Below are 144,179 nucleotides of genomic sequence, written 5' to 3' on the forward strand. Positions count from 1 at the left end.
GTCTTGGTTCTTAAGTTCCCAGTGATAGAACCAGAGTGCAGGGCTGGTGGTTAGTGGTCTCTGTGTTGCATTATTTACCATGTCAGTAGTAATACATGGGATTTTTTACAAGAAGATGCAACATTAACATCCCGTAGTCGGGTTTTATCTCTCTGAAAAGTGCTTCTCAGACAGTGAAAAGCTCTGTTGAAACATTTGGACAGGCGTGTTTTGTGATTTTCCAAAACTAACAATCCATAAGTTACACCCACCCGTGCTGGCAGAGCCTCAGATGTTTTGAGCATAGCACATTGTCTGTGTACAATATCTGTAACCATAACTCCAATCTGCTCATCTGCTGGTGGCAGCGGTCTCTACACTTGTGCAGTCAGCCTGTTGTGACATTGCCGTGCTTAACACCTAATGATTTTCATGTTATCGAGCCCTGCGCTCCGCACAGTCTCTTTGAACATGAGCTCTGATACGCTGTGCAAGGCTGAGGTAAATCCTTTGGATGCAGGGGGAGATATGGTGGCACAGAAGAATGACAGCACGTCTCTCCTTTTATTCCGCTCATTCTCTCCTTCCTTGTTCTTTTGCCGCCATCCTGCTGACCGAAGCCTATAATTTGGAATGTGTATAATGGATAAATTAGCTGTCAACCAATAAATCTGTGGGAAGGGAGCCATAGAGGTTCATGTGATCTGACCCAGGAAACTACGCTGTGAGAATAGTGGAGCAGAGAGGGATGAGCTGTGGGAGGACGGACCGCTGTGAGTTATGGCTCCGCTGGGCCATAAACAAAACACAAGCAAAGGGGCCTTTGAAGCTAACAAGACCATGCAAGGGTCAAATGCGTAGTTAGAGGCATTTATGTTTGGCATTCAATGAGTTGGCTTGTATTTTATAGGCATCTGATGGAAAAATGTAAGAAGATGAGTCAAAAATGTTTTGAAATGAAGGAGGAAAGTCTCCAGGTCAGTGTTTCATATAAAATGCATCATACTGAGTTTTGGCTGGGTGAAAAATTATGTTTCGCTTATGTTACGTGTCATTTTGGTGTTTTGAAAGTCTTCCCTGATCCTGCCAGGCCTCTGGTTAAGGAGAAGGTTATGTGTCACACCCGCTCCTCCAGCAGTCCGTTATTTGCTGCCTTATTGCTCGTCCTGACCTTTTAGTCAAAGTGCAAAGAAATGACTCAAAGACAGAAGCATCAGCCGCCCACAGCCCCGACCACAGACGATCATGGTGCCACCATACACTTGTTTCAGACCCCTGTGAAGGTTGCTCAGAGTTAATGGGGACTGTGAACTTTCAAATCATGCTTTCTTCTTTGACTTTTAAGTCTGACACCTTATTTTCCTTTTCTCTCCTTCTCACTGGGGTTCTTAAAAGTCACAGAACTAGCTGCTGTGAGTTTCTCTGAATTACATCCAGTACTTTGGTTTATGACCAAATACCTGCAAAACTGACATTCCCATCATCCTCAGCTGTGTAATAGCTTTGTTTAGCATGCTAACATGCTAACATCAGCATGTAAACATTGTGTGTTGTGGTGAGTATGTAGCTCAAGGCACCACTGTGCATAAGTATTGCATTGAAGCATCATACAAATCACAGCATTTTCACTGTCTTAGAGGTGACCAATGAAACATCTCATATGTCTTTGCTTTTTAACACTGTTTTTTTACAGTTACTTTAATACTTTGACAGGTAAACTATGATGGATGGGCTTGACAGAATGGTAAATCAAGATGTCCCAAGGGTCAGTATTTTACCTCTGATCACTGATAAGTCAGGTTCTTCCATGTTGTCCTGGCTCACATCTCCTGCAGGTAAACAACATGTTCCTGTTCTCCCTTCCTGCCATTAATCTTCGTAATGTCTCCGTGTTGTTCCATCTCGCACTTGTGATAAATCAGAAAAGCTCTTGGATTTATTATTCATTTTTTACGTATGTGATATATTTGTCTGCCTTTGGAGGCGTGCTCGTCTGTCCCGGCTGTCACATATGATTTCTCAGCAAACAGGTTGTTCTGGATTGAAATAAGACTGATAAAATGCTGTAAAATACAATGAAGTTGTCACTTCTTCCAAACAATCCCCAGCTGATCAGACGCCTATATTTCATTCTCAGTCAGTCGAGAGAATAATTCACAGTCCTTCACAGAGCTGTGTTTGAGTACCTGGGGTCTGCACTGTCAGTCCATACAGTGGCTCACTTAGAGACTGTCATGTTTATCTTTTACACCTATCTTAGTCTTTTGGGACCTCTTTGAAAACCATATTTGAGGTCATGCTGTATCCCACATTACATAACAATGCACATTTAGCTGTATTTTTATTCACGCTGTCAAATGTCTTCACCTCAAGAGAAAAGAAACACTTTCTATAAAACTATGAATCCATTGCTGTTAATACGTAGCAAGCTTATTATGGCAGCCTTAATACCATGGACTTAAACCGCTGATCAGTCATGCAAGTCAAGGTCAGAATGATTGCTCTACATGCACTAATTAAATTTAGGAAATAATACAGCAATCACTATTGAAGATTTGTACATGACTCCAATTAGTAATGAGAGCTAGAGATTTATTGCCTTGAGATATTTTGCAATTCCATTTTCCATGCTGAGCTCCAGTGTTTTGGGGTGAGGCTTTAAGACTTTAAGGCTCAGCCGAAAACACTGGAGATATTCACAGTAAAACTTAAAGTTCTACCGTGAATATCACATTTCACAGAACACGGCTCTTCAAAGGTCAGGGATTAAAAAGATCTGAGGACATGGCTCGACATCTAAGTGCAACCTTTTTGACTGATGTTCAGACATGATGGAGAGTGTGAATGTGTGGTTCAGCGTTTCTTTCTGTTTATCCAGCAGCTTGTTCTCTTTAATGTGTGAGATGGGCTAACACGGCCTCAGCACCTGCTGAACATGGCAGAGTGATGTGGTGCCTCCGAGGTTAAAAAATTGAAATTTAGGTCATGCAAAAACCAGACACTGCAGGTTGATTTTTTACCAAGACGTGCCACATACGGTTCCTTGAATTGAGTTCCATTGTCATCTGTCAAAATGAATATCTGTGACTGTGACAGTGCGCCTGTAAATATGGCAGCGTGATGGATAATGCCGAGGCTTGTTGAGCAGGTATGAGCCCTTCACTGCTTCTCATCCCCACAGTGAAACAGCATCAACATCAGCAGCGCTCGCAGGCAGCAGAGGAGCCGCCTCCTTATCAGTTAATGGATGAGTACACTGGAATGTCGGCCTGATCTCCAAACTGACATTTAAACTGAGGAGTCCGGCTCTCCAGCCCAAACACAGGACTGTCAGATGGGTGGGGAGACGAACACTTTCATCCCAAAGATAATAAAAATACATGGGGGTAGTAAAGCAAGTATGTGATCGGCTAATCCAGCATTCTGTGGTGGTGGTGGTGGTAGTAGTGGTGGTGGGGGACATCCCAGAATTGATTGCTTGAGCTTTTTGTTTGCCTTGCATGCCATACCGTTATCTCCCATTAAAAGACTGTGTACAGAGACTTGTACCCAGACATAAATCACAAGGCTTGGGTTCGGTCAGGCTTACGGAGGAGTAATCAATTATACTCTACCAGACATAGAGGAAGAGGCTGAGCTTGCACCCTGGGCTGCTCTCATTATCATAATCATCCCTGTTAAGTGATGCAGAGTCGAACAGACAAGAGATGAATGCATGAACTACCAGGGCTGACAAATAATACGCTCTGAACACAGAACCTTGGATTTCATAAAGGAATTACAGACATTTAGGATTAAAGAGATTGTCTTAAATAATTCACACATTGACAAGTGTTTGTTCTAGTATCTGTAGTGTGTGTATGTCTGTGTGCATATGAGATGCATGAGGGAGGACATTTTGTGGTGAGGGGTAGCTGGATGAGACTTATTTCTTCTGATACTATGTCAACAGTTCACCTGATGATAATAATAAATCCACATCAAGCTTTCACTAATTTTAAATGTTGAAGTCATTAGTTCAAATTCATTAGTTGGGGAAAAACCAATCAGGCTGTGAGAACACATTGTATGTGGTATGAGGAGCCAAAGAAAGTCTCCAGGTTTTTGCAACTTTATTTTGGAGATTGTAAATCTTTAAAAAATCCTAATGCAGATTAGAGGCATGCAGTTTGACAGATGAACCCGTACCATGCATGGAGGGTCTCATGAAAGACAATGTGGGGTTGCACATGAGTGATATCTCAACCGCTGCTACTTCAATTTTTACATTGGAATACTACATTGCTGCCCCTTTAAATATTATGCTCAGAAACTAGGTATCATTGTGTTCAAACTATTTAAAGCAGTAATAGTAATAATTATTATTGTATTATGATTAGATTTTTTTTATTTTTTTGCCACTTGTGGCAGCAGACCAAGCTGTAAAACACAACACTGATGAATTATCCCCTTATGAAGTTGATATTTACATGTCCAGCAGACACATTAGCATTCATTAGGAGCTGTATTTCTAATCATCCAACATATAAAAGTTCAACATTCACTCTTCTTTTAGCTCTGTTTTGGTCTCCGACAACCACTGAGAAAAATGTCTGGCTTTTTAGCTGTTAAATGCTCCACTATGTTCAGCAGCTAGTCGCTACCTGTGTCTGTCATTTGGTGCTGGACAGGTAGCATATAGTTTGAAAGCAAGGTTGATGAGAATGGTGAGAAACAGGGCAGTAAAGTTGCTGTAAAATGCTAAAATGCTCTGTAGAACTGAGGAAAATGGAGTCAGGTATTAGTTCTCTGTGAGTTCATCACTACAATGGATACGTTCACACTGTACACAGTCAACTGACCCATTCTTGATATATAAATATTGATCAGTGGTGCTTTAAGCTCAACTATATCTTAACTGAAGCATTACATTATCACTGGAGTGTGTGATCAAAAACCTCAGTGCTGAATTGCAATTGCACTTGAGCATGAAGGAGCGCACTCAACTCACATTGTCGCCCCAAATTGTTGTTGCCTTGTTAAAAAACAAAGAAGCATTTGATGGAAGTGACAAATTGACAAAAAGTATCGGCAAAGAGTCTGAGCTGCCTTTGTCCTCAGTAATGAGGCACTGACTGCTAATTGAAGGATCATATGGGACGGAGGGTACGAGGTCCCTCTAACAGATGGTCGGAGTCTTGACTCAGATAAATAAACCATTAGCCCAACAAGGAGATATGGCCATGTGAGAGAGCCTCATGCCAAAGACAAGTTGGTTACAACATGAAACAACATAAGTGTGTTTTGTCAGATTGTTGTTATGCACTGATGGAACTTTGCTTGGCTGAGGAAGAGCAGTAAGAGATGATGGAGGGCAGCCACCGCCACAAAATCCACGAGGGAAAGATTCTCATGATGACGAGAGGAAACATTCAAGTTTTGTTGGTCTGATACTGTCAGATCTGGACAGTAGGGATCTCTGCTGATTGGGGTGTTTTTGTTAATGCCAGCATGGCGTGCTGTTGCTCTACTTGGGCTCTGACATGAAACACAGACACAGCAAACAGACTTCTTTTGGCCTCAGGAGTTCTGATATCACTACTTCAAGTTGGCAAATTTACATGAACAGTCTGAGTCTGATTCTGTGATTCCATTAAGAATGCATATCCTCTGTTTAAAAATGCATTCAAGAAGACATCAGCGGGGCTTTTATTACCCACTGTTAAACTCTGCTATCGTGATGTTGAACAAGCACGAAAAGGAAAGTGGGATTAGACGTGAATTCAGTCCTGTGTTAAGATTTATTTTCAAACCTAAGAGATATCCTTGTGGATATTCCATCACACGGTCCACGCTATGATGAATTACAGCACTCACCAGTGCTCGATAAAACTGAAGAATGAATAGAATGAAATGTGGCGAACTGTGAGGTGTGTTCATTATGAACAGTCTTACTGTATGCATCACTGCGGAATGACCTGTTCACACACAGTGTGAATTAGATACAATAGCTACTGAGGGTGTAATTTATAGAGTTGAGGTAACTTTTGTAAGCACACATTTGCAGATAGAATAAATTAAGGGCTGATTTCATTTTAAAGGCCCTACACAGTCATAGTCCACCCACACAGATGTTTCTTCTTTGCCTGACTTGACCTCTTCTGAGGTCTGTGTGGGCGTGTACAGACTGCACTTGATTGACATCACTCTGACTCTTCTATTAGTTTTGTTGCATCGTGCTGTTAGAAAGAAGAGAAGTTGCACCTTAGTCATTCTTCTTAGTTCATAGAGTTTTGTGGTCTCCTGTAGTTCCAGCAAAGCTACGAAGACTTCCACCTGAGCTCAGGCGTGGAGTTCAGAGGTGGAACACACTGGCTGAAAGGCAATTTTGGAACCCATTGGCTCTCATCTAATGCCGATTTACCTTTTCATTAGCTTTTTCATTTGCATTCATATGAAGATATCTGCTTGCTTCTGTAAAATATCATCTTCATGTCTCAGGTCTGTAAAGAATGAAGGAGGAGGAAGAGGAAGTCTTGGCCTGGGTATTCGTTATCTAGATATCCACTGGCTACACCGGAAGCAGTGGATTGGCTGTTCCTCCCAGAGGCTAAATCGATATCAGACTATAGCTGATGGGCTGAGAAAAAGCAGGATCAAAGCTATGGCGCTGAATTACACTGAATGAACAGGTTTGTTAATAATGTACAGCAACACTGTAGTGTTTAAGTCATGAGTATTAACTGAGGCAATGAAGGAATAAGTATGAGAGTAACAAGAGCCTGGAAGGGATTTCTGAAGCCAATCAGACGGCTTCACTCTTTGAGAGGAAGCTCCAGGCTGCTAACAGTGTTTCTTTTGGACAAAATATTTCAGACTCCCACAGCACACAGTTTAGCACGACAGAGCCTGTCGAACCTGTCTCTATGTGAAACACGCTCTTCCTGCCCTTGTGTGATGGCATTTTGGGATCCATCAACTCTTACAAACGACAAACTCCAACAACATTTGAAAGCTCATCATATATAAAACAATAATTTATTATTTCTCTCATTTTACAAGACATCAAATTGTGTGGCTAACTAAGGATTTGTTACGCTGTTATTCTGTTCAATATATGAAATCCCTACGAATGCAAAATTGACTACGAGGTGTGCTTTACCAAACACAGACAGTTAAATTTCAATGGGATAAACTTTCTCTAAAGATATGCACATACACAGTGACATCACGCTATGATGTTCCCTACATTATGTAACAGATGGTACATCGCTGGTGGTATTACTTTGGGAAATCAGCACCATTAGAGAGAAATTCAAACTAAAAAAGTGAATTTGTTACAAAAATTTTATTTTTTAATTTACAAAAGTCCTTTTGAAAAGGATTACGAGTTCTACCTTGCAGGAAAATAGCATTGTTTCCATAAAAGCATTAAGTATGCATAACAGTAAAATACTGATAAGTGATATATAGTACAAACAAAATAATGTAAAATAGTGTAAATGCTGGCTGTTTATGTATGGCACACGGTCTTTACACACTTTCCAAACCTTCCAAAAAAAGTCAAATCTTGTGTTTTTGTTTCCAAAATTATTCAAAAGAGCAAGCACAAAAGGTAGAAAAGGTAACTGAAAGAATTTGAGAAAAGTTTCCAAAATCATCCTCATAGCCACGTCCCATTCATGTCAAGCCCAACCATCATCTGAAGGACCGCCTCCTCACTGCAGTGGTGGAAAATGTTTGTCCAGAAAAAGCTTTCCTTATTTCCTATTTACAAAATGTTGCCACTTTGAACGAGGCAGGAATCTCTACCCCAACTGGTAGTGTCCTATGTACAGTCCATCAGGCTCCAGTCCGTCCTCTTCTGGCTGGCCTGCCACCTGAGCTCAGAGAGGACTTAGACTGTGGTCACAGACAGGAGTGAGTTGTAAACCCTTGTGCCGTCTGGAGACTTGGTACCATGGGTCAGCAGTTCCTGGATGGTCATCCAGTTGTCAAATATTTTCTTATTCCTTTTTTTCATCATCTTTTTGTGGCTGAGTTCAATAATATTGGGCTCCTTTTTGTCCTCTGGGCCGGCTTGCTCCTTCAGACAATCGGCTCGGCTCTGCTTCATGAACTCGCGGCGCTGCCTCTGCTCTTTGGCGCGAACTGCGTGCTGCTTCCTCTCCTCCTTGCTCCAGTAGCGGCCCATCTTCAGCTCGCTTATGGCGTCATCGTCTGTGGTCATACCGCTGCGCTCCTCGTGAATGCGCAGGGCGCGCTCCCTCAGCAGCTTGTCTCGGACAGGCCGCTTGGTGATGTAGCGCGTGCCGTCACTGCGGATCTTCACCTTCCACTCCATCTTAGGCTCCAGGTCACTGGCGGTGATGGGGTCCCGGCACATGCTAACCAGACTCATCTGGCTCTGGGCGTACTCCACAGCAGATTTCTGCTGGATCAGCTGCATGTAGCTCTGGTAGTGCTGAGCGTGGGCGGGGATGTGGGCATGCTTGTAAGGTGAATGTGGCTGGGAAAAGCTCCGTCCAGACTTACTGGACTCACCCAGCTTCCTCTCCTTGCTTTCTGCCTGCAGGGCTCCATCTGGATCCTTGGAGGAGCCTCTGCTCCGGCTGGGCCCGCAGGCTTCCTGCACAGGGGACAGAAGAGATTTGAGCATCCTGCCATTTGAGCTGGTGGAGCCGGATGTCCCAGTCGGACCCTGTTTCTCTGCGCCTCGGCGGAGCGAGTTGTCCGGAGACAGCTCCAATGTGAGAGGGGTGCTGCGGCAGCTCTCCCCAGTGTTGTAAGCGCTGGAGCTGTCTTTGTCTGATTTCTCTGGAAGCTCAGTGATGTCTGAGAGCTCATGGCGGCGTGCGTCGATGCTGGTATTGTAGTTGCGAAAGCCACTGTTGTGGAGCATCCAGGACTCACGGCACTGCTCCCTCAGCAGCTGCATCTTGTGAGCACGGACGATATTGAGGCACTCCAGCTCGATGGTGCGCAGCTCCTCGTTGAGCAGCTCCAGCTCTTTGTCTACGCCATCTTGCTCCTGACCTCCTGCTCCACTGCCCTGGCAGTACAGACCATGGGCTCCACTGTTCCTCATCTGGCACTTCAGCTCCAAGAGTTCTCGGAAGCGCTCGCACTCGTCAGCCGTGATGCCCAGGAAGTCGGTGTCGGCGTAGTCTGCGGAGATGAACGACTCGCTGCTGAAGGGCAGGTCGGTGCTGCCGAGGGTGTCCTGGCTGTAGGTCAGCTTTCTGCAGCTGCCCAGCGTGTTGGAGGCCGTGGTCTGGTCGTCACCGAGGTTCTCTTGCTCTGAGCTCTCGTCATTTCGTGTACTCTCATCTGTGCGGCCAACTCCACTGTCCTTCTCATGGTGGTTGGACAGCAGTGTGGCTGTGTCTGTGGTGCCTCCATCCTCCTCATGCTTCTTCTGCAAAGACAGTACATGGCTCAGAAATAATGCTGCATCCAAGAAAGAGCACTGATTGTGAAATACTGCAGTCAACAATATTGTATTATTGGAAATTGTTGTATGTAATTGTTAATAACTTGGAATTACGTCTTTTTTTCCATCAGAATAAGTCTTTTAGGTTTCGATAATTCAAACAATGCAGACCTGTCAACTCTGCCCTTTTTCTCAGAATTCTCCCTTATTTTACCCTTCTCTCGAGCTGCCCTCCTCCTTAAATATTTCCTGTAAACCTCACATAATTTTAACCTTTCTAAAAAAACAAAACAAAAAACTTTGGCTGTAACATTGACACCTATTTGGTCTTTGCTATGTCAGCTTCCAATACAGCAGAAGGCAGTATATTGAACTTTAGCTGTAACATCTAGTGACGAGAAGTTATTCACTCAAGCAGCACTGCCAGTAAATGAAGAAGAAGAAGAAGAAGAAGAAGAAGAAGAAGAAGAAGAAGAAGGAGAATATAATACATATAGATGTAATGCAGGGATGTTGACAGCATTTCACTTTCAGCCAGGTATCTGATTCTGACCACCTAACTGTAGTCACTTAATATAGGAATAATTTAACCCAATGCTTGTTGCTCTGATATTTTAAAGCTAGTGGTGATTTTAGGATTCACTGTGTGTCCCCTTGTCTAAATGTGAGGGGTATGTGGACAGTGGTGTGATGGCCCAGGGCGTAATTAATATTAAGAAGAAAATAAACCATTTTACATATAAAACAGATCTACTTTTACTACTAACACTACTATTAAAAATGATGCTTAGTTTAAAACTACTCATGCAAACTTATAATTTGAAATGGACCTGTAACAAAGGCTTCACATAGTTTTGGTTGATGAGCTTGTACTTTTCCATATGAGTCTCTATTTCCCGTGAAGGGAAAAGCAGTCGCTAAAAACAACTGAACAGCTGTTACTCTCAGCAGAATTGGCTTGGCCAAAACAAACTACAGATGAGCATATGTGTGTGCAGATTGATTGTGCTACTTTGCCTCTTCATGCTGTTCATGTGTGTGCCTGCATGTGTGTTTGTGTGTGTATGTGTGTGTGTGTGTGTACCTGCTGCAGCATGCTGGCAGTGAACTGCATGGCCTGATGGTGCTGCTGCTCCAGCATGTCCATGTGGAGGTCATCCAGGAAGTCGTTCCTGTCATCATCCATCCAACCCTCGTCCAGCTGCGACTCAGCGGGAAGAGGAGATGCCTCATTAGACGCAAATATTCAGCAGCAAAGTTTTAATCTAAACAATGGAACATCTAATACTGGAAGTCCAGGTTTGGCTTGTTGGCAAGAAAACAGAGGCCCCTTCAAAGGACACGTCATATCTGCTTCCAAAAGCGACCATATGGGGCTTTAACATGAAATACCTTGTTGTCATTAACCTGTTCTGAGATCACACCCAGAACGACTTCCTAAGTACCTGGATTTCTGGTCTGGCCACCAGCAGAGAGATATTCTGGTTCCCCTCAGTGGTCAGCAGCGCTACAGCGTCCTCCCGGTTCTGGATCTCCACACCGTTGATCTTGAGGGACAGAAGGAAATATTAAAATACCTGATCTTTACTGCATCCAGACTTTCTGGAAGGGGGTTCACTCTGTAATCCAGGAGGTCACTGGTAAACAGTTTTCACTGACTCCCTCTTTCTGTCTTTTAAACCATACTTAGATAATTTCTTTGACACAGATACTAAATCTCTGTTAATAATTCTTTTGTTTCTGGCTAAAAAATGTATTTTGCTGCGGTGGTCAACTCCCCAGGTTCCTACACTCGACATGTGGTTATCACAGATTTCTGCTCTTATTCCTCTCATCTCCACTCATGACCTTAATCACATATCGTAACACATAACTAACCATTTGTCCCTGGAAGATGAGTGATGACTGCCCTTTCATTTATTTCATATGTGCCACTCATTAACCTGTCTCCTGTCATCCCGTTATTTATTCATTTATTTTACTTTTTTTTTAATATATATACATGTATATATTGCAGCGCTCACTGTTAGTTTGGGGAGGGACGTTTTTGTTGTTCTGTATGTTTTGTTTGTTGTCTCTTCTCTTGTTTGTGCTTATAAAATGGAAAAACCAATAAAAGAGTATAAAAAAAATACCTGATCTTTTTAAATGAAATGATGATGTTTGGACCCTTTTCAATGCTGGTGAAAACTGCTGAGACTGCAGTGATCTTACCTGAATGATTTTGTCGCCTTCTCTAATTCTGCCATCCTTTGCAGCAATGCTGTTTGGATCAACCTGAAAAAAGAATAACAGAGTAAGAGGTTAAGGTTTCTTTTCTGAGATCACCATTTCTTCCATTTCTGGCTTAAAGTGACCATCATCACTGCAGACAGTCCTAGCAGTTGCTGTTTACTAACAGCTGGAGTAGATTTGGGAGCTACCCTGTACCACATACCTCACTAATGTAGATCCCGGCCTCATCCTCATCATCGGTCCTGTAGCAGATTGTTAGGCCGAGCTTGTCCTGGATATTGGCTCGGTACAAATCCACTTCCTGGTGAGACACATGCACAGATTAATATCCCATACATCTAGAAATGATCAGTTTATTTCAGGAATGAGTAGAAAATGGTGGCACATTTGCTCCTGTTTCTGTGGACGGACTCAATATACTGACAATGAAATGGGATCATGGAGCAACAGCGATCCATCAATCACTGTAATGAATCTTTCAGCTGGATGCAGGGAAGCCATTGGCTTTCTGAGAGGACTGCTGACAGAATGAGAGATGGTGCAGTGGACTGCAGATGGGTGGAGTCCCGTTTTTCACTTGTCAACACCTGTAATCTCACAGATACAGATAAAGATACAAGCAGTGTTGTTCTGTGAGGGCAGACGATGGGCTCTGTGAGGGTTAACCCCCCCACAGAGTCACAGATGAATACTTAAGGCCATCTTCTATATATTCATCAATATTTAAATTATGGATATGCAAATGAGCTTTTTAGGAGCAGGCTTTTGCCACTTTACAATGATTAAGGCTACATTAAGCATAACTTGTAAATGTATTCTGTTTTTATGTCCGTTTTTTTTTTTTTTTTTTTTTTACCTCCTGTTATTTTTATCTGCACACATGGAAAAATATGTGTGTTCAGGGATATTTTATTCACACACTGTGTCGAAAATATCTAATTATGCAAACAGGCTGACATTATTTGACCGTTGAGTTATTTTGTGTTGTTTTTGTGAAATTTAATTAAAAACTTCATTAAAACACTCTGATCAAGTGTTTGGTCAACTCCTTTATTATTCACACTAAATGGGTAACATGTCAGCAGGCTTTGTTATTGAGCTCTGTTGGCTACACAGCAGCTACACCTGACAGTTTCTGGCTGTAAAAATGGAGTAACAACTAATCTTTATGTAGGGACTACTTTGTGCAGTGCAACTAATTTCAATTTAATCAGACATGACTTACATTATAACCTGGCTAAGTTTGAACTCAGGAGCATTTGTGCAGCTGCCAGACAGGACAGCAGATAAACCTAATTCTCAAAATGTCAGATTAGTCTTTTCAATATTTCATATAATGAGGCAGAAAAGCTAAGAGGATGTAAGAGGATCTAATTACTTCTTATTTAATCTTGTGTGTATCTGAAACATCACGGAGTGAAAAGGCTCGAAGGCAGGACCTGATGCACACAGAGCATCACTTGATGGTTTCTGTTCAAAGACGAACAGTCATTCTACAAGGACACTGGGGTCAGTCAGGGTTTGTCTGCTGCACATCTGTCATTAGACGCCCTCAGCTTTACCTTTCCAGTCTTAGCCTCACAATCCCTCCATGGATATTATTAATATCAAACAGTAGGTGGCTGGGCTTAAATGGGAGGGGGTGTCAGGGTCGGCGGAGGTCACTGAAGGAGCACGACAAAGGCTTGATCACAGCCTCATCGTGGCCTCTTCCAGACATTGTTAGCGTGCATCATCAGATTCATCACTGCAGACCTATTATCTGTGCCATGTAATTATCCACCGGGCCTCATCTCCACTGCGTAGGAGTCCAGGAAGACTTATTAGCCCCTGTCACTAATAAGTAATGATGTCACCATTGTGCATCTGCTGGAACAAACCAGCAACTCGATTCCTGTCTGGCCTACATCTCAATGTCTGTATGCAGGGAAAGTGCCCTATCAATAACTGTGATACATCAGGATTTGTGGTCGCTAGCAGGGCCGTTGGACTGGAGACACAGAGGCGACCTTGGGCCTGCTTATGTCGCAATAATGCACTGCTGTCTGAATGTAGATCTTCATTGAGAGCAGAGTGGAGAAGAAGGGAGGGAGTTGATGTTTACCTCATATTCCAGCTCCTCGCGCTCTATGTCCTGCTGTATGCCCTCCAGGAAGTCATTGGGGTCAAAGTATGCGTGTCCTGGAGGATGCCTGAGAAAAGATTAGAGTATTAGATAAACTAGAAAAGAACAGAATACAAATTTAAAAAACACACACAGACGCACATATGCATTGAAAAATCATTTACTAATACATTTGTCAATCTGGATTAAATAGCCCAAGACTTTGAAAATTAAATGAGAAGTAGAGAGGAAGTAATAAGAACTCAACGTAGAAATCACTCTTGAATCAGATATATTGAAGCTACACCCAGAGGCTAATCACAAATTAACATGGCATATTATTAATTTGACTCAGAAATCAATTACAGAAATCACGATTATTCATTAAAGGGCAACTGCTGCTGCCACAGAGTATAAAATGTAGGCAGACTCTCTGAGCCCCAGGGCTTAACACACACACACACACACACACACACACACACACACACACACACACACACACACACACACACGTACGTACAGTTGAGTTTCCATCACTTTTAGGGACATTACATAGACTCAGAGTCAACACTTACCCTAAACCTGACCTTAACCTAACTGTAGGCCAAGTTTTCAGCCTAAAACTGAATGATTTGTAAGCAGAGAGAGAGAGAGAGAGAGAGGGAGAGAGAGGGAGAGAGAGGGAGAGAGAGAGAGAGAGAGAGAGAGAGAGAGAGAGAGGGAGAGAGAGAGAGAGAGACAGAGAGAGAGAGAGAGAGAGAGAGAGAGAGAGAGAGGTAGAGAGAGAAAGAGAGAGAGAGGGAGAGAGAGAGAGAGAGAGAGAGAGAGACAGAGAGACAGAGAGAGAGAGAGAGAGAGAGAGAGAGAATAGATGCAAATCCAAATGAAGTGAAGCATCATTTGAATGATGTGAGGCCTGGAGGAGCAGTCATCTCCAGTTAGTGATGGGGACATTTTCCCTTCAAACTTCAGACACGTCGTGTGTGATCACAGCAGTGTGGTGTGGAAAAGAAGATGATTAATTAACTATGAAGGTGAAAGGTCTGATTGTGTCTGAGCGTGAGGTGACCTTTTTAACACTGCCGACTTCTGACACCAAAGATTTCATGTATTGTCTCATATAAAGTGGACTTCCTGGAAACGTGCTGAACAGTCCTTTTGTTACCACAGTGATGTGATAATGCAACTTAACAGGGGTTTTTCAAGCCAGTTTTAGCCCAGTCAGTCTCAACTCGTCTCCCCATTACCTGGATGGCATATAAAACTTTGTTGTAAAAAGAAATGTGTGCACACGCAGCTGTCTGCTGGCATCAGAGGGCCACATTGCTTAAGGTACTGATAAGAGGATGAAATACGATCCAGAAATGCTGGCTTGAAGACTTATGAGACCCCGGTGCCTGCACAGGGGGTCATAACACTCAGACAGAGGATTTTACAGCTGATCACTGCAACAATCTCACACAAAGATCACGAGCTAAACAGTAGAAATACAGCCTTTATGTTACAAAGTAATGCACCTTGTAGACTTGTGGGACGACGCTACATTGAGTTGTGATAAAAGTCGAGCCAGGCAAAATGTTTAGCTGGGGGCTCTCTGTATCAGCCCCTCCTCACAGTCACATTCAAATGAATGTGGGAGCTGCTTTTCTTCATGCAGTGCTGTGACCTGAACACAGCCCGGTGCTTCATCCTGAGCCTGACAACGCAGGTGTGCCAGAGCTAAGCCACTGTTGAGCCGAAACATTTTGGCTAACTGTGCAATCATGAATTAGTGATGGAAGAGAGAATTTCTGTGTTCTTTATCTTCTTTCATGTTGTTATGTGTACGTAGGCAACAAGAGTTCTCAGCTGCAGAGACAGATGTAGGACGCAGCTGCAAGATACAGGACTTTAAAATGGAGGAGGGTCTGCTTTGGTGGGAGTTTTGTCCAGTCTGCCATGTTCAATTCCCTGTTGACTTGTGTATTAGTGCATGTGTACATGGGCATGTAGGCATTTCTAAGACATGTATTCTAATATCTCTGGACTGTCCATGAAGAGATGAAGGCAGCTTTTCATCTACTGAGCCACACACTGGCTGGAGGTAATGTACATTGTTTGTCAAGGACTGTTCCAGAATCAGTGTCCGTCTTAGCAGGGCTTTCTCTAGTTCTTCATGAGCTGAGTCGGTACTTACTCCTCTGGAAGCAGATACTCCTCCAGCTCCGTCATGGCGGGTGAAGAGGGAGGCAGCTGCGCAAGGGCCATGATGTGCTGGAGGGTGATGTCAGTCTGGGTGCTGGTGTCTGAGACCTGTGAGTCAGCAGCCGGGCTGACCAGCTTAGGATGCGGGGCTCGGCGCAGAACCTGGACCATGATGGGCTCCTTGGCGGTGCGGAAGGCCTCCACCGCCTGGTCGTGGGTGGCCTTGGAGAGGTCCTTGCCATTGACCTGGAAGAAGAAGCAGAGAGAAACAATTCAGCATTTTCTGTAAGGACTCTGTATGGTGTGCTGATGGAGGACAGAAATCATGAGGATGCAACAGTTGCAAGTCTTTTATCCATTGGGTGTTGTGATCTCTTAGACTGAAGAGGATATTCATTATTCCTAATGGATGTAATCATTATCTCTGATGATTAAGGCCTCACATGAAGCAGTGTGCTCACACAAACTCAGCAGCGATATTCTGTTTGAGAAATGACTCATTACTGTCTCAGCTTGTTTTACAGGGTCACAGTTGGACCAAGTACAATAAGACCTTAATTAGGAAGAGTCTCTCTTTAATTAATCAAGGTCATTAGCTGAGGCTGCATAGAGGAGCCCTCATTTAGCTAAGTAATTTCTCAGCAGAGGATAAATTTGACCTGCTGTCAGAGACAGTGGAATGGGTGCCGCACGCTAACCTGAGAAGATTAATTTGAGCAAAAGGCCACGGCGTGTCACAGAGAAGAGGCTAATTAAGTTTGGTTGAGCCACTTAAGGCCCAGTGTGTTGATGAATGATGAGCGCAGACCCTGCTCTGAACACAAAATGTCACCGCATCCAATCAGACTTAAAATGACATAAAGTAGATTTTAAGGATGCACACAGATTCGTGTCGTCTAAAAGTGTAATAATTAAATTTGAGATTTTTGGCCTCGGTCCAAATGCTTCCCAGACACAAGGTAATGTAAATTCATCACTGCATGCACTGTGCGAACAAAAAGAAGAGATCTTAAAGCCCAAAACAAGTGGTAGCCTTGTGAACTTTAGAGTTGGCGTCCCCCTGCAGCCGCCTGCATGCATATTACATCCAGGGTCACCACTCTGGCCCTCTGCTTTATCAGGGTTTGCACAGAGCTGCGGTTCCGCTTTCAATCACCACATTAGACGGAATTTGTTGGTTTGTGATTCCTGAATGTGTTGAAAGCTTTGATAGGATCTCAGCCTGGGGCGCTTCTCATTTCACAGACTCAACGCTCGCTCCTCCTGTCTCTCCACCGCAGACACACACACACGTGCAAAGCTTTCTTAGAACGAAGCTACTTTCCAGCAGGAGCATGTAGGGTTGCAGGTCATTAGGCATGTCATAAATCTTTAGCAGCCCCCCTCACTCTTCCTGACATCTAACATAAATGCAAGTCCGTGTTTGAAGATTAATTCTCTGATAAACATGTGGCTGGCTGGTTCACCAGCCTCCGGCCGTGGCTGCCTCATCTGAATTCATGGCATAGTTTGCAGACTTAACCGTGCCGCTGCACATAAGGAGCAGAAGCGATATTAAACTGCCTGCAGGGAATTAACGCTGCATTTTTACAAAAATTGACTTTGACCCAGACTATGTTAAAGCTGACTACGTATTTCCATAAAGAAGTATATATAGAAACCAAAGGCAATGGGCTTGTATGTCTGTGCTTAGAGGGTGGGGGTTGGGGGGGGGGGGGACTTCATGTAGAAGTCAGAGGAGGCCACTAATAACCACAGCAGATAAATGCTAATCCCGGGCCTGCAGGATAATTGGATCATCTCAGCTGATTTAAACTTCTGCTTCTTCTACATCAAAAATTAATAGTTCATCTATTTGCACTCTGAATAATTAGAGACTGAGAAAAGCGCGTTATCATATCACAGAATACTAATGAAAGAAATCCGACTGAAAAACCAACCTTGAGATATGAAACGACTGCCCTCACATGCGAAGAGAAATGTGAAACTGGCCTTGACTGAGCTCCAACACAACCAAACCAAGTGATCTCACGACATAAAAGAAAACATCCACAACAACAATTCCTACTCGTTGTCGGTGCTGGTGCTCGTAATAAGCCCTCCTATAATCACACAGGCCCTTGCATCCTCAGCCATCTTTGTTTCCCACAGCGAGCCATGATGTTGTACATCAGCTGAGGAATACAAGCGCCTTTGTGCTTTCTTCTCTCTGCATGCAGGCTCCAACAGTCAAACCTGGTTGCCAGGAATCCCGGGACTACTTGAAGGCAGTGGACCAGAGACAAAGCCTTTAGCCCCCGTCTTGTTGAGCCCGGAGCATTCTGCCTCAGTGCTCTCAATGGGGGGAGTCTCCTCCCAGCTGTGGAGGGGGTCCCACGACCTCCATTCAGCACACTCACCTCTGACACAGAGCGGCCCTTTGCAGCACACTGGGAAAAAACACACAACACTCCCCTGACACAATACACAATGCTTCACCACCGCTGGGCTCTCCAACTATGCCACGTTAACTCTGTGCCTTAAAACAGCCGCCGTTCAGCTGCTTGTGAAGAACACAAAACTTACATCAAGCTAATGCAGAAATGAGCCAAAGCAAGCGGGCTGGATCAGCTCCGGTGCCATGAATAGCTCCTTAACTGTAATCTGAGGCTAGATTTGCTTTTGCAAACTTGCGCTGATGTTCATGTTGACACAACGCAACGATGACAGACATGCAGAAATTACTCTGTCAGCCTCTGGTGCATCCTCTGAGAGGGGTCTCTGTTAAATCCATTTTAATGACAAGAGGGCAGCAAGGCCCTCCGTAAAGGAATACTAATTAGGTCTAACTCACGAGTCTGCTGGTGAGGAATTTACACAGCTGTGGCTTTGTTACTCACAGCCTATTTTCCGTAATTAAAATACCCCATTGGATCTGTAAGCAACAATCAGGGACCTGCATCCCTGCGCAGGATTTGGTCAGGCTGTTTCAGAACAATTCCAGATTTCCAGTTTTCCTCAACGCCTCATGTGATAGCTGCATCAGTCTTCAGCCTTCTCGGTAATAATTAGGGGCAGCAGGGGTGAGCAGTGCTGCGAGCCCTGGCGTGGTATCTTCCATGGAACGCAAATCAAGCTGGATTGAGATGCTGATGTGGGAATCTGTGTGTATGTGTGTGTGTGTGTCTATTCAGTGATAGCTAACCTGCTGCCAAAGATGGTTATCTGCCAGGCAGCCAGCTCAGTCTCTTTTATTATTATGTTCACATTATGGTAGTTGTGGTGAGGCTGCCACAGGTTTCATTTATTCTTGTTTTGATCAGGCAGTCTCACTGAAATCGAGCTTTCTTATTCATGAGAACCCCATTAACAAAAAGGTAACAAATATTAACGAGGCTACACTGATATGAAATGAACTGACCGTTCGCCAAGCCCTGCCCCCCCAATGTCGGTCAGACTTTCTGTTCTTTAACACCACATATACAGTTTATGATGACAGCGGCAGACTCACCACTCAAATTTCTAGTACACTTTTTGGAACAGCAGGTCTTTGATTTAGCTCCATGAGCTGGTTGAAAAGTCCACCAATAGCTACATATATGTTATCACACTAAAAGACTGAGACTAATATCTAAAGTCAGCATCCAGATGATAATCAGTGTGGAAGCTATGGAGAATACATAAACAGCTTTGTTCTTGTCAAATATGAGGAGAAAAAAAAATTTAAGATCGGCTATTATTTCATTCTACAACCCCGATCAGAAAACAGCTGGGACATTACGTAAAACATAAATAAACACAGAATGCAATTATTTGCAAACAAACTGTTTACTGACAACAGTTTGACAAAGTGTTTCTGAGCCCATGTATTAATCTCCTTTATACAATCATGTGTTCACAAAGTGGTGAACTTCGCTCCATCCTTGCTTGTGAAGACTGAGCCTTTCCAGGATGCATCTTTCATACCAAATCATGATACTATCACCTGTTACCAATCAAGATGTTTACCTGTGGAATGATCCAAACAGGTGTTTTTGGAGCATTCCACAACTTTCCCAGTTTTTAGTTGCTCCTGTCTCAACTTGTTTGAAACATGTTGCTGCATCAAATTATAAGCAAATATCAATCAATGAAGCTGATGAAGTGAAACCTTAAATAGACTGACTTTATACTGTTTTCAATTGAGTATATATCAATCAGAAGTCACCATGTTCTGTTTTATGTAAGATTTATACAGTGTCCCAACTTTAGAGGAATCAGGGTTGCATCATCAAAAAAGCCGTCCCGCCAGTTACACAAGCCCCAGTTCTAATTATCATACAGAAAAGCCTGTGCAGGATATTAAGTCAATTCACTGACTGTGTTGAGTAACATCAGTCTTTGATACAACCATTCAATCACCACGTAATCCTTTAATAAAGAAGAGAAGAACATCATTAAAGAGCCAGTGTTTCTGTTCCTTGGGGAGACACAGTGAGGTGAACAGAGGAGAAACTCTGCCAGGCAAACGGTGCCTTTCAGAGCCGGGTTAGAGGAAACCCTGGGAACTTCACTCTATAGAAGAGCATTTTAAAGAGCCTGGAGAGCTGGGGCGCTCGCCTCCTCTTTCTGGTCGGATACACTTCTTAGACAAATTCTTCAAAGTCTGTATTTCGGAACAGCGAGGAGGGCTGACGTGACGGAGGGCGTGAAGACTTGAAGGCTTATTTTCTGAGGGGCATATACAATGTTTGAATGGCAGTGTGAATGTGGGTCATTTTTCTTGAAAAACACAGATAATCCCTCTTTTATTTCACTTTTAACCATTTTCACAAGAAAGACATCAAATTCAAGGACCAGCCAATGGTTTCTCAGTTTGTGCGGATGCACACACTCCTAAATGTGTCTTGAAGGCTGCACGTTATTCTTTTAACCAAGAAGCCAGGAAACTCCCCACAGTTTGGGCTTGAAAACACAGCAGTCTTTATTTACCACAATGTGTGAGCTTACTGAGGATTACAGAAGAAACAGCCAAAAACTTAATGCTGACTGAAAGAGACACCACTGTTTACCTTCACCTAATCTCATTTAAGCATGGGACATTGCATTGTCCACAGCTGATCAAGTAAGAGCCCGGATCACTTCCAGCATGCTTTCTGCTTCCTCTGTCTGGTCTAATGAGCCTAATCGAAGGTGTGAACTTTTCTCTGACTTTAAGAATCACCTGTTTCATCCACTGTGTTTTTGAATAAGCTCTGTAAAAATGATCTAAAATCTTAAATGGTTGAGATAATTCTCCCTTTCTACTCACCAGCACTAACCTGTTATCATTCATACAAATAACAGTGACTCAGACTCATCTGACTAAATTTGAATACACTCAAGTGACAAATCTGCAAATCCTTGAATTGAAAACAAACAATACTCTCAAGCTTTATTTGGGTAATTGAAGTGAAAAAATGTTGCGTCTTTAGGCTAATGGAAGGAGACCGTTGAAGACTGCCCGACCAGAGTGACGAGAGGACGTCATTGTCTGGCCCTCGGTACAGATATGAGAACAGCAGTATGAAGGAACATTAAGGTGGAGCTGGGGAAGGTATTATCTGCCAACGGGCTGCGACCCAGGGTGGTGTCATGCTTCATTAGTACAGTTATCTAACTTCACTATCCCAGGCTTCCACTCTCTGTCCAGCCACAGCAGCTCAACACACACACACACACACACACACCCACATCATAAACACATCGACTCCCTCTGAGGACCGACAGCACATTGAGCTCTATGCTGGGGCAAAGTCTGTTTGCTCAAGACACCAAAGTCACATTTGGTCCAACAGCAATCAAACAGAGATACACTCAACTGGAAGAGGGCAAAGAATCAATCACCCCCAAAAATATGATAAAGTCACTATAAGTGTCCTAGATGTCCACAGAAGGACTCCAAAGTCGAGTCTAAACCGCGGTGACACTTAAATCAATCCTCCTCAATCACTCAAATGTGCCCAACACGTTGGAGGTATGAAACAACTGCGCACAGGCTGCCCAGGTTTTATTCATTATGGAGTGTATACACACACACAGTACACAAATACAACACAATGAGCATGTACACTCATTTTATAATCAGCAAGCTCTTAATCATGCGCCCACTGTGGCAATCAGCGTCATGCACTGCTGCTCTTGTAAAACCATTGCTAATTGATGCACATTAGGAGCAGGAAACAAACCTCTTATTTTAGAACGACAAAGTTGAAATCATCCCATCCTACACCTCCCGGAAGAAGGATCAGACTAACTGCACACAGCACACCACAAATTAACATCCATCATTATGGATTGTGCCCACTTTCTTAGCAAATGAGTTTGCCATTTACTGAGCAAATGTAATCTCTGTCGCTAACCTTGAAGTGATGTCTTTCACTTGTTGGTGGATGACCGCAGAGTCTTGTTATTCAGGTATTAATAAAGAGCTATAGCTGCAATTAGAAGAATTATGGCGCTTAATAATTATGACGGACATTCCTGAGTCCTGACAGTAAGTCATTTGTTGGCCTTGACATCTACAGGTATATTGAGTGACATCTCTATGTGATATTGGTAGACTACATACTGTATCTAAATATAACAATCTGGCAAAGCCTGATTCCAGACCTCTACATCATGTCCGTGTCTCTGATTAGTTTATTGATTCAAATAGTCCGTCTGTCGTGTCCATTGACAGTTTGTTGGAGAAACAGCCGACCAATCAGAACTTTGCGGGCATGGATTGAGAATGGGGACGTCTACGTCTGTGAGAGGCAGTTTAAGGAAAGAGGTGAAAGTCTGGATGGCGCTGATGCAGTGTGTTCAACAGGCTCCCATACAGGCTGGGAAATGTTACTCCTGACTAATACAAAGATCATTTCCACTTTGGCTTACGCAGTGACTGCTGCTTTCCCCGCTTCTGTCCTGCTGTATTGTCAGGGTGTTGTTATAGCTCTGCTGGGGCTGTGATCCCTCTCTGCCATTTGCTTTGGACTGACAGTAAGTACACGGGCTCCTGTGAGTGGTCCCCTGTGGCAGCCAGCCACCTGCTCCAGTGTTTAACAGATGTGACGGCACACCAGGGCTGATCTTAGCCGTTATTAAAAACACACAGTGTCAGGCTCCACTGACTGCGCTCGCTAGCTGGTGATCCCTGCTTTGTCTGTGTACGCCGTCTGTGTCAAGCCTCATTACAGGGCCGAAAAGGGCCATCTTTGCTGGTTCCCCTTTTCTGGTGGCTGCTTTGATGGCAGGGGTCTCTGATGGTGGGACATGGGAGGAGCAGAGGATTGGGGGGATGAGGGGCTGTCTTGTACAAATATTTCCATCTCATTTTTGTGTCTGTCGGGTCCAGAGGATGTCATACTGAGACCATCTGGCGCAATGACAGCTTGGCTTCTTGAGCTGAGCATGACATCTTTGCAGCCTTCAATCACAAATATGGCTAATTAGGCAGTGGCGCTTGGAAAGCTTCAGACAGGAAATGTTCTGGCGGGCTCATTTGTAAACTTCTATTGCTCTGCAGATCAGTCGTTTTTTGGTTTAAGATGCTGTTCCTCTGCAGGGAACAGAGAGAGAAAGAACGACAGAGACAGACAGAGAGCTAAGAAAGCAAAGGACTTTGCAAACAAACAATAGTCCAGCTCAGTTCAGAACGGATCACAGCCTCAATAGCCAGCTTGTACTGAAGCTCTAATTAAGCTCTGGGTCTTGCAAGAGCCACAGCACGGCGCCACAACCATTACATGGTGCTTCTGGAGAGATTTAGAGCCCTAGGACTGTCAAACAGAGTTTCCAAGGCCTCTACCTTGAAGTCCCTGACAAAAGCAGCTGAGCTTACATCTCCACATGGTGCTTACCTTTAGCTTTGAAGAGAGAACCGAGGGGCTCACTGTTGTCAGAAGGGTCAAGTTTAAAAGGGAGCGCCGAGCTTGCCGCAGCTCAGGTCTTTAATGATCATAACGCAAAGGGAAAACACTCATCTAAAATGCTATGTTGGCTCCATTTAATAGCCCCTAACAATGTTTGATATCCAGTACTGCTCTATTGACACCCAGTGCTGTAAACAAACATTTCCAGAAGTGCAATTCCTTTGAGAAAATAATGTGTGCAGATGCCAAAGATGTTCATTAAGTTTATCCAAGCAGACTGATGAAGTTACCAAGCGAGCATTTCTAATCCTGCTAGGATTGATAGAATGCCTTCAGGTAAAAAAAAAAAAATTACGTGTAGTCTGTTGAGTTTTATAAAACAGTGTAACACCATATTTTTCATGCTTCCATCATGGGAGTTGGAGCTAAGGTGTTTAATGAACTGGAAAGATTTCAAGTGTTCATGGATTATTAAGCCCTCAGAGAGATGACGGGGAGAGCAGAGTGGGCGCTGCGCCAGGCTCACTGATCAAGAGGATCTGCCTGTATTATCAGCAAGGAGAAATAAGACCTCCCAGAATCCCCCAGAGGTCCAAGCTAGGGATGTCCACACAGACTTCATTCAGCACCGTTTACTGTACCAGGGAAAGGCACAGCACCAGAGACATGGTGAACAGTTAATGCAAAGAAAAGCTTTATGTGTGAGTCCTGTGGGCATAGCCAGAAAAATGCCTCATGAGGCTCTCTCTATGAACCATTGCTAATGTTTGACAGTAAATGAGCATCCTCACTGCCTGGTGACAGAGCTGTTTCTGTCAGAGTCCAAGTCCTTGGCGATACATCCCAGTCAGGCTACGACGCCTTTTACTGTACCTGACCATGATCATTGGTCCATTAATCGTTGCAATATCACAGCCCTGGCCTGATTTCACTTTGAACATAAGTTGATTTGATGAGTAATTTGCATACATATCTTAGCCCGACCCCTTCAACGCAGTGTGTAAAACTTACAGAAAATACAGAGGTTGTTTTAAAATTACACCACAACTGCAAAAGTATAGTATAAATGTGAATGCAGGCAAACTATGGCTGAACTCGGCCATCATTAACCAGGGTTAGCAGCTGTTGTTTATGGATGCACCTTCTAGTAGGACATATGTAATGATTACACAGAGGACTGGACCGGTTGTGTCTCCTCTGTAATGTTTGCTGTTTTAGATTGATGATTGTGGTATAATTGGCCAAAGGCCATGACAAACTCACTATTTCTTATAATTCTTAGTAAATAGAAAAACTATTAAGCTCCTCGTATTATTACTGTAATTCACTCACTCTTTTAAAGAGAAATAATCAAAGATGTGGCCTTGGAGCTTTACCAGGTCAAACTGATCAGGATTCTGCTTTAAAGTCTCACAAGTCCTCTTTTGGCAACTTCAGCCAGACTCAAATCCAAGTTTACAGCTCTGCCTGATGATGAGTACCAAAAATAGAGACATCCAAACCAGAGCTGTGCTTCTCTCCACCTGACTGACGAGGGGGAAGAGCTTCATATACCTTTCAAGCTCTGCTTACAAAAAGAAAAACAGAAAAGTAGAGCAGCAATGAGATAGAAAAATAATCACAACTATTCTCATTTTTAAAGAAAAGCTTTCTCAAAGTTTCCACCTTTGAAAAACAATCCAAATATGAAACAGAACAGGGTCCCAGCCAGGACCTGCTGGACTTGCTTTGGTGGAATGAAAAATTCCTTCCATCCATATTATTAACCTATTAAAGCAGACGATACGCTCGGAGTGCACCAGAAACCATCTGTGTCATCTCTGCTGTCATGAGGCGAAGTTGATTGGCTTGTCTGAGGGGAGCAAACTGACAAACGACTTGTCATGTTAAACCCAACGCACTGATGTTCTCTGCGGAGCCTCGGTGGCAGACGGAGCAACTGACAAAAGTAAAGACTGCTGTGAGGCAACAGAAGTAGCTGAACGGCCTGCCAGTCAAGGATAACTGACAGGCAAGATGACACTGTGACCGAAGAGAAAGCAGAACAAAAGAAGTGACAGCCCTCGTCCATACACCATGTTTTTGCTGTTATAAGTGGTCAGCTGGGGGTGCAGGACTGGAGGGCTTTCTGACCCCAATATTAGCCCCCATAATCCATTTATTATTCCACTGCATAACACCCATCTTTTCTTTCAGAGAAGCCAAAACCATGTAGTTTTTTTGTCATGAGCAGACCTGATCAAAGCCGAACTATTTGCAGGCACAATGTCTGTCTTCCTCTGACGGGAGGGAGCTGTTTTTACGGGAGAATAATGAGCGAGATCCACAGAGAGCTTGATCATTACGCTCATTTAAACCAGCCACTGGCCACCGGCACCCCGTGCAGTAAATGGAGATGTAATTTGGTGTGATAGGAGGATAACACTTGGCTGGGGTCCATTATGGATGAAAAGAAGGAGGGGAAAAAAAGCAGATTTGAGCAGAGGAACCACAGCCTCAAAGACGCACGACAGTCTGTCAGAGCTGTACACTGTCTGCTGTCGGCCGGGCTGGTGTTTTCACTCATTAGACCGGACTGACACTTGAATCCAAACACAGATCTCAGATGAATAAACCAGCACTCTGAGTGTGTTGTCTCAATTAAAGCTGACATGCGGCTAAGCCAGCAAAGAACAGGGAACGCTGATGGTTTTCTTCTGGGGCGCCACACGCCATTCACAGAGCAATAATACACCCACATGTTCGCCACTGAAGGGATATATAACACTGCAGTCAGTGTCTTCCCCACTTCAACATGAAGCATCTTCCTTTTCCACGATACAATCAACAATCGAATGATTTGGAGAGCAGAGCTGGATTAGAGGGGTTCACACTGAGTTCACGTGAGGGCAGAGAAGGTTCAGACAGTGAGGCGGAAGACGTGTCAATGACTTCTGGGGAAAGTGGTTTACTTATCTTTTCCAAATAAATCCAACATGTATCTTCAAATATCCTGAAAAAAGACTGTACTTTGAATTTCAGGAGGAGAGAATGATGATTTTCATTATCAATTTACCCCCCCCCCCCATTCAAAAATAGTGAAAATGCCAATCACAAGTCCTCGTTGACGGCTTGAGACTGTTCATTTTGTCAGTCCAAAATCCAAAGATATTCACTTTACAGTGATACAAATAAAGAAAAGTACTAATTCTACATATTTGAGAAGAATGATCAATGTGAATACATTTTTAATTGATCAACTAATCAATGAATTGTTCCAGCATTGATCCAGACTGTATCCAAGCTTTGTTTTAAAAAAGACAGAATGGTAAAGCCTGACCTGTGATTACTCTCATGAAAACATTCTTCCTGTGTGTTAATGGTGCATCTACAACACGCCTGCTCTATTTTCTTTGGTGGAAAAAAATGTGCAAAACAAGCACCCGAGTGTTAAATATAAACTTTAGTGAAAGTCAAACAGGGGTTAAAGGCAGAAAGCTGCGACTCAGCATTCAGTTGACAATGAGGAGGTGGGCAGTGATCGACACACACACTAGCAAACACATTGAGGGAGCTGTCACCTCTTCATCACCCCCTCCTTTAAGCGCAGCGCGCCACCTCTCGCTGACCCCTGCGGCCAGAGTTCAGGCTGCTCAGCTGCAGGAGCTCCAGCCGGCAATGACTCCACTCCACTCTACTCCACTCTACTCCACTCCACTCCAACCCAGCCAGTGACCCCAGAGACATGAGTGGAGCAAAGTCAGAAAACACAATAAAACACTAAAAGTGACTGTGGCACCAGAAGAGCAAAAAAAAGTACGAGAAAACAACCCGAAAGAGTCTCAGAAAGTGTTCCTGAGGCTTGGTCACAGTACCTGGCAGACTTCGTAGAGTAGTTTATATTGCTCCTCAGGCTTCTGCAGAGTACAGAGGCTGCATCCCATGGTGGAGGGGATCACACCATCCAGACTCTCCCTTCAGAGAGAGAGAGGCAGCAGATATCTTCTTCTTCTTCTCTCTGAACTGACTCCCTCTGTCCGCTCTCTGTCTTTTTTCCTCAGCCACTCAACGACTTTGGCTGACAGGACTGACTTCCCCCCAGCTTGTGGCTGTATCTCTCCACTCAGCCTCGTCTCTCTCTCACACACCCCCCCCCCCTCCTCGCCTCACATGCTCCCTCCCTCTCCGACGCTCTCTCAGCCTGCAGCTGAGCTTACAGAGGCCCGCGCCAGAACTCGGCTATATACACCTCCTCATGTTTATTAAGCAGCCGCTCATTGATTATTCATAAGGAGGTCCAACCCGTTGGGGTTGACCAAAGAGGCTGACATCATGCGAGATGAGGTGTTCTTAATTAATGAGCATTATTGGACCTATTGTGCAGAAACAAATTGAGTGACAGAGAGGCTTTTCATTTCATGACAAGACTAATATGCTTCTTTCAAGGGGTCCCAGAAGCTTGTTTGTTAACAGTTCCAGACTTTTAATTTGAAATGCAAAGTGTGACAAGAAGACATTCATCTGTGACAACGGATTAAGCGCTAAATATTTGTGACTTCTGCCTCCAAAGCAATGCTCTGCAGCTTTCTTACAGCATACCCTTTCTGTGCCCCAGTTAAATTAGCAGTTGGTGACCTCTGGTTTACTAATCCAGCAGAGAGAGAGACACTGAGCATTCTTTGCTCGTGTATTTCTCTCCAAATACACAAGTGAAAAGCCAGGGAAAACAACTAAACCAGATAAATGTTTATGTTGGCCTTCTCCAGCACAGCCGGACAGACTTTTCCCTGCGGACCATCTTATGTGTACTGTCACACAGTACACATCTCTGGGTCCTTCTTGGGATCCGCTGCCCTGTGTGCAGACAATGGGTATGGCTCCATTGGCAGACCTGGCATCTGTCCTGCTGTTTGCTCTGGTGCCACACAGCCAACCAAAGATAAATATCCTTCAGAGGGAAGGAGGACAACAAATGCTGTTGCTGGTTGCACTCTGTAGGATTGTAGACTTTACATTTCCACAGGCGGATGAGATACAGCTGGAGTGCAATATTTGACCCTGTGATTTCTTTGTTTGCACCCTTCACATTTCAATCCCACTCTTGTTGTGAAATGCGAAGGATTGCTTCAGTTAAGTCCATGGTGCTAAGCCACATACCTGGATAGATTTCATGGCAGGAGGGGGGTGGTCCTGTGGGGGAACCCCTGACTGCTGGCGATAGTGGTATTTCCTCCTGCCAGATGTGTCCAGTGATCCCTATCTATCAGCACGTCCACGGCTCCAGTGCTTTTCCAAGACAGCCGTATTATTAGTGGGGCTCAACGGTTTCCAGTCAAATGTCAGGCAAATTTTATGTAAATTTTTTCAAATGTCACACAAAACATAATGTGAAACCTGAGGGGGATAAAACTACATTAGAAAAATGAAGAAAAATGGAAGCTGTTCTATGACGTCAACTAATGTTAGCCATATTTCAAACAAAGCAACAGAGAAAGAGCTGTAATGCACTGCGCACAAACTGATGGCCCTATATCCAGTTGCAATTCATATTGTACACTGATGTGAGAGTGCAGCTTTTCTGGAGGATTCTGGCAGACTCATAATTCACAACTTTTGGCCATAAACATTGTGACATTTTTTGTGAATTGCACTGCCACGGTTTTGCATGGCATAATTTATGTATTGGCAAAAAACACTCCTGCCTCAAGCAAAGTTTCCCTTTTTTTTTTTTTGAGAATTTTATCAGAAATTTCCATTTCTAGTCAGCTCCCCTTATTTCCAATTTACATAAAAACACTTGGATGGGAATTCGGCTAATGAGATTTCACTTTTCCATTTAATCTCTGTATTTGTATTCTGCCTAAGCGCTACTAACCAAAGGCTGTCTTCAAATAAATTCTCATCTTTTTCCCACAGCCTTAACCACACAGAACACTGGACAGTCTACAAAACTGATCTTCACATGAGATCCTCAAGGCAGAAGAAGTGATGGTGACAAAAAGTTGCCTCGGGCAAACTTTGAAAACATCTGTATGAATTTAACAATCATTCATAATTACTGCGGGCTTTGCTTGTCTGGGTGCGAGGCTCAAACTTTCATCCAGCGTAGCATGAAAACCAATTCTACGCTCACATTAGCTGCACTGTTGTGCCTGGGGCTGGGATCAGTGGAGAGTCTTAGCCGGTGCTGTTGCCCGGCTAATCTTTCTTTCACACTGAGATTATCCCATTCATAAAGTCAAAACGGAGACAGAGCTCTGATATGAACAACTGCACTGAAGGTTATGGCAGCTGTTGCAGACAAAATATGCGTATTAATGAACAATCGGCTGCAGTGAAACATGGAGGAAAGAAGTCAACCGAGGACCTGTTCAACCACAAGCAGAGGATGAAGTGTCTGCACACTGTCGGTCATTGTGTTCACAGATTTAATTTTGCCGTTGCTGATTAAATTTCTTGCCCTCACTGCTGACAAACCTGTCTCCTCTGGCTCTGTGGCGTGGTTTGATCTGTGGGCTCAGTGGAGAGACACGCACACTTCAGCTTTTATTCATTACTGGTCTAGACGGTGACACAGAGTTGGAGGCTCCTATCTCAGCGGGTAGAGACCAAACAATAATAATGTCACGCGGTTTCTTATAATAAACATCAACATTTGGTTTCCTTTTTTATAGTGAGGAGAGGACTAGAGGTTTCCACATCCCCTCTCCCAATTAGCACTGTGGTTCTTGGGTGCTGTGTATTTGATCTATGCTTGGTTGGATCATTCATATTCATAGAGGCTGCCTGGTGTCATTTCTGCGTCCCACTGGGCCCAGTTTAAGAGTCATGGCTTTAACTAGAGCCACAGTGGGATCAGGTGGCGATCGCTGCAGCATGCACCATCCCTGTGCGGTTTACAACTCTCTAACATCTTGTCTTCCCTCCCTTTGAGCTCTTCATGCTCCTCACATAAATTAAAATACGAACAATTTCAGCCGAAGAATATGGCCTCTGCAAAGAAAGCTTACGGTTACTTCTTGAGTGACAAGACATTGCTATTTTCATTATTTGTTTGATAAACTGAACAAAGGTAAAAACTTCAAAATGCTTGTTGTGGCCAACTAACAGTCCAAAATCCAAAATATATTAAATGCACAATGATATAAAATACAGACAAGCTGCAAATGTGAGAAGCTGCAACCAGCAACTGTTTTGCATCTATAACTGATAAATGATTTAAATGGCTAAAGGAATAGTTTGAATATGAAGCTGAGACAAACAAAAATGAGGGAAACAGCTAGCCTGGTTCTGTATTGGTTCTGTCCTGGTTTTTGCATTTTGCTAAATGTTGAAACATTCCTTTAATTGACTGTCTGAAGATCCCTCATTGTCTCCAGTCCACACGATAGGAAAAACCATTCAAATTAGCACAACATAACCTCAACATTTAAGACGGCCACGTAGGTACATACCAAGCCATTTTTCTCTAAATCATCGGACACCAAATCTCAGAGAGCAGAGCAGAGGAAGGATTTTAAAAAAGGTGGTCTCAACAGGGTGTCGAGCCAAAGTCTGCAGAAGGTGACAACGTGGCAACATGTGAAGAAATGGGACACCGATGGCTGATAGTGATAACACAAGGAAAAAGCTTGATGTCCAGGTCCTCTCACACGACTCTAATGCACTGTCCAGACGGCAGGATGAGGGAAAGAGTGAGGGAGGAGGGGTGGAAGATGAAGAACGATAGAGTGACAGGGAAACTAAATTGGCTACATATTGTAGACCTGGGAAGAGAATGTCCTCGTGTAACTTGTCTATTGTATAAAATGTCTTTGTTGGCTGGATTTACGTCACTTTGCGTCATGTTTCTTTCCACTGTCCTGAACTGTTCATACTTTTGTGAGGTGAAACCACAAATGCTGCACAACATAAACAGGAGGATGCTTAAATTTTCCTTTTTCTAGTATGACTGGATGGACAGACTTCAAAAAGTCTGAAATGGAACGCTACTCAACACAAAACCCACCACGTCCTAATAAGGCCCTCTATATAAAGGTTTGTAAGTTGGAACAAACAGAGTTTATGTTGTTTTTTTTTACTTTTTAATAACTCTGCAGTATAAATCTAAGTGAGTAAATAATTAAGAGACATGGGTTTCTCACTTTCTAATAAACCAACAGCAATGGTTCATATGGTCATAAGTAATTCTAAAATTAAAGGTACTGTGTGGAGTCTTCTTCTGAACAAAGTTTCTGTTTACATTAAGTGTTACTTCCCAAAATGCATTTTGTGTATCACTACGGTCTAACAAATGTGTTGAATACAATTTGTTCTTTGTAAAATATTATGCAAAGCTGCCATGTTATTGTAACTTCATTGTTCATACTCATGTTTATGTGCTAAAACTCTTCTTCTCTGCCTTTGCTGATGCATTGCTGCCTTTAGCTGACTGACAGCACTCATTGCTCAGGAGAATAACATTTATGCACACAAGCACAAGCTTGTGTGCATAAATGTGTGTCCTTGTGCACACTGCTCCATAGTGCTACTTATCAAAAACTGCACTGGGTACCTTTAATAGACCATCAAAGAAGCATTCTTACAATAATCCATCATGTTTGTGGTTGTTAATAAGCTGTCAAGAAATGAATTTTTGCCTGAATGCCCCCTCCAGTAAGTACGAACCCTTATATTCCTGTACACATGCAGACAGGTGTGTCTGTGTCTTGGGTGGCCATAAATTCTGGACCGCTCGCAAACATGACTGGCTGATAAAAGTGACATCACTGGGACCCACTGTAGACGTGGAAAGTATGAAATTAGCATAGGTGGACAAACTTCCATTGGGGGAGTCCCCCTGATAAAAGGACCTCTCTACACATGAATATTAGTTGTTTAGCTATATATAACCAGTCAAGCCCAGAAGTTATTATCACTTATTACAAAGTAGTAACAAGCAAACCAATAGATGATATACTAAACAAGAGATATTCTCTTCTGACAACTTCTTTCCGATGCATGAATTTTCTCCAGCAATGGTCAACAGGTTTAGTCCACCAGAGAGAGGATAAGAAGGCCTCCATTGAGTTGATTTCGGGCACAGCTTAGTCCCCTCTGAGCCCTCATATCAGCCCCAATCTGCAGAGGATATGAGAGGAGAAGGCAGCTACAGTGCTGCCGTGTTAATGGAGATACCAGATGAGCAAACAGGAGTGGCAAGACGGAGTGAGAGCTAACACAAGGGATGTTAAAAGAAGGTGTGAAGAAGACAGACACATGAGACGCAGAGACACATGGAACCCACAGAGGAGGGAACAGGGCAGAAACAGAAACTAAACGTGTGGAGGAGTTTAATGAGTCTCCAGTTCCTCTCAACTGTACCGCTGGGGCCAGAGCAGGCAAGGATCAGTGTGTATGTGGCTGTGTGTGTGTGTGTGTGTGTGTGTGTGTGTGTGTGTATCCACCTCTGAAACACTGGGCTGTGCATAATTTATCAGACAGCTGTCAGCTTTGTACTCCTATTTACTCTGCGAGCCAGATCCTGTGCCAACAGGGAGCCCAGCCAGCAGGAATGACAGCCACCGAAACAGTTTAATTGGAGACTCAAACAACTAATAATGCCACTAATATCGCTTCAGTGTAATTACTTAAGTATGAGGCGATGTTAACAAGGCTGATATGCTGAAATGCTATGATAATGCTCGCACACAAATCCTGATGTCTGACACTGGATATTTTTGCCAATTAGATTTTTGTTTTTGCTCTTATAGACGACGTGTGATAAATCTGTGATTGCGTTTCCTTTCTTCAAGCTCCCTGAGGCAGTTTCACATTATCAACAACCTGACAGTAAAATGCAAATAATTTTACTCTGGGCTGAATAAAACCACCTTCATTTTTTTGGACGTTTGGAAAAAAACAGCTTCAGGCATTTGTTGTGGTGCGGTCACTGAAGTGGTTTAGATAAACATTAGGACACAATGATCAGTTTCTGTGTGTGTTCATCAGAGAGGAAACTCTGTCACTCGGCCAACTTGTGGGAACGTCACCCACTTTTCAAAAAGGAAACTCTGTCAGGTTCTTCAAGTGAAAACAAACATCACTCACAACGGAGTATAGAGGACAGCTGCCTGGCTTTCTAGATGAGCCAGTATTGGTGCCAAGTGGACGTAGGCATGGACAGGATGAGTTTAGGTGTAAATTAATTGGTCTTGGTGAAGACAGAAAGTCCTTGCAGTGATTCTCTTGGCCTGGTCCCTGGCCAACCAGGCCACAACCCACCACCACCTATGAGAGACCTGTATTTAGCTCCATAATAAGGCTATCAAAAGTACCACCTAACCTTTGCTACTATAAAAATGTCTCCACTGCCGTGTGAAGGCGAGGTATAATAAAACACTATTTACAGCTAATCATCCAAATGCCACGACATTCCTGTAGAAGGTAACTCATGGCACTTGTCAACACAGTTATTAGGCGGGATATTAAAAGGAGTTCATATTTCATCCCCGCTCCTGTACTGAGAGAAGGGCTCAATGATGTGACTCCACTCTGGGGCTCCCTGTAGTGTTCTGCCAACTCTGGAGTCCGCATGGAGATCCTGTCACCAGCTCATTCCACAAGCCTTCATCACTCCTGACTCTCCAGCATATTGGCAGCCAAAGCCTCCAGCTACACTGGGTGCACAGTGAGGAAGCGTGGGTGCACACATTGCTGATACCGTAGGCAGAGGTGGGAGCTTACAAAGTGAAATGGCTCTGGACTCAGAGTATACAGAGGCAATCAGATAATTTGGACCAAGGGTGGCACAAGTTTTGAGTATGGAGTTGACCGCATTTTCAGTCTTTAAAAATAATTTTTATAGCATGTATATGTCAACTGAGAGCTGAACCCACTAAAGAGTGGGTCACCCATCAATCGCAGAGTTGGTGATTCTATCCCTGGCTCCTCTTGTCCACATGTCAAAGTTTCTTTGAGCAAGACACTGTACCGCCAATGTTTGGGTAAGAGTGTGTGTGAAAGGGTGAATAAGAGGTAAGGTAAAGTGCTATGGAAATGCAGTCCATTTACCTCAAAAGGAGCTGAGACTTTCTGTTAAAGGTAAGACAAACCTGTTCCCCAAAGACAAGAGGAAACAAAACGCACTCATGAGGGATAAACAGGAACACCCTTATGGCTAACTTCTAACATGAAGGCCCAGATTATGACATCATTGAGTAGAAGGTGGGCGATGTGTTCACATTTCCCACAGTTGGCTACAAGGTTCAGTATGAAATAAACTAGTCATGATCATGGTATTTATTCCTCTTCCGAATGGCCACACTTGAAGGCTGCCAAAAAAGCTGGCTGTAATAGCTGCCTCCTGGCTGTGTCACACTCCCTCAATGACCTCTCTTCAAGAACTGTGTCTTTTGTGCCTCTTTGTAGTCACGACTCAAATCATCAAATGGGGACTGTGCTTTCAAACAGTCTGTCCTCGAAGATAGTCATGATTTCACATTCGCTTACGCACACAAAAAGTGATGAAAGTACCGTAGATGCCTTGAAAGAAGTTCAAACCCTGCATACTTTTTAACCCCCACACACTCATCCAATCCGTGCATGAGGTGGGTGTGCCTGTCTATTGGTTTTCAAAGGTTACAAAAACTATCAGACGCAGGCCCCTAATTCCAAAGTCAGATAAGGTAGGCGTAAGGAGGTTCAGAAACTGTCTGACAATCAGACCAGCACTTTGAAACATACTGGACACCTAACACTTTCCATGACTGGGCTCTACTTTGGATTTCAGTTGCATGTTACAAACCAGGACCTGGACTAATTTATCATGTGTTATATCTGTAATTCTCTAATACCCTCTGGTACAATACACATTTACTTCTTACAGCTGATTCAAGTTCCTCCTGAATTACATCTCCCCGCTGGACAACGTTTCTTCACCAGTCGCCACCGACACCACTGCTTGAACTGCATTAGGAACCTGCAACTTATTATCACCTCCTGAGCAGGGCTGACATTCAGAAGTCCCCTCTAATGCAAACAAACACAGTAAGAGGAGATAGGAAATTGAAATAATAGTGGACCCTTGCGATGTCTACACGTTAGGGTGCATTTGGTTTATTTCCTGTAGTGGAACGAGAAAATATGCCAACTTGCTTGAGTGAAAGGTTCTGAAGAGTGAGTTACAGCCAAAGGTCCATGTTCAGCCCTCAATCTCATTACATTACAGTGCTCTTCCAAATGAAAAGCTCTGAGTGAGCGCTAAGGTCATTGAGAGGTAAGTGACTGACATGTTGGTTTACATCACTCAAATGTCCCAATACATAGACGCATAGCTGGGTTTAACTGCCCAGAGTACGCTTTTATAAATGAGCCCACCACCCTGGAGACGGAAATAATATTTCTACACACATTCACCTCTTTAGCAAACTGGATGTCTTGACCAGTCAGTAAATCTCTTTGCTAAGTGACCCCCGGCCCATTAGTCAGACCGAGGCAGTGACCTCAGAGGCCTTATGGGTAGTGAGGACCGATTCACAGCCTCCCTGTTGTTTTTGCTGTGCCAGTCCACAATTTCAAAGCGAGATGTTTGCCCCTCTTCACATGTGTCAGGCTCAGGTGACAAACCCCCACACACAGAGGTAATGCACAGGCACAATAAGAGCTTTTAGTCACACCACAGTTCTTCATGTTCCCTTGGCAGAGAAAATTGGTGCAGACCATTTAATTTCTGGCCTTTTTAATATATATACTTATTTATTTATTATTAGTATAATCATTTAGATTGTATCCTTCAATCAAAGAAAAAGGCACTGAGGTAAATCCAACATTAATGTGATAGCTGGCTCCACTGTGGTTAAGATGAACACTGTCTCTTTAACTCTTCCAGGGTTTTTAAGAAGCGTGAAATGACAACTTGTACATCGGATATCATCATTAACCAAGAAATCCCACAGGATACCTGAGACAATCTGGTTTGATGATGAAGGCTGACCTTTCGGATTACAGAGAGTACAAAATCCATTTTCTTTTTTTCTGGCAGTTTGAAAGTTAAAATGTCTTTGAGCAACACATTGAGCACAGATATGGTGAATTCTGTCCTTGCTCTTTATCCTTTATCCATCCAAACAGCCCCAGGGTTGGGGTTTAAAAGATTACATTTTGCAAGTTTGCATTGTTCTGATTGAAATCACTAAAGCTCAAACTGCAACTGGTTTAAAAATAAGGAAATCTGTTGAATTTTCTAAAATGCATTTAGGGCTGAAAGGATTTTGTCAGTGTGAAATGTGAGACAAACAACATTTCAACTGTTAAGAAATTCCATAATCATTACTGGGTGCAAACAAGATTGTCAAAATGTGTTTTTTTTCTACAAATTTGTAACCAGTAAATATGTATATTTGAGGCTAGTAGCAGTTGAAATCTTGCAGGAATTGACATTACTGATTATGCAAACAGCCATGAGTAGTCTGTAATGAATTAGATTTTGCCAATAAACTACACTCCAATGCTTCCCATGACACATCTGCTCATGACAATACAAACCAGGTTTGCCCAAAGTAAATTTAATTATCAACTCCCAGGAAATCCAAGTGTGAACAATGGCCCCATTCTGCACTACTGATCCAATGATTACCCAAAAAAAGGCTTTTAACGAGTGGAATGCTAATACCATTAGCTCAAATGGAAAATTAATTTGTAACATATGTCAATATGTAGTACAGAAATGATTGTGCAAAGTGGCTCTTAGAGTGCAAATAAAAGCACAGTTATTCACTAATGTGTTATTCAGCATAGAGTCATGGTGCTATGCAAAACATGCACAGTTTTCCTGTTTATTCTTCAAATCAACAATGGTTAGTGTACACGTCTTGATGAAAGACATCATATCCTACAATTTTGGTGACACGCTTGGCTGTCAGGACAACCTGAAAATGTCAATACGAGGCGCTGGTTGAAAACATTTCATTTCTGATTCAGACGGTGGGCTCGGTGTACTTCACATCAAACTGGGAATTGGAAAATGGCCCCAAAGTGCAGGTTTCTCCTTTGATGCTCTGAGCATCATTAACCCAAATATCATTTTTTTCGAGCAGTGTTTCCACCAACACATCTTCAGAAGGAGTGTGTTTGATTGAAAATAACAAGAGCTGCGAATTCAGCCTTCCATTCCCTTCCAAATGGAACAGGAGAAAAATAGAAGCATGCTTTTAAGGAACTCAAGCCTGTAATTTCCATCTCATACCAACTTCATTTGCACTGAAGTACCCTGCAAATGCTGCCTTTACAGAGCACAGTGCTGTGGTGATGCTAAGAGGACCCAGTCCCTCTCTCTCTCTCAAGGACAGCACAGGACCAAGGGAGAGATTTACAAAAGAGAAACAGAGGGGAATGGTGGATGGATGGAGCAGGGGTGTAAATGCAGAGGTAAGGAGGGAGAGAAGGCTGTAGTTTAATGAGGAGACTGTGATTTTAGCAGGGAGCAGGGGGATGGTTTGATCTTTGACCTCTCAGATCCCTCGGTGCGTGTGACACGCATGAGTTCAGACGGAGGATTAAGGTAATCAAGGGTAGTAATGAGAACAGAGCACACATTCATGAGCCTGTGCACCCCCCGAAAGCAACAATTATGCACCTTGCTGCCACCCCCCTTCTCCTGAGTGTGTGTAACGGTACCTAGACATCATCTTTGCCAGTGGTGATTTATTTCATGACAGAAGGGGGCCACTGCAGACAGATATAGATGTGTGAAATAATGCCCAAGGATAACCCCATCCCCCCATTAATGGGATACCTAGCCTTTGTCCCACTTTACGAGGACACGTGTCTTTTAGCTGGTACACTTGACACTTCAATCCAACTTGACAGGAACAAGTTATTGGAAAGTGGATATCTGAGCAACAAGAATCACCTGGTTGCCTTGGGAAGCTATGCTATAGTGCTGAAATTCAGTCAGCAAACAGTTTTGGCAACAGATGAATCCTTTTTGTAATCTAATTAGTCATTGTTTCCCACCTGAAGTTTAGGAACATTGTTCAACACTTTCTGAAACCTCACAGACTGAGCAAAATAATGAACAGAATAATTGGCAAAACAATTATGGATTATTTCCATTATTAACAACTCTGATGATTATTTTCATGATCAACCGATTAATTATTTGGCCAACAAAACATTGGAAAACAGTGAACAGCAGAATATATTTAAGTTACTATGATGTACTACAGGGAAAGTTTGCCATTTTTTGACTGATTATCAAAATAGTCACTATTTATTTTTTTGTTGTTGAATGAATAATTATTGCCATGATATGGCACACCCCTAACATGCATAGGCTCAAAGAGAATCCCTTCCACTCAGAGGTCAGTAGACTGATGTTAAAATCCACTCCAGTCTCATTACATAAGGATAAAATTTAGTTTTTTTGACACTTAGAATTGGACCAGTATTGGTCATTTTGTTAACTTTTGGTTGGGATTTGCAAGTGAGGATACAACATGAAGAAGTAAGATATCTCATGTATCCAACATAAATAACAATATTACAAAAAGAGAGTAACTGGGCTTAGTGATCTTTTTCAACTTCTTAGGTAGCAACAAGGGGTGTAACAACCTCTTTGTATCCCAGCAGACATCCTGACAAGGCCAAGAGTGAGGAGGAACCTTAAAAGGTTACGCTCTGTCTGCAGCAGACTGCTGGAACATGACTTCATTTTGAGGTCGGCACATTCCCTTCAACCGTTTTTAAAATCCTGGCTCTGTTTTAACACTTACAAAGGGGACATCTAAGTCTTCATAATGAGGATGCCTCATGCCGATATCACCTTTCAGAGGCTCCATTTGACCAGTGCTCCCGTTGGATGGAGTCACATTCAATGGTGCACATCCCTGCCTTTTTTTAATCACATGTTTTCAATTACTCCAGGAGTGCACAGAACCAACTTGTGCTGTAATTCAATAAGGACACAAAGAGGCAGGTCAAGCGGGTGAGACAGTTGGACATTGTCCTGGGACAGCTGAGTGACAGAGGTGAGTTTAGGACCTCAGAGCACACACTGGTTACTTTGTACCTGTCAGTCAAGCTGTGACATCAACAGCCTGCTGGGGGACTTGGGGGATACTCTGGGAGGCGATCGAGGTGAGAGGTCTGTGACCACAGGGCTGTCCCCCACCAGCAGGTGACTCCCACCCTCTGCCTTGAAAAAACTCACATAGCAGCTGGCTGCTGCGAAACAACAGTCCAGAGTGTAGGGACTGACCAACGGATCCTTAAAGCAAATCCTTAAATATATTTTAGTGCTCTACCTCATCAACTATTGTTGATTTTTGTAAATGTATGCTCGTTCTGAACTTGATGTCAGCAACATGTTTCAAACAAATTGGGACAGGGGAAACAAAAGACTGGAAAAGTTGCGGAAAACTCAAAACTTTGTGTCAATATAGATACTTCACTGAACAAGTGAAATCTGACATGCTGGTAGTGCTCGATATAAAGTCAGGGGACAGCAAGTGTCATTAGGATACATTGCCTGGGAACCATGGATATCTGTAACAAATTTCACTGCAATCCATCCCATGCTCTCAAAAAAAAAACCAAAACAACTTCACGAGGGGACTAATGTTCTCATGGCCCGTCCCCTCTTAATTGTTGCCAATTAAGTGAAATCTTCATGTACAGTTTGGCAGTAGACCGTTTTTCTTTCCACATGACACTGCCCTGTCCATGAAAAGGCAAAGTCCCATGAAGAAATGATTTTTTTGAAGTTTGGTATAGCAGAACTTGACTGACCTGCATTGTGCCCCAACCTCGACCCCATCCAACACCATTAGGATGAACTGGAACATCAACTGTCAGACCAGCCTTATCGCCCAGCATCAGCACCCCGACCTCATTAATGCTCTTGAGGCTGCAGCTAGATTCCAGTATTTTATGGATCGCCTCAGAAGAGTGGAGGCTGTTATAACAGCAGAGAGGGAGCCAACTTCATATTAATGCCCCTGGCTTTGAAATGAGATGTTCACCAATTATAGATGGATGTAATAGTCAAATGTACACATAGTTCAGTGGTAATTACAGCACAGCACAGTCCGACTAAAATATGCCAAACACAGAACTCTTAAACAAAGAACGGTCTAATTAATATTTTACTGCTACTAAAACTCCTCTATTTGCAGTATCCAAATGCACTACTGTCTGCCAGAAGAAACTCGGATTTCCTTTCCACTGAGGCTCACACTCCAAGGTTTTGAGCCCCATCTATCTCTGTCAGAGCTTTTCACTACAAAGAACTCCTTCCTCAGTCCAGCACTGACTTCTTCCTTATCTACCGCTTTCAGCTAACACACCATCATTCAGACTGCTTCCGAGCCAGTGGACGTTCCTCAGCCAAGGAAAAAAAAGATTGATTTTTGCAGTTCAGTCGTAGAGGTAAGGAGGTATTATGTGCCAGTCACGGCTGGCTGTGCTGCCAGCTGGACTGAGCATAGACTGAGGCCACTGAATAACACTAACAAACCTGAAGATCAAAGCTGAAAACAAGAGCAAAATGTAAAGCAGGAAACTATAGACAGAAAGCACTCGATGATTTACTGTTGGAGATCCAAAGACTGGGATTATTCGGCCACAGAATACAGACATGACAACTGACCGTGATAACACCAGTCAGTGCATTTTCTGTTCGTGGTGAGGATCTGAAGTAAACCACCCCTCTATATTTAGCTTTGGGTTTTAAAGACTAAAATATGCATGTGTATTTTGGGTTTAATAGATGGAATTCTGTGTCAATATTCTCCATCCTGCTCCTTTGTTAATGCCATTATAAAATTGAGTTTTTCAGTTCCATTCATTGTCATTCATTCTCTTCTCTACATTCATTGTAGGCTGGGGTGGCACAGCAGTCCCCGGCCTCATGTCGCCTTACATAAAAATTATTCCATTGAGTTCAGTGCAGTGTGGTAAACAGTACTTGTTACTGGCAGATATCCTGATTAACAGAATTGGATAGCAAAAATTGGATTGGTGCATCCTTGAGTGTTTCCAGTTTAGCTGCATTATTGTCTGGGGGAACAATCCTCTGGTGCAGCTTTCAAGACCATGAAAGCTTTGCACTGAAATGAACTTTCATTCTTAAGCCTAAACAGCTCTTTAAGGCAGTGAGTGGCCGTTTATTCAGCAGCAGAGGAAACTATGGGTACATCATTTAAACTTTACTTTAAATAGAGCAAAAAAGAAACAAAGCAAAGCTCAAATGAATATATGTGCAATTTAACTAAAAATCCATCACAGATTTGGCAGACTGAGGCAGACTGGATGAAAAAGAAGTATATAAGATTTGAAAAAAAAGAGAGAGAGAGAAAAAAAAGAAGAAGCCCAAATTAAACCCAAACAAGCCCAAAAGAAAAGACGACTGGTTTTATGATGCAAACTCCCCACATTTCTCTTCCCTCCTCCCCCTCCCAGGTCCCAGCGGGCTGTCATTAGCCATCCCAATATCTCCCCCTGCTCCTAATTGAGAGGCCCAGGTTGACATGGTGTCTCACTAACCCCTCTGCTTTGATGCTGTGGTTTCCCCGTCGCCTCACCACAGAGGTTCCCAATGGAAGAAACAGGTGAGCGGGGAAAACCTCAAAAAACGTATCTCAAAAAACTGATGACGGTAAAGACAGACAGACAAAGTGTTTAGAAACTGAGTAGAATAGGACAAGATAGAACCAGCCTAAAACAGGCTGCTAATGGACAAAGCATTTTCTTTTTCTCTCAATTTTGTTGATTAGATTTTCAACAACATTCAAATGTCAGAAGTTTAACAGAACGATCAATTACAGCAGTCACTCTGGACAAGCAGCAAACACTCAGCATGTACCAAAAACAGCCCCCATGTTTCATTAAATTTGGTGATTGAACCATTTCAGTAAAATCTGGCATCTGGCCATTAAAGTAATGCTACAGAGTCTGCCTTATATTTTGGAAGCAGCAGAATGGGAGGTGGTTTCAAAAGTTTTCTGGGATGCAAGAACACCTTTGTGTGTGTGTGTGTGTGTGTGTGTGTGTGTGTGTGTGTGTAGATGGGATGAAGTCACTGTCAGACAGGCAGCATCTGAGAGGACAGTAACAACAAAGCTAATGCACAGAGCAGACAGGACCCCGGTCGTCAAGGAAACACAACATGTTTCTGACCGTCGCCATGGCAACCTGGATCCCAAAAGTGTCAATGGCTCTCTTCAAGGGGCGTTGTCCCATTGTTAAAGATTTCTTCCTTGAGGTTATCCATCTTCATCAGTAGGCGGAGTGCACGTTTCACCATAAAAATATAAGATGTTGGAATGAACGAGATTTTCCATCACAATGCTCCACGATTAAAGACTGCACCAACTCAACAAACTCTCTGAGGTTACAACATCCTTGCCACTGTATAATAATCTGAGATAATCCTTTCCAATTAGCAAGAAAGAATTCAGAGGCGGACATATGATGAAATGCGTCCAGAAATGCTAATTCGGATGTTTTTCATGTCTTTCCTCTTTAACTGAGAATGGAAACTGATGCTCATTGGGCAGTCAATCCGACTCTGTCTACATCAGCGTCCTTGGCCTTGAGCTCCGGCTTTGGTGGCTGTTCAACCAGCTCAGCTACACATGTACTCATGTTATGCAACCTGAGCTGGGCCGACAATGTGATTTTCTCTGTCCAGCAGGCTCTAATGCCTCTCTTGATGTGTAATGAGTACGAGGGTTCAGGTGAACTGGAGCTTTTGTTCTCTCTCGTGTGCTCGCTTTGGTAATGAGATTATTGGTTCAGATGGGAGTTGGAAGGGCTGAAGGATGGCAGAGCTGCAAATATATGGTGTGTGTGTGTGTATGGTTGTAGAGGTTTACATGCATGCCTGGGTTGACCGCCCTGAGGGCCTGATCAGCAAGCAACAGGGCAGAGATTAACTCCCGATTACATCACAAATCTGCTACAAGCCGCTGTCCTCTGCCAATACATGCAGCACTGAGATTTGGATTGTAGAATCCAACCCTCATGACATCTGCACACAAACATACCCACTCTCTGGCATGCACTCTCACTCACATTCCACCACCAATGGGGAAATAACAAACAGCTTTGCCCATGCAAAGCATACAGAGTAAGAGAAACCCTCAAAGAGAGAGAGAGGCGAGGCCAGTAAGAGTCCAGCTGCCATGCTGCACTCCAGACTAAACAACCCTATGAGAGCTGTGAGCACTTGATCTGCTCTCATTCAACAGAGAGGTCATGTAATTTGAGATGAAGGAAATGTCCACCTCGGGGTTAGGTCCACAAGGTCGGACCATTCACAGACAGTAGGAAAGAACAGAGATCAAAAAGGATTAATAACAGGCGTCTCGCTCAGTAACATAGTCTCCTGACCTTGGTCACATCATCTCCCTTCACTCTCTCTTCATGATCCCTCACACTTCATACTTATATATCTTAAAAAATCTTAAAAGGTTTCATATCACCTGCTATGTAGTTAATCACCTGGATTCTCCAAGGAGGCAAAGAGCATCTTCAGAGTGAAATTTGTCAATAACAGTTGTCCTGAAGACTTGTATAATCCTCAAACCACAGAAAATGTAGTGAGGTATACTACCCTGCAATTGCTGTTGTAGCAAAAATCTATAGCAGTCCACCCTTGTGAAGCTCTCACTAGATATACTGTAAAAACATATACTATACTGTGCGGGAACACGCTGTAACCCTAATCCAGAGTAAAAGATCCATTTGGTAATTTGTCCACAAACACAGCTGGCTTCCTCTTTTTTGGCCCCCTGATGAACAGCAAACCATCTTTTCTCGTCTCATACCTCCAACATTTGTAAAGCTTCGGGGACTGTATGAGCTCAAATACATATTCATCTATCTCATTATAAGCAGACAAGCATCCCGAAGAGGGCAAAAATTCGAGCAGCTGAGAAAGTGTCTGAGACACCAAGGTTTCTTTTTCCCTTCAAAATCACACAAAGCGGTAATGAGACATTGTTTTGTTGAAGGGATGTGGGATCAAATAAGGGCAGCAGATTATTTATTAAAGAGACTTCTTAGTGAGCTTCTGAAGAGTCATATCGCCACCTACTGGTGATATTTTAAAAAGTCTGGGAGTGAACACACTGATGCTGAGCAGCAAAGGAGCCTCAAAATCTTGTGTTTTGCTTTCATGTTGCCCAAATGTTAGACAGCGACAGTGTGATGACTTTGGCAGATGTTCGGCCAGGAAAAAAAACATGAAATGAGGAGAAGGGATGGTGAGGTAAGGACAGGAAGTGGAAAAGAAACACATGAACAACTAGACAGACGTGAAGTGGGGGCAACAGGGGGTGTGTGGCTTTTAGCAAACTGAGAATTTGTGGAAACAGCTTCAGCAAGTGGCCTAATCTGTCCTGTGGGGGAGGAGGGGCCACACTGGTGTTTACCTGCTAGATTCTACAGCAGACCATCAATATCAATGTGGCCCGGCCCACTCCTTCTGGCATGTCATCACTCCTCCATCCCTGCTTCCGTCCTCCCATCAAGTACCTCTCCAACGTGTGTGTGTCTGTCTGTTTGGATGTTTGAGGAGCCCAGCTGGTTATGTCGACAGTGGGAGGAGAGAGGAAGGAGGAAAGAGGGAAAGGAGCTTAGGGAGCTGGAGCCATGGCTCCAGTCTAGCATGACTCAGTGTGGGTGCATCCATGCCCCTGGGGAAAACACACAAAGCATGTACCACAACACGCTGCTCTCACCCCTCCTCACCCCTGTAATCATAGTGCTCAGATGCTCACTTTCCCCCTTTTAACAAGCATTTCTATGCCTCTTAGCCCAGCTGCTCAGAGCAGAAATAACAGCAATGACAGGAGGGCGACTGGAAAAGCATTAGTGCAGAGTCTGTTTGGGCTTTCCTGCAAAGACAGAGCTGGGAGAAAAGATCTGTGCTAGCGCTGCTTCCCTGCTCCAGAGGCTCAGCTGTACTGTGGACTGAAGAATGCGACGCCCAGAAGACAGCACAGGCTGGACGACATGAGAGGGGCCGGAGCGTTTACAGCCCCAGGGGGGGAAGGCCCACCTGTTCAAACAGCCAGAGCTATCCTGAGGAAATGAAAACTTCCATCTCTGCAGAGCTGTGCAGATCCTGCACACCAAATCCCTTTCACTTCCTCGCTGGCTCACTCGCTATCTTCTGTTTCCACAGCTGGCTCCAGGACCGTCTTTCCCCGCCTATCTGCACATCTAGACCCGGCACAGAACCAAATACAAATCCCTTAACTCATTCAGGTGGAAAATTAAAGTCTTAAATGTCAATGTTTCCTGCAGCACGTCACATATGTCTATAAAAGTTATGGTATGCAAGCCACCTGAAAAGTGGGTCACAGTTGCCTGCCCCAGTGCAACTGTAATTATTCACCAGCCCTCTCACACAGAAAGACCCTGTTGGTGCTCTGGTGAGCCGGCTGAACCTCTGCGGCGCTGCAGAGGTCGAAGTCCTAAACACAGCGCTGAGGATGGCCAGCAGCGAGGAGGACAGGGACAAATGTGAACTGTGACTGACCTTGGCCCGTTGCTGCTCTGGTCACTGCTCACACCAAAGTGTGGGCTGACTCTCAGGGTCAGACTGGATATGACCCCCCTGACCTTAAAGTACAGTGCTGTCTGTGCTGTTGTTTGGCAGCAAACCACCTGGCACTGAGGTAAAAGTATACACCTGACATTTTGATTTTCTAAAGAAATAACAAAAATCATTTAAGAGAGAAAAAATGTTAATTTTGAGAAAGATTTCTAACTGGACTGATTCATGAAGTGCTGCAGTCCCTGTAATAAACATGTTCACACGGCAGTGGGGAAATATAATTTGCTGTTAAACTTGTGGGAATAAAGTTTCTCATGCACAACTTTACCCTAAAGCAAAAGCAGACGTCTCCCAGGCTGTGGGTATTAACCTTGAGTCCCTGTCTCTTCCCAGCCAGTCTCGGCCTTATCAGCAGACGCAGACTGCTGGCGTCGGACGGGGCAGACAGAGGTACCTGGAAATAAACACCACCTTAACTGCGCCCATCGCTATGGAGATACCCTCGGGGGAAGGCCAATGAAATACCTGACAATGGGTGAACAGCCTGCCAGCGAGTGCCATCAGCTCTTTTTACGAGCAACTAATGTACTCCCATGCCTCTGTCAGGGTTGTCCGTTATTACCGCCGTTCACTTAGTCCTCTCGCACAGACTCATCTGATGACTCATGCTATGGAGCAGGAGGAGGAGACGAACAAGAGGTGCTGTTAATGTATTCTGTCACCTCTTCCCTTCACCACAGGTTGAAAAGCCTGAACCTCTCGGTGTCAGAGGGGGAGAGGATGCAAATGATCACAGCTGGCTGGTCTCTACATGATGACACCCTTTTTTTCTGGACTTCCACCAGAAACCTCAAATTACACCTTTCAGAGGAGTCATGAATCAGAGCTTGTTGAGATGCTTCTGTGTCAGACATAAAACATAAGCATGACAGGTGGGCGAAAGTGAGTCAGATAGTAAAATGAAGGGAATGAATGTAACTACTGTCAAGAGCCAACAAACTGAGAATTCACAACAACCACCAGTGGCATGCTACTTTCACTTGGACTTATCATTTCTGACATGCAGCTTTGAAGAGTGAAATGGTTCTGAAGGTGTAAGTGAACTGAGTAGCCAGCAGGGGTCGCTCCATCCCTCTACTGTTGTGTTTTACAGATTAGGGCAAGGCAATTTGGACAGGAGTCAAGAATGATCTTCAGAGAACTGAGCCTCTATCCAGATACAAAACCCAGCCTGCAAGGAGCATGCAGCTCCAGCAAGTCAACCTGCACTCTTTTAACAGACAACAGCTCCAGTTACATATAAAATGCATATTTTAGAGAGCATATAAATACTTTATAGAACTGCCACAGCTGGCACTAAAACTTGTAAATCCCTTCTCATTTGTGAAAACATCTGCCAAAATATTCTTTTGTCTTGGGATTATTACGGGAGTACAACTCTAGGGCTCCTTTGGAGAACAATGCGAGAAATAAAGAAAATACAGAACAATTCGCTGTCAGGCTAAATTAGAATTTTAAGTATGAAATCTGCTTGCACTGCCAGTGGAACAGGCCACACCTGAGACGAGGGAGAAACACACAATGGGAAATGAGAAATGCAAAGCTCCCTGTTTAACATTTAACTCCCTCTGCAGATGTTGGTGACAAATTTATCTCTTTTATTGCAAGAGTCCAAGTGAACAGCAGAGAGCGTGGGAGGTGGAAGAGTAGAAAACTGGAGAGGGGAAAAAAAAGTCGGATGTTTAAAGCCCTTTTGCTGGTCCCACGAGGCACTGCAGGAGCAGCAACGGCGCAAGGCTCATGGTTGACTTGGCCCATCATTGGGTGCATTTGTACTTTTCCAGGAGGCAGACAGGAAGCACCTGGGTCCAAGGGTCGGAGAATGGTGGGTACCCCCGGCCCCACCCAACGCAACACATCATCAGCTCGGCTAGAAGGATCCTGTGCAGGCTCCACAGCTCCAAACAGCACTCCCTGGCTGCCTGCGCGTAAACAAACATACCTCCTCTGTGCACGGCAGTGGCACAGGGGAGTACGTTCTTTCATTCTGCTTCAACCCTCAGGCGCAGAAAACACAGAGGAAAACAGCATATGGTAAAACTGTTGGCTCTGAGACTTGTCTCTTTACACTAAAATCTTCGACGAATGAAATGGTTTTCCCTCGGCTGGGCTGGAAATCCAAACTGTAGTGCGCTGCCATTAAAAAGAGGAGGAAAGAGAGAGTTGTGTGAAGAACATGACTGATGGAGCTCTGTAGGGGTTTGGGGCGGAGCACAACAGGCTGGGTGGGAGACTGGGTGAGCTGGCCCTGGCGGGCTCTGGGTCGCGCTGGGTTGCGTTTTGGTGACTGTGTGGCTGCTCCTGCTGGGCTCAATGGGGGATGAGAGGCTGGCCACAGCAGCCAGAGGCAAGTGGCCCAATGTAAACAGCTCATTCTGGCGGTGAGGCTGAGGAGCTGCTGCAATTACTGTTCGTCATGAGGAGATGAAGAGCGAAAGGGAGGAGAAGTAGAAGTAGATGAGGAGGAGGAGGAGGAAAACAGGGGCCTGAGTGCTGGAGCAAGAGGCTGGGGTGGAGGGCATGGTTCCAACCCTCACATCGATCTTTATCTATCACAGATTCCCAGGGAAAGAATTATACAGAGAACAGGCCCGAGGCAGGGAGTGCAGTTCACACCAGCACTGCACTGTGAAGCCAAACACTTCTTGTTACATTCTCCGTTCCAGAGGCCCTTGGCAAATCAACTCTAATGCTACTGAGAGCCGGAGTGCTGAAAATGAAGTTAGTGGAAATTCATTTTCCTGTTGCAATGGACTTATGTTAAAAAAAAAAAAAATCTTTTCCAAGGTTTGTCTTCTGCTCTTTTTGTATGGCTGTGACCTGATGTGCCTTTCAGAAAGGCCCCATGTGGGCTTATAGTTGATACATCCTCATCATACAATATGAAGGAACTGGGAATATAACAGTGTGTTGTGTACTGTCAGCCAGACCTAAAAAGAACACTGACTTTTGCACTTACGTTGTTGCTGCAGATGTTTTTCTGCTCGTCCTTCTCCTCACATAACAACGGCCCCTTAACAAACCCCACAATGTTAGCCAATTAGCGCCTGCTTTTTTGCAGCATGCAAACCTTGATCTGAAGTGAAAAACAAGTGAAAACCACTCAGGGGGCTATTATTCTTTAAAGGAGCTCCCACAGCCGTCGATTAAGGGTTACTCTTTAACTTTGAGTAACAAGTTACAACTTCTGTGTGAATGATAAAAGGGCCCTTTTGTCAAACATCTTTCCGAAACCCTGAGTGCTGTAAAAGACTGTCCATTGTGGGCCATGGGTTGAAAAAAAGAACAACAACCAAGAATCAAAAATTCAATCAGGTAGCCAACTAACCTGATCTTGCAGCTGAGCACAGTGGCAGGATTTATTTTTACCATGTCTTTGTTTCATGAATCCATGACTAAATGTAACATACACGTCATACATGCCCTCACGCATAGATCAGAGGTCGTAACTCCCCCTCCTACTCACGACTACTCTGACTCATCCTCCAGTCCCTGCTCGGCCTTTCCTCTAACCCAGCTCTGATTAACAAATTAACGAGCTCGGGAATTCATCCAGGCTTCAGGTAGCGGTGCAGGAGGACACGACCCGACTGCTGAGGATTAAGGCTCTTTTATACCCAGATTACACAGCATTTAGCCCCCCTGGTGGAAGGAAAAGGAGGGGAGGGTGTGCGTTTGTGGGATTCAAAGAGGGGAGGGGCATCAGGTGTGCCCTCGCAGATTAGCGCAAAGCTCCTGGTAATGAAAGAAAGGATGACCGCCACTCCCTGCATTGCCTTTGAAGTCCGATCAGACAGGGGGAATAAAAGGCATTCCCCCACAAAAGGAGCCCCCAGAGGGTCAAGATCCACACACACAGCCTCCCAGAGGCCGGCACTGATAAGGAGGATCGGGATTAGACCCATTTGGCCTTGAGTTCTCTCTGGCTCTCACTTTCTCCTATGTCACTCAGCCCTACACAGTCTTCCCGGCCTTACACCCATTAATTGAATTAGATTTCTCAAACTGGAGCCAAAGCCTCACCAGCAGTCAAAGGTGACGAGGGAAGCCTTGTTCTTACGTTCTCTTGCTCTTGATTGAGGTTGCCAGTTCCAGAAGGTCAGCCATGACGGCTGAGGTTTAGTACTGGAAAAAAAAAAAGTGCTTGGATGCGTGAGACGATGTGATACATACTTCGGGGTGATCTGCATTGTTTGTTTGTTTTTTCAGAAAGGCAGACCAAAGCTGGCAGGAAGACAAGGTCAGGAAACATTCTCCCACCTCATGCTCATACACATTAAAGAAGGATTCTTAAAAAAGACTCTGTGAAACCCTGGGATGCTTTATAATCAAGTTCAACTCGCTATTAAGGCAAGGACGTGAGGCAGGCGCAGAGAGTCAGGCGATGGAAAAAGCAAATTGAAAAGAAGAAGTCCAGAGCACAGAGACAGAGACACGGGGGGTGAGGAGGTAAACAGAGCGAGAGGTGAAATATGCGTCACAGCTGCAGCTTGGGGCTCACCTATGAAGCAGCAAGGGATGTTACTGATGGACATGTCTGACATTGTACTAACAAGCGGTATGTGGATTGTGCAGCACACACATCCACACTGAACCACACACGCATGTGAAAACATACTATACAGCACACAGACACATTCTTCTATTTCCGTCCTTGTGAGAACCCGCCATCGACCACAATTTTCTCCCAACCTAAACCTGCCTATTCACGTAATTCAATTTTTATTATATCAAATTGCATTTTTATAAAATTTAGGGCTGCCATTTTTGAGAGAAAGCTACTCAGTGTATTTGCACTTAGCAACTGCTCCTGTATCAAGTAATTTTCTTTGTTACTGGCAGAGTCCGCCACTGGTAACCACATGTAATGTCGTATCAACCAGGACGGAAATCTTCAAGTAAAATATTTTTTCTGAAAGAAGTGTTTGGATACATGAAAAAAAAAATGACCCTCGTGTCGTCAAACTGGGTCTATGGAACATGAAAGGTGAGGGAGTTTACCAGGCGAGAGGAATGTAAAGAAATATGCTATCTGACTGCATTATGGGAAATGTAGGATGCAGTGTTTTTTGGAGCTTTAGCCATCAGGAATAAAGGTCATGACATCTTTCTCCACCATTCTTTAACATGTCTCTTGTGACCCCTGAACCTCACTGAAGTTCAATACTGGAATGTCCCTTTAACACACAAACCAAGACTTACTGGTAAAGTTACTTGAATTTCAAAAATTACCAACAGCAATGAGGACAGGAAAGGACTTTAGTCTAGTTGAATTTGTTAATCTCGAACTCTTTGTAACTGCTTATGGTTGTCATAGACAGACAACAGACAACAACAGACAAACACACAAACACATTAATCTCTCTGAGTAAATCCCATCTGATCCAAAGCTCGCTTCAGTTGCAACATAGAGGTTTTTAAAGAGGGTGAAGGATTCTCTGACCAATCCCTGCCCTAGGTGAGAGGAATGCGCCCTCTGCGGTGGGGTTTACACAATGTACTAACAGAGGATTTGTATCCATTGAACAGAGCTCCCTCCGGCTGTGCTGCAGTCCAGCGGGGTTAAATTAAAGGCTAGCTACACAGCTCGCTGTGTTGGTGTCTTGTTAAACCCAGGATCTCTTAGTTACAACAGCCTGGCTCATTTTCAAATGATCTTCTCCCAGATAAATGTCAGTGACCCCACGTTCACTTCTAAAAGGCTGTAACTGGAGACACTTCACAAATTCTTGAAGCTGGATTTGGCCATTTTGTGAAGGGCAAATTGGCATTTGAGCCAGATCTGTCAGTATGCGTCCAGTCAGTTTAGACTTGCTGTCATTTCACATTGATGCCCCTAAAGATCTACAGATGCCAAGGCCCTGCCATCATTCGCCCTGATGAGCTGGAGCTGCTAGCTCATCATGAGCCAGAGCTGTAATCCCTGTTCCTTTGACCCTTTGTGAAAGTCATCAGCTCATCAGCGAATGCCCCCCTCGGAATCTCCACTTGACTCTGGGCTGATTGAGGGGATTTGGAGAGAGAGAGAGAGAGAATAAAGGAAGGAAAACTGATAAAGAATACAACGGGCAGAAAGAGAGAGGTTGATGAAGAACACATGCTTATTCACAGAGACAACCCTGTGGAGAGAGGAAGGGCTGCCAGCCAGTTAGTCATTGGTACTGTTGATGAAGCACATTCAGGGCGGCAGATGGCACTGATAGTGTGGAAGTGTTGGGGAGGGTGGAATGTGGAAGGCTAAGACAAGGCTCATTATCACCTCTCTCTCTGCATCACATGCCACATCATCCCCCCTTCCATCACCACCCGTACCTCTCACTTCTGGTCTGATAACGGTGCATTGCTCTCCCAGAATCACCTCTCTGCTTCCACAGTGAGCGGCACACAGCCTGGATCCAGCAGCTATTACTCATACCTTTACCTTCACTATGTTTTAAAAATACAATAACAAGAAAGTTCTGATTTGCCATCTTGAGAATTCATTCTAGATATTGAAGGGTATGATATTCAAAATTGCCTCTCAGAGATTTTTTGGTCCCCTTCTCTTATCTCAAAATAAACTCAACCATCCCTTCCTGTCTTCACGTAGCCTTAGCAATTGCACTCCATGCCTCATCCCAAGGTAAAACTTGATTTTAAAGCTCAAAACTTGGATGCCAGGATCTCCAATACCACCGTGACCTTCAGAGCCAAGCCTATTCTGGGCACCAAACACCCTTAACAGGTCTGGATTTATCAGTCCTAGAAGCCAGGCTGTGCACTTTACCAGCTGCCCACATGACGTTTTATCACGGCTGCTGCAGCCCCTTGTAACCTCCTGCTCTACCAACCCACTGTGCATTTTTACTGGCAGCCCAGCCAACACCAAACCACATAAACAGCAGGAGTATAGAACATGTAATGCAAAATCTGTCCACTTGACAGCCATGGTTCTGTTGACCTTCCAGAAAAATACTAATTTCAGATCATTTTATTGAGCAAATGCGATCATAACTGTTTATAAATACTGAGGTACCCCTCAAGCTCTACTCGGTTGTAAGCCCTAAACGCAACTGAGGGTAGTTAGCAGCCAAGTGAGGCTGAATGTGATCCCTATCTGAGGTCGTGACTGTGCGGTTGTGTGTAAAGGAGAATATGAGCAAGCCAGCAGAACTATCAACGTTTAAGGATGTGTGGTCTGGCCAAAGTGGATGAAGGTTTGGAAGGGAAATGAGGTTGAATGTGAGACTGTACAACATGCGCTGTTCGTCAATCCCAACGGTTGGGTTGGCTGGCCCTATAGAGAACGGAGTTCAAATGTTCTATTTAACCAAGGAACCGAAATACATCCTCAACATGGTCTCTAGATGACGCAGCTGTTTCTTCTCAAGAGAGGCAAACCTAATGGGCAAAGCAGTGATGATGTCAGCCATCACAGGCAATACAAGGATAGAATTTGGTCTTGAAGGAATGTTCCTGGGTTTGAAATGCGGTGAGATCAGGGGTCAAAATGTCGAATATTCAAAAAGGTTCTTTGGAGTGCAACTGCCTCGCTCTTACTCCTGTACTTGGCACCTTCATCTGAATGGAAAGACGTGTTATGGTAAAGCAGTAATTTCCGCTTCTGCTCTTGAGGTTGTGCAAAGACAGCACCATGGGGATTTACTGTCCAGACTGCAATACACCACTATGTCATTCTTGTGTCTTGACTGGCCACGCTACTGTGCTGAGCATTCTGTCAATTTGGGAAAGGCTTCAGTTTGACTTCTGCCCTGTGGTCATACAATCCTACAATAAACAGAGCTGAGGGAAAGCTTCATGTACCAATTCTTTACAATGTAACTCTTAAAATTTCCTTGATTTCTCCCTCGTATTTCTTGTCAGATTCCCGAAACTGTGAAATTAACCTTATTCCATTGTTGACTTTGTTCATTGTTAATGATAAGGATGTCTACAACTTCCTCGCAATGTTAGACTAAACATGCTTATCTTTAACAACCCCCTGTCATCCACCCCTCCTCCACTCCCTGTTGCTTCCAGGATGTGGTTGAGGTCGGGAAAGGCAGGTGGGTTATGTAAGCAAGAGTTATGGCTTTATGGGGAAGTGTGTGAATGTGTGTGCTGATGGAGCTGAGTTTCTTAGAGGGATTTCTACAACTACAAAACCCCCCACACCCACCCTTCTTTAATCCCGTTGAGCTTCCTCTCCCGTCTGGACAGATACAGTTTGCTTTTTGCATTTTAGACATTCAGCTGACACTTTCATCCAGAGTGACATAAAAGGGGAGTCAAAGGAGGAATTACATTTCTAGGGAACAAAAAGGTGCTTGTTGTAAAGAGTACAACAAAAGCTACAGAAAAAGACAATAGAAGGAATGTCTTCTCTTCTAAACACACACATTTCAGATTGACAATATAAAGATCAAGGTGTTCTTTTATGAATTTCTAAACGTTGTTCTCCTCTATCTTTGGCTCACAGCCCTTTGGTAAGAATTACAGCCAGTGTCACTCATCTGTTTACCTCTGCACTATTGACTTGTAATAATTACATGCTGCTGACTGGAAGTTACTCTTTAGCATTAGTTGAAGGATTATGCAAAGGAGTAAGTCAATACAGGTTAAGTCTCTATTACCGCACAGCCAATACTCTCCTCCTGGCACTAAATTGCCACTAGTAAATGGCTTCTTTTGTGGTGTCTGCACAATAGAAAAAGGAGGAGAGATAGCATCGGCTCGTGCCTATAATCAGTGGCCAGGTTTGACTGACGCGCAGCATTATTAGCATGACACAGGCTAAGGAGTGGGAGCTCCCAGATTACAATTTGCACGTTATCTTCCAACGGCACTCAAGTCAAGAGGCTGTCACAACAACAGATACCCTGGGGATCTCTCTCTCTCTCTCTCTCTCTCTCTCTCTCTCTCTGTCTCTCTCTCTCTCTCTCTCTCTCACACACACACACACACACACACACACACACACACACACACACACACACACACACCACAGGGAATGGATTTCAGGAAGGAGGAGGAAAGGATAGAGAACCTAAAATTGGGACAATTTACTTACATGGCAGACCACAGACTTTTTTTTTTAGCACAGGAAATCTGTCTTACCTGGAGAGAAAAAAAGAGACAGAGAACAGACATGGGGAGTGTTAAGTGCATTTCTTAAGCAGAGTGTTCATGTCACTTGTGGGCCAGTTGGTTTGGGTTCAATCTTGTCTCCCTTAGAGAGACACAGAGGCCGACTGGATGTCCATATATGGCCATGTGGGCGCTCCTCTAGACGGTCTCTGTTTAATGACACAGTGCCTGGTCTCAGCTGGTTGGGCTGATGGGCATAATTCCTCTCTCTCCACAGTTAAATCTCATCTTCAACAAGCCTGTACACACAGACACCACAGGTCAATGTGTGGGATTCACACGAGTAAAGTTATTACACACGACCGATGCTACTACAGATGCTATTGCAACAATATTTACTACTACTACTGTCATCACTATTATTATTCATTTCTTTTAATTGTTCCCACACTCCAGCAGCTAGTTCTTCTATAATGCTAGCGTCACAACTAAAAATGATATTAGGTGTATTACAACTACTAATGCTTTGGCTTTTGTATTGTTGCTATTACTGCTACTGCACTTAGGAGGGACTGAAAGAAAAGCATGGAGTCTTATCCAAATTCCACTTTATCTATAAAGGAAAATAAATACTTTTAGGTTTTCTTCACAAAATGCACCTCTGTAAAAAACTGGCTGGCATATTATGGCTGTGCATTTTGTAAGAAACAAAATTAGAGTAGTTTCATAATAATCCTCAGATTAAAAAAGAAACATGGAGACTGCATTTCCAAATGTTACATAAAATTCATTTTTGATCATATCGTGCAGTTGTAGGTGTTTAGGCGGAGGAGTATTTTAATTTATTTGATTCTGGTATTTAATTCTGGTACTTTTTGTTGCATCGATGCGTCTGATTGTTGTACATTTGTTTTGCTAATTAAGATGTAAAAAAAAAAAAAAGTACTGTCACAGCTACTACCGCCTGTAATAAAGATAAAATACCACAGCTAGAAACTATTTTATAAAAAACTCAAACTAAAGCTCTGTGGTAGCAGCATGGTTCCAATACAGCCAGCACACAATTCACGAGAAAGACAGCGAGAGGGGCTGTGCTTCCTCTTAATTCTCTGTTTAATTACTCGTCCCCGGCTCACACCAGGTCAAAGACCCTGCAGGTCCCACTCTAATCCGTCTCCTCGGCCCACTTCAAAGGGCCCTGATTACAGGGAGGAGAAGAATGAAGCAAGAGACGGAGAGAAAGAGAGAGAGAGAGGGAGGACAGGACGGAAAGACAGAGGGATGAAAGGAAGGAAGGACAGACAGAAGGAGGGAAGGAAGGGGGACAGAGCCAGAATGGAAACATACAGTATCTTGTCTGTCCCTGCGCTGTCTGGCGTGTGAGGTCCGTTTAGCTCCCAGCTGATGCGTCTTTGCTGGCTTAGCTCAGCCCTGGAAGGCACAAGCCACGTGGGACTCTGCTCAAATCTGCTGCTGCATTTCAGAGTATGAGGCTCACGCTCAAAGCTCTTTTTCCATTGTCACATAAACTCTCAGCGCGGCAATAAAACCCAAGAAGACAAATGTAACATAATGACAGCACTGTTCTGTGAACATCTGCGTATGTTTTTGAACTTTTTCCAATCTTCCACTGAGACCGTCTAAACTCTCCCATCTATTACATGATTTGAGGAGCCAAAGCATTCAGAGGAGAGATAAGGAAAGGCTGTGCAAGTACATCAGGGAGAGTGAGCCAACATTTTCCAGAACAACAGGCTACTGTTATCATAACCCCAAACAAGTATGTCCAGTACAACATGGTCTGTGTCTGCTGGGGTTGAGGTCAGATGACTATCAACTTACTCAAAATTCAAAAGGTAGAAACAAGCTGCCAGTAATTTGCCAGCGACAGAGGATTTATTGTAAAATCCTCACTGCATCTTATCATGTCTGTTCTCTGGATGTTTTCTTTCTTTTCTACAGGTGGGGTGACAGTAACTGCTGTTTCATATTTATATTTACTGGTACTCCAAACAAAGCAATTGTGCTGCAGCTGAAACTCTAAAATGCATCACTTGCCTGAGGATTTTTTTTTTTTTTTTCTGGGAAACATCCTCCCAGGTGTTCATAAAAGCAAATGAAAACGGTTTCTGTGCAAACTGAATCACTGTTGTGTTAGATCCATCAGCAGCTGAAAGAAGCCAGATGTATTTGTTGGAAGATGATGAGGATAATTGGTTAAAAATGACAACTTCCCAAAGCCAAAAGACAGTCCTGAAAGGATTAAATAGGAAGTGAATCCCACTGGCGCATTATATTTCACCTCAACAATGCTCTAAGTACTCTAATATATACAGTTTTTCGCCCGCTTCTGGAGAGTCTGAAGGCTGGAGAACGTAGCCTAAGTTATGAAGTATAATTTAAAAGCAGCAGTTTAAAGAAGGAGAAAACAGATGAGGGAAGTGAAGGAGAGAAGAGGAGGGAGTGAGAGGAGTAGGAGGACAGACTTAAAAGGCCCGAGGCTGACTCCCTCTCTCTCCCTCCATGCCGTGGATGATCAGCGGCTGGAATGAGGCTGGCCGCTGGCTAGACTCGTCTGTCCACAGGTTTAAATTTAGGCTGCATCAGACACGACGCCTCGGCCCTCGCCCTCGCAGCCAGCCGGCGAGTAACTTGTGGAAGCAGTCGCTGACCGCATGATCATTTCTCCTCACCTCTCGGGGAGGAAGAGAAGGCCACCCAACATTGACTCGATGCGTGCAAATGTCTTGGGATTTAGAGATCGCTTTCATAACGTGAACAGCAAAGGATTCCAGTGTCTCTGGAAAAAGGCTTAGAAAAGTGTGTCTTAGGATATTTGGGATGTTTAATTCTCTTTTCTCATTTTGAATAACCGTGGTTCCAAATTGCATATGTCCCACCTATAAATCAAAATCTTCACACGCACGCTATACTCTTAAGTTCTAGACCACCGACTAAATTTCCACTGCATGTATCAACAGAGAGGCTGCTCTCATTGCCAACTTGTCTTTGTGTTCTGACAATACGGAAAAATTCTGAACGCACGGACAGACCACAATGAAAAACGCTCCATCTGATGGTGCAGTGTGCAAACAACAGTTCAAGCAGGGGTAATGATAATAGCGAGATGCCTTATCAGAGCTTCTGATGTGGAAAGTCTGACCAGCATTCAAATCAGCAAATAAGGCATAATTGTGGACAGGCTCATTCAGGTCTTTGAGGTACACATCTTTTTCCATCAAAGAATACAGGCTGGAGAGTATCTGTTTACAAGCTATTACTCACTTCCCTTTCTTGCTGGCTCGGTGTCCACGTTGCGATATCTTTTCTGTAATTGCGCCATATTATGGCGGAGCGATAAGGGGACGATGAAACAGGGACACCGCCTCTCATGTAAACATTTGGATGTGATTTTGGCTCGCGCGATCTTAGCTGTTCTCTCAGTGTCTAATGTGTCTCTGTGTGTGTGTCGGGGCGGGGGGGGGGGGGGGGGGGGGTGTAAACCTCTAACTGGAGACGAGCCGCGACCTTCTCGACAGCGACTGAGGAAAACAGACAGCCTGGAGTCTCTGCAGCTGTTTCTCCGTGGCCGCAGAGGGGAGCTTTTAATTGAATGTGAATGTAAGTTGCAAAGGCTTTTAATTTGGCCTTGGCTGGAGAGACACACACCACGGGCTGATGGAGGGGTCGGTGGGGGTGGGGGGGAAGACAGCCCCTGCCCCATCCCCACAATCACATCCCGAATCACCTCGCCTCCCTCCCACCCTTTTGAAGCCCACACATCACACGCCTCTAATTACTAGCCATGGGAAAGCTGGGAAAACAACAACATTTTACAACACGCAACAACAACAAGACATTGTGACGTGCTAAGATCAAGCTGTAACATCCGCTGAGCCCGAAATCAAATTAGGGAGCACAGAAGAAGAAAAAAATGCAGAGGAGGGAAAAAAAAAAAAAAAAAAGGAGGCTCAGCTGTATCCTCGCGCAGAGAGCGGAGGGAGGGACACGTGATGGCTCCAGTGAGGCGGGCAGGGGGAAAGGGGGCATGTGGTCAGAGCATGTCGGCTACATTACAAGGCATGTCTATGTATTTAAACAGCTGTAACTGTGTGATAACGCCATCGGCTGGGTGGGAAAAATGGTGACGTGGACGAGGGCCTCCACTCCTCTTTCCGTCTCCCCCACCCATCTCTGTGGAGCACACCAGCACCTCAGTGGAAAACGTTGCGGGAGGAATAGATGGAAATCCAAGCATTGGGTCATTTTTCGATTCAGTAACTCACAATGCCTGCGTGACTGGCATATGGCTTTCATTTGTGCTCTGCTGTAGGTAAGAGGGGAGGAAGGACAGAGGGAGGTGGAGAGCTAATAGCCTGAGATAACTGAACTTCCATCGATGACTTTGATTCTGGATTTAATGTCCTTGTGGGAAGGGTGCTTCCTTGAAGTGCTCGGCTGACTTGCATGCACTTGTAATAAGTGCAAATGCGGAGCAGCAGCCAGTTCTGTTTGCTTTCTTCCTGAAATATGGGACTGTTTAATGTCACTGATGAGCCCAGTTTGTTGTTGTAGCACCATCACCCCCCCCGGCACATAACCGCACAAGCACAAGCAGACAGGCGGGGGGAATGCAAGCCTTGTGTACCCATCCATGAAAAGCACACAGGCTCAGCGCTCCTCCACACCGCTGGGCCCTGAAACAGAGCACCTTTTCAACAGACGGCACTAACTCATGGGTTTGCAGCTACACTGCCCCGGGCCATGGCAGTGGTGTGAGGGCCAAAGGCATGTAAACAGCAGACGACAATGAGCAGACTGACCAGAGTGCACGCTTCTGTCATTCAAACCCTCTTTACAACCCTGTTCCCACAAGCCGCAGAGCTGCACTGGAAAACAATACCCTTACTTTGCATCACTCACATTTTGTCAAGCCGAAGGGATGGTAAAGCTCCAAACTGGAGGAGTGAAAGAAAAAAATCCTCTGCATGAACTCAGTGGAATGCTGCCCTGCTCAACAAAGACAAGCCTTTGAGGAGTTTCGGGCTTTTTCAGTATCAGAAAAGGAGAGCAACTTTACTGTAAAACTTATCTCTAAAATATAATGCATTGGTCGGCTGCAGAGAGAGGAATATCATCTTAAAAAGCCTCATGAGGCATTTGTTTGGCCCTTTTTCAAATTACATCTGGAGATGTTTAAATGTCATTAAAATATGTGCTGGCTGAACGGGTTGGGCTCAAATTACAGCCCCAAAAAAGGCTAGAGAAACATGCACGTCTAGCATCCATCCTCATCACAACTTTTCCAACACTCACAACGCTCCCCCGTCGTGAGCCATCGCACACAGCTTTATCTGTCAAACATTTACACCCCGGTAGTGTGAAAACCGGTTTGGGGGAAATGAAGATAAAGGCCTTGTTTCCTTGTAAATTTATGAAGAAGAGAGCAGAGGTGGAAAGAAGGAGCGAGGGGATGGTGGGTGGAAATGGTCGGGAGCCTCAGTTCTGTGTGAGTGTCTGTGTGCGGCCCTTGCCAAGAAAAACAAGGCCTGAGCGACGCTGGGATCTGATTTCAGCATGGAGGCATGGCAGGAAACTGGTTCCTCTGGGGGGGGGGGGGGGGGGGGGGGGGGGCTACACTTTATGTCCTCCCAGAGAAAGAGAAAGAGATTTACAGACAGAACAATCGTCCTCTTCACTCACTACCCAACCAGCTATGACGGCTGATGCACTGTCACATTTGCGTGGGTGGCGTATTTGAACCCGTGTAGCACGTCATCGGCGCTGCTCCTGCCAGTAACACTTTCACAGTGATCACAGTTGGGCACGAGTCCCCGATGCAGATCCTTGTGCCACAGAGAGGTCAGCTCAGTTCAGAGCCTTGTATCTGCATCTGGATCGCAACTCCACCGCTGGAGAGCCGGAGGGATACTACTCAGCACATGTGCAGAGAATTAGCGCTCGCTACACAGCGTTCGGAGGCTTAAAAACCCTTTGTTACTTAGCCTCCATGTAACACGCTACTCCGCGTGTGTACTACAGCCTTGATCTTATTTGTCACTGGCAGTGTTTTTACTGCTTCTAGGCAGCTTCGCAATGACAGCGACTTCCAGTGCGCTCTGTGGTAGCAGCACGCTGCTGGCACTTCACCGCGGGGGCCGAGTTCAACTACAAGTGGTACAGGAGGGAAAAAAGGGAATGGAGATGGTGGAAAATAAAGATTCTGTGTCTCAAAGGGTGTGAGGTATGGTTAGGCTGCTGCAGAAATGAAGAAACTCTTGTCTGAGGGAGGATGAGAGAAGCCTACAGTATGTCAGAGGCTTATGTCAAACCAAAGTTATTTTCCACATAAACAAAGCCTACTCTCCTGCTTTTGTTATTCTTGCACCATATTTCATCTTTAATTTTGCTAGTCTCACTCTCACTGTCTCTCTCAGAGCTTGTACAGTTGCTCCAAATTCTACTTCTCTCATTTTAAAGATAGTAGTGTGGTGATACGATACTTTCATTACCAATACAAAATTGCACTTTTTCCATTCCTAACGTTGAGAAAAATAAGCATTTATCTCTAAAAAACCTTTAATAAAAAAGCTAGAATGATAACTCATATGGGTAATATATCAAAAATGTTTGTCATATATTTATGTAAAAAAACAAACAAACTCAAATACTAATGTTTAGACAGTCTAAAATTCGGATTTAAATCAGGAAGAATTTCATCATAGAATAAGTAAACAAGACTATGAATGACTATGACTCCTCCTTGAACCGCCACCTTATCGTGGTGGAGGAGTTTGAGTACCCGAATGATCCTAGAGGCTATGTTGTCCGGGGCTTAATGCCCCTGGTAGGGTCTCCCAAGGCAAACAGGTTCTAGGTGACGGGTCAGACTAAGAGCGGTTCAAAAAGCCCCTATGGATAGAAATAAAACAAGGACGTTCACGTCGCCCGGATTGGCGTTACCGGGGCCCCACCCTGGAGCCAGGCCTGGGGTTGGGGCTCGCAGGCGAGCGCCTGGTGGCCGGGTCTTTGCCCACGGGACCCGGCCGGGCTCAGCCCGAAGGAGCGACGTGGGCCCGCCTTCCCGTAGGCCCACCACCCGCAGGAAGGACCAGAAGGGGCCGGTGCTTTGTGTTTTGGGTGGCAGTCGTGGGCGGGGGCCCCGACGACCCAAACCCTGGACAACGACTCTGGCTATGGGGACATGGAATGTCACCTCGCTGGGGGGGAAGGAGCCGGAGCTAGTGCGGGAGGTTGAGCGGTACCGACTAGAGATAGTCGGACTCACCTCCACGCACAGTTCGGGCTCTGGAACCCAACTCCTTGAGAGAGGCTGGACTCTCTTCTACTCTGGAGTTGCCCGCGGTGAGAGGCGGCGAGCTGGTGTGGGCTTGCTTATAGCCCCCCAGCTCAGCCGTCATGTGTTGGAGTTCTCCCCGCTGAGCGAGAGGGTCGCTTCCCTGCGCCTTCGGGTCGGGGATAGGTCTCTCACTGTTGTTTCGGCCTATGGGCCAAACAGCAGTGCAGAGTACCCGGCCTTCTTGGAGTCCTTGGGAGGGGTACTGGAAAGTGCTCCAACCGGGGACTCCATCGTTCTGCTGGGGGACTTCAATGCCCACGTGGGTAGCGACAGTGATACCTGGAGGGGCGTGATTGGGAGGAACGGCCTCCCCGATCTGAACCCGAGTGGTGTTCTGTTGTTAGACTTCTGTGCTAGTCATAGTTTGTCAATAACGAACACCATGTTCAAGCATAAGGGTGTCCATCAGTGCACGTGGCACCAGGACACCCTAGGTCGGAGGTCAATGATCGACTTTGTAGTCGTATCATCTGACCTTCGGCGGTATGTCTTGGACACTCGGGTGAAGAGAGGGGCTGAGCTGTCAACTGATCACCACCTGGTGGTGAGTTGGATCCGCTGGCAGGGGAGGAAGCGGGACAGACTTGGCAGACCCAAACGTATTGTGAGGGTCTGTTGGGAACGTCTGGCGGAACCCGCTGTCAGGGAGGTCTTCAACTCCCACCTCCGGGAGAGCTTCGACCAGATTCCGAGGGAGGTTGGAGACATTGAGTCTGAATGGACCATGTTCTCCACTTCCATTGCTGATGCAGCCGTCCATAGCTGTGGCCGTAAAGTCGCCGGTGCCTGTCGTGGCGGCAATCCCCGAACCCGGTGGTGGACACCGGAAGTAAGGGATGCCGTCAAGCTGAAGAAGGAGTCCTATCGGGCTTGGTTGGCTCATAGGACTCCTGAGGCAGCTGACGGGTACCGGCAGGCTAAGCGGGCAGCAGCTCGGGCGGTTGTAGAAGCAAAAACTCGGGTCTGGGAGGAGTTCGGGGAGGCCATGGAGGAGGACTACCGGTCGGCCTCGAGGAAATTCTGGCAAACCGTTCGGCGCCTCAGGAGGGGGAAGCAGCTCTCCACTAATACTGTTTACAGTGGAGGTGGGGAGCTGCTGACCTCGACTGGGGATATTGCCGGGCGGTGGAAGGAATACTTCGAGGATCTCCTCAATCCCACTGTCATGTCTTCTGCAGAGGAAGCAGAGACTGGGGACTTGGAGGTCGATTCGTCCATCACCCGGGCTGAAGTCACTGAGGTAGTCTGCAAGCTCCTCGGTGGCAAAGCTCCGGGGGTGGACGAGATCCGCCCTGAGTACCTCAAGTCACTGGATGTTGCAGGGCTGTCCTGGTTGACACGCCTCTGCAACATCGCATGGCAGTCGGGGACGGTGCCTTTGGACTGGCAGACCGGGGTGGTGGTCCCTCTGTTTAAAAAGGGGGACCGGAGGGTGTGTTCCAACTATCGGGGGATCACACTCCTCAGCCTCCCTGGGAAAGTCTATTCCAGGGTACTGGAGAGGAGAATCCGGCCGATAGTCGAACCTCGGATTCAGGAGGAACAATGCGGTTTTCGTCCCGGCCGTGGAACACTGGACCAGCTCTATACCCTCCACAGGGTGCTTGAGGGTTCATGGGAGTTTGCCCAACCAGTCCACATGTGTTTTGTGGACTTGGAGAAGGCATTCGACCGTGTCCCTCGCGTCATTCTGTGGGAGGTGCTCCGAGAGTATGGGGTTGCAGGCCCTCTGTTGAGGGCTGTGCAGTCCCTGTACAACCGGAGCAGGAGCTTGGTCCGCATTGCCGGCAGTAAGTCGGACCTGTTCCCGGTGCATGTTGGACTCCGCCAGGGCTGCCCTTTGTCACCGGTTCTGTTCATTATTTTTATGGACAGAATTTCTAGGCGCAGCCAGGGACCGGAGGGGGTTCGGTTCGGGAGCCGGCAGATTTCGTCTCTGCTTTTTGCGGATGATGTTGTCTTGTTGGCTCCATCGAGCCAGGACCTTCAGCGTGCACTGGGACGGTTCGCAGCCGAGTGTGAAGCAGCTGGGATGAGAGTCAGCACCTCCAAGTCCGAGGCCATGGTTCTCGACCGGAAAAAGGTGGCTTGCTCCCTCCGGGTTGGGGGAGAGATCCTGCCTCAAGTGGAGGAGTTTAAGTATCTTGGGATCTTGTTCACGAGTGAGGGTAGAATGGAGCGTGAGATTGACAGGCGGATCGGTGCAGCGGCAGCAGTAATGCGGTCGCTGTATCGGTCCGTCGTGGTGAAGAAGGAGCTGAGCCGAAAGGCGAAGCTCTCGATTTACCGGTCAATCTACGTTCCTACCCTCACCTATGGTCATGAACTTTGGGTCATGACCGAAAGAACGAGGTCCCGGATACAAGCGGCTGAAATGAGTTTCCTCCGCAGGGTGGCGGGGCACTCCCTTAGAGATAGGGTGAGGAGCTCTGTCACCCGGGAGGAGCTCAGAGTAGAGTCGCTGCTCCTCCACATCGAGAGGAGTCAGCTGAGGTGGCTCGGGCATCTGTTCCGGATGCCCCCTGGACGCCTCCCTAGGGAGGTGTTCCAGGCATGCCCCACCGGGAGGAGGCCCCGGGGAAGACCCAGGACACGCTGGAGTGACTATGTCGCTCGGCTGGCCTGGGAACGCCTCGGGGTCCCCCCGGAGGAGCTGGAGGAAGTGTCCGGGGAGAGGGAAGTTTGGGCGTCCCTGCTCAGACTGCTGCCCCCGCGACCCGGCCCCGGATAAGCGGGTGTGAATGGATGGATGGATGGATGGACTATGAATCTGAGCAGCCACTTCAAAGTTTTCCAAACTCTTTGCTACAGCCCAATATATTCGAAGAGATGTGACAGATCTTCATTTTTAATAGTGTCAGCATGGAGCACTGAAGACCAAACCACAGACAGTTTTAGTTAATGTCGTCTAATGGCTTAACTCAGGCTTAAAACCTCTCTCTGCAAATTCTTTTTTCTCATTTAATAAACGAAGCCAAACGGTTCAAATGTTAGTCAGTCATGTAACAACACTGCCTATAAAGATACATTCTGTCTGCAAATCTGATGTCATTCAGGAACAACCTGATCAGAGAATAAATGAACGCTTTTTCATTCTCTTTGCTACGGCACAAGTGTCTGCATGGATGACTGCAGCCGGCTGCCCACATTTTACTCTGGTGTTCAAGTGTTTTAGCTGGAGCTGGGTATTGTTTGAATTTTGATTTTTCTTATTTTTTGGATGCCAGAGTTTCAGTACAAATACTTGAACAAGTCATTTTCCAAACTTTAAGTTATGTAAACAAAGTTTTTTTTTTAAAAAAAGTCTGCTGTCCAAACATTGCCTATTCAGAATACTGTAACTCTGCTTTAGGCTGTACTGAAGTGCAGACACAGCATCAGTTTGAGAAATAGAAATATTTTTTCTACAAATCCCCTTTTTTCACTTAACAAATTTCCCAACTGTTGTCTAAACACAACATCCTAACAACAGCCACATTTTTTTTTTTTGCCTAAATAAAACCATAGAAGAAGAAGTGCACTAATCTATGCAAGCACTCCATGTATTTCTGGCACGAGGCAGTATTTGATACTTGGTGTCACAGGCGCGTTTCATTTAGTTAAGTATGGCTGGTTAGCTACCAAAGACAGATCATTTTAGCTTCTGTGTTCTCATCATTTAACATGTGAGCACCTGGGAAATCCCCCCCAACCCTCTGTGCATCAGACCCCAACAGAAGACACCTCTGAGGAAAGAAATACTGTTGCACTGAACAATTTTCAAGCCCAGTGTGCTGGAAGACCTCGAGGGTACAGAGGGCAAACACACACACTGGGGGCCCAGCCAGCAAACACAAACAGAACCATGTTGCTTTTAGCTAAAGCCTTACATCCAGTATTAGGCCCCCCAGGAGCCCACTCCAACCCTGACCCGCCCCTGTCCGCCACTGCCCCGCGCTCCTCCCCCATCCCTTCTCCACGCTGGACAACCCTAAGGTGGAAGTAACGATGCCAGATGTGACCAATCAGGCTGATAAAGAACAGGGCCTGCTGTGGAGCGACGCACAGCTGTGGGTGCAGCTGTGCATGGTTGTAAGGCCAGCTCGCTCGCTCAGAGAGAGAGAGAGAAAGAAAAGAGAGGTAGGGAGGGATAGGAAACAGCCGTACTGTCCTAAAATAATCTACTTAGATCAAAGCATCGACATCTCCGCCTGCCACTTCAAACCCAATAAGGACTTTGTCACTGTATTTCTAAATTCTCATTTTCTCCTCAGTTCTCCTCTTCCTTTTTGTCTCCCTCTCTTTCTCTTCCACCTACTCAGTTTCTCTCGCTCTCTTGTGCCAGGACAGGGCCTGCTCAACACATTAGCAAGATATCCTGTTCTGACAGCAGCTTTAGCCCAGATCCAGCCATCATGAAGAGTTATGCCATCGTAGCGAGCTGCGGATTTGGGAGATACCGTATAATACAAATCAGACCTAGAGGGACCTGGGGGAAGAAGAATGGGAAAAACTGCTCTTGTAAAAACAGCAACAGCGATGGAAAAGTGGAGGAGCCGCAGATTCGGAGGCACCGTGTACGACGTGCTGACTAGCTTTGCACGCGTTCCAATCATCTGATCTTAATCTGATTAACGACTGAGGTAACATTTTTCTGAATAATGCATAAGTTTGTGGAAAATACGCATGCAAGATGCAATGCAACAATGTCTTACAGGGTATATTCAGTCCCTTCTTAGAGAACCTTGAAAAAAATCTGTGATAAGGGACAAATAATTCCCTTCTGCTCATTGCAGTGTCACACAAAGCAGAGGAAGCCAGTGCAAAGAAAATGTCACTTGAGTCAAAGAAGCACTTAAAGTAAGTTTGCATTGGGGGAATTTTTCAAGTATGTGAAGTCGATTTCCACACTTAATTTGTGAAAAAAAAAGGATTTCACAAGTCAATACAGCTGAAAAGCTCTTTTTCTTTCAGCGTGCTCACATCTTCCCTTGGTCTTAAAAATAGAAAGCAGCACAGCCTTGCTTACTTTTCCTCCTTTGTTTATTTTCCTCTTGCCTTTGTCCATCAGTCTCCCTGCCTGCTCTCTCTTCCCTGCCTTGGACTTCAGCCATTTTACGAACGATCTGACCAAATTAAGATATGGCTGCAGCAGGCTGACGCAGCAGCATGTAGCCAGACGTTTTACATAAAGTTATGTGACGTTTCCTGAGGCAGAGTGAAACAGCAAAAAATGTCTCAGTAAATAATGTCGTGCATTGTGGGCTGGCCAAAACCTTGAGCCTGGCTGGGACTTTGCAAACTGAGTGCAGCTAGATGGATGATTCCTTTGACAGACACCATCACCTTTACATGCATTTACTTTCCAGCCATAGAAAGTTTTGCATTTTATGAAGGTGCTTGCCTCAGCATGAGGTTTTCAGTGTCCCACTTTCCAAAAAATTAGAGAGTAATTATATACTGCCTCTTCAAGGCAATTACAGTGATTGTCATGTCGGTGCTTTAATCTAAGCAAGGTCATTATCAGCGTAAACACAACCTGATTAAAAACATCTTGCTTTCTGCTGCATCTTTGATTTTCTTTGGTCGTGCAAATAATTAGATTTATTCAGATTACCTTCAGTTTTGTTGACAACATGGCAAGTGGTGACAAGCAACAACTCGGCTGCAGTAACAAACCAGAGGCCTGTTACAGTAAATGGAAAGATCATTTCTGGCAAAGCCTTTTAAATAATGAACAGGAAAATGAACAGATTCTTCAAAACGCGGACACATTTTAAATGAGCTGTCAGCGTAATCTTATCATTCATGGTGAGGATAACATAGTGGGAACGCTGGTTTAAGATGCTGTGCCCCTCTTCTTCCCCTGAGGCTGGCGGCAGGGATGAGTGGTGACACAGGATTTTATAACGATAAAAGCTTCTCTAAGGCTGAACAAGGTCCTTCAAAACAAGCATTTTGTTTAAGGCTGTTGGCTAGTCTCTGCAAACATCATTCAAATTGCTCATGATTGACTCAGTATCATCAGAATCCAAGCTGAGGGAGGACTAAATGTTGCATACAGAAACTGGATTCTTGACCGGGGCATTTTTTAACGTCTCCCCTAAAGGAGCTGACGCAGCTTCAGACCAATCACACAACAGGCGCTCTGTTGTACACTTGGCGAGCTGCTGGCCACCACTGGGCCTCACTGAATGAATGTGGACCTTTAAGAGTAAACCACACGTATACACACACACACACTGTGATACACATAAGCAGGCACGAAGGTAGGCAGAGAGGCACATACACACGGTTAGAAAACAGAGCGCGCATACAAAAGGCAGCTCCGATTTTTCTTAATTAAAACCCTGTGTCACACGCAGGATGTTAGGATGTGAGCGGCACACCACTCACGACTCTCACATAAACAAACAATACAACCTGAGATGCGATGGGAGAGAGCAAGCACACACCGTGCGTTTCACCGTGCGACGAATCTGCACGAGGAAATTCTTCAAACGTTCAGACAGAGCCCCCTCTCACTTTCAGCCTCGCTGCTAAAAGCTGGCCTCCAAGGTGTGAGGATACAAATGACCTAATCCAGGATAAACATATAGCCCGGCGGTAGAGGAGGAGGTTTATATGTCTGCGCTATGGAGTGAACAGCATGCCAGTGTTTTAGGAGGCAAACTACCCAGAATACCTACTGGTTGCTTCCCTTGCAAATGGAATACCAACATCTGAAAGCGCCGTCTATTAATAAAGACTGTTTATGAGCCGTCACACTGGCTCTTGGATATGTATGTGTTTTTTAATGCACTCAGCACTAGTTTATGCAGGTGGTTATCAGCGTAAATCCACATGTAGGCATGTGCAGGCTGGAGATGAAGTTACACGGCTGTGTGCTCATCAATGCTATTAGTTTCCACCAACGCTGATTGCTTTGACACCTCATGCCGTCCAAGCGTGGCGATAAAGCAGATCGGTTTCGTTCATGCCAAATTAAAGGCTGATATACAGCTCCTCTTTCGAGGTGAGGTATCAATGCCAGCGAGAGAGCGTACGAATCAGACGCAGACTGGTAGTTCCAGGATCCAAGGAAGATAACTGACGTCTGCAAAAGCACAAAACACACACAGGGGCTGATCGAGTGCTCTGCTGGAACATGCTGGACCAGTGTGCACTGAGAATAGTCGTGGCACCTGTTAGTGGGTGGGCACAAATTGTGAGTTGTCCCTCCAGGGCCTGGACCAAAAACAGAACAACAGCCAGACACCAAACATACATGTCGTGTTAATGTCAGCTTTTAGAGCTTTATGTAACTTTTAAAAGAACAGAAACATTTGAAATGACTTCGAAGTTTCTTCCAACTGTCAATCATAAAAACAACCTTGCGTTATTTAACACACTCAGGGGCAGCCGGTCTTGGTCTGGTATGACCAGGGGCTTATGTTGGCTACTGTTAGCAAACTTTGTGTAGATATTCTTGTATGACTGTCATTTCAGGGTCACTTCACTGACTCTTGTGCTGGTGTCACATGATGCTAGGCAGGGATGTGTGGGTGTAGTTTGATCAGAGTTGACTGACAGTGGCATCTCCCTGGCAACACACTACCCATCAAGCGTCACTAGATATCACGTCCTGTGCTGTTAGGTTTTGATTGTTACCAGCCCACCCACGTGACCCAACGTCAAGCCAGTGAGAGAAACACAAACAAAAGCAGAAGTAAAGAGACCTCTCATATGAAATGACCAGCGTTGCCTCAGCTTTGGCAGGAAATGCTGTTTCAATGTCAGAGCCAATCACTTAGAGTAAGATGCTGATTAAGAAAATAGGTTTTCAGGGCCTTTAAACAGTCTTCATTTACAGCAGGCAATGAAAAGAGTCAAGATTGGAGCAAGCAGCAACAGTGCTATATTTGGTTTGCAGTTATGAGCATAATTTGAGGGGACAGTTTTAAAAACACTTAAAGAGATTTAGGTCATTACTAGAGCCACTAAACACTGCTCTCCTTGATCTGACTGATGATGTCTAACTCCAACAATGTGACCACACAGCACAGGGAGATATTAATGATGTCTGTAAATACACCTCTCCCTTGTCCAATCCCACACACACACACACACACACACACACACACACACACAAACACACACAAACACACACACACACGCGCACACAAACACATCATCTGCTTCTTCGCTCAGGCCTGAGTCAGACCAGGGAGATGAGCTCAGCTCCAGCTGGATGCTGAGGCAAGCTTTAACTCAGTCAACCACTCCCCCGGCCCAGCACAGCTCAGCACAGACCTGCACTGCCAAGTTTTACATGGCTGCCTGCTACAGTACCTAAATCAGAACTGCTCTAAATCAGCAACACTCCTGAGAAGATGCGATATTTCATTTGCATGCTGTTTCCAGCCAGATTGGCAGAGGGCGGAACAGAGGCTGTATACGTACTCTGCTAATGAAATTAGAATGGCTCATCTTTGTGGACATGAACACCACAACAGTACACAGACCTCGGCAAGCTGCCCGCGCTCTGGCTGGCCCGGCTTTAAGTAGATTTATGGTCTCCGGTGGGGGAACAGGGGGATTTTCTGTCCAGACCGAAATCATTCCTGAAACTATGAGGAGCTAATTATTAAAGGAGTTGAGCAGCAGTCTGGGGACTGTATGGTTTTCAGTAGGTCCACCACCACTGAGGACTGTGCTTCAACAGAAACCCTCTCTCTGCCTTACATAGTAGCTAGCAGCAGTCTGTAAAGGGTGCTAAAATCCACACTGAGTTTTGCTTGGAACTTGAGTACAGAGTCACCTCCAAGTCAGATTTTCTGGAGGTAGTGAAGTAGCCATCTGGGCAGCTTTCAGTAGGCAGAGCACTACCCAGAGAGCTCAGAGCTACTAACTGTTCATGGTTTTGACAAATGTGTAATGTGCTCTGGGACACATCGCTGCATTATGTTAAATGGCAATGGGCCTCGTCTTAGCTCTGCTACTCGACTGAGAGGAGTAGAAAACATTTTTCATCTGCACTGCGGCAAAGCTCGCAGACTCAAAACAAAGTCTTTCAAATCCACTGATTTTCTGAGGGAAGAAATCAGTCAATCCAAAACATTTCAGTTATTTTAACAGTAACAGTACAAAAAATGGGAGCGGCTGAAATCATCAAGTCATGAGTGCTCACAATCAAAAATAAAAGATACTGATTGCATCTCAGCCAAAGACTCCTGAAGAACACTCATCAGTCAGTCCCCACCTCTTGCACCAAACTCAGGCCTCCACCCTATAGTAAGTAGGCAGCATGTGTTGGTAATTTGCAAGCAGTTGATGTTGATTAGCTGGGTTATGACACCCCGTGACCTCGGCTGTAGCCTCTTACATAGACACACATTCTCCAATTAGCCCTGTGGCGTTTGGCTATCAGGCTTTACGGGGCCGTAAGAGGGAGTTATGTGAAGAGGCTATTGGGCTTTAGTTAGACCCTCACACACAGTGGCTATCTGTCTATCTACATAAGAAGGCATAGTTGCACACACAAAATTAATGTGTGGAAGCAGTGATACTGTTATCTATTCAGTTATGTACAACGATGGAGCATGCATCTGAACAGCTACTCTATCTTAACTTCACACAGAACGCAAAATCCATGCAGACAGCTAATGATGTGTACAGCACAATGTGCTCTTTTTCTCATTACAAGTTTCATAACTCCCCACTAAACTACATTATCTAAATATGAACTCGTAACAGCAAAAATGTTCTTAGGTAACTTTGTTTATGCAAGCGTACTGTTGCTGGGAGAGTGAAGTAATTTAATCTGTCAATTGGAGTAGTGGCGTAACACAATAATAACCCAAGCGAAGCATCACCTTAAGATTGTGGCACAACTGTATTCAAACTGAGCCACAAACGCAAAGTGCTGAACTATTCTGATAATTGATTAATTTGTCATTTATCAAACAAAAATGCCAAACATTCTGGTTCCAACTTCTCAACTGTGAGGATTCGCTGCTTTTATTTTTTTTTTGGTTTTGTACAATAGCAAACATGGTATTTTGTCAGGTTTGGGCTGTTAGTCAGACAAAAGAAACCAATTACCAGCTGGAGAGTGATGAGGGATGTTTTTCACATTTTAGAAATTAAACAAATAATCAATCAACTGAAAAAAGTCACAAAAAAGAAAAATAACAGGACAGAATAACTGTTTGTTGCAGCCCTACATATTCATGTCCTCAGTGTCTCAGATTGTTGTGCAAGTTTATCATCCTATTCATACCATCCAACAAAGGTATGTCAATATTTCGATAAAATTTCAGTCTAGAAGTGGTGGACCAGCTGACACATTGGCCTTGCCATTACTACAACTATGCCACTGGTGTGCTTCTGGGAATGGTTTTCTGATACATATTTAGTGTTTTCACTCTTTTGTTCTGGTTGGGAAAAGATAATCCAACAGCAGTAAACCTTTGTGAAATCATTTTGATATCTGGTCAACACATACTAAAAGCAACGCATATTTGACAGCAGATTATATCTAGCAGAACGACAGATACCAGATCAGATTGGCAAGTCAAACATCACTGAGCTGAGGCCAACAGCAGTCTCACCACCTTGATTCACTCCCTCGAAATGACTCCATTACCGTGACAAGAGGCAATATTCTTGCAACAGAGCTCAATGCTTTCTTGGCCTGCATTGCGGACGTGTGACAGATTTAGTGCTGTTCTTGGATCCTATGGGGCTGAAATGACTTAATAAAGTGAAGCTGACATTTTGAGTACGAAAGTGGAAGCCTAAAGTTGAGAGGTTGGAGCGAGGACGCCAGGACTGTTTCCTATCCAGTCAAACCTGTGCGTGAGTGCACAGAGCTGCCGAAACCCCCAGAACCTGATCTACGGCAGTACATGCAGTAACTGTCAGGACCCTCTTCTACAGGCGGGGAACTGAGCAGTGATATTACTGTGGAGACCATCTTGGCAACCGCTACCAACTTCTCAAATCGACTTCCTTTGTGGGAAGCTTGGAGCAACCAGAAACCAAAATGAAAGTTGAGATAGTTGTCCACAGGAGCCACCATCACCATTTTGATGTGGGAGCTTGCTTGTCTGGGTTGATGTTAACCATAACAACTGCAAAATGTTAGCTGCAATAATAATCAAACAAATTCCCTATTCTAAAGGAAACCTAACTGTAAATTAAGCCCTAAACCCAAGGCTTAGGCCTTAAATAGAACTTCGCAGACTAGGGGCCTACGGAACCAGCCAAAATGACTTCACAAAACTTCCTGACTCCAAAGGTCTAAAGCTCAAACTGGCTCTCACAAAGATGACAACCCAAGAACACACATGGACATAAACCACACACAAAGAAGACTTAATTCCTTACAGTTACAGAATCAAACACAAAACCAGTCCAACAAAATAATACAGACCCAGTCCTGTGGGGTGTCTTAGCCTGCCAACAAGCTGGACCAGTTCTATGAGTGTGTGCGTGTGTGAGAATGTATCCCTCACCCCTAGCCCCCCCCCCACTCCTCTCCCTCCCCAGACGTGCTCTGATGGAGAGATAAGTTGAAGGTCATCCTGAGAGAACAGAGGCTCCGCTCAGGAATGTGTGGAATAACATTCTCTTGTTCTGTGCACAAAAAGCATATCAGAGGCTGGTATGGTGTCATATGGGCCTGTGTCATCACTGCAGTCAATACGAGCCGGGAACTGATGATTTAGAGAGCATGCAGCGTGATACACGTGGTCAGCAGTTAACAACCCCAATTTTCTTTGATTATCCTCTTTTATTATGTGAACAATTCTTAGAAATGAGGTGAGATGAGACTAAATTTGAGATGAAATTGCTACACTGGCAAACCATCAATGCAAAACTGAAATAATTCAAAAACTGTGTCTTGTGTGCAGCTGTTCATGCAGCCAAAGCAGTTGTTATGGTGCTAAAACGCTCCAAAAAACAGCAAGAAGCAAACAAATGAATAAAACTGGAGTGAAAATTGGGACGCAGTTCTGAAAACAGATCTCTTTAAAGAATCTTGTAAAAATCAAAATTCCTTTTTACTTTCTGCCAAGGTGTTTCTTTTCCAAAAAAAAAAAAAAAAAAATGAAATAACAATCCAATATCACAAGAACTCAACAAAAACAATGACATCAAACGGATAAAATATGAACACTTAGCTTATCTAGCTTGAAAACCAATGTTTGGATAAGCAACAGAACATGCCTTTTTCCCCACAACACCCATTAATCTCAGGGTCATTATTCAAAACTTTAAAGAGATCCAACTGACACACCAAGGATATGGACATAGTGCTAACTGACATCTCCATTGGCAGTGTTAGTCGTGCTCTACACATACATATTAATAATGTGTTTGTGACATGCAAGCCTCCCAGCTGCTCCTCTCCAGAGCCGTGGAGGCTGGGTGAGTCAGCATGTGAGCTGGAAGAAAATGAACATGGCTGCAGATCTGTCATACAGCATGGGAGTGACCTCGCCAAGTTCACTGCTGACGTGTTAAGATGCAATAATCACCAATCATGGAAATCAAGTATAGAAGACTCCAGGCTTGGGAAGAACATATGATCCACCAGCAGTAATGAGACATATTTTTTCAGCAGGCCCAAATTTGATTAGGACAATAAGATGGTTTTATTTTAATTATTTTTTTTATGCCTGTGGTGTGGCTTAAAGGAACCTTGTTGTTAAGTTGCAATATTGCAATGTGCTGATAAGAGGGACTTATCCATTTTCTCAACACAAGGACAAGCAGAAACCAGAAACAAACCAGCAGATGCGGGATACACATCCTTGTGCAGTGCATGGATGTCTTAAAACATGAAGAAAAAGATGAACAGTGAACAATAAACAATACACTTCAGCATTCAGTAAGTTAGGTCATGCTTTAAAAATATCTTATATCAGAATTAGACTGATGACAGCAGCCTAATAACAGCCTGACCTGACAGATATGGAACACTAAAAACAAGAATGCAGAAGCTACAGTTGCTTGTTTCATAGAGGAGCTGGATGCCTCATAACATAACATGGTGAAACTAAAGAAAAATAATGCTGCTGGTGCTTTAATGGAACAGTAAAGTCAGTCTCAGCACCTTGTCTTCTATCAACCATATACTGTGTTACTTAGGTCATGAAAGATGATTAGCTGTATCCCATGTGCAGTCTGGTCAAGACTCAACAAGAATTTTTGACACAATGACCATCTTGACACAAAAAATATTATGTAGTCTGATCCCAACGTTACCTCAGCTGGAAACATCTCGTGAGCTGCTAGCTAGGCATGTCAACTCATCCATGTAATGGGAAATGAAGAAGGTGTTTATCTTAAAGATTGGCCGTGTATATCAACTGAAAAGGGGAGTGCATGACAGGGAAGGAAATGAATTCAACATGTTTCTAGCTTCAGTGAGGAAAATTTACACTTGTGCATTTACAATACTTACATGTTCAAATGTTTAATCTCGGGGTAAAAAACCAGATGGGATTTAATACACATACTTTGACTCAAATAAACAGTGGGCGGCCATGGCTCGGGAGGCAGAGTGGTTGTCCACTAATCAGAAGGTTGGTTGTTCGATCCCTGGCCTCTGAGGTGCCCTTGGCTTAGATACTTAACCCCAAATTGCTCCCGATAGCTGTGCCGTCGGTGTGTGAGTGAATGGTTATGGCTCCCGATGAGCAGGTGGCACCTTGCATGGTAGCCTCTGCCACCAGTGTATGAATATGTGAATATTGGCTGGTGTTGTACAGCACTTTGAGTGATACGGAAGACTAGAAAAGCACTCTGGTGAGAAACACTGACTGAAACAAGAGGAAAACTCCACCAGGCATCTTTAAATATTCATGACATACCTGTTACTAATGGACATCTGACTGGCCTCTCCTGGTGACAGAGGCCACTGGGCATTCCCTTAACTTTGGTGGTCCCTGTGCTGCCAGCCTTTTACCACACTCACAATGGACCACACATCCAGCTGAAATGAGGAAACATTGGGGCTGAAAGCGAGCAGTGGGTCAAAAACTGGACCAGACTGGATGTGCTTAGATAAGCAGAACTGGGGGGATCTGCCCCTTAGAGCAATACAGCAGACAGGGATACAGCAGGCAGCCTCGGGCCACCCCAGCTTTTGAATTAACCAGCAGGAATGGAGAGATCCTGTTTTAATTCCACTCCCTCTTTGTCTCCTTCATATTTTCTTTTGCCAATACGGTTCTGTAGCCTTTTTTCTGTGCTCCAGATGGGAAACTCTACAGGGTTGTTCTCTCAAGCCTTCTCTACAGAGACCAGACATACACCACCCCCTCTTTTGTCCCTTCTTGTTTTACAGTATACAAAGCTTCTTTCAGTGCCTCAACACAAACTTTGTACAGACTTGACAAACTAGTGATGTCACACTTGCTAATCAGTGTGCAACTTGCCAATTTAGCACGATCTTCCACAATGGAAATGTTGCACCTCACAATAACCTGTACCTGTTCTTCCTGATAAACAGCCAACATCTTGAGCCAACCCATGTGAGGTGTCGGATCTCACTTTACTCCCTCACTTCCTCTTCAAAAACTTCAGAAGTCTTTAAACATGTTAACAAAGAAGTGCATGTTGACAAGTCCCCTCTCTGCAATTGACAAAAAGCAGTCTTTCCAGTTTCTGAGATGATAAAAAATAGATGCCAAAAGTATTGACATTCCAAGTGCACTGAGTTTTGTCCATAGCAGAAGCTAGAAGATGGTCAGTAACAGTGCAATTTGAAACAAGACTAATTTCCAAACCCCCATACCCCGAGGTGTGCTTGTTCAAAACTAACAAATCCTACAAACCTGAGCCACCACACAGGCTTCTTTATAGTTTCATAAAAACAAATATTACTACATTATGCCTTCCTCAAGCATGCTTTACCATATCAGTTCCATACTGCCCTACCTTGGGGTAAAGATGTGGACAAATGAGCAATCAAGCTTAGCATGCTAAGATTTGGGCAGCAAGACTTTGCACCAAACCAAAAACTTGATTTTATATACACAGGTCATGGTTTGTGGCTAAATTGTGCAGATTAGAAATTGTATGTGTCCATGAGAAAGAGAAAGATTTGTGCTCTTTCATTCATTTGACTGTGGATAATTTATAATTCATCTCAGGTGCTGGTGGATCTTAGCTCCAAGTTTAGTCCTCTTGAGTGTCGGGTCCTCTTGATCACTTTCTCCTGACATCCACTAACTCATTCGTTTGTCCTTGTCCTCTATGACATGCTTGTTTACGATTTACAGATTAAGCTCTGAATGAACAGCACAAAGGCAAGATATTTTCAAGGAGGTATAAAAAGCTTTGTTCAACCAACAGGCTAATTGACTAAAGTGAATCATGTGTTTGTGGGCAAGTGTTCCTCATCTGGTTCCAGCTGGATGATTCTTGTTCTTGTGATGGGGGGGCGTGCAGTTTTACTCTCTGAGTTGACTTTTACTCTCTGTAGAGGGGCTGGACAAACAGCTCAGTCAGCTGTGAAAGCCCGTGTAATGGTTTCCTCAGGAGACACGACAACAAGGGAAGGAAGGTGACACTACAACAAGGTGATGCAAGATTACCATAATCCCTGTTTAAGTGGTGTAAATGATATGCAGTTGAGCAGTGTTTCTCCCCAAATGAACCTTCTCTTTGGCACTTAAACCTCTTGCACATAAGTTGACTTTTCTTTCCTACAGTATGTAAAACAGTGAGCTTTATGGAGTGTCCTGAGGTGCTAGCCCACAGACACACGCTGGGAAAATCACACTTCGCTGCACTTCATTACCAAGGTGTACTTTTTAACTTGGATGTCATGTGTCTGTCAAGTTATTACTCAGTGGTCTTGGTTTGGTTTTACTGTGTAATTTTGAACGATTCACGAGAAAAGCTTGCATGTAAGATTACAACGACACTATTCATGATGGATGCTAAAGGGATGACATTCCCCTCCTCCCCCTCCTGAGTCCAGACTTAATATTTAGCTCCAAACATTCCACATTTGGACACACCGACAAGAAGCGAAGCATCAAAACCACTGAGTTGCATTTTTTCCACGGAGAGTCATACTTGATTAATCAGATGTTGGGGGAAGAGAGAACAAATGTGTGCTCAAGATGAGGAGAGAACCATCTGAGAAAACACTGAAAGAGACACTGAAGGCTGAGAGACAGAGTGAGTGCGAGGTTTTGAAAGTCAGGAGCAGCTACTTGTCATTTCAGCACGATGGCACAGAATCCTCTTGGAAAGGCAAACCGGGAGAGGTATTTCACCGCCCCTCACCACTGAGTGAGTGGAGTCTCCAGTCTGGCCCCCTAGAGTTTCTGCATCATGTAATTTTATTCATGGAGCGCAAAAAACACAGCCAAGCAAGGCTCAAACAGGACGAAGACACATAACCACAGCAGCCATTTATGAATGACCGTGATTTTGTGTTTTTTTCATCTGCCTGACAAATGAGCACAAAAACATGTGAGAAAACATTTCCAGTGATTCTAATAGCAACCTTAATCCCTGGTTTCTAGTCTGTAAACATGGAGTGCTCGGATAGAAGCTTTCTGTGAGATCTTAGCGTTAGCTCTTGCCATACCGGTACCAGTAGTGGGCATTTTATAGCCCTTGACCTCACAGTGTTGGCTTGCTCTTCTCAGTACAAAAAGGTGAAGATTCATTTTTCCATTCCTGCAGAGCCATGTCTTAGCTATTCTTAGATATATCATGGTTACATAAATGGATTGTTACGCTTACAGGAGTACAGAAAAAGAACTGAAGTCAGCTTCAAATGCCAAAACGTGGCACTGACAGGCATCGTACATGAAACAGCACATGATCTCGTTGAAAAATTGATTTAAAAGCATTTCACGGCCACACTGAAATGCATTGCAAAGAATCTATGTAAAGCTGTGTGTTTTCAATGGATTTGAATACTTTGATCCTGCCTCCATCCTCCCATTCCTATCCCACCCTTCATTCCTTGTTATGTGCTGGGCACTGAGAGGAATGAGAGAGAAGAATTTAACTTCTGTCACTGCAATGTGTCAGAGTGAAGTGAAAAGTTGAGGGCAGTCAGCTACGTAGGCCACGGGGGGGATGTACAAAAGCCTTGGCCCCCCTGTATGAAGCTGTGCTCAATTCCCTGCTGAACACCCAGCCTGACATCTGATTACCCCCAGCCTGGTTAGAGGCTTCTGTGAGTTGAGTCAGAGGAAGGTCATGGATGAAAGAATCATTTGATCGGTCTCGTTGGCCTGCCCTAATGTATTATGCTTCCATAAATATTGACTGGATTTTGAGGGCCCTGTTAATTCTTCAGTGTAAGAAAAGCAGGGAGATAGCTGAAGCACGCTTGACGGAGTCCTTTAGGCTCTGAACATGTTTGAAAGTGTTGACTTTCACTGCTTGATGAATCACTCACCCTTCAAAGAAAGGGCGATAATGAACCGTGTTTGCCCATTGGAATGGATGCGTAACATACATGCTGATGTCCACAGTTTGTATACTGCTGTGGGCGAGATGAAAAAAAGTCCACTTATTTAACACTTGCAAATGGATAGTGATCGTTGAGAGAGGTATTTGACTGCACACATTTTGAAGGAGCCTTCAAAAGGTTGGCTCAACTAAGGATTTGTATATTTGTGTAAAAACCTGCCTGAGGACTCCCTGACAAATGATGGTGTGTAAATAAACTAGTGTGCAGATAAAGCCGGGCCTGTGAGGAACCATGCTGTTGCTGTTGGAATGTTCTGCCGAGAAAAGCTTAGGAGGACACGGATGGTGGAAAAAACATCTATTGTCGCTCACATTTAGCCACTCTGCACAGTAAGTCTTTCAACAAAGGCCGCAAAGCGCTGCACATTTGGTTCAGATCAGTAAGGTCGTGACCCACGTGGGGTTTATTTGGACCTTTGCACCAAAATAATCACAGGGCTCTGACTCTGCTGTGACAGACATTAACAGTCTGGAACCACTTCTCCTTCTATCCCCTACCTGAAATGTGAACTTAGGGGCTAGTTGGTGCCATGAACATTTCCTAATTATTGTTTGAATTTTGAGAGTTGTGGAAGTGGAAATGTTTCTTGCAGGAGGCGAAAATGCTTTTCTCGGGGCAGGAGAGTATGTCAGTATTATGCACTGCTGTTGTGGTTTGTGTGCAGGAGCGAGCCGGCTACTTGGAGGTAAGGGATTGGGAGGAGGTCCACATGAGACAGAGAAGCTTTCATTTTCCTGAACCCATACCTTTCTGTGCAGAAAATGGACAGACATGTGGTTCTTATTTCCACAGCAAGTTTAACATGTGGTGATAATGTCCGAAAATATTATTGCAACCATCAAATCTCGTAGCTAGTAAAAAGTGACAGCAAGTTGCGGCATTCAGAAAAAAATCAATATCAACATGTTGACAGAGAAAGTCTGGTCATAGAGCTGATCCTACAAATGTAAGGGAGTTTGTCCTGGGTGGTGGTCCCAGCGGCATATGGCCCATGCTGTTTAGGCTGTTGTCTGTGAACAGACTGAGCTGCAGCAGTAGTGTTCAAACAGCACCAACCCTAACTCTCCAAAAATCAGATAACCTTGTCTTGATGCGCCATGGGATAGCTAGGAGAGGGCTTACATTTCTTTGGCTCAGATTCAAGGAATTTGAGTCGCGGAGCACAACGCACACCCTCTACCTGAGATACCTCGTTTAAATCTTCAACTCGGGGGTAAGACAGCAACTATTCAGCACAGCAAACAACAGCTTATCCACTAAAGGTTTCACATCAGACATGAATAAATGTTTTTACTCCTTCTACTAATAAAATCCAAGATACAGCTTGGAGTGGGTTTCTTTTTTTTCAAAGTCATAAGCCCAAAAATAAAGGGCCTTGTGTAAGATCCAGTGTGTGTGTGGAAGCCAAACCCCGGCAGTCAGCATGCCTTTGCTGAGAGACAGCAGCTGTTGGCCTGATATAGCATGGCTAGAGAGGAGAGAGGCCACAGTGTTAAAACCAGCCATGTTTGTGCACAGTCTCTCTCTCTTTCTCTCTAAGAAAGACTGCAAGTAGTTCTTTTTGATGATGGCTACTGATGTGAAAATAATGATTCTTCATAAAAATTAAAGAATGAAGTCAAAAGCACTTCCAAGCCAAACAGTGTGGTGCAGTTTTCCCCTCACTGTGGCCCAGTTCTGCTTTATCTCCATCAGTCCTGCTTCAGGTGGCTGGATTCCTGAGCTCTCATATTTTCCATGTTGTGTTTTTGTTCTGTTATCACCAAGAGTGCGTGTCCTGGCAGAATGCGGCTAGATGATGCCATACGATATGAAAACAAAAGAGGAATAGATATCTGGTGTAAATCAAGGTCAAATCTGAGAGATGGTGGCGACCTTGTGCTTAGCATAGCTACACAGGGCAGGAGTGTTCATCCTACCAATCATCCCAACCCCAACACTGACCCTAAAAGACATTCAAAGACAAAAAGGTTGCCTGCAGAATAATTCATAGTAAATATTCTGAGCAAAGGGACAAAGCCGCATTCAGCTTCAACATGCAACTGGAGTTTAAATCCTTGTCCTTGTGCAAAGTACATGATTGCATCCCAGTTGCAATATATTCCCAAAGACGAAATTCTTTTCAGCCTTTGTGGACTTTCACGGATGCACAAATACACCCAAACACCTCAGCACTCTGCAGGAGAAAAGGCTCCCTGCCTTACCATGCATTCATTTTCCATCTTCCCTCTTGGCACTCACAGCCTCCTTCCATTTATTTTCAGGATAAACTGTCGTTGAAGAAGGGAGTGTGGAAACTGCAGTGACAAAAGGCTTAATTTCTTTGTATTTAAAAGTAAGCCCAAGGCAACTGGGCTTATGGTGTTATGAGCGTTAAAAAGAGCCTACAATGGACTTACAAAGGCCTATTGTCCAGCCAGGATAGGCATGACGTTAGAGACATTACACGTTAAATTACACTTCTTTTTCTTTTCCTGGCCTGCTCCGACTTTCTGCTTTGAGACTACTGTTTTCATAAGATGGCAAGGAGGGAAAATATTCTCTTTCAAGTTAGCTGGGAACTCTCACTCAGGGGGATATCCTTTACCACCTGCACATATCAATCACGGCAAGCGCTCCGCTGGAATACGGAGGGAAGAAGGGGGAAATCTCCTTGGATCTCGCTCCAAGATGCAGACAAAATGGCTGCCACTATACATCTGCTGGCGTACCTCTCTGATTAAATGCTACATATTCTTGCTGAGGTTCTAATCAAAGCACCCCTCTGTTAGCAGGCAGTAAAAGTATCTTTATTGACACCTTGGCGTTGACCTTGGCACAGGGCTCTGTGCTCTCAGCCGGTGGTCCTGGACTTCTCCTGAGCCTGACAGTTATTTTCTCTGCTTAAGCACTATCGTATGTCTTAATCTACAGGAATTTGTGGACACAACTTATTCAACCCCAGGTACAAGGTGTACCATTTTAAAGGAGAGGAGAAAATGTGCAGTGCATCAGTGTGAATGGGAGAGTCGAGTTATTAAACATACGCTTTTGATGAAACTGTTTAATGAACCTGCAAGCTAGTGCTGAAATCCAGAAAATCATTCAGTTTTTTCATTCCATAGCTCAACAGCTACTCATGGGTGGGCTCCAAATAGTGTGATTCCAAATCCAAAAATAAAGCGGCTTCTTTCAAGCTATCTCCACAAATATTCAGTCATGGGAAAAGCTATGATTTTTCTTCTATGATTCCTCAGTGAGCATGTGGCATATATCACTGCATATATGCAGGCGGAATTAAAAGACAGAGAAGTGTGCACTTGCAGGGAGAGCACCTGTATATTGTCGGAGAAAAGGGAGTATTGGTGGAAAGCACACTTTACTTTCCACTATAGAATAATTCATCCTCCGAGGGGAGAGAAAAAAAATAAGACATGAGCGGGGATGTCTGAGGGAGGTGCCTGCAGAACATCTCTGTCTCTCTTTTTCTCCCTATGCCTGATAGCTGAAAAGCTTGCTCAATGAGCCGGCTCTGGCCATTCCTCCAGGCTGTTTGTCAAAAGGGAAGAGGAAGTCTTGAATGAGACAGAGAGGTAGCACTTGAAAGGGAACATCTCTCTCAGGGGAACAAGAGAAAGGCCAGAGCAAAGCGGCGTAACAGAGACGGAGAACCACGCTGATGAACAATGTTTTCTATTTGCACACATTTGCATGAGAAAAGGCAGTGCAGCGGCCGCCAGTTCCACCATTTGGCTGGTGAATGGAGGGGAGCTCTAAACCTCCTCAAGAGAGGCTGAGGAGAATGGGAGCGGTGGCGACTCTAAAGCAGGATATGTCGTCAGGATTAGTCAGTAGAGTGAAGAAAACATTTTGATAAGGGACGCCTGGCTTCCACTTCTTAGCTGTAGCCCATCGCCGCCAGTCGAACCATGGCCTGCGGTACCAAACCAAAGAACTGGTCGACACTGCTAGCAGCTAACACCAGAGTGGAACTTTCGAAGTTGAAAAACCGCAGGTGTGCTTAGTAATTATACACCGCATGACTACTGTACATAATATGTCCTGTTAAGGCAAAAGTGCAATACTTCTTTCAAAGAAATGTGTGTTGATGTATTCCAATTAGCTTCGACATTACCGAACAGCTGTCATGTACAGGAGGGACAATTATGTATGGTGATGTCAACCCTGTGTGTTTTGCATCTGTTAAGTCCTAATGGAACCTAACAAAATGAAACCTAACATCTGTTGGCAGCAGTATTGGCCACAGCCGCAGTACTGCGGTGTATACAGCCTAATTAGGCTTGTGTAAGAACAGCTTCAGACTCTGCTCTGAAGGTCAGATTGGCACTTCAGATGTGAGAGAGTGATGCATTTCAGAAAAGTCATGCTGGTTTTCCTTCACACATCACGCAATGTGTCTGATGTTCAAGTAAATAAACACTTTTCATGGACTTTGGAAGAGAAGGATACTATGACCGGGTGATGGACTGTACTTTAAGGACAGATGAGAATATAACAGAGTACACAAAAAGCTGCCAATAGGGGATTTCCACATTAGAAGTTAGGTCTTCTTATAGAAAAAACAGAGCCTACACACAGTCCATTCAAATATGCCTCTGAAAACATTACATAGGTGATGCAATGGGCAAATCTTTATTTAAATCTGATCTTAAAAGCCTACAATTTGAGGTTTGTGACCCAAACTCATTCAGTTGGTTGGATTTATTTGCATGAGTGTATAAGGCTGTTGAATGGACCACATATCTCACCACACCATATTCATCATGCGCTGTGTAGCCGTCATCACCAGTTCTACAGTGAAGGCAGCAAACTGAGGCACGTCCCCTCACCTCGCTGATACTTTGAAGTACCTGAATGCTAGGAAGCAGCTTGCACTAATGCTAAAATCATTAGCTCTGACCCTGCACTCCTTTTTACTACCCTCCTACCCTTGATGATTGTCAGTCTTTCACTTTCTTAAGCTCTGAGGAACCATTAAGTTCCATCATGTTAGAAGTTCAGATGAGTCAAAGTGTTTCAGAATAGAATATGTTGAGATCTTGAGTGCAGGCAGAGTTGGGGAGGCATTAAAAAAGGCTGAAAAACTCAGATTTCAGGAACTCCTCTGTTGCACTGGTGACTGGTGAGCACTCTGTAAAAACAGTCAAACCTACTCTACATGATTAACAGTGAGCTGAGATTAAAGTCACACAGAGCAGGGGGGAAAAGAAATGAAGTCCACTTCATCATCTCACTGGAGCAACAACTGTAACGGTTCCATATGAGATGAAGACAAGCATACTCTGGCATTCTGATTGATGAGGGAAATCCATAGCCTATAATCTGCTGAGGGACCAATGTTGGATCACACAATGCCACACAAACCATGTTTAAATCACTGTCAGCCTATAGCCATTTCCACAGAAACAAATACACGTGTCACAGTGTCTGCTGCCAACGAGTGAGAGATGGAATCTGTGTAATAAAACAGGAAAGTCCCTCCGTGTATCACCATAATGGTTAGAACTGACCATAAAACAGACTCACGAGAATCCAGTTGTTGTGTCAAAAGAGATACGACTGTGGGCATTGTTCAGCTGAATTTCGGCAAAAAAACAAGTTTCCTATAAAATGTGACAATAAAAATTCGACCAACAAAGCTGCATTCATGTCAGCGTCTTGTGATTTATGTTGAAGTCTACTGCTGAGGCTTGGCAGGCTGTTTCTCCACTTAATTGATTTCCCTGCATGGCGCATTCCCTCAATCACCAGTCCCCATTTAGTTTTTATGTTTGTCATAATGCCTTTATCTATCAGCTCTAAGTGGAATAAACTGCCGTTATATAGGCCCGATGTTAAGCACTCTTGGTTTATTTGACAAAACAACCACGGCGAGGCATTTCACTGTGTGGAGTCATTTCTGCTGACCGACCCTGGAGCTCAGACAGAGATGAGAATAGAAAGCCTTCAAGATTTCTGGCTCCTCTGCAGCAGAAACCCAGCAGGAAGATTTACAACTTCTTAAATGTAGTGTGGTCTACACAATGGAGCACGCATTTGGTGAAAACTGTCAACACTTTCATTAAGCTGACGGTTTTAGGACTGTGCCACTGTTTCCTATTTCTGTGTTGCTCCCTTGAGAGATTCCTACTGTGATCATCTCAAATATTGAGAAAGCTACATTGACATGCTGTGCTATTTTTGGTGCAGTTGAACGGAAGACTGGTGTAAGACTAGACTGCAGCGCCGACGCACATTATTAAACTGTGGGAGAGTTTCTCAGCCGCACATCAGGTTTATTGGTATGCGGACAGATTGTTGTCACTGGCAGACAGATATTGGTATGTGATATATTTTTATCTAAAATATACATAGAAATAGTACAGGAAACTGATTACTTGATTATCACATTCCCACATTCACTGAAGAACTTGACAACTCTCTGCATGACAAAAAAAAAATCTCACCTCAAGGTCCATTTAGTAGCTGTTCTGGAGCTTTCAGCAGCCGTCCACATTGAAGACAATATGGACCAAAAAGACCCGAAATAGCTAAATTTTGAAATGGACATTTTAAAACTGTTCTTTATGACAATTTCGCAAACTCAAGCTGCTGATGAAGATCATGTAATATAATTGACAGCCCCAGCTACAGCTACTAAAAGGACCTTGAGGTGAGACTGTTTTGTAAAATGCAGTTTCCAAAGTCCAGAATGAACTTCAAGCTCAATGGTCAATTGCTATCATGGGAATTTTGACACTGAAAAATGGTGACCATGTACCAGAAAAGCAACAATAACCTGTGGCTGTACTGTGTTACTGTGTGTGTATATATATATTTTTTTTTACCATGACTATCTGTCCTTCAATCAATTTTCCTAAAAATGTCTTCAAACTTTTGAGAGAGTGAGAGAGAGAGTGATTGGTAGGAGCAGAGATAGAGGGAGGCAGGGAGAGAGTGGGCAGTGATTAACATGCTGCAGTTGGGATGCATTGCAGAGAGGCACTTGGAGGAAACGACGGGCCATTACAGCACAAATAAGGGTCTGTTAATCAGCCTATTAGGGTTTAATTGAGGGTAGTTAATTAGGAGTCGGTGGGCAGTCTGTGCTTGGGGGTCAGGGGCTAACATAAGAAGCAGCTGGCAGAGCAACTTGAGCCGATTGTTTCTGATCCATTTACACAAGGCCTGTGATTGATTGGCAGGAAAATTAGCCTTAATTACACCTGTCTATTTCTGGCCCCCTTTAAACCTTTTAGGAGCCATAAATTAACCCACTAGCTCCAATGAACAAGGAGCTGGGCGAGACTGTGTTGGAGCAGAGCAAACACATTTACAGTAGGCCCAGACTGTACGTCTCCACGAAAATCATCAAGCGTCGGCCTGCCTTTGAGGACCCACGCTGTTTAAACTGAGTGGAAAATACAATATTCTGCATGTGGTGGGGGACAGAGACAAAAGCAGCCTTCTGGCTCACACCATCTCTAGACTGAGACGACTCTGCGTCTTAAAAAAATCTTTTTTTTTTCCACCCATAGAGAGCAGTGGAAAACAAAGGTGTGCTTGTCCTCACTTCTTAAAACCAGCTCTGCAGAGGGCAGCGGCTACCACCAGAAGCTGATTATGGACTCTTTAAAGTTAGATTTGATTTAATGTCCTGCTCCTGCCTCAGCTGGACCACGGGGCACAGGAATGTGGCTCGCTGCTCGGATTGTCCCCCTTAGCCTGGGGTGGATTCATCCTGTCTAGGGCCGGACAGGAGAAACAGAGCGGGGCCACATTCAGCTTGCCCATCTGGGGAATAAACACACTGCCTGCGCAGGGGCCGAAATCCAATAAAGAGCCTGACAAAGGCCTGTTTCTTGCCTCAGAATGCCAAACAACATGTGATCCTCCTTAGGGAAATAGCTTCTTATGTCTGTTCCTCATAGCCCTCTGGGTCAGAAATAACGCCTGAGGAACTTTTGGCACATGTCCTGCTGAGGATGCCATGTGCTGCGACAGCTTATTAGTGACAGTGGGGTCTAACCAATCACACAATTCAGTTGTAAGCTGACATTTTTGCTCCTGGAGGACATGAAAACAGCTGACAGATTCAGTGACATTACATGTACTCCAGAAAGCATCAGTGTTGTCATCAAGTATTCAGTTTCATTCAGCGCTCACAAACTGAAAGTGTTGGAGTAAAATTACACTTGAGATGAGCATTGTACAACGTGCCATGAAATACAGAGAGAGCATTACAGAACACTTACTGGATCAGCCATAATGAAACTAAGCTTTAATGTCACCACAGCCTTCCAGGGATCCGAATAATATCTGGAATGTCTAAAAGGAAAAAGTGAGGCAGCTCATTTTCAGCAAAAGGCAGCGTTTTTCCTACAATTTCCCCCCAAATTTTTCAAATATCTCACTCCTCCTTGCCTTGGACGCTGGCCTGCACACCAAAAACGGATAAAGGCCCATTGACGTGCATGCCTCAGATCCGCCCCCAACACAGCTCACTTCACATTTCTGTCAGTCACTGCTAAGTGCTATCTGGCTGTGCTTTAAGCTGTCTCTGGCCTTGTGACTTGATACTTAAGTAACTGTGGGGAGGTTTGAGGTGTTTAGTGGCTCACTGTGGGTAACCTCGCAACTCATACAGCGAGTGACAAGTAAGAAACCGCAGATGTGCTGCTGAAAGAGTGTCACAGTTGCATATTTTAAATATAAACATGAAATTACTCTTGGCAATTTAGGATATAGAGCATTGTTTTGCAGCACCAATGAGATAAACATTTTTTTTTCCTCAAGTTTTAAACATCTACAGGGGAGTTAACTTTAGCCACAAGGCCAAACTCCCATCAATTCTCTCATAATTAGTATAGGCTGCAGCAATGTGGTCATGAGAGCAGGTTGTGTCAAACACAATAAAGCTGATCTGGGTGTAGCGAGTTACAAAGTCTCAGGATGAGCCTTCACTTTCATATCCTTTGCTAATAAAGCAGCTGTATTTAGAGCAGCCTATTTTGCATTTCAGACATGCTTGATTGTGGCCCCTGGCATTTCTCCACCACGCTCCTCCTGCTCTTCCTCGAGATAATCATGCAAAAATACATTATGCATCTCAAACAGGTTAAATGAACAGAGGTAACAGCTAATCCAACTTTCATCATCTGTTACAAAACGGTGCCGCCACGAACACGCCTGCTATTTTTGGCCCGCGTTTTAAGAGGCCTTGTTGCATTGAAAAGTTGAAACAGAATGATGAGGTTGTCCTGTTGAATTTTAGCCTTCCCATCTCCACTTTTCCATTCAAATGACATCCAGTGTATATATTTGGATAAACATTGTCTTAACTGGGCCACATTCCTGCTCGCTAACCCCCCCCTCCCAGTGCAAAAACACACATGCAACCTTGTCTTCCATATTCGAAGTGGCTTCTCCCAATGTCAGTTTATTTTAAAGTAGTTGTTGCTGTTCACCCTCGGCGACCTAAGAATGTTTGCTGAGGATTTACAAGGCGACATTTACAACGGCAGCCCAGGCGTCTCCATTCTCTTCCTATTTTCACACTCACAAGCCCACACCGAAAACATCCCCTCCACTCTAAGAGCTCAGGCACGGCCATTCTGGGATTGTGACATTATGGCTTAGTTGTATTGCACAAGCAAAGAGGCTTGAAGGAAGTGGAAGGTCACTTTTGTAGGAAACTACACAGCAACTAACTCTTGCCAGAGTTCCAGTATTGAGCAATGCTGGAACTCTGAAGAAAGAAAGAGGCTGGGATCACATTCACACGGTAAACATGCAAACATTTTCTAAATATCATTTAAGTGCTCAATCAATCAGCTATCTGAAAACAGGAGTACAGAGTAAGCCAGAGCTGCAGAGCAGAGCCCCTCATATAAGACCAGTCCCACTGTAACACTGAATCAGAACTTATTCATCAAATCCCCGCGGCAAACACAGGCAGATCCTGACCAGAGTGCTACGATTTTTCAGCTTGCGGAGTGGCGAGCGAAAGCAAACACAGCTCAAGGTTTTTATGAGAAAAATGTCTGGCTGAACAAGGAGGCATTCATGTGCTGATTCATACCAGCCTGTAGCTCCGTTAGAGGACAGCCATCTGCTATCACACTCCCCCACTAAGAGCCTGTTTTAGAAGGACGAGCCGTGGATCATCATGTACATGTTACATCCATATAGACTTACTGGAACTAACACCTCTGCTACGGTAAGAGAAAACAGCTCCGTGGCGGTGGTTTTCTGCCTCCTCAGGTGAATGTGGTTTTCACTGCTCACTATAATATGATTGTCCTTGTACAGAGCGGTTGATCTCCATGGCAGCATCACGCTATGCGTTGTGAATGGCTGTCAAAATGATCACCTCTGTAGGCTTGTAAGGCACATTTCATGTGTTAAAGAAAAAGGCTAACATTTTCCTTCCACTGTAATGGAAAATTATGGTGGCGACGCTACAAATAAAACACTAGCAGTTTCTGAATTTTATCCTTAAAGCTGTACTCATCAGTATTTTGATATTAAAAGTGGATCAAATGACTAAGTGGAATGTGAATGAAGTTGCTTGTAGTGACAAACTCCCTGAGAATTACCACCCAACTCTGCAGTTCCCATCAGTTCTATGTCACGTTTTGGCCTCTTTCAGCCAGCTGTTTGCAGTTACAAAGTTCAGACAAACCCATTACAGACTACCTGCACAGCACCAACCACCAGACAAAGTCAAAAACTAATGAACATAGTGACATATCAAGCAAGCTGAGCAACTTGGAGGAGGATGTTGCTCGGTGTTGCATGTGTAAACAAGCCTACAACTTCAGAAGATGATAACATGTCAGTGTTTTGTTTTCAGCTTGTTCCACTGGCTCCAAGTGTACAAAAAATAGTCAATGCAGCTTTAAAATAAGGAAAAGTATAAGAATGGCTAACAAGCAGGTGGTTCACAGAAAGTTAAGAAATTTGCAAACATGTTCAAGGTAAATCTGCAAAGTTGAAACTGACACTTTTTAGCTTCAACTGACAAGAGCTAAATTAAGTTAAACCTTTTAGATTGCATTGTAAAATCAAGCTTTATCACTTTTAATATCAGAACTAGTGCAGACAAGATTACTTGAGGAACTGCTTCGCCAATTAATCATTTTCAACAGACATTTCATGAGAGTTCTGGTAACCAATTCATCATTCAGCAACATTTGCTGCTGCAGCCTCTCAGGGTTTGCTGCTTCTCTCTTTTTTTAAGGTCACATATTAAATGTCTATGGGCTTTGAGCTGTTAGTCTGACAAAAGCTAATTTGAAGGAAAAATATATCTTCAAAAGGAATTTGAAGACATCACCTTGGGGTCAATGAACTTTTTGTCAAACTGTAAGATTAAAGGATGAATCTGATCGAGTGTACTTTCAAAATACCTTCCTTACAAAGACCATCAACCATGTACTAAAACGAGTTTAATAGATATGTGTGGAAGCTACCGATGGAAAAAAAAAAAAAAGAGGCTTCCTGCGAGGTGTGAAGAGAAAGCACATTTGAAGGCTTCTGCTTTTCTAATGCACTGCATCCCACTCAGGATGCTAAATGGGACAGAGTTACGAGCTGTTGTTCTTCAACCCACAAGTTCAAAACATGACCATGAAACTGCTTTTGGCCGCTTGGGATTAAATTCCTTTGATTCACCAGTGTAAACCACAGGGTTCACAGACCCAATCACCCGAGGTCAAAGATGCAACCCACACAACTGCAAACATGTTGTTCTGACATTGCATTTCTTACTGTGGCCTGAAAAATCATGACATGGAACATTTCAGTTTAACCAGCGAACAATGAGGGAGTCGAAACACGAACCACCTCCACTATCGGGTTTCCCATCCAATGAAAAGCGCCAATGTGGAAAAGCACCTCTGAGCTGATACATTTCTTCATTCAATGGCTGAATGATTTATTTTGTAGGTTTTTGTCTGGTAATCCCTCACCTCTTGAAAAGAAAAGGTCACTTAATAGGGTGCTTTGCTACCTCCTTAGGCTCTTCACGTCCTCTCTGCTCATGTGTTCTCCTCATTGGACAGATTTCATGACTTCACCCACAATAGCTCAGAAACAAGACAAACACAAGTGCAGCATTATCCTAAAGCAAAATCTGTACTCTCTCTTTTTTAACGTCGATGAGGGGTGAAGGCCTATCTCAACACAAAATCCTACACAAGATATCTTCTCAAGTAACCAAATACAGCAACATCTGGCCCATTAACATGATTCCCCAGCCTTCACACACGTACAGGCAAACACATGGACACAAACTCATAAAAACGGACAGTGCAAATGCGTGCAAAGACGCGTTTTGGCTCTACCCGTGCACGCTCATGTGACACATGAGCTAATCTCTCTTCGCTCATCGTCCCAGCAAATTGCTGGTTCAACCTGCCCTTTGTTAGGGAATCTCAACACAAATCCCAAGTTGCAGAAAGCTTTCTGACACTTGATTGTGTTACTTGAGGAGATTATAACTGAGGACTAACATGTCACATCTTAGTTATGGTGTAGCCGCACTTACAACCACAATATTTAGAACCACAGTGTGAGGCTTTTGCCAGAGGACATGTGGCATTTTTGTATTGGCTGCATGAATGACAGAATAGAGTGATCAACACAGTCCAGATGCCGGAGTCTTCTTTTCTTGTAAACACTTTCCGCAAACATCTCTTCGAGTAACGTGCTGGTCAAAATGCTTTGGGGCAATTTCACTGAGGTTTGACAATAAAGCCTGCGACAAACCATATTTGTCATCTTGTGGCAGGCGGGAATACAAACTTGTAATCCGCATAAACCTCCCTGTTCAATGCAGCCATTGTGTAAGATTCTGGTTGACAACTGTTCTATAAAAGCAACCTTTGTGATGTTGAGTTTTTCAACGCATCCCTCAAGTTGACCCCAGGGTGAGCTGGCCTTTCCACACGAGATTCTGTTTAAAGGCGAGAGGAGGATGCCACACGGCAGCTCTGTCATAAGGGATTTGTCAGCTCGGGAGCGAACACAGGGCTCTTTCTCACTCAGCAAAACCAAAGACAGACAGCCTCGCCTCAGGTTTATCTCGGTCTATGTGCAGTGATGCCCCACTTAACAAAGCCTTGGCCTGAGTGTTGATTAGTACAAGTATATGCTGAAACTTTAGCTGTCTGCAGGATTTACTTCCTTGAGCTGAAATAAAAGCCCCAAATATAAAAGCTAATTTGATGCGTCACATTTGCTGCTTTCAGCCAGAGTTTAATTTTCAGAAGTCGCAGGAACATAAATATTGAGTGATGGTTTTGTGCTCCCTCACTGTCGTCATCTTTATGAGGCAGACAGCAGCTGTCACATAATCCAGCCTCACCATCGACAGCACATCAACTTCTGTTTTTTTCCTCCTCCATACGAAACACTACAGTGTCGGCCACATACCTCTATTATTCTGTCGTGGATTTCAAGGCCTCCTTCCTTGTCTGCCGGACCTTTCTCAACGATCTTGGAAACAAAGATCCCTTCATTTGAAGTGCTGTCATTGTCGTCCTGTGGAATAAATTGCAGTTATTGTCTAGAGAATAACAGAAACACTGAGTTCAGATTGTTAAAGAGAATAGTGGTGTGTAAATTTGTGACAAAATCTCTGCAATCTTGTTAAATTTAGTGCTGACATCCAAACAAAAGAAGTGCTGGAAACATTCAATAAATCTCTCAATAAAACTTGGGAAACTTCTTAAAACCATGGAAACACTGTGCAGACATTCACATGGTTTGCCCACACCAACAAAATAAGTTTTGTTTAGTCTGTAAAAGGAAAGTGTCAGTTCACCCAAATAACAAAAAACATATTTCATCACTGGAGTGGTAAAAAGCCATGCAGACGGTCTCATTTTTTTGTACTGAGGTTTTGAGATATCCTCACTGAAACACTGAAAAATGATGACTTTGAATAGCAGCATGTCTTCCCAGAAGTAATTTACCAGTTACTCATTACTGTGGATTTATCCACAGAGTTCACTGTCAGCAGTTAAAAATGTCTGGAAGGCTAAGAGGTAAATGAAATGTGTGAAATGTGTCTACTTGTCATAATTTTGGTAAACTGACCGTTTAACCCTGCTCTTAAGTGTGAACTCAAGGGTTAGGCTTTAACTTCAAGTGCTCTTGGCCTGCCAAACGGCCTAAATGATGACATGTTGGGTGGACACGAGGTAGTCTACAACTGACGCTGTGGTCGTGACCCCAGAGTCAGCAATGGTTGGCTTTAACGAAATAAAAACTGCTGCTAAAATTTCCCATTGCACCCTCGTTAAAAGCACATGAAGCATGTTCTACAGGCCTGCTGAGCTCTGCAACACAACTACAATTTAATGGGATACTTAAAGAAACCTCAGAAGTCACAGTCTAATTAATAATTTCTGGTCTGCTTCCTCTTTCAGGGGCATCATATACAGTGCTAACATGGCAATGCTTTGCTACAAAGTTTTCAACAAGCTTACCACTTCGCCTTAAAGCTACCCCGCCTTCCAACTACCCCTATCTTGAGAGCTGTAGAAAAACTATCACTTCTAGAGACCACAGAACCTGGCAGCTGATTGCTCTTACCAAGCCATGCCAAAATAACAGCCACATGAAACACATGTGTCAAAGGCTATGGGGATATTAGCTATTTCCATTTTAATGAGTAGCTTTTACACAGACTGCTGATTTGAGGCTAGAAGGGAAAGCAACAGCCAAGTATTATCTCTGCTCTCTTATGGTTGAGTTTGATACACGGTTCTGTCAAATGAGCAAGAAAGGTTGCAAATCTGCGAGACCGTGGGCTTTGGTAAGAAACACAGCTTTTTATGTGAAGATCTTTTTATAGTTTCCCGCTGTGAAGAGTTTTACTGTGATAATGTATGTCGCTACAGAAAAGTGCGTCACTGTGGCTGTGGAAAAACAGCACTGCAACAGTTGAGTACGGTCCCCGTGAAACAGATACGGGGAACACCATTTCAACGGGACCTCTGCTGTAGAAAGAGGCTCCGTGTACAGACGATGGAGCTGTGAGCAGTGTCGAGGTCTATTCAACCCTTCACTCAGCAAGAGCGTGCGGCATCATTAATGACTTTCACATCAGTGCCTCAAGGCAGAACACATAGTGGCTGTGAAAGGTTCAGCCCGGGATAAAAGACCCTTTCCTCTCCTCTGTGTTTACCTCACCACCAAAATCCCCTCAATTAGAGACAAAACAACTGCGGTCGAAGCCATAATCCCAGATTTAACTCTCATAAAAGTAATTATAGTTTTTTTAATCTGTAATGCCAAATCCGCTAAACCAGACCAATATATAAACACAATAAAACTTGATAGATGCGGTCCATCTATCCGCAGACGGGAAAACACATGCATGACTGTCTAAGCTGTGTCAGTCAGTACAGAGAAAGCCTGTGGTGCTTCAAGTATGTGCTATTCATTCCTGGGTTGCCATATGACACTTGGCTGATCACCGGGGGAGATGAAACCTCCGAGACGCTCGGCTTTCAACCTACCGCGCATGGCCTTCCTCCTATGATGTTAAAACCCAGAGATCCACCCTCACGAAGAAGGACAACCGTCACACTTTTAGTCTCGCCTTCCTACAGACAAACAGAGGAGAGACACGTGAGCAAAGAGATGGCAGGAGGTTATTCATGATAATCCATTACTAACTCCAGGTGAGCGAGAGGACGATTAAACTAGGCACTTAAAGAGGAGAGCAGAACATAAAAAATTACCAACAAATTATCTACCTTATTAGTAGATAACACAGGGGCTCAAACACATCAAATTAGAAATAGCAGAAGTTGTAGGGGTAAGAGAAAGTTAATAATCCCTCCTCCACATGCCGAGGAGTGATGTGAAAATGTAACAGTGAACAATCTGGCTTAATGGCACCTCTACATTCATATCTTCCCTGGGGATGAACATTTAATTGACTTTATATCAAAAACTCCACTTGAAATGGTGCAACTTTCAAATTGCAGAAGCTGAATTATATCTTACACAGTTAACTGTGTCTTAAAAGGTGCAGGAAATTAAAAGTTTTACACAAAGCTGCTCTACCGATTCTGTTTGGTTAGCCAAACAAAAAAGAGATTAATTCGATGGTTCTCTACTAAATAAGCCTGTCTGCGTTTACTATTAATGTTCAGAAGGAGATTGTTTCATTGAAAGATTACATCGCCTACCACACAAAAACACCAAAACAGAGCCAAGTCTTTCTTTTTTTTCTAAATAAACATTCTCGGTAATGGCCTTACTCAGACAGACAGTTAGCTACCGGACAACGTTAGCTCAGAATTTGTTGAGTGTAAATGACAAAGAGCAGGGGGACGGAGTTGTTAAGATCCTCATATTTTACCTTTTAAGTGCACTGTATGCTGTACATATTTTAAGCTTATCGGCCAAGAAGCCGAGTCTTGACCTCCAGGACTCGCGGCTCATTCTGGAGCTCTGTGAAGCTAATGTTAGCTTAAGCAGCTACGCCGCTGAGCTGTCAGCGGGATCATTAGGAGCCGTTAGTCGGATATCAAAACACGGTGGGGCTCGACTTACCATGAGTTTGTCATTATTACCATAGGAGTTGTTATTAATAAACACAACACCACTGCTGAAGGTCAGAATAATATCTGAATGTTAGTGAGTAATGTCATCTCTACCACTGAACTGCTCACTTATTCTATATAAGAAAAATAGATTTACTTACTCAACATCAAGACATTTAATTTCATGTAGAAACACATGAAGTTTGTGATTATGCTTGGCACAAATGATCTTGTTTAAAACTGTGGATAAATATAAACCTAGAGCTGAATTTGTTCCAAAAAAGAAAAACATGTAACTGAATATTTTCCTCAAATTGTTCAGCCCAAAGAGCAGAGGTGACGGTTCAGAGAGCCAGCCTCTCACAAACTGTTGTCCTCTGTAAATGAATCCACCAGAGGACCTCTTACTCAGTGGCAATATGACATGAAAACCTCTGGGAAACTCGCACACTCAGCTCTTAATCTGTTTTTTTAAGCAGGATTTAGAGGAGAGTTATGAGGTAACATAATTTCAGCTGTCACTCCAGTATGCTGTGACATAGACAGACTAAATATAAAGCAGATATTATTGGCATGTACAGTGCCCTGACTGCCATATAGGCTAAAAAGACCATCACGTACATGTCAGCCCATTCAGGAATGTGCACTCCTGCACCGAGTCACGGCAGCATTTGTGACGCATGTTTCCGGATTATAGCAACTACAGTCCTTACTGTCAACAAGAAGACAGTTGGTCATTAAGTGAAAACTGAGTTGAGTCTGACTGAGAACGTGAAACATAAAAACAAAAAAGTAACAGGCTGTTCCATCCGCTTAAGTTATACTGAATCTGCTACAAGCCTCAAAACAAATTGGATGTATTTTAAAGGTGCTTTTACATTTTGTCTGTGAGAGCCATTAAAATGAACTCACACTAATTAAGGAGCGTTTTCCACATCTGCAAACACTCCAGCGAGGCTCTAATGCCAAAGAAATTAAGTGAATCTCTTCAGGAGGTTGTGTATTTACAAAAAAAGCATTAGGTATGCCTGGGTGATAAACAATACCTGACCGCTAAAAATGCAAAACAGGATCACACTGACATCATTTGGGGGGAACACATGGAAGCTATGTCAAGTAAACAAACGTTTAAAATTAACTTTAATGGAAAAAGAAGAACAGGCCAGTGCTTTGCTGAAGAAAGAGAGCGAGCTGGCAGTGAAACTTAAGTCTGCTGCTCACTGGGGACTTGGCACGCTCACGGTGAGCCTTCACCTCAGGACCAGTCACACTTTCCGAGTCTGTCCTCAGTCAAACTGCGTCCCCTCCGTCTGCCTCGTAACGTAGTGTATCTAATTATACTGTAGGTACTGCAGTGCAGAATGAAAAAGTAAAATATTGACTCTCTATTGGCCTGTGATCAACGGACGGAAACTCAGTGACCTGGTCGGAGGCATTTCAGATGTTGGACGGCAGATTTCAAATGAGTTTGAGGATGATTATTCAGAGAAGCCACTGCATCCACAGGAAGCAGCAGCCTAATCGATCTCTTTTGAGTGTTCCTTTTGAATAAAATACACATTTTCAGTGTCTTCTGGATGGCTGCTATTAATGTGATCTCTGTTATATTCAATTGGCACCCATGTGCTCAGGATAACTAATGGGTTTCATTATGCCATCAAATCATCTCATAGATTCATGCTTTAAAATTAGACCACAATTAGCCTGATCAGATTGAGCCCATGATTACTCAGATCAAATTCAATGGAGGCTCGATCTGTTTGACGTCTCGTGCTTTTGATTAACGCTCTTTATCGCATCAAGTAGCGCAAACACTGTCATCCATAACAGCTAAAGTGGAGCCCGGTTCAGAACAGAGACCTCAGCCTGAATGGAAAGTGTGACAACAAATCGAGCAGCCCCGAAGTGAAGCAGAGCGAGATGTGAGCTTTTTGTTTTCGCTTTGTTTTATTACGCTTGCTGGCTGACTGAAGAAGTTTAAATAGTGTTAGGACTATTATTGGAAACTCCAGTCAGTTATTCCACATAGCCAGGTCACCCTGATCTCCCTCTCAGTCGCTGCCTGGATATTAAAAGAAGACATTAAAATCCTCCATCTGGCACAGGAAGCCTAAGCCGTGGAGTGACGGATTCTCAAAAAGAAACTAAAGTAGGTTACTTGTCATGACGGGCCTGTTTTCCCTCTTTGACAGTGATTCGAGGAACAAATATGTCATAACAAATCAGCATTAGACCCTTCTCACCATGGAAATTTTGAATTGTGAAACACGGCTAGTAACGGATACACTCCATTTAGTTGTTCCAGGTCCGTGGTGTTGTGAATGCTGGCTCACTTGCATGGCCTCAAAGCAACAGAGGCATCATAAATGTCATTACCTGGGGTTTTCCAAAATACCCCCTTTGAGAAAGCTTTAATAGGCAATAAATTTAATCAAATCAGATAACAACGGATCACTGGCATCATAAAAAGGAATTTAGGAAGTTACTCTGAGAGTTTCAGAGCTAATCCCACTTGTGGTGCACAGTTTCATACAACGCTGATTCCAAAAAGGTCAAGACACTGCTAAGACATAAAAAGAGAGTGCAATGCTGTGCAAATCATTTATATGCTGTATTCAACTGAAAACAGCAAAAACAGAAGATATTTAATGCTCAAACTGATACATTTTATTGTTTGTGTTTTTGTAAAACACTATTCTGAATTCAATGCAGCAACACGTTTCAAACAAGTTGGGTCAGGAGCAACAAACAACTGGGAAAGTTGTGGAATGCTTCAAAAACACCTGTTTGGAACATTCCACAGGTAAACAGGTGATAGTATCATGATTGGGTATGAAAGAGGCATCCTGGAAAGGATGCAGGATGGAGCGAGGTTGAAAAACTGTGTGGGCAAATAGTCCAACAGTTTAACAACAACATTTCTCAATGCACAATTGCAAGGAAGTTAGGGATTTCACCATCGACAATCCATTATATAATCATCAAAAGATTCAGATACTCCAGAGAAATCTCTGCATGTACGGTGCACAGCCAAAAACAAATGCTGAATGCTTGTGACCTTCGATCCCTGAGGTGGTGCTGCATGAAAAACTGCCATGATTTTATAAAGGACATTACTACATGGGTGCAAGAACACTTCAAAAAACCACTGTCCCTGAACACAGTGCGTCACTGCATCTACATCTGCAAGTTAAGACTCTAACATGCAAAGCAAGCACCATTTATCAACAAAATCAACAACCGACACATATCCACACTCCAGGAGTCCACATTTCAAGTTGCTTTTGGAAAGCATGGACACTGTGTCCTCCAGGCTGAAGAGAAAGAGGACATCCAGATTGTTACCAGCATAAAGTTGAACATCCAGCCTGTGATGGTGTGGGGGTGTGTTAGTGCACACGGCATGGGTAACCTGCACATCTGTGTCGGCTCCATTAATGCTGAGAGGTTTTGGATCAACATATGCTTCCATCCACATGACATCTTTTCATGGACGTCCCTGCTTATTCCAATAAGACAATGCCAAGCCACATGCTGCACGTGTTCCAGCAGCGTGGCTTCGCAGTAAAAGAGTGCGGGTACGAGACAGGCCTGCCTGCATCCAGACTTGTGTCCAACTGAAACTGTGTGGGGCATTACGAAGCACAAAATCCAACAGAGACCCCGCACTGCTCAACAAATGTCGTGTAGCAAGCAAGACTGAGAAAAAAAATCCCTTTCAAAACTTCAAAAAATGGGGATCCACAGTTCCCAAACACTCACTGTGTGTTGTTAAAAGGAAACGCAGTGGAAAACATGTGCCTGTCCCAGTGTTTCCGAAACATGTTGCAGGCATCAAATTCAGAACGCGTGTATATTTACAACAAACAAGAAAGTTCATCAGTCTGAACATTAAGCATCTTGTCGTTACACTGAATATAGGCCTGGAAGGATTTGCAACTGATTGCATTCTGTTTTTATTTATACTACAAAGAGCGTCCCAACTTCTTTGGAACTGGGATGTGTGTCCTGAGGTTCTCCCACCAAAACAATCCTGTTCACGGCTTGACTGAACCCATGAAAGAGCCTTTCTAGAAAAGAGGCTTTCCAACTAACCATATCGTCCACAAAATGCAGCTTCTTCCCCTCCCAGCCTGCTCTTTTCACTCTTATGTGGATGATTTCCGCAACAGTTCCTGTATCGTTCAGTAGAGCTATGCTGGGAATAATAAAGTGGACGTATATCTCAGTGGTAGGGCTGAAATGCCGTTGTCAAATGAACTATGACAACCAGCTGTGTGACAGACTCAGCAAAGCTTCTGTGTACCAGCATGAGCGATTTCACCATTTCCCTGCATCGGTGGTTTTGATGCGCAATTTACCAGTGTACCGGAACACATTTTGCTGGGAACTGAGCCCATAATGAACAAATGAAAGGCACCAAGCGAAAAGGGCCAAAAGAGTGAGAGAAGAGTGAAGGTTTTGAAAGATGTCACTTAAACAAGACGTACGATTGTGTGAGAAAGTGAGTGATGAAACAGAGGGAGTTAAGAGGTGTAAAGTTACAGACGGGAAATCCAAGAAAAGTTCCCATTCATTCACATCACTTTATGTAACACTGTCAGCAGCTGGTGCTCAATCTGTGCACATTTCAGTCAGTCCAAAGCTCCTCCTCCTGTTCTCTGACAAATCTCCTAACTGAGCCCGATTACAGGCCGACCACTCCTCTCTGCTGCGGTGCAACCACCATATACTAATTCAATTCATTAACTAACTTATGAACTCCTGCATCCTTTATGATGTCGATAATTGGTCGTTACAGGAGGCATTAGCTTTTAAATTCGAACCATAAAACATCCGTACACCGGGGGCTCCTGGAGCTTTCTTCCTCAATTGGAGCCTGCATTAGCCCACAGACACGTTATTAACTAGTGACCAGTGCACACGTATCACTGTAGGTGGACGGGAATAAATATCAGCTCTGTCTCATCATCACAGTGTGCCGTATCCACCAAACACAGGGAATCTACAGGCCTGTCGGGCCCTCAGCTGTCTCCCACTGATATTCACTAGCTCACACAACTTTGATGCCAGCAACCCTGCAACATCCATGATTCTAATTTGTTATGATTGTCTCAAGGAAAGGGCGAACATCCGATGACAGAAAGCCTCAAACAAGCATGCTGCCAGGAGGCAATATAACTGGAACCTGGCTCTTGTTGTGTACAGAACTGCAGTAAATATTTGGCCCTCCCCCATTGACTGCCAGCTGGCCAGAGGCACAGCTGACATCCATGTCTCAAAGCAGACAGCAAAGAAACAAACTTCTGAGCACCGCAGGACCCCTGAAAGCTTGGTTCACAGAAGGAGAATGCTCAGAAAAAAGCTTAAAAAAAAAAAATCTTCCATTTTCAGCTGAGATGGAGTTTCAAAAGTGTGCAAACAACATGGAGGTCCAGTACACTGAGGCAGTGTCAGGATGCAAGGAAACATGTTGAGAAGGAGATTTCAAAGTGTAAAAAGTTGGCCCTGAGACATCTGTACTGCAGGAAGTCAGAAAAGATGGATCACAATATGCTGATCCAGACACACTATCACCATGAACTTTATGGGGATCACACAGAAACATATACTTTGAGGTACTGAGGTTTTCTTTTTTACTTCAGGTATTTTAAGCTCATAGAATACAAGTTTTTCCTCAGTAGCAGAGAGGGGGGGAAAAAAACTGTGGACAAGAGAGGAAAAAAAGTTGCTTCTGCTCCCTGAAAGCACGAACTGTGTCGTTTACCTTGCAGGAGAAAGCCACAGTCTTGGTGAGGGAGTCGATCCTGTCGCTGTACTCGGTGAATTTCTTCTGATATTTCAGAGCTGTCATCTGGAGCTCGCTGTGCACGGCGGAAAGTTGGGCCAGAAGTGACTTCTCCCTCTTGTTGGCTTTAATAGTCTGCTTCTTGAACTCTCTATCCAGGCTGATAATCTTGCAGTGCAGCGCGCTGTTGTGCGCCTTCAGGGCTCTCAGGCAGCAGTGGCTGTCTAATTTCTGCTCCTTGTGGGTGAGCATCAACCCGCAGCCGTTCTCGCATATCCCCACCGGTCTGTAGTCGCACGTCTCCCGCATGTGAGCATCCATGTCTCTCAGGTTGAGCACCTCGCTGCATCCTTTATTCCTGCACTTCGCCGGGGAGTAGTCGCACATCTCGGCGTGCTCGGCCAGATGCTGCAGCTTCACCACCGCATCGCAGCCCCTCGCGTGGTTGTCACATTTGATCTCCAGCTTCAGGATGAGGTTTTTCAGAGGCAGGACGTGGTTCAGCTCTTTGGCGGAGATCCGCTGACATTTGACGGGGCAGCTGCTCTGCTGGACGACCCAGGGCAGCACGCAGCCGGAGCAGAAGACGTGACCGCACGGAGTCGTCAGCGGGTCCTCCAGGACTTTATTACACAAGTTGCATTTGAAATCCGGGTCCACGGTCCCCTTGAAGCGGTCCAGCTCGAATCCCATGGTTTTCAAAGTCCAAATCGAAAACTTGTTGACTCCCCACCCCCGCAGATCTGAGTCGGAGCAGTGGGGCGTTAATAGCTGGTCATTGGTGGGGCTCTCACAGACCGACTACAGGCTCTCCTCACTGTCTAAACTCAACTAATTGACCGAGACTTTTGGTGCCTTCAAGTGCGCCTCGTAAGCCTAAACTTTGAAAGTTGGAAAAGTTTGTTTGCGCCGAGCATACTTCAGGGAAGTTTTCAAGTAGAAACAACTTTGTTGTGGAACTGCAAAATCTGACAAAGACAAAATCTGGACGAAGTTGATCGTTGTTAAAGGCTATGACACCTAAAAGTTAGGTCTTAAAAAAGAAAAATATGAAGCTACAGTAGAAGTATGTTCTGCAATATGCCAATATTTCTTCTCTAGTGATCACATACATACGTGGTCTTTGTCATAAAAATATCAAATTCAACACGGTACACGGTGTCCACGTGACCAAAACACTTGACGGCACCGATTCTGATAGTCGTGAAGGCAGCATCTGTAGGGACGAAAGTGTGGAGGGACTCTCTACCGTAATACCTCTATTAACTGCGCGTATGAGAGCGCGCATGAAAATATTTCTGCTGTCACAACAACAAAGTTTACATGGATAGGAAAGAAGAAGAGTACCTCACCCACCTAGCTGTAACAACTGCCTACACAATGGTTGTCATTTATTGGTTCAAAATATGAGCAGATTAAGCCTCTCTGAGTCTGATGTGAGACGTTCTTAAACTTGACCTGCTGCAGGCGGCATCTGTTTGTTTTTATACATAGTCTGGAATTTTGCAGCCTACAAACTATAACAATATCATCTGACAGTGGAGCCCTTTGGCTATATTCCCTTCATGAATACTTCCAAGTGATAAACTCCCAAATTCCACTACATAAATGTACACGGTGACATGACAGATATTTACAACTTGCTGGGTGAGCGTTCAGGCATGCAAAACACTTATGAAAACAAGCAACTCTGGAAGGACACTACCAGTACAACCACAAGCATTTCAAGTTACAACACACTTTAAATGAGGAGGAGATCAGGTGAAAGTTTGGAAATTATCAACCTGGATCACAATGTGTGGTATGAATATTTGAGGCACCACTGTGCGATTCGTGTTTGAACACACCTCTCACCACACTCCCTACGTAACGAAAGCATGCTAATACACTGTTCCACCACTTTGACACTTCAATTTGTGCATGTTCATTCCCAGTAGGAGGCCTTATAGTACTGGTGTATTTGAATTGTAAATGAAACTCCAGTGGGCACACTGGATGTGCTCAGTGAAGGAGAAGAATAGCCTCTGCTGCTCAGGCAGAAATATGCAGCCTCCACTGGTTCTGACCCTGCCTTGATTAGATACCCATTCCTACTGGTTTCCTCCTCTTTCGGAAATCCAGTTTTATGCAATGCCATGCTCAATAAAACCTTTCCATATGTGCATTATCCAGAACTAAAAACAAGAGCTTATCAAAGACTTAATGGACAAAGTGTGACAGAGAGAGTCTGAGCTTGCGAGTAATCCTACACTGATGTTATGGGTTGTCTTGGATGGGGTGGAAGAACAACTCCCTGTGCAGTCACGTCAAAGGTCTTTACACTGTGTATATACAGCCTGTTTCATACTCACTGTGCCATTACACATTTTTCTTAGCAGGTACCCTTTAGGTCATGGCTTGATTTAAAAAAAAAAAAACAAAACTTTAGAGAGATAAGAAATGTTCAAACAGATGTGGAAAAATCAAGGGATGAAAAATGAAAGAGAGGGCTGCTGTTGTGCTTTAACACCTGTTTTTCCGGTCACTTTTGACAAAGTAATTGGAATTTCCTCCCTCCTGATGCAAATCAGCTGTGTATGGCCATATATCATTTCACAGTTCAGAGCTCGAGGTTGCTATCAAATCTCGCACCTACGATTATACTGGAATATTGTGTTCAGCGCTGCAGGATCAAACCAGCAACCAACCAGCCTGTTGACCTCTGGGCCAGCCTGCCGCCTCTGATTTATTATTTCAGTGGAGGAACAACCTGCCAAAGCGTGTAACAGACCCGCCGGTCCACCCTGTCAGTGTCAGGTTTAACCTAGCTTAAGCTTGAAAAAAAAACAAAAAAAAAACACACATTCTCGTTCTGCCGTCAAGTTAGCACTGACAAATATGCAATGTCCGCTTCCACCTTCAAAGCAGAGCTCGCTGAGAAACATCTGAGGTGATGGTTACAGTCTGGTTAGGTTTAAGTACCAAATCCACTTGCTTAGGTTTGTTAAAAGTAACTTAAAAAAAACTTCTTTGTTACAACAATCAACACCGACTGTTGTTTCACATTGAAAACCAAGCACAGTCTCCTCGGTGAAAGTCCTGTGTACGGTCCATCCGTCCTCCCTACGTGGACTTTGTCACCCTTTGGACAATGTTTGTCCTTTGCTCCCATCATTATCGCCCCCTACTGGTACTGCATCTTCATGTGTGCATGTTCTCGTCCCACCTAGAGGAGGCAAAGCGTGACACTGACACGCTGTCCTCTGGTGAATCAGCAGGCTGGCCTCTCTGTCTACGATGTTTACTGTGAGAATCAGTTTTTAGTTCTGCCTCAGTCAGAGAAATGTTTGACCTCAAAATGTGTCAGAATAAATAAGCCGTTCTTTTTATAGACTGTGTCGGAGTTAGCGCAACCTTAAAGCGATGAGAGACTGGATTTTCATAGTACAGTATGTTAAAGAAGCTGATATACTATCTAGCAGACTGGTCTGTTCAGGAATGTTTTCCAAGTAGCTGAGTGAAGTGGCAACAGAGGGGGCTCAGACGAGTCCATGTTGGGTCCAGCCCAAAAGACAGACAACGTCCCAGAGGAGATAAGAGTTAATCCCAGTCCTCCAACCTAAACTGTGAGTGAAGGATCAGGACAGACTGGCCTTAAATGTGCCCACCAGACCAGTGGGTCAAAATAGCTGATGATAAATTGGAAGAATCCAAGCTTCCAGTTTCTTGGCTGTGTGGCACCAGCTGATTTTGATTCAAAGGAATAATTCAGTGTTTTGAGAATTAGCTTTTTGGCCAAGACTTAGAGGAGAAAATTGACAGCATGCTTATATCTGTTGACTTAATATGAACTGTGAAGATACAAACAGCAGCATATTAGCCTAGCGTAGCATAAAGACCGCAAGCAGGGGAAACAGCAAGCCTGAGTCTGTCCAAAGGAAACTAAATCTGCCCACTAGATCCTCTAAAACTCACAAACTGACATGCTATATCTCATTTGTTTAATTCATAGCAAAAGCTAAGTATAAAAGTGACATGTTTTGTTTTCACGTGGGGTGCAATGACTCCTTGCAGTCTTGTCATTGGTTTCGGATTAAAGATTAAACAAACAAGACACAAGGTATTAATTACTGAGCTGTAGGGATGCTGGTAGGCATTTTGTTACCAGGCTAGCTCTTTTCCCATGCTTACAGTCTTTCATACTAACCTAAACAAACAGCCTACTGGCTCCATTTTTAGCCTACAAACATGTAAGTGATATCAATCTTCATATCCAACTCTTGACAAGAAAACAAATACGCATATTGTACAAAATGCCTAATTATTCCTTTAAGACAAAAGCAAATATATCAGCAAATATCTAATTTTAAGTAACTATCAAGCACATAAAAGACACACAAATGCACCGAGCAAAACAGCTTGCAAAGCCGTGCCTGCTTTGAGTGACGTGAACAGAGTGGCTCTGCGTTTCATTGTTGAACCTTCTAACTTGAAGCCTTTGTTGTAAGGCAACAGAGAGATCTAGGTTTCAGTCCGTGTGATGAGGGTGCTTTGTATATGGTTTTGGAGTTGTGCCATTTAGTAATCATCACCACTCTTCTTTAGATATGTCAAAGACATGAGGGCCATGTGGGAAACCGTGAAGATGAGTTATTGCTCTTCAGGATGCCTTTTCATGTTGCACTGAAACATGATGTACTTACAAAAGGAATACACTATCCATCTCGCTGTGGTTTCCCATGCGTCTGAAAGTCCCTTGGGAGTCAGTCATATTGTCAAAACTGACTCTAGCCCTCAAATGATTTATATGCTAATAGTATGGTTTGTTTTTCTTACAAACATCAGTGACTTATTGTGCCTTTCACAAGGGGAATTGGAGTTTTGCGGCTCCAGCGCCTTGAGTGAATGAGTAACTTTAAAGGATGTTTGAAAAGGTCCGGGGGTGACCTTACGGACAGGTTGGGCTAGTGGCTGGGAACCAACAAGGCTATACTGGCCTTTGCAAGCATGCCGGTGACAGATGGTATGAACCAAATAACCGCTCCAGCTCTGTCGGTCTGTTATGACAGAGAACAGCAGCTCAACCATCACAACAGCCTCACAGGCATAAACATGTGAGTGTGCAATTGGTAATGATTGCACAACACAGGTGTCAGCAGCGGTGTTGTTGAACTGTGCCCTTAATAGCATACAGCTATGATGCTCTCAACTGACTGTTACCACGTTGTACCAGTCTCGATAAATGCAATTGATCGAATGCAGAAAAGCAAAAACAACAGTGACGTGCTAAATACTGCTTTGTGTGCATGAAAGAAAAAAAAGCCAATAAATATTTTGCCTCACTTCACACAGCAGCCTGCTCTGAATTCTCTCAGAGGTTACAAACAGGATGTGGGTCAGTGGAGTCTAACTTTACCCCAAAGCGAAACTGCACAAGGAGGGAAAATCCCCATTTGATATGAACTAAGTCAAAGTCTCAGAACAAAATCTGACCTAAATCTGCACTCACGTACAGTAGCTAATTAAATCTTCACGGCAGAAACTGTTCCTTTGCCCTCTTTGGCTGAACTGCCCTTCTGGACCAAAGAAAAATAATAATTATCGTTATTACAAGTTTTATTGGTGTTGCAACTGCTGCTGCTGCCTGTGCTATTATGATAATTATTGTGAGAGCCTGCCCTCTACACCTTTCTCTCCTGGTTTGTACATGAATGAACATGCAAGTTCTTTATTATTATGTAGGTGCTATTTAGTTAGTTGTTATGGTTGGTTTTCATGCTTGCCTGAGACTAATTTATGGCTGTTCAACACTTGTAATTTGTATTAGCAAAGTCATGTAAGTAAGTGTTCCGAAAGCCTTTTCCCAGGAAGGGAAGAAAACAACCAATCAACCAAAAAGAAAGAGAAAAAGTGAAAATAGAATGTGAGAAGCGCTAAATCCCCAGAGGCCACTGCAACAGCACGCTGTATGTGCCATAAAGATTGACGTCATTATTATTTTTGCAATGCACACAAATATTCTTTTAAAGTATTGATGTACATTAGTAACCGTCTTCCCGCTTTAGGATAGTTGCTCAACACAAAAGCCAGTTGTTGACCGTGGTTATCTAAGGTTAATAGCTTCAGAAATGAAACTACATCAGCATACAGTTTCAAAGACAGTAAGAGCTGTTAAAGAAGGCTGCTTTTACAAAGCACCCAGTGACTCACTGTGACTGAAAAATGCAGCTTTTTACCACAAGTTCCACAAGTATGCTTGTGTATGCGTCGTTAAAATTGGATGTAAAACCAATAAATCAGTTTAATATGATCAACATTATTGCCTGTTTTGTAAATTAGGTGCAGTTTTAACAAGACTATATTAGTATATGTGTTGATAATATTGTATGGTATACATTTTGAGAGGAGTATGTGTGCATTGAGACATATCAAGAGTGTGTGTGGGGGGATGAATATTCTGGCCAGCTGTGACCCAAATGGATGTAATATTTATTAGCATTTACAGCAGTGGGTTACAAATCATGTCCCATTGGCCAAATCTGGCCCTGCAGAAAAGTTTTTTTTAGTTCATATTCATGATCTCACATTCTTTTTCATAAATCTGCTGTAGATAACGATGTATTACAAGGATTATGTAAATCCCAATAAATATGACCTTGTAACATCATCTAACACTGCTCCACGTCAAGAGAGGCGTGCACACCGAGGCTAATGTGCTTTGTTCTGCATCAGGCTCTTGGAGCTGAAATGAAGTCGAATACACTTACCAGATGAGCAACACAAGTAAATAAATCTTCATTTAATTGAAACAACTAGCTCTTAAAATTCAAACAAAGTTTTGATTCCACAGCTTTAGCCTATTGTATCACCAGCTATTTGTGTCAGTGACTGTAATGTAATTCAGTGATAAATGAAGTGGGTCACAGCTGCATTTCTAGTCTCAGAACATCCAGTTCTGTGTGTGGTATGACTTATTTTTTACAAACTGAGCACTGACATGTCATCTGCTGTAACTACCTCAAACTTTCAAAAAGGAAAATCTGCCCTTGAACCCACATCCAAAACAGTGTTCTATAAATCAGTTTTATTCTTATAATGATTAAATGAAATAGACAAACAAAACATGAATTTCCAATGTGCTTGTAAAACATCTACCCACTAAATGCTGACAGAAACTGGTTAAACCTAATTGCTACCAGTGATATGCTGCATCACACTTAATATTATCAAGTGATGATAATGTGTAATCAAGTGTTTTCTGGGTAAATATCTACCTACAAATACCAGCAGAGCCTGATCTGCTGTAGCTCTTGTATAAAGGCTTCAGCATTTTTTCATATGGACTAGCATAATGCATTAGTTACAGAGGTTTCCGAGGCACAAGTGTGTAATATTAGGAACAGATGAGTCCCTCTGCAGGGGGGAGGAAGGCACTCTCAAATTAAAAAAAAGAAAAGTTCCTTTCTGAAGCCTGTGAAGCACGGCTGATTTTCTGGAAGCTCTGTTCCCACTGGATCCATAAATAACATTCAAAGTATACAGCACTTGGCACATCTTATCTCGGCTTATTAAAAGGAAAAAAAGAGAGAAGTTCACAGATAAACCATGCAGAGTTTAAAGGTTGTGATTTCCCGTCAATATAAAGCACCTTTACATGTTTTATGCTGGGCCAACTTTGGCATGAATGGATTTTTCATGGATCCACAAGGATACGGAAGAATTTTGATGTCAGCGTCGACTATTTCTGCTTTCCCATCCGAGAAATGAAAGGACAAAATCCACATGGTTGCACTCATGGCCCCTGGAGTGTAAACTTTTTGTGGCGAGGCTTTACTTTAGTGCCATCATCAGCCACATTGTTTTAGTTAGTGTTGCTGCATGTGTAAATTAACAGCTGATAACAAGTTCACCATATCCACTTAAAAGGTGATGACATGTCAATGTTGTGTTCAAACTGTGTTTCCACTGCAAACAAGGGCAGGTGTGAATAAATGAATACATGCCTTTTTTCTCTGCCGCCGTGCTGTATTCACTGTTCATCTAACGGGACTTGTTGATAATGAGAACAGCAACCATGAAGTGCTGTGACTGTAGTGTTGATAGGCCAACCAACCGCCATGGCTCACTCACACACTTCTCCTAATTGCTCATGCATGGTTGATGAGCATGAGTACGATTCCTTTGACTTTTGAGAACACAGCTGAGCCACTGTTGATTGTTTTTTACGTCAACAATAACCACAAAATCTGACAGTTAAACTGTGGATAGAAAAGTTTAGATATTCTGGTAACAGGACCCTCATGAGAAATGGCAACAAAATGCTCTGCTGAGCTATCCCAAAAGCAGACTTAAGGGTTAAAACTGAGAACAGAACTCTTATCAGTTGCTTCAGCCGAGCCAGCAAGAGTTTCACGAGTTCCCGCAGAAAGTGAAGCCAGATTTCAACTCCGCTGAAACAGAGGATCTGACGGTGCGGGGGGGGGGAGTCACATTTCTGTGCCACTCGCTCACCACAAAGTCTTAAGGCTAGCTGCTCAGTGGCCGCTCTGCCGCCATTTGTGTCACATCATATGTAGGCGATCGCTGATGATTGTGACAGTATGTCCCTTCTGTATAGCAGCCAGAGTCAACGGGAGAGGATGAACGCAGATGCGTCTCTATTTTAGCTCTGGCATGCAATTTTAATGCATCTTCAGCAAACATAGACAATTCTGAATAGAGTTACTGAGCACTGTCAACATTTCTCTGCTATTATTATCCAAGTCTGCAAGCAGCTCATTAGATTACTTATTTTTGAATATGGTAATTGTAATACATACAAATGTATTAAGAGGAGTGCTGAATATAAACACTGATTGTGAGCTCCTGTTATTAAATGTTAAATCTCTCTCAGCCAGAAAACTCCCATTTATTCCTGACTGTACTTTAAAGGGCTGTTTTGGCTTGGATTCACTTCACATTTGTCCTATCTCCCAGGTGTACAATCCAATAATGTTCAAAATAGGTCAACTCAAGATTAATATTTGGATACTCATAAATCTCGTGTGTGGAGCAGTTTTCCACAGAGCTAAAAAGGAAAATAGGGATATACTGTGTGCTCAGCCTGCTGGTGTCTTTCACTCCATAAATCTCGTAAGGACACGGAGCACTTTTGCACAAAAGTAACAAGGTGTGAACTTTTGTTCGAAATGAAAGATTTACATAGTGGGTCTGATGGAGACTGTGCTCACCACTGCTAACTTGCTAACTGAGTTGCCAAGCTAGTGTGGGACACCGGGGACAAGATCACACGGTGTGATCAGTGCATGGATTTGTCTCAGAACTGCCTGGAAAAACACACCACAAGAGGAGGGTTGAAAAGCAGTGCATAGTGCAGCACAGCTATGCTAAGCTTTTTGTCTCTCCACTCCCCCCCCAGCACTGTCTAATTGGTTGGAGCTGGTCAACAGCACAAATTCAAATGTCAAAGTTCACCAAAGTTGAAACAGACACGAAGAAGCTGCACTGATTTACTTCACTACTATGATATCATGTGTTGATTTGACCATGAAATTTCACCGTTTGGTGCCAGTGGCCGTTCATGCCAAGGCTGTGTTGCTCCACACATGCAGAGACAAAAGGAAAAAAGAGACGAACGAGGAAAAACAAAACAAAACACCAAACTATAGTTCAAATACTGCAGATCAGTGAGTTTGGCTCACTGTCAAATTTCTCAAATAATGTGATGAAAATAGTTTTTTCACACATTTAGAACCGTGAGTGTTGTTCACTGAGTAGTTTTTGTCCCCTAAACTCAGCCAAACCTTAACTGTAAAGTTGGCAGATGAGAAAACACTCATTTATTTATGTAGGAACAGTCATTTGCCATGATTTTGGGCTGGAAAACATCACTATGGCCTCAATGCACAGATATTTTGGAAGACTGGAAGAAGTGATATATATATATTTAAATGTATTATTTATTTTGGAGGTTTAGGGATTGATAAATTCAAACTCAGTCATTGGAGGACAAGCCCTTACATATAAATTTCAATTAATGAAACTAAGTGTAGAGAAGAACGCAGAGAGGTTACATTGTCTACAGATAAGTGAGGCCAGCAATCACGACCACAGTCACTTCCTCACAGAATAATTCAAACCATTCATCCAAATATCAGTTGTTTCTCTTGGGAGTTTCTCAGGACCTTTTCCGCAATTCGTTAAATCAAAAACATACATTAGGTGACAAATACTGAGATTAACAAGCGAGAATAATGGACAGACGGTGCCATTATTGTGTATGTGATCAAGGACAAAAACAAACAGCCTGATTGGAGCGGTCAAACCAGTTACTCCAGCAGCACAACATGGAGAGAGGGGTTCACTGAGGGATAACTTGATATACACGGAAACAAGGCAATGGTCTGTGTAAGCAACATTAGGAGCTAATCGGAAACAAGCCCCTTCTAATTAGCCATTGCCAAAATAACAGACTGAGGTCATAGTTATTGCTTTCCCTTATGGGGAACACTGGTCTGGGTTTGACTCCATTTGAACGTTTGCAGAAATGAAGTATTTTTAGAGTCTGAGTTTTAAATGCAGCCTTCATCTGAACAGACGGCCACATAATCAAGTCATTTTCTGTGATGTTATTTATTGTTTATATGCGAGTAAATACAGATGATTGCATTATTATTATTAGCATTTTTGTCTCCATCCTGTTTTCTGAGTGTTTCTTATGATGAGTAACGCAGCCCGACAAGAAAGTACATATTATGTGGTAAGGTTAAGTTTGGGTTGTTTTATGTAAGAAATTCAAGTATTTCTTTTTGTCTGCATTCTTTCTACTGGTTGGAAGTGGGCGGGGCTCAGTGGTGAACCAATCAGGGTGTAGTGGTGTTTTGCTCAAAAATGCGATGACAGCTGTGGGGCTGTTGGCCTGTCAATCAACTCTGATCAAACCACACCTGGGCAGTCCCGAAGAGAAGAGTTTTTAAGTTTATGTTTCACCTTTTTTTCTAAACTTCAACTTTTATTGTTGCTTATTTATTCATGAATATTTAATGATATTTGAAACCAAGTTTGAAGTTTCATATTTGTCTTCTTAGTCTTGTGGGCTTTCACTGCTGATGTGAACAGTTTTTCTTTCGTTTGTTCTTGAGAAAGAAAGCACTGCAGCTGCTGTCACAGACAAAAAGGTACACACCGACCTACGCAAAAGAAGAGGGATATCTACCAGGCAGCTGGAGCATATGTAAAAACATATGGACATGTCATAAAATACAACAAATTATTACCTCTAACAAGTCTTTTCTGTTGAGTAATCTTAGACTTAATCAGAATCACATGATTGCAGGGCTGATTATACACCTCTCACCATCCTGCTTCAGATGCCTGAGAGGCAAATACCTCGACTCCATTTGGTCCAAGACAGTCTTTGCCTGCCAATGCCGCTGCTGCTCTACCTGGCCTGATCAGATGGGAATGGAGATAGCGTCTCTGCTTATATTCTTTGGAGCGGTGTGAAAACAAACACACCTTCACTCCACAGCTGAAGACAACCTTCCTGTAAACACTGTCCCAAAAAAAAAAAAAAAAAAAAAAGCCCACTTTCTTTTATTTGGCTATTTTAGATGCTGGTTGTTGTTCTGTGGATCATGGTAAAAAATAAATCTCACAAAGGGAACAGTGTGTGGGCTGGACTCAAAATAACATGCAGTGGCTTTGGTTTAAAAATATTATGTGCAAAAATATGTTAATTCTTTGTACAAAACACGAGTATCCTATTTAGCATTCCAGTTTCTGACCTACTTGTTACACACAAATGTGTGAGGCCTGAATAACTTCTCTATTTTGTAGGAGAATATGAAAAAATTAACCTTGAGGCTGTCCTGATTTGTGCCTTGAAGAAATTGTGCTGCTCTTTTGGCTGTTGTAATGACATAATACAGAGTAAATCATGTGGAGTAAACATTGATAAGCAAAGTGCCTCACAAACAGTGAAAAGACAAACAGAAGCTGGATAGAAAAAGAAAAATTTATACACATGACTGGAAAACCACAATTGAGGAAGAATGAAGTGGGACAAATAAAAAGGAGGATAAAACGGGTCAAGCAAACAGCAGAGTAAAACGAAATATGACTGTGCCTGTTTCAAAAGATATGTCCCCTTTTCTTCTTCTCCTTTTTTTGTCAGCACAATCTGAAAATCAATAAGGAAGAAGATTGTCAAGGAGAAACAAATTTTAGGAGAGAAAATTAAAAAAAAGACCCATCTTTTGGTATGTTTAGGCCAAACTGCAGGTCCCATACTTTACACCACAGCTGTCCCCTGCTGGTTTACATTCATTTCTGTCCAGTATGAAAATCTATGCTACAACACAATCATTCAATACAAGTTCAATGTAAGAGCAAACAAATCTGAGAAGTCTGCATTGCATTACCTCAGAACAATAACGCAACTTTGACACAAATGCGCACAGACTGTGATGAATTCTGCAAGTCCAGCAGGTTTTAGGAGTCTGCATGCTTATTGTCATCCCGTAGGAAAACAAATGGAAACTAATGGCTGCCTGGAATGGTTGGAAAAATACGTCCCAAAATCTAAAATTGTACAAAAATGATTTGGCAAGGTTTAGAGAAGGATCGTGGTTTGGGTTAAAATAATATGATTAGGGGAGCTTCGTCGTCATGGTTACAATAATAAACATATGGTGAAGGTTCGGGAAGGATCGTGGTCATGCTTAAAAAACACCGGACAATGTGAACTGTCGGTTTGAAAAGGGAAACAAACAATCTTCCTGTTAAAGTCTGACGTCCACCCTCCTCATCCTGGACGGGAAGCTACTGTATGACAAGTCAGCTTATTTCCTCCTTTGCTCCCATCATAATCACTGTGCGCCGGCTGCTTGAACATAAAATATATCGTTTTGGGGAGAGGTGACAGAGAAATGCTATTTTTTTTATCACTTGGGTGAACTGATTCTTTAAGAGCATCAACAGCCTCACTCGTTATAACACTTTGTGTCTGCCAGGTAAGGATAAGTTGAGCGTGGTCCTCCCGATCTATCAGAATCATCTGATGAGGCAGGTTGAATGCGAAGCTCAGCTCCAGCACAACTAACACTGCTCAGTCCATCGGGACATCATTAGCAATGTTGAGACTGGCAGCCGGGGTGCTGTGATGCTTATTAAAACCAGACTTTTTTTTTTTTTAAACAATGTGTGCAGCACTGAATCAATAATGCACTATTTATCACACTTTAATATATATGACACCTTGTGGACACCCCTCAGTGCTTTTGTTTTCCAAATAAAAATTATGAGCATGTAATGAGCTTGATAATGATCATTCGGGAAACAATCTACTCTTCAGGAGTCTCTGTACTTTGTTTTGCATTTTGTGCGCTGGAAATCAAAGTTCCAACCGACTACTTTTTGTTTTGATCTAAGTTGCGTTATCTGCACATTCATATTCATGATCTTGTGATGTTAGTTTAAACCTGAGCGCTGTTTTTATCTATAAAATGAGACGATAAGTCTTTGATGCTCAGTATCTCAGACATACTGATTGCTCAGAATGTGCTGTTTCATACAAAGCCAACCAGTATGCAGTGGTCTGCGTGAGCTGTCCGTCTGGTGCCCTCCAGGTCAAATGTTGGCTCTGCAGCAGGTCCAAATCAGCGATCTTCAAGGAAGACCAAATAAACCGTTGTGCTGTAATCCTTTCATGCCACATATAATAAAGCTCTGAGGCTGCTTACACAGTGCTCACACCAGATGGGGCTTAAATGGCTTGCATATCCTGCCACTTTTATCTGGACGTTCTCCAGCAAAGCTTTAAGTTAGCTCATGATGTCATGCTTCTCAGTGCCGCGGCCAGACAAGCGCTTTTGTTACTGAGAACTATGTCAATATCTTTGCTCATGAGAACACAGTGAAACCACATGAAAGGTAAGACTTTGACAGAAAACAAGTCTTTACAAAGTAGAACTGCCTCCCGTTCCTACTGCAAATCTGCTTAAATTCATTGACTCTGGCCTTGGAATATGGTAGCAGAGAACCACTTGCTGTGCTCGAAAATCAAAACATCTGTAGTAAATTTATCGTTTGCGGCTTGTATAATATGGAGCAAATTCCCACAATTAAATCATCGTGATTGAGAAATGGAATAGCTGATGAGTTGTATTTTTGTATTTCTTGACCTTACTTGTATAAAGGGAGGAACAGCGCGGGGCTGCTGTAACAGAGTCTGAAGTGCTATTACTGCAATACTGAACAGCGCCACAAGGTGCTGGCGCCTCCTTCTGTTTGCGCATATAGAGCCGTTTTGTTGTTCACTAATGTCTCATGCTCCGCAGACATCCACCAGGAGGAACTCCCAAAGAAGACTCAGTAAGGAGTTGGTGCTGGTCGTGCGGTCTATGTCTTACAACTCATGTATGGTTAGTGAATGTAGCGCCGTGGAGACCTGGCTTTGTATGGTTGATGTCCAATATTATAGAATAAAACTGTTGAGTTAAAAACCCCACTTATCTGTCTGTCGACTCTCTGAGCTAACTTGCTAACCGGAGCCTCCGCTAACTGCTAATCCTGCTAGCGTCTCTGCCTGCACCCTCTCACGTTACACTGATCATCGTAGCTTGGAGACAACTAATGCATAACATAGTGTTACAAACTGGCTGTGGGGACGTTGAAAGACATGAGCATGCACCAAGAAGGAAGAGCTGAACGAAAGATGCTACCAAGTTAATTTAATGGGAATTGTAGGATCCAGCTTTTTGGAGTTTGACCAAGACAATATATGTTGGGACAAGCTGGACCTCTGCTGCTTCCAATATGACCATTTGTTGAGCTTGTGGTGTCCACATAACAAATAAATAACTTGCACAAATAAAAGATATCTAGGTCTAATATGTTGCAGAAGTTAAAAAGTCTACAACTTCTCCCCTCCAAAACAAATCTAATATTGCCCACCGTATACCACCAGTATGATTATTCCACCACATTTCCTCCGGTGATGATGTTATTCAGATAAACATTCTTCTCTCTTTGATACAAAAAGAATCATCATCAGATGGTTAAATAAACCATTTTGCTCGAGTCTGTCAATAATAATGGATGAGCTGACCAAAATATATAAAAGTCACATCTGCATATGATAAAGTCATATTTTGTAAGCAAACAAAGTTAGAATAGCATATGATATTTGAGTTATCAATGCCAGAACCAAAAGACAATCATTTTTCCAGTGATTTCAGACTTGTGGCCTTCACTGATGGGAGAGCTCAGCTGGGCTCAGGACGCTTAAATGAGGATAGCGTACACAAGCTCTGTTGAAGGGTCTCATTATATGGTATTAGTTCATGTAAGCCTGACTTGAACACATTCGTCTCCCTGCAGGATACGCAGCACACCTAATATACCTGCTGGATGCAAATCAGTGTTTTCTCACAACAGAGAGGATTTACTTTGTGGAATCCTAATTAGGTCATTAAGAATATTTACCCATATCCAGGGACACATGAGATTGTATTAATAGTAAATGAGCGTGTGTTGAACATGCCTGGAGAAAATAGATGCACATTAGAAAAAAAAAAAAAAAAAAAAAAGGTCATGCGCTGTTCGACCATAACACAGTGTGTTGTGAGGACGCGGCTTGCCTCTCACACAAATGCATTCCTTTCAGTAATGCCAATCGATCCAAAAATCACCACAAAATCTGACAATTAGCTGCTTGCACAGCTTTTCGGTCACGCATCAATTCTTGAAGCAGACGGTGAAGAGAAGTGGAAAAGTCGGATTCCCGCAGAGAGCACTGCTCTTCAACATACATAGATGCTAGTTTGAGATTTGCCCCACCCCACCTCCCCCCTTCTTTAATCCGCTCATGCATGCTGAAACCACTTCAGCAGTAAACCGCAGAGGACGTGCAGGAAAGATGTGGAGTTCCCGTGGTCAGAGCCTCATCATTAACCTTCTGGAGCGGCACCAGCAACAACTGAACGCCGCCTCAACTGTCCGCTGTTGCTTAGCGATGGACAATCAACCACACTAAACAGACACACAAATCAATAATAGTTGGTCCCACATTGGGGATGGACCGGCTCCGCTTTCCCCGAGATGTTTTGTAACCAAGATGGTTTCTGCATAGAGCTGGTTAAAGAGCCGATGGACAAACACAAGTGAAACAGTGCAAGAGTTGAAAAGGGGAAACATTTGTAACCATTTTGGAGCTGCTGATGACGGAGCGCCGCAGCGTACGTGCACACAGTGCACGAGATAAGAGGCTATTAGGCCTTTCAAAAAGTGATTTGGAAATGGCGTATTTTCAGAAATGACTTGTTTGTGTATGTGTAGCTTCTCCAGCAGTGTGCGGTGTGTCTCGCAGATGTACCCAGGGTTAACCAGACTGGTGAAAGCACCAAACCTCTGGCCCAAGAGTTTGTAAACTTTCCCAACCACACGTGTGGAGCTGGGCATCTGCTGCTGAAATGTAGGCCCTGTCATGTGCTAAGCCCCGGGGTGATAGCATAATTAAAAGGGCCCTGATGAACGCATGACGTTGGTTCAAAATATTGTCCACAAATCCGGTAGAAAAATATACAGAAGGGATGAAGAACAGCGTTTTTGTGTGTCACATAAGTTAGCGTGTTGCTGAAGGAGCAGGCAGTGAGCGGTGTGGGATATGGGGCTCCCAAGGCCCTCTGCTGCATGACATATGTCTTCCATTACGGTTCATTTTCAAACATTTCTTCAGGACTTGTGGCTTCACAGTCTGCATGAGAAGGAGGATTAGGCCCTCCTGAAATTGATTTATTTCTGCGCCCTAACTGTTTATTAAATATAATTGACCATCAAAGTTGTCACAGAGAGGAGAGGGAAAAAAAAGGAGCTGCTACATGTACCGCAAAAAGCGAGCCTTCTTTGAAAAGGTATTTATCTAAAGAATGTCTTAGTTAGAGGCTGGACTGGGAGGCAGAAAATAGGTCATATTTCAACCACTAATACTACCACACTTGGTGGCTGCAGGATTAATTAGAGCCAAAGTCATAATAAATGTGATAAGTTGTCTCGAGTGAAATAGCAGGCTTATGCAGCGCTCAAAAAATGGGCTACCTAAAATAACTCTCTAAATATTCAATATTGAAAATCCCAGTATATCTCACAATATAGTTACACCAATTCCTCTTCAAGTTAATGAGAATTTTACCCGAGTTATATTCTCATGAACATTTCATTAGATATAAGGTCAGAGAACATCATTCTAGCTGCGAGCGTGACTGGGAGGGTCTGTTTCACTGAACAATGGCAGGCCGACTTGAGGCAGCAACAGATCCTGAGTGACTGACATCAACCATATCAGCACTCAGAGCGTGTCACAGCCACGGTGGTCTGAGCGTCATTATCTGTGTCTCAAACAGACATATGTCTGGTGCCTTTTAAATGCCACGCAGATGCCAGACACAATACCAAAGGCCACATTTCTTTTTTTTTCCTATCTGTGTCGTAAGATGACTGTTTAAAGACGATCCCTCTTTTAACTCTCAAAGGCAAAATGATAAAAGCCATTAAACAATTACTGCTTATTATGCTCCTATCACATCACAGATTGCTGTTTCTTTCTCTTCCCATTGTGCTAATGACAAAACACTTAATTACTATTATTAAGTAGAGTGCGAGAAAGGACAAACATGTAATTTAATTTTACAGTAACTGTCTTTAGCTGAAGATGTCATTGATGTCATTCAGCAGAAAAACAAAAACAGCACTGTCTTGTGTTGGCACATATATTGTTAACTAATGAATGCTAATTAATTCCCACTTCGACCACCTATAGGTGCTTTAGGTTTATGCAAAAATCTATTTTCATAAGATGGTTTGAAGAGTTTGGGATATTTGAAGCGTGTGAATTTGGATTTTCAGAACTGTCTGCATAATGGAAACCAGGCGCTAACATTAGCCTGTTAGCCATGCTTTTACTTTGCGAACGTCAGTGCTGCACTCTGAAAAATCAATTCCAAACCTGTTTTCAGATACACAGTCACACCATGTCCCTACAAAAAGAGAGATAAAGTTAATAACAACACATATATTCTGTCATACCCAGAGAGGATAGAAAGTAAACTTCTATTTTATTACTGGCAACTGTTAGAGAGAAGCCCTTGCTTTCTCCTCAGCGTCCCTATCTATTAAGTGGAGCGTGTAGTGCAGCTGAGAAATGAAGGCACGAAGCGAGACTATCTTTAAATGGCTGTGGTCCATTAGCAATACCTCCCCAAATCACAGGTAAGGTCGCTTAGATGTTGTGCTTTTTCCTGTGTGTGTGTCTGATTGATGAAAGTTAATGTGCCTTTGGGTCACATTAAGAGAAATAGAGTAAAGCTACAGAAAAGCAGCACTGTTTAACTAACACAGGTAGCGCCGGCTAGAAATAGCTGCAGTGAAAGTGATGAATTGGGCATTTTGTTTTTGATGTTGTTTCGGTGCCCACTTAGCCGTGGCTCCTTTTTTTAAAGTATCGATTTCTGTAAGTAGAAGAAGGAAGTCTCAGCAGAGGTATTGTGTATATCAGCGTGCTTCTGTGCCGTTGTGGCTGCTCAGACTACAACTAAAACAAGTAGAAAAACTGTCCCGTCCTCTATTTGATTGCTTATGTGGGTTGTTACTGGCGTCAGTGACAAGCCATAAGCCTGCCTCTTTTTTTAACTTACGCCTTGTGAAAACTCATAAATCGAGTTAAGGTAATGCCAGGCTGCTGTTTGAAAAGACTTTCCCCTCATTTTCCATTCTTCCTTAAATTTCCAGCCTGTGTCACACTTGAGTTGAACTCTGTTCGGTTTCTTTCGGCCTTGAAGGTAACAGGAGAATAGATCTAGACTGTCTATGCCTTTGAGCAACGTGGTCTTCTCTTTGGTCTTAATTATCTACATTAAGGTCACATCACCAAGGGCACAGCATATCCTTCAGATCATCTCTCGGCTGTTGTGATGTGGTCAAAATGAGCTGTCATCCCGTCATAGAATTACCCTGGAAAGTCACATTCAATCCTCAAAATGATGAATAACATTAGGACTCTGAAATGTGTTGACGGCAGAGGAGAATCAGTGTGATACATCCTTATCCATCATCGTTATCTACTTTATCGTTTTTTTGCCTTTTTCGTCAACAGCATCCACTCCTTCCGTCGATACAGTAGCAAACTGAAACTGTAATGATCTGTGTCATTGATGAAAGCTCCCCACATAACTGAGCTGCAAGCGATTTCTCAGAACACTGACTCTCAATCATTTCCAACATCTGGAACAACTATGGAATACATAAACAAAGAGCTGGGGTGGGGGATGGGGTTGGGTGCCATCATCACGAGGAATTCAAAGGAGAGTCAGGCAGTTTGAGACAGAGGGAGTTGAGAGTTTACAAGATGGAATGTAAACAGTACTGATGGATGGGTCAGTAAAGCTCTCTGTTGTCCTGAGGAAGTCTGGTCAAGAGCTGCAGGACCCCCGCTAACAGGCCCGGATTATGTGGAAATGGGATCTCTGCTCTGGGGAGAGCATTCTTCTGCTCGTGCTGTGCTCTTACAGTGAATGAAAGTCACATCTGAGGCTGCCCTGCGACATTCTGACCCACTGCCTCGCAGGCTGCTGAGTTTGTAGATAATGTACAAGTGATGTTCAAACACAGCATTCCTCTTTGCAAAGCCCATTTCAAAGCTTCCCTCACTTAGCCATGCTGAGGGTAACTGCCACGGGACTTAAGTCAAACAATGGAGTGGGCAGAAATTTAAGGGTGTTGCCAAGTTGAAAATGATGGATGGGAATGTAAAGACAAAGGGATGATTAAAAAATGTTATTGTGGTACTATAAAATAGCTATGCAGCTAGTGAATGGCTAAATATAAAGCATGCAAAAAAAAATCAAATGGACAGGTGTTGGTTACTTGGGGAAATTTTAGGGGAAGTGAAAAGCAGAACAAAGAAAAAATGCACATAAATCCATGTTCAGACTGAACAATAAAAAGTGCATCCAAAAAGTGCATGAAGCAATCTCCCAAAGTGCTTTGTATTACTGCTTTCAAAGCCAAAGTTTGATATTTAAAAGTCATATTTGTGTCAGGTTATTTTACAATGCCTGACAAAGATCTCTGTTGGATCAAAAGGTTGCTCGAAGTGCTTGGAGCTATCAGCACAGCGTGCAGGTCTTCACTTTGTGTTTTGATGCAGCACCTGCAGATGCGCGGACCCTCCACTCTGTTCCCCTCATGTCCAGAGTGATTTCTAGTGATGCAGGGCTCAAGGGATGACAGTGTCGGCTGGTCCACCGTTTTTGTTCAGAATGAAAATATCTCAACAGTTATTTGATTGGACTGCCATGAAATTTGGTACAGACGTTCATGGTCTCCTGATGATGAAACCAGCTCATTTTGGTGACACCTTGACTTGTCATTGAGCACCACCACCACCACCGATGTGCACTGAAATATCTGATCTATCAGAAACACTTAAACTTATTTTAACCCCTTTTCCCCCTACCCTTAACAAAGTACTTACTTTAACCAAAACTTCGACCTTTCTCTAAATCTAAGTCGTTTTTATGCCCAAATCTAACCAAATCATGGCACTGTGACATTAAAAAACAGATTTTTTCCAATAGTTATTTGTAACAGTGTTTGAAGACACTGACAAATGATGATGAGCATTAGATGAAAAAACACTTCAGTGAACTCATGAAACGTTCTAGAGGACATGAACAGACAATGTTGACGTTTATTTTGGACGACTTCGCAAATGGTTCAGTGCTAACATGGTAAGGCAAAATGGCAAATGTGGGAAACATTATAATTGGTGAGCACCAGCTTTTTAGCATTGCTTTTGTGAGCATAAGGTGATATTAGCAGTTAGCTCATAGCACGACTGTGCCTGAGAGAGTCCCTTGCATGGCTGTACACTCTTTGTCAACGTATAATGCAATTTATTTTCCAATCCAATTTTTCAGAGATACAGATAATATCCCTCTCTAAAGTACATTTTCCACTTGGAAATTCTGACTTCCTTTGTAGCCAAGCAGCCTCACATTCGCACCTGAATGGAAGGAGATATACATTTATATCTTTGAGCCTGGGGTGCTATTGACATACCCAGGAGACAAGCTTTCATAACAAAAGCTAATTTCCCCTCCAGATCTAAATCAGTTCACAAGGTCACATAAAATCTAACCCTCAGGATGACATTAAACATCAAACTCAGGAAAAAAAACAAGCTGGAGAGGAATCTATCACAAGTTTTTTTTTTTTTTTTATGTGGCTGCTTCTTATTATGGCATGTCCTTATTAAAGCACGGTTTCTGAGAAACACCCTACCTCGCTTGTTCCAAGGCCAGAAATTCAACTGGCTTATCTCTGTTGCTGACTGTATGCTATCCACACACAGATGCAGGGATGCATGCGGGACAATTGAGGCACGTCTGCTCCTGTAGGCTGAAAGCTGCTTGTCAAGTGAGAGCGATCTTTGAAACAAGGAGCCATCAGTCAGGTCCTGACCTGTCTAATGAGACATTTCTGCTCTGGAGAAGTGTCACTGATATGAATGATAGATAATGCTCAGAGTCACTGCTCTATTTGGTTGGCCTTGTCATAAAATGTTGGAATGTGCGCAAGATGAGATTCGGATTTACAATGGAAGAGTGTCCTGATTGCACTGTGTACGATTGTCAGATTGTCTTTTCAAGATTATGGATATTTATGATAAAGCCATAGTTATGAATGACTGCAGGTATATGTTTGCTGCAGATTACATAACCTTTATAATGTAATAGCAATTTAACATTTGGAAGTATAATCCTGGCATTTGTTGTATGTCACATATTGTGCTCGGAGCAAAAATCCATTCTGAAGCAGAACTCACAGTTGCCGTTGCTTTTCCAATGTTTCCTGATTGTTCTTTTTTTTTTTTTTTTCAGTCAATATTTTAAAAAATGAACAGCTATTTCCAAAAAATAGAAACCAAGGCTGTTATCTGTGAGGCAAAACCTGGAGCTGCTCCACACACACACACACACACACACACACACACACACACACTCTCACAGACAAAAAAAAACTGTGGGAATGACAGTGAGTTTGTTTGAATTTTGACTTCAAACCCAGCTTTTCTTTCTTACAGTGATAACAATTATGGAATAGGATGTGTTTGCCTCCTTGTAAAATTACAGTGGTTACTACCACACTCTCCACAAAGCTCTTACCCCCTTCATCATTAATCGACCATCTTGTTTTGTTTGGAAAATAGACGGAGGTGTTCAAGGTCATACAACGTACACACATTCTGCTTAAATTTAATTTCTGCCTCGACTGCAAAGATCAACAGAAGGTCTTGATGCATATCAAAGCTCTGTTATATAACCGTCAGGAAAAAATATGATCCCTTCACACACACTTCATATCCATATGTTTTTGTAATTCTCATAATATTTACAAGTGAGTGAAATATGTCACAGTTCTAATTAATGCAATTTGCTATATTATGCATATAGGTGCAGCAAACTTCAGCCAGAATGACATAATTGAGGCTGTAATGGATAATTTGTTGTTAAATACCAATGAGGATCATTTGCAGTCATTTTCATGAGCTAAATAATCAAAGCATGTTAGCAGAGAAGCTGCCACTGAATCATGTGTCAGCTGAACAAGACTATGAGTGTACAGCCACGCTAGCAGCCCTGGGAGGCTGTCTAAGGCACAGCTTTCAGGTAGTGCAAATGTTACACACATAATGCTGACCGTATTCACCATCTTAGCTTAGCGTGTTAACATGCTAACATTTACGATCAGTAAAAAGTAACATAGCAGCACGGGCTGATGGGAATGACAGTTAAAATGCTGATGTAGGGATAGTGGTAGATAGTTAGGTTTCATCCTCTGAGGAGCGTGAATGTCAGTGAAATAGTTCTTGAGATATTAGTCTGCACCAAATCAACATCAGCGACAGCTACCCTGATGATCAATTTTAGTACAATTCAGAATTTCTTTTATTTGAAACCTTCCCCATCTAATTTCCTCCAACTCTGTAACACACACACACACACACACACACGCACACACACACACAGTATGTAGCTTATATTATAAATGCCAACAATCTCCTGTGTCAGGAGAGAGGAAGCAATGAAGATGAGAAACAGATGTAGCTTGAGAGTGAGAGAGTTGTTGAGTTGGTTGGCAACAGTACTGTACTTTGCATAAGCCATATAGACTGACGTGCATTTTTAGTGTTAATAAGCAGGAAAATAAGACAATGTGACATCTTCCATGATCAGAATGTGTTGGTCTGTAGCCCGTCAATGATTGTTTATGAAGCTTTCAGGCTAATTTTACTGGTCTGGTAGTGTGTTCTGTATGTCAGATGTGCACATTTGTAAAGCTTCCTATGCATGATGCATCGATGCAGTCACATTATAATAAATAAAAAAATGGTTTTGTCTCACTGTATTTGACTGAAAAACTCAACAGTGTAAATATCTTAAATTGGGGCATCAACCGTACCAGTGAAAGTCCCAGTGGACCATCCATGTTAAATATAGACACATGGCTATTGTGTTTGCTTTTGATCATTGCCTTGATTTGAAGAATGCCACTCACCATCAACACCCTGAAGGAGTAATCTTTAGCAGATGTTCTCTAATGCCTTGTCCAAAAGTGTTTCATTTGGCGCCTTGACGGAACTAAAATAGAACATTTCTTACTACCAGTGCAAAGGGTGGACTTGAGGTTGTCATGTCTTTGTGGGAAATGTTTTTAGAAGTACTTCCCTTTGATCAGACATCAATTCTTCTCTTCATTCTGAGGAGTGAAGTCATTTCTCTCCACATTAAATTCCATTTTCTTCCAAAGTTGAGGGCTTGGGGCCAGAGAGACGTAGTGAGAGGAATCAAATCCTTATAATTACGTAAAAGCTCTTGTGGAGATCTATGTGAAAGTGCAAATCATCTTTTATCATTGATTTATATAAAATTTATGTGAGATCACAGTTAGGTCTTCTTCTAGGTATTTGCTCTGCTGTGAAGCTTGGTTACATTCTCTAATTTCAGGCTCTTGAAATGTTTGCTGTTTTTTATTGACTTAAACCAGCCGCGCCTAAACTCTGCCTCAGTGGGCCAAACTGAAACTTAAAGGTGGGCCACTGGCCAAAAGCGACACCTTCTGTATTGTACCTTTAAGATGCAAAATGGTTCTAGGATCCCAGGTTCCCTTAATTGACCAACTTCCTGCAAATATCACTCTGTACTCTGTTCTTAGATTATGGAAAAATTGTTTGCATCATGTATGTGGGCAAAGGCGCACACATTTCTGCTGATAGTGTGACTTTATTCCACCAATTAAAGTTATTTACAAATTGCAGTTGGTAGCACAAACATGCAAACAAGCATGTGCCAATAAGGACAGAGAAAAAACTGCTACCATGTAAACATGGATGTAAACAATGTAGGCTTTCTAATGACAGAAATCAAATTGCAAATTTCACCTACAAGTTTTTGCTAGCTGAAGAGGACCATGACATGAAAAGCTTATGAGCAGACTTTGGGTTTTTGGTAAAACTGCTGTTTCAAAGGTCAAGAATGAACTTTGGCATTCAACATGCTTGTAGATAAGAAGTAAAACACATTAGTTAGAAAGCGAAAGTGGCTGAACAGCTTAAAGTGGAGCTATTTGATTGATCAATATGAAAAGAATGTTTCTTTCTATGTAGATAAAGAACCAACAGAATTCTCAACAACAGAAGGCACCATTGTCATGGAAAAAATAGAAATACACTTGTCTTTATTTTCTAAAAGGAGCAGATCTTTGTTCTGTTACAGAATAAATGAAATGTAAAAATTCAGCTGGACTTGAACTGTGAGTTGAATACATCTTGAATTTTGCTGATTATTAATGAAACCATTTTCCATGTCCTTGAGGAGCTGCTTTGATCTGTATTACAATGAGCGGGATACCGTTCTAAAAATGTACCAATGTTCATTTTATTAAACACGAAACGTCGGAGGCCAGATGCTGAGGGTTTTGATGCTGCGCAGGCAGGTTTACTCATGCAAGGTGATGTGATCCCCTTGAGCTTAACACCAGTATGAGTCTGCTTCCTGTGTCAGCTCCTCAGACCTCTTGGAACATCTGCTCCTGTTTAGCATCAACACTTGCAGACTTCCATCAGCCAGATCAGACTGTTGGCTGTGTTAGAACCTCCATACTCACCATCTTTATCAAAATGAAGATGAACCAAATCAAAGCTCCAATGACGTCACTCTGCTTTTGGCTCTCAATGTGGCACACTGTGGTTTTATTTGTGTGTGTGTGTGTGTGTGTGTGTGTGTGTGTGTGTGTGTGTGTGTGTTTTTAAGTGCACAGCTCTCAGAGACTCAGGAGAACATCAGTGGTGGGAAATTTAATACAATCAAGCAAATTCTTTCCAGTGGCGCTGCCCTGCTTGCGACCTGGACCTGCTATCTAAGCTTGCTTGTCTCGCACAGACTGCCATGAAGGCTATGTGGATGGATGAATACCAGTCCCTCCAGTCAATATATGAGCACTCTGTTCTCAGGAATGCATAGAGAGTATTGTCTGACCCATTTCATATTCTCCATGCTGAGTATGAGCTCTTACCCTCTGGCAGAAAATATAGAGTATCCCACTGCAAAAACAGTTTTAAAAACTGATCTTTGCCTACCTCAATTAACATTTTAAATAATGTTGCTTGAGGCTGCAGGCATTGTGCAACAGCTTCATAGTGTTCTTACCACTGGTTGTGCAATATGTGCTAAATGTGTAATAAGTGCAGTATGTTTGATGTGTAATTATATGTAATTTGTGCTATGTGCTGTTTTGCGTATGTTTTTTTAATCATTACCACTGTACTGATGTACAGTGAGGCAGCTGATAGGTGTGTAGCATTTGAATCCGAGACAAATTTCCCTACAGAGAAAAAAAGTGAATCGTATCGTACCTTAAGTCCAAAATGGGAGCATTAAAGGTGTCACTTGACTTCATGAAACTGATTCTTGTTTTTCCTGTTTTGAATGCAGTCTTTCTCTGTCTGGCACACTGAATAACAGGCTGTACTGGTGCTTTCTTTAGAACCCCAACTTCAAAAATAGTAGGGAGGCTGTGTAAAACAGAAATAGAACAGAATGTGATAATACGCTACTACACAATACAAAGTCAATATATTTAATGAACTCATCAGCTTCATCGATATTTGTAAATATATGTTTATTCTGAATTTGATACTACTGACACATCAAGTTGGGACAGGAGCAACGAAAGACTGGGAAAGTTGTGGAATGCTCCAAAAACACCTGTTGGGAATGTTCCACAGGTAAACAGGTTCATTGATAGTGATAGTATCATGATTGGGTATAAAAAGGGCATCCTGGAAAGGCTCAGTCATCCACAAGCAACATAGTGGTTGACAGTATGTCAATGCATCAGGGTGACTGTCAGGAAAATAAAAGTAGGTGCGGAGTGTCGTGCTTTCCAAGAGAAATATTGTTTTTGTTAAAGTAGAGGGCAAGCCAGTATGTCTAAGTTAGTTTGTGAGGACGCGCTTGCAGTGATGAAAAAGCTAATCTTGAGTGTCTGTGTGGCTTGAAACATGCTAAACTGGATTTGCTGCTGTGCTTGGATAAAGTTAACACTCCTCTGTGGAGTTTGGGAGCCCAACAAGCAGCTTTCATGAGACCACATTCTGACAGTGTTATGCAGGCCAGCTTTGTGGTGAACAAGCTAATAGCTATGAAATTGAAACCTCATTCAGGAGACTTTGTGAAGGAGCACCTTGTTGCTGCTGTGGAACTGCTAGAACCAGACTAGGTAAAATTGTTCCAGAGTCTCAGTTTGTCTGGAATAATTCACAGAGATGTAGAAAAACCTGATGTGGAAACTCAGTGATAGCAAGTGTCTGTGTGATTTGGCCTTCATGGTGGACATTACCAAGAACTCGTCAGGGCTGAATCTCAAGCTCCGGCCAGCTTCTCAGCTCTCTGCTTTCAAAACACTGTGCATTTTCCTGTTCTGCAAGAACCAAAGCTCCTATGACATCTGAATATGCTGGTGAGTGTAAAAACTCCTTCAGGCATTTGGCGAGAGGTTTCAGGATAGGAAAGTAAACAAAGGGAACTGATCATATTTGTGGCACTGTTAATGTGGAACCAGAAGATGTTCCTGACAACCTACAATATGAAATCACTCAGCTGTGAAGCAACTACCTACTACTGTGAGAGGTTCTTTTCAAAAGTGCCTCTTGCAAAGATTCAGTTCCACTCAAGACTGACTGACCCAAACCAAAAGGGAAAATGTCTGCTCTTGTATGAGACTATCCTTTCTTACCCACGGTTCAGTGCTGAAGTTGTCAAAGCAAACATTGGTTTGTCCTGTCAGCCATCAAACTGGAAGAACACTAATGCAAACTGCCATTCTGTTATTTTTGCTGATGTCTGCAGAAATATCATTACTGTGGATGTGCATGTGTAACATTAAGTGAAGTGAACAAGTTTCCAGGAGAGACAGAAACATGGCAAATTCGTAATGTAACAACACCATGGTAAGACCTTTGACACAATCTGTAAAAAACCTGACTTTTGACTCTGAGCTGACTTTTATCCCACATATCAAAAATATAACAAAAACAGGTTTATATCATCTTAAGAACATAATCAGAGTCCACCTGTTTCTCTCTCAGGCCAGCACAGAGGTGCTAATGCATGCTTTTATTTCCTGTCCTTTAGATTACTGTAATGCCCTGCTCTCTGGTCTTCCCAAAGAGAGTATTTCAAACCTCCACTTACTGCAAAACTCAGCTGCACGCGTGCTGACGAAGACCAGAGGGTGGGCCCACACCACACCTGTTTTAGAGTTGCTGCACTGGCTCCCTGTCTGCTTCAGGATTGATTTTAAGGTTCTTTTACCTGTTTTTAAATGTCTTAACGGCCTTGTGCCCTTTTACTTATCTGACCTGCTTTTACAGTATCAACCTAGCCACTATGCCCCACACCTGTGGAACAGCCTGCCGGAGAGCCTTAGGACTGCAGAGACTGTTGCCTTTTATTTTGCTGTTTTATATTTTGTATTATTTTAACTATTTGATTTACTTATTTATTATCTTATGTAATTTTCTTATTTTAATTGTTTAGTTAATTTATTTTACTTATCTTATATCTTGCCTTTTACTCTATCTAATGCTTTTCTTTTTTTCTTTTTTTTTCTTTTTTTTCTTTTCAATTCCAGTGTTTCCTCAGGGGGGTCCTCCACACTGAGAGTTGTGTCTGGTCTGCTGCTGGGGGTGCTGTCCTCGGGTCCCCACGGCCCGGCTGGTCGGGGGGCTCTCCACCTTGGTGTGGGGGTCCGCCTCTCTGTCGGTGCCGGCGCCCCCTGTGGTCATAGTCTGTGACGACTCCTCTCGGTGTGGACGGCCCCAAAGGCGACATTTTCTTCGACCATCAGTGGCTTACCATGTCTCGCTACTGTCTCGCTACTGTCAGTAGTGAGAGAGTGTGTGTGTGTGTGTGTGTGTGTGTGTGTGTGTGTATGCATATGCGTTTGTGTGTGTGTGTGTGTGTGTGTGTGTGTGTGTGTGTGTGTGTGTGTATGTACATACGGAGGGTGGGAGGGATGAGTTTTCTCTGTTCTTCTGTTTTCCTTAATAATGTTTTTAACTGTCGTAAAGCACTTTGTGTTGCACTTTATTATGTATGAAAAGTTCTATAGAAATAAAGTTTGAAGTTTGACAATTCAAATCAAATCAAAATCAAAATTTTGTCTAAATGACTAGAACTTTCTCAAAAGGGTATTTGCCAAATTTACAACAATTTCATGCTGAATCACAAGTCATCGTGTTTTGCAAACTGTACGTTGTATACATTTACTGGTAAGCAAAGAATTTTTAAATTGTGTTTCTTTCAAAGGGTATTTGGTATAGTGGGCTCCCCATAAAACAGAACAAGCCAAATCCTAACACTTCGCTTTATTGACAACACCACCTAAAAACTTTTATAAGTCACAAAGAGTTACATATCAGGTCAGCATTAGTCTAACGGAATAAGCAGCACAACACTGCAATAAAATATTAATAATCTTATGTAATTGGCATGTCTGTTGTTGTCACAATCGTTTTCACCTAAAGCATGTTCCTGAAAGGTTGTAATTGGTAAACCACCTTTCGTTCAAATGAATTGTTCCTTTGTCAACAAAACATCTGCCAAATTTCTGAGAACTTTGTGCTTAATTGATTGCTGTATTGTTTGTGGCAGAGTAGGCACGTCACAGCAGACAGGACCACTTTGTGCATGTCAGAAAGTTATATTCAGATGAGATGCTGCGGGAGACGTAAACACACATCGTATTGGATCACTTTATTTTGCATTGGTATAAAGGTTTGTGTTGGAGTCTCTGATCAGAATGATTTCAGTCGGGCTGTCCATGTAACCACAGATATTATCTCGTATTCTGTTGCACTGCAGGTCAGTTACCCACTGGGAGTACAACAACAACTGAACTGACCCGAGATACTTCAGAGAGGTACTGACTGTGGCCTGAAAATGTCTCTTTGGGTTAGTGTGACCTGACACGTTTCACTGCAGGTCATGGTGCTGATGAGTCGGAGGCAGCAGGAACAGGAAAGTGCCCGAGAGATGTGTTCTAAAATTCCTCTGTCCTTGACTGCGGGGACTGTCAGCGTTGATTCATTCTGTCATGCTAACTCCTCTCATGACGTAAATCTCGACGACTACGCTGCTGTTCTTTCTCAGACGCCACCTGGCCCACGTCCTCCCTGACTTTCTGACCTCTGGCTCAAGCTGCCACTGGGAAGCAGATGAAGGCTGCTGTGTTTACCACATACAGTGTTTTGAAATATGAAAAGCTGTATTAACAAGCTGGCCATATGACATGTATTTCATGTACATGGATGCAAATTGGAAGATAGAAAAACAGGCAACATTCCTCATGAGCTGAACAGGCGCATTTATCAGAAACCCTTTGTAGGGTTTTTAAACCAAGAGAGGCTTAATCAAAGAAGATTTGCTGCTGTTACCTCACTAACGCTTATACATGGGCATCCAGGTCAAGTCAGTAGCTGCACCAAGCTGCAGCCACCTCCCCTGAGCAGCCTGCATGTGAACAGGAGATTGGACAGAGTAAAGACAGCTAAATTAGACCCTGCAGATAGCGGTAGAGGGACTTTCCTCTCAGAATCAGCAGGGAAATGAGGAGTCAGAGAATCAGATGGAGTAGATTAGTGGTCCAGAAGCCAGTGCGGCTGGGGAAAAATGTGCCTCTGATGATAATGAGTCTAACAGGGCATCCACTACACCCTCACCGCTGCTCTGCTTCCTCATGATGTTGCAGCGAAGGTATTGACGAAGGCGGTCCGTAACCAAAACTATATCCTACAGGAGTCATGTTGTCTCAAGCTCAAAGACATCTTTGTGCATCACTCAGCCTCAAACAGCATGGGACTGACACCATCCAGGCCTTGTTTACACATCCAAAAGTCTCCTATCAGATATAGGAGGGTGAAAGGAGAAAAGACACAATGAGAAGTGGAGCTTATCAGCGGCATGTGCTGTGATTGTGACAGAGCTCGTTCTCTCCCCTGCTGGAAAGCACTCAAAACAAACAACTTCTGACCTAAAAGCATTCTCCCTGCCGTCTCAGACATCACATGGCATAACCCAGCAGAAGTCCACAAACCACCAAATTACATACCTAATATTCCCTCTGTTGGACTGTTGAACGTGGATGTGAAAAGTGAGTGAAAAATCAGCGAGATGTTGAGCGTCTTAGACAAGCAGGCACCAAATAATTGAACGTCACGACTCAATTAAACGTGTAAGTCATGTCAGTGTAGGTTGGCAGCTGTGTAGCAAACTTTGAACATAAAAAAGAACATCTGGATGAACCGCTTTTTCTTGTTAACATGGATTTTCCGCACAGGTCTTGCCTTCGTGTTGTTATTTACAAGTTGGTGTCAAAGTAACAACAAGAAGTATTGCACAAGCCAGCATGAGAGTGCAAGCCCCATAATTGCCAAACCACTGGAAGAGGAAATGTAATCATATACAGAATACAAATTATGGCCCAATAAAGATTAGGTAACAGCATGAACAAATTAAAGTGCTGTGAAAACGGAAGGATTAGCACAATTACACTCATTACACAACATCCATCTCTCCAACCTGAGTCTGGGCTAAAAAACACAGAGAACAGGAAGGCGGAATCCATAAAAGTGGAGGAGGGAGAAAGGGAGGATTGTGAGGAATGTTGGAATCTCTTAATGCACACATCCAGGTTGGAGGCAGAAAATAGCAACATGTCTGAACAGCAGTTGAAGGAATCCTAAGTGGACCTGAAGACATAGGTAGCTGCAGGGCTGCTATAAAAGCAGAATAAGCGATACAGCACAACACAATGGAGAAATGTCAAGTGAGATGATAATGTTTTTTAATAGGGAACACCCGCCTCCTGAGTCAAACCGGAGTCAAGAATGACGCTCTCAATCTTATCTGGGCCAGGTTACTTGACAAGCAAGCTCTCAGATGATGAAGCTCATAAAATAAAAGCTTGCCTGGCATCGAGCCAGCTATTTGTTGTTTCTTCAAATTAAAATCAGTTCTGCACAGTTAAACAACAGGGAAACCTTCCCAATCAGCAACGGTAATGACAGTACATTATCCTCTATTTACTTTTGCAACTTTGAACGCTAATTGCAGGACTGGCTTCATGGCCATCCATGCGAGTCGAAGCTTCTAAACACCTAGATTTTAAGTAAACTCTGCGGTTGTTTTCAGAAGCCTGACTGAAAATTCAACTTTATTTGGGCAGATGCTGATTCTAATGATCGGGTGAAGACCATCAGAGTTATTGTGATAATTAAATGTGAGGCAGAGGTGGTGATGATGACACTGGTGGCGATTACAAGTGCTGATTGGTATAATGAGGATGATAATGATGAGAACAACTATTACAACAATTAGTGGAAGCGGAAAGAGGGAGACAGACACAGAGATCAGTGTTTTCATATGACCTCATCTTGTTAACGTCTCATTAGGGAATATTCAGGCTATGCTCACTTGTGTCAGGGTAATTATTTTTAAAGGTCATAAAACACATAATGAAGTAAGTATATGAAGACGCAGATACAGATGCTGCTCAATAGAAGATTGTGTGACAGAACAAGAAAGGATTGTGAAGTCAGCTCACAATTAATTAGATTTTATAAGAATTTGGTGCACTCAGAGGCGCCGTGGCTAATTTCTCGGAGCAGCAATCAACCATTGTGCCAAAACAAAGAAATGGCGTCCACAAGTTAATTTAAAATGTGTGATGAGCGCACAGTTCGCTTCTCAATGGGTCTCATGCTGCTGCCTTTAATCAACACAACTCCTCAAAAAAATTTCCATTCCTCTATCCTCTGTTCTCTCTCTCTGGCCTTGTGAAACGGCAAAACTGTCAGAATCAAAGTTTTAAATGGCAAGTTCAGGTCAAACAGCAATACACACAGAAAAAATCCCCCAAAACACATAGTCTTTCCTGAATGCGCTGCTGAATCGCTGGAACAGGAGCACGCTGTAGCCGGTTTTCATGCTTTGACCCTCTCTCAGGCTGAGGCATTTAAGCTCATGCACATCCTTCAGAAGTTCAAGGGGAGAAAAAGTGAAAGGAAATCTGAACACATGACCCTCTTAAAGGATACGCCTCAACTGGCCTTTTGTATTGGCTTCGCTTGACAGACACCAGGTGCAGAAAGAAAAATTCTGTGGTGGTGGTGGTGGTGGTGGTGGTGGTGAGTCTGAGATGGGTTTCACATCGTATATTGCATCATATCAGACATTTGGAGAACAGCATTCAAATCACATAAAGGCACCGGAAAAGAGAAACATTATTTTTCACGATAAAACAACAAGCAACTTAAGGAACTTGTGTTTGATAAATGATTCCAAAAGTTGAACTGAAATAAACTGTTTTGCTGAGAAATTAGTGCATCCTCAGTTTGTTTTGACATTTGAATTTTGCTTTCCTGCAGTGACAGCACCCCACAAAATAGTGTTCTGTGTTGGTGGGCGCAAAAAATAGTCCTGAATTTCATCTAATATCCAACAGCTACAGTGGCGCTAAACCAGCGTGGGGGCTGACTTTGTTAGCTGTCACTTAGTCATGTATGGTTTGAGCATTCTTTACATTTCTCTGTGACTCCATACATTAGACATGCCAAGTGGAGTTTTGACTTCAAACTCAAAATTGTTAAACTCAAAACTCAATAGTAAACTCTTCATTTGCTATCAGCACGAAAGAGAAAAGGCTAACGTTAGCTAGATCCCTTCTTTTAGCATGGGGACAAACAAGACACTGAGTGTGTGGGAGCTGTTAGTGATTCATTTGGTTTTGAAAAAATGGGAATGCGTGCAATGGGCAAGCTAGGCTAATAAACTTTGACTTTTCAAGTGGACATTTGTTTGCCTATTTCTAGCTTCCACTTTTGAGAAGACACTAGTTAGCTTGCTAGCATCCACCACTTTCCAATTGGATATAAACTGTACTGTCTTACTGTATAAACAGTAAGACAGGTCTTCCCAAATGGTGACTGCTGTAAAGGGACAGATGCTAGCACTAAATCACTGGCGGTTGTTAGCCAATGCTGTGTGGGGGCGTGATGGGAAGAACCAAGAACACTTATTAAGGCCTATGTATGAGTATGACATGTTCCAGTCATACTACTGACAACACGTCTTCTCGCAATGGCGGCTCTAAATTGTCAGTGAACCGTCGCCATGGAAATGCCAACCAGGGACCTGAAGCTTGGACACTGTTTCCACAAATGTGGCCATCTGAAAATATGCTCAGTATCTGTGTTACATTTCCTTTGCTTTACTTTTCTTGAGTTGAGAAGGATTTTCTGCAATTAACTGACAAAAACCCTCACACACACACACACACACACACACACACACACACACACTCCAGAGAGAAAAGAAAGACAAGCTCTAATAGGAGAGAATGGATTCTGGGTCAACACCTGGTAATCCTTACATCAGTGAAGGGGAGGGCATTGACATTTTCCAGAAAGCGCCATACAACATGCCTATAATAAGAAGGTCAACTAAATTTCAAATCGGGCCAGGCTGGAACAAAGACGGCACAGACGCAGGGTATGTGAAACCTTTAGATCTGAAATTTAAAAACAAACATATTAATCCATCGAGTACTGAAGGCAAAGCTGAAAAGAACTTGTGAAATCAAATTGCGTGTTTTTATCTGTGGCAGCTACAGCCTCTGTTGGAAATTTTGAATAGATCTTTTAATCACTGGGTTGGTGATTTGAACTTCTAACCAGATAATCTTGCTTTGGCAAAGACAGTTAAATGTTCTGCCTCAGCTGTATTTATAGGTTGGCTTTGGTTGCTCGTGCGTTTGCGTGCGTGCGCATGCGTGTGTGGAACCACAGTCATTAAATGAAAAAGCACATGCAGTCAATGTTTCAGATGATTTCTCTATTTATAGACGTGTAGAGGATATGATTAAGTTGACCCAACAGAACTTTTCCTAGAGGAGTGTCTGGTCTATGTCCAGAGACGGCAAATCTGGCTCAATTCCTCTGTAGGCGAATTGAAAATCCCAGTGTAATTCAGATGCCAAATTAGAGCAAACAAGCTTCAAAGGACAGAGAGCTAGTCATCTCAGCCAGTGTGTAGTGCTACTTCCAATCCCCCACCCAATCTGATGGGCTGTGATGCAGGCGGGGGAGAGTGAGAGGCCAGACATGATAGAGGACTCCTGTGTTCTCACTGTGAGTCTGGCAACACAATAACGCCCCCTGCTGCCTGACCAATCTCACCCCCCACCCCCCAGAGGCACACACCACCACACACCCTGCTGCTCCAGCACCCCAGCCTGGCTGCTGAGAGCCTCGCCTGGCGTGGTGTGTGACCTCACGACTCAGCCACTCTTTGTGCAGACCCATCACAATTATGAACTCCTCGACCCCTCAACCCTTCTCCTCACCACACAGACTCTCACAAAAAAGCTCGCCAGAGCCGTGCATTCCTCACGGTTTGGCTTGAAGAAAGCCCTCCGAACCACATCTGGTTTTGTTTTGCTGAGATCTCTCCCCACATTCAATTGAGTCTTAAAAATACGGTTTCAAGTAATAAATGGAGGGTTGTGCTGCTTATTTGTACACTGTATGATGAAATTACAAGGGTTGTAATTGGTTACTTCCATAATTGCATTGAAAGTAATTTATGTTCTGCCTTGGGGATGCGAAATGAGATAAACTGAAATGATGATACCAGTGGAGTAAGCAAACATTTATTGGATCTTCTCTGTGGATCCTGACATTTCAGCTCCAGGAACATTTGTGCAAGCAAGCACTGATGGAATTGGTTCGGGCGGTGGCATGTTGGAGTGAGTGTGTGTGTGTGTGTGTGTGTGTGTGTGTGTGTGTGTGTGTGTGGGTGACACTGAGTCGTACTATTATTAGAGAGCCACTGGAGGGCAGTGAAAGTACTACATGTGGCAGGCAGGATCATCACTGTTCAAGTATGTGCATGTAAGCCCGGTAAACAATCAGCAGGGTGTGAAAGAGAGGTCATGCATCATTGGCGTAGAAACACAAACATGGAGCTCTCCCTTGTCTGTCCCCCAGTGTCTCTCCTTGGCCTCTCCTTCTCTGTGCATTCCCATGACCTACTGCCGTGCAAATTTAAGAGACTGCAGAGCTGTTGGTGGAAATATTCAAACTGTGATAGACACATATGAAATTGGTTTTGAGTTTGTGTTGTTTGTGCTGTGATACAACAAGCAGAGTCTCGCTCAATATATGATGTGCCAAACAAAAAGGTTTAGTGCTTCAGAGCTCCTGAACAGAGAGTTAACATTATGGCTGTGCATGTACAATAATAATAGCTTGTTGCTGCTGTTTCTCAAGGGACTGGTTCTTTTGTATGTAAATTAACTGAGACAAGGGTATAAGGAAATAATCCCGCTGTAATAATAACAACATCATGAAGCCATGGAAGTTAAAAAGACATACAGTATACAATGCAACTGCTCTGTTGAATATATCTTTCATCAGGCCCGTATTGCCCGTCCAGACTTTGCAGTGATTGACAGCCGCACGAAACAGTTTTTTGTAACCGCAGCAATTCAATCAGATGATGTAAAAGCCCACCAGCAGGCTGCAGCTCTCCATGCAAGAATTATCTTGCAATGGTCTTATAAAAGAGAAATATCACAAAGTGTGCCAAATGACAATTTATAATACCACCACATTTTGAAATAAAACTCTCAATTTTAGTACTTAAAAAAGACAATCTTTTAAAATCAGGGGAAAAAAAGCACTTTGAGCGACTACTCTGCTTCCTGAGAGGACAAAGGTAGCACCATTGTATTAAAAACTGACAGCCGGTGAGGTAGAATTGCATTTAGAGTCAGGGTGCACAGCTGCATAAGAACCGTAGGCCGCTGGGTAAACTGGATTCATGTTTTAGACCTAACCTACAGTTAAAGCCTGTTCTCGTGTCGGGCCCTTCAAAAAGAAGAGTGAGAGCGAAGAGTGTCTTTTTAGTGCAAATCACAGCACACCGCTCAAGAGCTCGGGTCACATGCTGACACTCGCAAAGGTCACACGGGGAACGACCTTAACTTTCATGAAAATCTCGCTCTGAAACTGGCGGACAGTTGACACTATTTTCTCCCTGCTTTCCTGCTGTCATTCACCTGTTTATTCACATTAAATCAGCGGGCGACCCCTGTGGGACTGCATCATAAAGTTGACAGGTAGCATCACTGTTGTCCTCCAGCCTTGGCTAACCTTGTACATTCCCACCCTGAAACAGTGTTTGCATTGATTGCATTTGTGATATCCTACAAAACTCGAATACCCTTGGTTTTCATTGTTTGGTCTTGCAATGTAGATCACCCCAGATCACCCTGTCTAAACAATGACCTATTAAGATGTGACAGGACCCATCTAGCAAGTGCAAAACTGTTTTTTAAATCTCTCAATCTGGTTATTTAAAGCACTTGCAGTAATACCTTGTGCTCACCAGAGCAAGTTTGGCTGCAGAGCAATCAAGTCAAAGTTTTCTAATGTGGCTCCAAAGAACACCTTGATGCCCTTGAAGTAGAGGGAAATGACAAACATGCTGCAATTCAGAGGAAACACTTTTTAGTGACCCAACTCTGTCAAAGACAGAATCAGAAGCACAAGGAATGCTCAAATGGTGTTAGTTTCTGTGAGGGCCTCATGCAGAGGAATTATTGTGCTATGCTATGTGTATCACAGAGGGAACATGGCGAGATCAACAACAACGGATTGACAGTGGTGCCAAGAGGATATCTGAGGGCCAATTTGCTGAAGAAAGATCCAGCAACTGAGCAGCTGATCCCTTCAGATAAGAGCACAAAGCGCATTTTCAGATTCTTACAAAAATATTCAGGCAGCCCAGGCTGTGCTTTTCATATTACCAGTTCACAGCTACCATTCAGTTCACAACTTGCATGTTTAATGGCCAAAATGATCTAAAGTCCATGCTTGGGTATGGAGAAATACAAGACAGATGAAATCCAAGGTGTGCAGAAGAGGTGTTACACCCCCACTGCTTCACGGCGGGAGAGGGCTGTAAAAGGTTGTTTTGCAGGTGTTGCAGTAAATCATGTATATTTTAGCAAACCATTATGTCATAAAACATCTTTTCTGCAATCTATGCATTCAGGCAAAAACCTCAAAGTTGCATATTTTTAGGCAATCTCAATTTGTCTATGACATCAAAACAAGGTGGGGAAAAATAAATAAAAGTGGAGGTTGAAATGAACTTTAAATCCCATTGAAAGGACTCCTCTCGAGCTTTAACCCCTGCTATTACCATCACATATTCTCCAAAACAGCTACTTCCTGTGATTTGATGTGCCATTGGAAAGTAACAACTGTAATAGTATGTACTTAGCTGCTTAAGCCAAAACAATTTAAACGGAAATGCTATAATTTGCAAATCCAGTTGAAATTGAAAAGAAGCACTGTGGACAGGTGTGTCATGTCGAGGATAGCCGTTTTGTCAGGGATACAAATTTGTGTCTCAAACTCTGTGTGAATTTAAAGTGACTCTCCATCCACAAGCTGACTCTTAAACAGTGGCCAGGCGTAAAAGATGGCTCTGAAAAGGTTTTGTTGTCTTGCTCACAAACAACAGAGATTGTGGTCAGCTGGCATTCCTGTCAGTTACAATGGATTTAATTGCTGACAAGTTTTTACAAGGAAGAAATTATATGAACTTCGCAAACCACCCCTGCAGTATAATCCACTCCTCCACTGTCCATCTGTATGATCACTATGTTCCAAACGGTCATTGTTTTGCCAAAATTTGGCTAAATCGCCCCCCTCAAAGCTCTGTAAAGCTGTACATCTGTAGTGTATGTAGCTATATTTTAGCAAATTGATGACAATTAGAATATACTGAGCATACGGAGGAAAAGAAGTGGATTGTGCTGCAACAGAAGTTTGAGAAGTTTTTCTGGGCATTTTAAAACTTGTGTCTGTTGTGAAAACTTTTTCTCACATTGCCATTGATATGTTCCAGAATTTGGGCCAAAATGTGCTTCTTCCGCCCTCCGTAAGCTTTGTGGCTCTGTTGAAAGTAGCGCATTTAGTCATATTATGGCTAAGCAGTGACTGTCGAAACTTACTCTACATATTTATAGAGTGAAATATGTTGCAGCAGAGTTTTGAGAAGCTTCTGGGGACACTTAAGTGCTTCCCTTCCCTATCAAAATAACATTGACATTTGGAAGAAGTGGCCTCAATGAACACCATTTCCCATAAACCCAAAATAACTTCAGAAGACAGCATTTGTGGGTCTTATACAGTATATACATATATATAGCTCATTGACCGCTGCTGTTCTTTGGAGCGATGGGTCAAAGCAGCTGCCATAGTGGTCCTCCAAATGCATGCATGTCTATTGCAGTGGCTGAAAGTAACTAAGTACATTTACTCAAGTACTGTACTTAGGCGCAAAATTTGACTTCCTTTTACTCTACTTGAGTATTTCTGTCTTAATAAAAAAAAAAAAAATCTAACTTACAATGACACCCACACTGCCACACTGGTAGAATTTCATGGGAGCTGTAGTTTTTTGTATGCTTTCAAAAAATCACAAAGGTTTCAACTGCTAATAGCAAGTGCAGCAGTGGCTGTGGATTTGCCTTACAATATGGAAAATAAACCCCAGGAACACATTTCTTTTTTTTTAGAAACACAGATGAAAGTAATGCTGAATGAGAAATTTCATTGATTTACAGAAGCTGGTGGAACAGAGGCTAGCAGTATTCAAGCTAAGTACAGCTGCTCTCTCCATGAAGCGGCTGCTAACTGCTAACTTTTTACAGCCCACAAATCTTTCAAGCCTACAGATGGTGAGTGTTTTACACTCAAGAGAAAAAGATGAATTCAAAAGACAAAATCTCCTATAAGGCTGCATCCTTTCATTCTTAGATATATTCTCTAACATAGGCTTGTGTACTGAGTCCATAAATATGTTTACACTGGCAGTGAGAGACCTGCAGCGCATAATGTGTAGTTTCCCTCACTAGTTTTTGTCTTTGAAGTGCCATACTTCATCCCCATCTCCCCCTAGAGAATATGGTTTTGAAATTGATGAAAAGGGTGAAAACAAACAGAGATGTGCTAAACGTTCATATGATGAGCATCTCATATATATATATATATATATATATATATATATATATATATATATATATATAGGCCTATGTATGAGGAAGCACACTGACTTTGATTATAATACGATGTACAATCTGATATCCGTGAGACTCTGTGATGTCTTGACCACACAGAACCCTGATTGGTAAGGCCAGATGATACTGGTTTACCAATGCCCTTTGATCACACACATGCACACACACACACACACACACACACACACACACACACACACACAGAGGATATGCCTGAGCTTCCCATTTTATGTTTTATCTCAGATCGCTTTTAACAGAGCCTCTCCTGGGCTGTGCAATGCATCTGTCATACTATCCATCTCTCTTCTGAACCAGTGGCAGCATTGGGGGACGTCTGTGAGATGAGCACAGAGGCTCAATGGAATAAAACTGTGAATTTGTATGTGGCTGAGTGGGTGTGTTTGGCTACATTCATACTGCAGACCTTCATGCTCAGTTCTGAATTGCTGCTTATATCTGATGTTCTTGGATCACTGTTCCAGTCTATTCTAGGATGCATCTGATACCAATATGAACTGACAGCAATGTGGAGAAGATGGCATACAGAAGATGCCACATGTACTTAGGCATATCCTGCTTGTTTGGACACATTGGTTACCTTCAACCTTTGACTAAATTGAAACATCGAAGCCAGGATACTAACCAAGCCAGGTGTTTGACTATGCTGCTATACTGTCTGTATATGACAGTTTCTTCAGGTGAATAATGGAGTTCACTGATCTTCATCGATTCTGATTCAAATACAAGCAGCATGCAGAATGAAACTTTCATAAAGTTATTGTTGAAACTTTTTTTCTACCACATTTAATGCAAATGAGAACCACTAATTGTTTTCAGTGTTCATTTTTCTACACGAATAAATGATAAGATTTATTGATGAATTTGTTTTGATCATGAAAAACAAACGTGTGACTTAAAAATCTATAAACAAATACTAGACACAGCATCTGTCATTTCGCCCCTGTTTTTCTATTCACTGTTAAATGAAGATTTTCTGAGGTGTGGCTGTGGCAAGTAAACCTTGTTTACAGTCAACTGATCAATGTCTCTTTGCAGTAAGAAACACATTAAAGTACTGTTTACTTTTTCCACATGTAGCAGAAGTCCTTAGATGTATGTCACGTGTCAGAGAAAAAAAATCTACATTGAGGACACCTTTCACGACAGCGTGAATGCAGTCTTTATTGACGTGCCGCTGTGTAAAAGCATGCTGTATGGTGCACAGATTTCAATAACAGAAGCACAGAAATGTAGAGCATGTAGGTCATAACCCTTTGACAAGCTGAGTGAGTGCACATCAAACCGGCTGTGCTTTGGCACGGTTATTGAGAAAATGTGAGGACAGAGCTCCTCCCTATCTTTTGAAGTGTCCAAATTATGATAGAGGAAAAAAGCCCTCCCAGGCCTGGTCTGATAAGGCAAGATTGAAACCTTATCGATTTTGGGTTATTCGAAAGCGGATATAAAATATCCGGCGCGGAGAAGACTCGGGGAGCGCTGAGCACAGTGGCTGGGACACTGGATTCCTTCCTACTCTTGTCACAGCATCCTTCTGTGCCCTGGGCCTCCTATCGCCATGCACTGTGGTGCTGGCAGTTAGTGCGACAGCTGGTCTCCATGCTTGCCTCCATTCTCTGTCCCAAAACACCCAGCTACTACGGTCTCTCATCAAGTCCTGTGAGCCAATCCAGGCTTTCATCTCCTGACAGCTGACAGCTGATGCGCCTCTACAGATGCTCATTTAAATCATTCATATAGCTTTCCACTGCTGAAGATACTGTACTCGTGGGAGGCACTGAGATGTCTTTTCCGCTCGTTTTTTGGAGCAGCAGCGGAGTTTGTGGAT

The 144,179-nt window shown here is 43.4% G+C and overlaps 1 protein-coding gene across 3 annotated transcripts; it reads right to left on the reverse strand.

Moving 5' to 3' along the window:
• Window positions 1-7,287: 7,287 nt before the first annotated feature.
• Window positions 7,288-103,416, reverse strand: pdzrn3b (PDZ domain containing RING finger 3b). 3 transcript variants are annotated; one of them, XM_076752859.1, is made up of 10 exons: window positions 102,563-103,416; window positions 95,761-95,847; window positions 93,668-93,775; window positions 15,907-16,160; window positions 13,731-13,818; window positions 11,829-11,927; window positions 11,606-11,668; window positions 10,837-10,938; window positions 10,476-10,592; window positions 7,288-9,376 (listed from the first exon to the last, which is right to left on the reverse strand). In XM_076752859.1, exons 1-10 carry the CDS (start codon window positions 103,274-103,276, stop codon window positions 7,856-7,858), a joined length of 3,153 nt encoding a protein of 1,050 aa, XP_076608974.1. In that variant the 5' UTR covers window positions 103,277-103,416; the 3' UTR covers window positions 7,288-7,855. The 3 variants fall into 3 exon arrangements, with proteins under 3 accessions (XP_076608974.1, XP_076608985.1, XP_076608994.1); XM_076752870.1 differs by lacking the exon at window positions 95,761-95,847 and having other exon boundaries at window positions 7,739-9,376; window positions 102,563-103,380; XM_076752879.1 differs by lacking the exons at window positions 93,668-93,775; window positions 95,761-95,847; window positions 102,563-103,416 and adding an exon at window positions 27,622-27,853 and having other exon boundaries at window positions 7,739-9,376.
• Window positions 103,417-144,179: the final 40,763 nt, after the last annotated feature.

This window comes from Chaetodon auriga, chromosome 2 (genome assembly GCF_051107435.1).
Source record: "Chaetodon auriga isolate fChaAug3 chromosome 2, fChaAug3.hap1, whole genome shotgun sequence".
Lineage (NCBI taxonomy): Eukaryota > Metazoa > Chordata > Actinopteri > Chaetodontiformes > Chaetodontidae > Chaetodon > Chaetodon auriga.

Coding starts and splice junctions, on each gene's coding strand:
- pdzrn3b (XM_076752859.1), bottom strand. CDS start 103,276: ATGGGATTCGAGCTGGACCGCTTCAAGGGGACCGTGGACCCGGATTTC. Junction 13,819..15,906: donor GAGTATCTGCTTCCAGAGGA/GTAAGTACCGAC, acceptor ATCTTTTCTCAG/GCATCCTCCAGGACACGCAT. Junction 10,593..10,836: donor TGGCCAGACCAGAAATCCAG/GTACTTAGGAAG, acceptor GCTGAGTCGCAG/CTGGACGAGGGTTGGATGGA.